At 46.8% G+C, this 121,896-nt stretch overlaps 8 protein-coding genes across 13 annotated transcripts; 4 read left to right on the top strand and 4 right to left on the bottom strand.

Moving 5' to 3' along the window:
- Positions 1-302: 302 nt before the first annotated feature.
- NEMF (nuclear export mediator factor) lies at positions 303-24,861 on the top strand. 2 transcript variants are annotated; one of them, XM_040558881.1, is made up of 33 exons: positions 303-433; positions 652-720; positions 1,369-1,471; positions 2,407-2,532; positions 2,619-2,767; positions 2,973-3,040; positions 6,520-6,606; positions 7,590-7,666; positions 9,045-9,115; positions 9,206-9,281; positions 10,317-10,379; positions 10,719-10,796; positions 11,167-11,375; positions 12,967-13,152; positions 13,633-13,696; positions 14,239-14,327; positions 14,958-15,061; positions 15,457-15,519; positions 16,717-16,829; positions 17,472-17,529; positions 18,037-18,095; positions 18,585-18,705; positions 18,811-19,084; positions 19,952-19,994; positions 20,080-20,129; positions 20,725-20,872; positions 21,226-21,303; positions 21,381-21,575; positions 22,189-22,221; positions 23,052-23,158; positions 23,252-23,295; positions 23,389-23,468; positions 24,548-24,861. In XM_040558881.1, exons 1-33 carry the CDS (start codon positions 333-335, stop codon positions 24,623-24,625), a joined length of 3,264 nt encoding a protein of 1,087 aa, XP_040414815.1. In that variant the 5' UTR covers positions 303-332; the 3' UTR covers positions 24,626-24,861. The 2 variants fall into 2 exon arrangements, with proteins under 2 accessions (XP_040414815.1, XP_040414816.1); XM_040558882.1 differs by lacking the exons at positions 22,189-22,221; positions 23,052-23,158; positions 23,252-23,295; positions 23,389-23,468; positions 24,548-24,861 and adding an exon at positions 21,776-22,146 and having other exon boundaries at positions 21,381-21,613.
- A 519-nt stretch (positions 24,862-25,380) lies between these two features.
- On the bottom strand, positions 25,381-39,215 carry KLHDC2 (kelch domain containing 2). 3 transcript variants are annotated; one of them, XM_040558889.1, is made up of 14 exons: positions 39,076-39,215; positions 38,360-38,579; positions 37,460-37,539; positions 36,317-36,434; positions 34,852-34,967; positions 32,569-32,650; positions 32,378-32,461; positions 29,998-30,078; positions 29,862-29,920; positions 29,417-29,526; positions 28,884-28,956; positions 27,669-27,756; positions 26,776-26,828; positions 25,381-26,478 (listed from the first exon to the last, which is right to left on the bottom strand). In XM_040558889.1, exons 1-14 carry the CDS (start codon positions 39,099-39,101, stop codon positions 26,355-26,357), a joined length of 1,314 nt encoding a protein of 437 aa, XP_040414823.1. In that variant the 5' UTR covers positions 39,102-39,215; the 3' UTR covers positions 25,381-26,354. The 3 variants fall into 3 exon arrangements, with proteins under 3 accessions (XP_040414823.1, XP_040414825.1, XP_040414824.1); XM_040558891.1 differs by having other exon boundaries at positions 38,412-38,579; positions 39,076-39,214; XM_040558890.1 differs by having other exon boundaries at positions 38,412-38,579; positions 39,027-39,164.
- A 251-nt stretch (positions 39,216-39,466) lies between these two features.
- On the bottom strand, positions 39,467-69,933 carry KLHDC1 (kelch domain containing 1). The gene is given in 15 exon segments (XM_040558896.1): positions 39,467-40,452; positions 40,772-40,824; positions 41,161-41,245; positions 45,412-45,484; positions 46,254-46,363; positions 50,494-50,552; positions 56,739-56,822; positions 58,796-58,879; positions 59,775-59,852; positions 61,040-61,049; positions 61,236-61,256; positions 61,258-61,352; positions 62,207-62,324; positions 64,835-64,905; positions 67,785-69,933. Coding segments are annotated over 15 exon segments (1,218 nt in total). The 5' UTR covers positions 67,887-69,933; the 3' UTR covers positions 39,467-40,277.
- Positions 69,934-70,122: 189 nt separating this feature from the next.
- On the top strand, positions 70,123-91,336 carry POLE2 (DNA polymerase epsilon 2, accessory subunit). Of its 3 annotated transcripts, none has more exons than XM_040558887.1 (19): positions 70,123-70,151; positions 72,666-72,766; positions 75,033-75,108; positions 76,529-76,606; positions 77,823-77,916; positions 79,862-79,936; positions 81,121-81,204; positions 81,662-81,718; positions 82,111-82,159; positions 83,171-83,243; positions 83,828-84,000; positions 86,093-86,182; positions 86,395-86,449; positions 87,378-87,437; positions 87,533-87,610; positions 88,027-88,135; positions 89,893-90,069; positions 90,277-90,344; positions 91,159-91,336. In XM_040558887.1, exons 1-19 carry the CDS (start codon positions 70,138-70,140, stop codon positions 91,175-91,177), a joined length of 1,530 nt encoding a protein of 509 aa, XP_040414821.1. In that variant the 5' UTR covers positions 70,123-70,137; the 3' UTR covers positions 91,178-91,336. The 3 variants fall into 3 exon arrangements, with proteins under 3 accessions (XP_040414821.1, XP_040414819.1, XP_040414820.1); XM_040558885.1 differs by lacking the exon at positions 70,123-70,151 and adding an exon at positions 70,240-70,611; XM_040558886.1 differs by lacking the exon at positions 70,123-70,151 and adding an exon at positions 70,730-70,863.
- Positions 91,337-91,471: 135 nt separating this feature from the next.
- On the top strand, positions 91,472-107,178 carry DNAAF2 (dynein axonemal assembly factor 2). The gene is made up of 3 exons (XM_040558884.1): positions 91,472-93,725; positions 103,221-103,367; positions 105,814-107,178. The coding sequence occupies exons 1-3, from the start codon at positions 92,058-92,060 to the stop codon at positions 106,381-106,383; spliced, it is 2,385 nt and encodes a 794-aa protein (XP_040414818.1). The 5' UTR covers positions 91,472-92,057; the 3' UTR covers positions 106,384-107,178.
- A 1,666-nt stretch (positions 107,179-108,844) lies between these two features.
- Positions 108,845-110,360, bottom strand: MGAT2 (alpha-1,6-mannosyl-glycoprotein 2-beta-N-acetylglucosaminyltransferase). The gene has a single exon (XM_040558888.1). The coding sequence runs from the start codon at positions 110,312-110,314 to the stop codon at positions 108,971-108,973; it is 1,344 nt and encodes a 447-aa protein (XP_040414822.1). The 5' UTR covers positions 110,315-110,360; the 3' UTR covers positions 108,845-108,970.
- Positions 110,361-110,756: 396 nt separating this feature from the next.
- Positions 110,757-118,699, bottom strand: LRR1 (leucine rich repeat protein 1). Its single transcript, XM_040558894.1, has 4 exons — positions 118,444-118,699; positions 118,250-118,348; positions 113,603-114,330; positions 110,757-111,222 (listed from the first exon to the last, which is right to left on the bottom strand). Exons 1-4 carry the CDS (start codon positions 118,621-118,623, stop codon positions 110,961-110,963), a joined length of 1,269 nt encoding a protein of 422 aa, XP_040414828.1. The 5' UTR covers positions 118,624-118,699; the 3' UTR covers positions 110,757-110,960.
- A 2,068-nt stretch (positions 118,700-120,767) lies between these two features.
- Positions 120,768-121,369, top strand: RPS29 (ribosomal protein S29). The gene is made up of 3 exons (XM_040558895.1): positions 120,768-120,942; positions 121,071-121,170; positions 121,250-121,369. Exons 1-3 carry the CDS (start codon positions 120,881-120,883, stop codon positions 121,256-121,258), a joined length of 171 nt encoding a protein of 56 aa, XP_040414829.1. The 5' UTR covers positions 120,768-120,880; the 3' UTR covers positions 121,259-121,369.
- Positions 121,370-121,896: the final 527 nt, after the last annotated feature.

Here is a 121,896-nt window from a genome sequence, read left to right as displayed (position 1 = left end):
CGCCGGATCGCTTGAGCCCAGGAGTTCTGGGCTGCAGTGCGCTATGCCGAGCGGGCGTCCGCGCTAAGGCCGGCATCAATATGGTGAGCCTCGGGGAGCCGGGGCACACCAGGTTGCCTAAGGAGGGGTGAACCGGCCCAGGTCGGAAACGGAGCAGGTCAAAACTCCCGTGCCGGTCAGTAGCGGGATCGCGCCCGTGAATAGCCACTGCAGCGTAGCCTGGGCAACACAGAGAGACGCGGGCTCCTTTTTGCCGGGCCCGCCCGCGCCGTTTTGCCCGGGGCGCGGCGCCGGGGCTCGGCCGCCACCCGTAGCTGAGGCGGCGGCGGCGCATGCGCACCGGGCCGGGCCGGGGCGGCGGCGGCGGCGGCGCCATGAAGGGGCGCTTCGGCACCATCGACATCCGGGCGCTGCTCGCCGAGCTCCGCCGCGGGTACGGCACCGGGGGGGGGGGACGCGGCACCGGGACGGCACCGGGACCGCTGTGTGGGATCCGGAGCCCCTGCCCGGGCAGCCTGTGCCCCCAGCCCTGCCTCCTGGCTCTGCCTCTGGTGCACTCGGCCGCCTGCACGTTTAATGGCACGGGGAGGTGGTGCGGTTTGTGTGCTCTTCTAAACGTGCCCTTGTTTTGTTTTGTTTTGTTTTTGGCAGCTTGCTGGGAATGAGAGTGAGCAATGTTTACGATGTGGACAACAAGACGTATCTCATCCGCCTGCAGAAGTAAGAATTGCTATAACTTCCCTTACCTGGTTACTGTGACTGCACTTTTTTGCACGTATGGCATCGCTGCTGACAGGTGTTCGGCTTTTCTGATCAATTTTCAGTGGAATCCTGTCATTTTCTGCTAAAACACAGTAACTTTTACTTTGGAAGTCCCCGGGGATAGCATACATACAGTTGTGAAACAAGCAAAATGCTGCAGAAAAGGTACAGAAGGCCCCAGGATTTTCTGTAAAAGTAAGGGGAAGTAGGAGAGGCGTTTCTGAGGGCAGAGCCTCAGTTCTGTGGCGATAGCAGCGCCCAGGCCAGGTGGTGGGGATGGCACACTGCTGTCCCCAGCCTGTCGGCTGCACTGTGTCTCACCTGGGCCCAGCATCACCTCCAGCATCACCTTCCAGTTGCTCTGGGGAATTTCTGACTCCAAAACCACTTTGCTTGGCCCTTTGTCTATAAACTTAACGTGCTGGCATCCTTTTGCTGTCAGCGTGGCTGCGGCACTGTTTGATGGATTCCACTGGCTTTGGTAAGTGTTTTCTGTGGGTGATGCGCTCCTGGCTGTGGTGCTTTGGTCTCGTCCCAGTGCAGCCTGGTGTGTAGCACGAGGTGGCTGCTCAGGTACCAAGGGGTAAATCTTTGTGTTGTTAACAGACCCGACTGCAAGGCCACGCTGCTGGTTGAGTCTGGAATACGGATTCACACGACGGAGTTCGAGTGGCCAAAAAACATGATGCCATCCAGCTTTGCAATGAAGGTAAACCAACGTGTGGTTTCATTTTAAAAAGAAAGCTGGTTAAAGAAAGCAACATTAATGTGCTGTGCTTGGAGACAGAAGAAAATACTAAGAGAGTTTGCTTGGTGGATCCTGATCGGGCAGGTGACTGAAGGTGAGGAAGGAGCACGTTTGGCTCTAGGATCACGTCGTTGATGCTCAGTGCCCAAAACAATGAGCATGTACATTTAGGAAGACTGGCGTTAACCTGCTGAATGTTTTCGGTGCCACCCAGACCTTTCAGAATTTACTGCAGGGAAGTCCTCGTCGTTCTAGTTGGATTGTCCAAATGTGTAGGTCCTGGGCACAGCACGCTACGTTAATAGAGTCCCTCTGTTCGCTCTGCCAGACTTAGAGGGTTCAGATCCTGCTGCAAGCTGTTGGGCTGCATTCCTGTAGGTAGGTCTGTGGGGATGCAGCCCGAGGGCTGACTCACACAGGTCAGGTCTGCGTAGCCGGCCACCTCTGGATGTGGCCTCATTGAATTGGCTCCCCAAAGACTCTCTTGGGAGGCCTTCTGTGTCCTTTGTTGATGCGGGGTTAATCCTGGGTCTCCCTGCAATACAAACTCTTGGACTTTAACTGGCTGCTCACTTGTTGAGGTGACATAGATGACCTCGCTTTGAATAACGGCTGAACAAATAGCAGTTTTAATGGCAAAAATCACTTAATGTAGGAACCTGGAACAATTGTATTGCCTGTAAATATCAAGGTGGTATTATTTTTGCTAAGAGCTGCCTTATCTTTGTATTAGTGAGACTGAGGTTTTCACCTTTCCAATGTTTGTATTCAGAAAGAAGCGGTCAGTGTTGTAGGAGGGATCAATAGCTTAGAAACCAACAAATATATTTCAGTATAAAATGTCACAAGCAGGGCTCTTTGCACCGTCTCACGGATGTTCCCTCTGCTATTGGCAGTGCCGTAAGCATTTGAAGACCAGAAGGCTGGTCAGCGTGAAGCAGCTGGGTATAGACAGAATCGTGGACTTCCAGTTTGGAAGCAACGAGGCTGCTTATCACCTGATCATCGAGCTGTACGACAGGGTGAGTGCGAGGCTCCGCGCGCGTTCCCTGTAAGCAAGCGCTCGAGCACGGCCTTGGCTGATGGTCCCCCGTGGTGTTTCTTGCAGGGCAACATCGTCCTGACGGACCACGAATACCTCATCTTGAACATTCTGAGATTTCGCACGGATGAGGCGGATGATGTCCGGTTTGCGGTTCGGGAGCGGTACCCAGTTGACAGCGCAAAAGCACCTGCACCTCTGCCAACCGTGGAAAGGTAGCTGCTTTTAGGTGGTGTGTGTTTTGAAATAAACCCCAATTACTTTGCGAAAGGCACTGTATCTGTGGGCAGTCTTTTTCACATACGGCAGCTGTTTTGTATTTCTTCTAATGCTGAAAATGTTCTGCTGCTTCTAAGCAATACAACGTGATCTTAAAACCCGTTGTTCTGTGGAATGACAACTCTCCGTTATCTTTCGCAGGTTAACTGAAATAATATCAAACGCACCCAAAGGGGAGCAGCTGAAGAGGGTTCTTAACCCACATCTTCGTAAGTAATTCCGTTTGACTTGGAAATGAAATGGGGGCAATATCTGTTCTGTTTGGATGATGCTGAAAATTTGAATAACTTCAGGCAGTCTTTATTTTGTTGAGGTTGTTGATGACAGCCTGCTTTTATGTATGTTTGGAAAACAACAGAAAAAGAAGCCTTTGAAAACAGATTTTTTTTTTTTTTTTTATTCAAAGCAAGCTGCACGATGTGCCTTGCTGCGACCCTGCAGGGATGAAGGCCTGAGAACAGCTCTGTTGGAGCTTTGATGTGATGCGTTTTGTCCAGCCTCCTGTCTTTGGTGGTACTGAACAGGAGGCGTTAAATGTACAGGCAGGGCAAGGACGCTAGGAAGTGGCTGGGGGTTGCCAGTCCTGCAACCAGTACTGGTGTGGTGAAACCAGCGTGCTCGATCTGTCCGTCTGGGTGTTCTCTGGTAGGCAGGCAGAGCACCCTGTGCCCCAGTTCTCCTGAGCGCAGAATAGATGTGGCTGGTATGACGTGGTGAGGACAAGTTTGTTTTATTCTGCTGATTTGGCACTGTTGATCAAGTGCGGAGTGCCTGGCAGGCACCCCTGAAAAGCTTAAAGGCTGTGACTTGCAGACCTAAGTATTGCTTTCCCCGTTCCTTGGTTCTGCTTTTCACCACCTTTGTTCCTCTCTTTCTCCACCGTGGCCTTCTCCTGAATAAACAGCCTGCTGCCAGCTGCTTTCTCCCACTGGTCCCGGTTTTGTGATACCTGTACCCAAATCTGGTGCTGTGATCTAGCTAGCCTTGGCCTTACAGCATCACTGATCTGGTTACTCAGGCCTGGCAAGGCTCCGCTCTTTAGAAGGTCTGCGATTGTTCCCTTCCGTGAGCTCGGCCTCTTCTCGCACCTCTTCCTTAACCACCTGTGAAACCCGACCATCCCTCCGGGTGTCCACGTAACTTAGTGCGCTTCCCACGCTGGTGACTCCTGTGTCCAGGGGTTTCTGATGTTGCGTTTGCCATTTCCTCACATCTTATTCAGTCAGCTTAAACTCAGGCCGGGGCCTGCAGCCCAGTCATTAGCCTGTAGCCCTAAGAGAAACTCTGGTATTTTCCCAGAACAGCCTCTCAATCCCAGTACTTGCATGTTTTAGAGACTTCTAGACAGCACTGACCAGCAGGCATCCTTGCATTTAATAGCTTGGGTTGGATTTTTCTTCCATGCGTTTACTCGATCTCTTTTTGAGCCTGTACGAACTTCTGCAGTGTCCTGTGGTGAGGGCTTCCACTTGCTTTCAGACCACGTGAAAAGCCATCTGCTTTTTTTTTATTTTATTATTTTTTAAGCTGATCTCTTCAATTTTGCGTGGTGCTCTAGTATTGCATTTGAAGAGAAGGCGAACAGTTGCTATTTACGAATTTTGCACCACTCGTTTTATGTCCTGGTCATTTCTAGGCTGACCAGCTCTTACTGGTTAGCCCTCAGAGTCTTTCCTTGTACAGAATCTGTTCCAAGCCTTTGATGCTTGTCGTCCGTGCCTTTTCTAGCTCCACCCGTTTTGAAACGGGGTAGATAAAAGCGTACCTAACATTCAAAGCGGCAGAGCACCACAGATTCACGCTGTGGCATGGTGTCCCTCATTCCACTCGCCATTCCTTTCCCAAAAGTTCCCGACACACAGCTTGACGCCTTGTGTTCAGCGACGGTGGAGCTTGTGTTGCACAGAGCCGTCTGTTCTTGCTCCCAAGCAGAGATGTCGGTTGGGTCCTCTTCCTGCCTGTGCGGAAGCAGGACAGTCTTTCCTCACGTTCATCAGTTTGTGTTGTTTTACAGGGAGTTCATCTGTCAGTTCTTCATCTAATCACCAGTGCTTGGTCCCCTCCAGTTCTTCACAGCTTACTGTGGTCTCTCTTGCTTAGGCAGGTTGTGCTTTGTCACTGGGCTTTGCTCCCCCTTCCCAGGTCAGTCAGGGGCACACGGAGCAGCGCGGGCCCTAGCGTAGGTCCCTGCAGAGCTCCGCTTCGCTCCCGGAGGGAGCTGACAGCCTACGCCTCCTCTCTAATCGCTGACTTCAGCCACTTTGTTAGCCAGGCGGGGGCTCTCCTGTTACCTGGTGGCTGCCTCTCCTCTCTGAGAGCTTTGGGATGAGCTTTGCTAACTCTGGGAATCTGAATAGGCCGTATCCATTTGGCCTCCCAAGTCTTTTTAACCATCTCATAGATTTGTTAGGCAAAATGCAGAGCTGTGCTGTCTCTTCTGTATCTACTACAAAGCTCTGCTGGTTTTAGGCTTTAGGCTAAAAAGAATTTACAATAGAATAGTTTCAAGACCAGTTTGTGCTAGCGTGGATGTTGAATTCACGTACGCTTTGTCTCTGTCACTGTAGCTCTGTAACGGTGGTATTTGAATCAGATTGTGGGTTAATGAGAGAAGCTCTCTGACTACCTGTGCCACGAAACAGTTACTGATGATGTCTGAAATGTTAGTGTCAACCTCGTACCCTGATGTGGCATCCATCTAGGCAGACTGGGTGATGGAAGTCTGACTTGGCTGTTCTGTGTCCTGCCTTCACAATCTCTCGGCTGTCCCACTGCGCGCTGGGGTGACCAGCAGGCCTGCCGCTGGTGTAGGCCTGGGCTTTCATTCCCCTGTGACCGCTGTTCATTTATTTATTTATTTATTTTCATGTGGTTATTTTGTTAATTTGTCTGGATGCCGAGGTCCTGCTCACCTTCTCTGAGGCCACCTGCATCATCCTAAGCTTGGTGCTGCGTTGTCCCAGTGATTGTCGTCTTTCCTCATTTCTACTTTGCCTGTCCTCAGTTAAAGGTGGTTTTCCAGGGGCCCAGCTTGTTTCTTTGTCTTAAAGCATGTTAGAGGAGGATCTTTTATCTGTTTTCATTTGCTGCTTCTCTACGCCCTGGTCAAATGGGGCTCCATCTGTTTCCGCTGTCGCTCAAGTTTCACGTTTGGCTTTGACAGCTTTTTCCCACTTCTTTCCTTGAGGCTACACGGTCTGTATGACTTCACCCTTTGTACTACCTTGTCCCAGACCAGGTGGTTTTCCACCCTTACTGGGTTTCCTGCACTCTTCAGTTCCTTTCCTACCTTCTTTTAAATTTTTAAAGGCTTCGTTTTGTTTGGGCCGACATGAAGCCCAGCCTTCCTGTATATCCTCACTCAGTCCTCGATCTTTTCCAGTTCCAGATGAACCTAAGCATCCCTAAGTCTGTAAAAGCTCACCACCATAAGCTGAGACCTGTCAGCTCTGCCCACCAGCGAGTATTTCAGAGGGCCACCGTGAGAGCCCTGATAACGTGCTGGCCATAGATCCTGCCTTCTGAATTCAGGACCACGATGCCCTTGCACTCCCCAGTCTCTCCAAGGATTATGACTGTAGTTTCCTGGCCGTAGCTTGTTGAAACACTTCTTATGATTTTAATGTGAATACAGTCTTCATGGAGAATCACCTCTATAAAAGAGTTTTTTTATTTTTTTTTCTTGTAGCTTATGGAGCCACTGTCATCGAGCACTGCCTTATAGAAGCTGGATTTTCTGGTTCTGTCAAAATAGATCAAAATCTGGAAAATAAAGGTACGTAGAAAATAATGTTTTAGAGGCTGCACATATTTGGTCGTTTTCATGTCTGGGCAGTATTCTTTTCAAAGAGATGAGTAATCCTTAAACCTGTAGTTCTGACCACATGGTTATATGCTGTAATGTTTTTAGGTTGGGACCAACCTTGTTCATATTAAAACTCTTGAAACAGAACGTAAGACTCCTCCGATAGTGTCAGTGGTTTTATGAGACACTACCTTAAACATCAGGTGAACTCTGGCTATGTAAAGGGATATTTTACAAGAATTCTATAGGGAGGAGTTGGCATCAAAGTCTTCCTTTAGCTATAACAAGCATGGTGGGGATTTGATAAAGTAGCGGCTTTAAATTTATTGCAAAATTTTAAAGTCAGAATAGATTTTTCTGTAGTCTTATTTCTCTTATGTCCTTTATATTTGCCGTAAAGCAAACAGATGTATTACTTTCTACTGCTTTATGGTGCTGTAATAAATCGACTTTATAACAAACAGCTTATAGCTACTGGTTTATGCTTTTCTCTGCAGTTTTATTCTGTAAACTGCTAGCATTCATATGGTCTTTCTTCATGGAACTTGAAATGTCTTAAAAGTGCTTATATATATATATGTATATATACATGTAAAGAAAATAAACAACAAACTCCCCAAAATAAAACGTATACTGGGGCTCCTGTTTAAAATGAACAGTAGTAGCTGAAGCAATTGCTGAAGCAATTACTGAAACAATTACTGAACACGGGGTGAAGGATATCTGCAGTTTTATTTTTGAGCCATACTGGAATCCTACTCTTAGGATATCTGACAAGGCCGTGCCATAGCTGGAGCTTCCTGTGGACGTGGCTAGGTTGGACAGGTTGCTCCAGGCACTTAGAAGAGCTGATGCCTGGGTCTTTTGATTTGCTGTTGTGCTAGGTTTATATAACAATATCTTTCTGTTCTAGGTGTCTTAAAATATTCCTCTCCTCCCCCCTCTCTCTTTAGAAAATATTGAAAAAGTGCTTACCGCTTTGGAAAAAGCGGAAGAATATATGGCACTAACGGATGACTTCAGCGGAAAGGTAGGTCTCAGCTGGGCAACTTGGTTATCAGTCACGCAGGAACTGCAGAATTAAACTAGTGGGCAGTTAGTGTTCACAACGTGCCTGTTCTGGGGTTATCAGCCTCAGGTTTTGTTCTGGGAGCTGGTGCTTCAGGTGGTGTTGGGTAATAAAAATACTTGCACAGAATGTACAGCAATTAAATATTTATGAGCAGTTGATGTAGGTCCTGTGACAACCGCACTTGTTCTCTGATGGTAGATAACGCTGGTCTGTGTGTCAGCCCTGCATTTGTGTGTTAGGCTGTAGGGTAGATTCACAGAATGGTATGGGGTTGGAAGGGACCTCAAAGACCACCCAGTTCCAACCCCTCCGCCATGGGCAGGGACACATCCCACTATACCAGGTTGCCCAGGGCCTCATCCAGCCTGGCCTTGAACACCTTGATTGGGCAGCCACAGCTTCTCCGGGCAGCCTGTGCCAGTGCCTCACCGCCCTCTGAGTGAAGAATTTCCTCCTAACCTCTAAGCCAAATCTCCCCTCTTTTAGTTTAAAACCGTTCCCCCTTGTCCTATCGTTAGGACATCCGTTTGAGTAAAAAGTCCCTCTCCATCTTTTTTATAAGCCCCCTCTAAGTACTGAAAGGCTGCAATGAGGTCTCCCCGGAGCCTTCTCTTCTCCAGGCTGAACCTCTCTGGCTCTCTCAGCCTTTCTTCACAGCAGAGGTGCTGCAGCCCTCTGATCATCTTCGTGGCCCTCCTCTAGACCCGCTCTAACAGCCCCACATCCTCCTTGTGCTGGGGGCCCCAGACCTGGACGCGGGGCTCCAGGTGGGGCCTCACCAGGGCAGAGCAGAGGGGCACAATCCCCTCCCTCCCCTGCTGCCCACTCCTCTTCTGATACAGCCCAGGACTCAGTTGCCTTTCTGGGCTGCAAGCGTGCACGGCTGGTTCATGTTGAGCTTTTCATCCCCCAGAAGCCCCAAGTCTCTCTCTGCAGGGCTGCTCTCAGTGAGTTCTTCTCCCAGTCTGTCCTCGCGTCCGGGATTGCCCTGACCTAGGTGCAGCACCTTGCGCTTGGATTTGTTGAACCTCATTGGGTTCACGCGGGCCCACTTCTCAAGCTTGTCCAGGTCCCTTTGGATGGCATCCCATCCTTCTGGTGTATCGACTGCACCACTCAGCTTGGGCAGTTCTGAGGTTCCTGAGATAAGTTCGCCTTTTTTGGGGCAATAAGACGTCACATTGTCACATTACTTTTGCCATAAAGTCTCCCAGCTAGCGTGAAGTACTGTCTCGTGCTGATCAGTAGGTTAGCACCTGAAGCTTGCTGTTTTGCCAAGACAAGGGGGATCCTTTTCAAAGACAGATGCTGATGTCATATTTATGCATTCCTTTAGGGTTACATTATCCAGAAAAAGGAGAAAAAGCCAAGCCTGGAACCAGATAAACCCGCAGAAGATATCTACACGTAAATATCTGAAGTGTTTATTTCCTTTTTTACTAGTCTGCATAACATAAATTAGTTTTCAGGTGATAATATCAAATGTGTATTTTACAGATATGAGGAATTTCATCCTTTCTTGTTTTCTCAACATTCAAAATGTCCGTACTTGGAATTTGACTCATTCAATAAGGTACAGTGCTTTTGCTGATGCTGTACTTAAGTGCTTTAATTGACTGATGCTAAAAAAAGTAATTAAAAAGCAGTGCAAAAGTTGTTAATGAAATCACAGTCCTTGGAAGAGGTGATTAATTTTATGGATAAAAGTTTTACGCATAAAAGGCCAAGTAAAATAGGGCCTTTAGGCTGCTGTTGAGCGGTGCTGTCTTTGCTGGCTTGGTTAGTAGGTCCTGTAGCTGAAGTGATGGCATGTGGCGCTGAATTCGGGCGTGTATGGAACACGCCAGGCTGTTGACCAGGACTGGTGACAGCCAAACGTTTTGTTAGTGGAGAGTTCAGATGCTGAGCTCTCACCGGAGGCGAGCAGTCATCGCAGCGACCCCTTTGAAAACCCGAGGCATCTGGTTTAGCGTTTCCTTGAGTGTTGTCCTTCCTGGTCCTCGACTTGGTAACAATATCTGGAATCATTAACTGCGTGTGGTTCCTAATCTTGATCTTCAGAGTTCCCGTGTCGCTTCCCTGCCCTGCTTCCTGGCTGAACTTCTGTCATCTCCTTCACAGCATTGACGGTCTAAGCAGCCTTGAAACCTTCCTCTCCTTTTGTTTTAATCGGTGTTTGGCAACGGGAGCATCCCATCAGGGACGGTTCTTAGGCATAGTTTCTAGGATTTCAGTATTGTTTTTTTTGAACTGACCTATTGAAGCAGCAGGGATTCAGGGCGGACAGGTCTAGAATTGCTCTGCAGATAAAATGGCTGCACACTGTATGAAACAGCAGGTTCCTTTTAATCATTTCTTAACAAAAAATGAGGGTCCATGTTGGCCAGCTGTTTTCTGTTGTGTAGCCCACAGTTTGTAGTGAGACAACCTAGAGTGCTGAAATCATCTCACGCAAAGGTAAAATGGAGGAAGTTATCGAACCCCATTTTAGCATGTCTCCTCTGAGTGCTTTGCAGTCAGCTCTCTTGGGGAAAACCTCCTCTGCCTGCTTGTTGCTGGTATCGGTCAATGCAACTTGGAGATTTTTAAAAATAATTTTCTCTTGTAGGCAGCAGATGAATTCTACTCCAAGCTAGAGGGACAGAAAATTGATCTGAAAGCCTTGCAGCAGGTATGCTCTCACCCGGGGTGGAACAGCCGGGGTGGCTCTCGGAGCTTCAAATGCTTCTTTAGGACACGTGGTTTCTGTAGCTTGGGGTGGGGGAGGTGGTGTTTACTTGCTTGTGTTACGGAATGATGGTTGGGGGGTGGATTTCAAACTGTATAATGCAGCAATTAGTTGTGTTCAAAGTTGAAGTAACAACAGTATTTTGTAAACTTTGTGTCTCTTATGCTGTTGTGTTTTTCCTTGTTGGAATGCTGTGTCGAGTGCCTCACAGTGATTAGATGACGAGACGATATGATGTCACATAAATATATAATATTTTTCCATTTTACTTGTTTTTGAAAGGAAAAACAAGCATTGAAGAAACTTGAAAATGTCCGTAGGGATCACGAGAACAGACTAGAGGCTCTTCAGCAAGCTCAGGTAAGACTGGGATTTTTTTTAACAAAGATGCAAAATGTTTCTTTAAGAACTGTACCCGCTGGTCACGATTGCTATGGCCAGCGTTAGAACCCAGAGCGAAGCCTTCCGCTGTCAGTGAGCGCCCCGTAGCCCCTCAGGGAGCCTGGGCTTTTGCCCAGTGCGTCTCTACTCCTCTACAAATGCTCTGTACCTCTCTTGCCAAAGTTTGCTTGTGCGGCTCTGCTTGCAAGACTCAAGTTGGCTATTGCCTTGTGATCACTTCCGTGCCATTTTTGAATTTTGTCTCAATATTAATGACTACTATTATTTTTTTAATATTGCCTACTATGTGTTTAGCTTCAGTGGGTATAAATTTCTTTCTTACCTTAAGGAAGTTGATAAGATAAAAGGAGAACTTATAGAGATGAACTTGGAGATCGTTGACCGAGCCATCCAGGTGGTCCGTAGCGCGTTGGCCAACCAGATAGACTGGACAGAGATCGGAGCGATCGTTAAGGAAGCTCAGGCACAGGGGGACCCTGTTGCAAGTGCAATCAAAGAATTAAAGCTTCAGACAAATCACATCACGATGCTGCTGAGGTGAGTACGCCGCAGGGCACACGTACCAAGTACAAGTAGGACTGACTGCGTGCTGGGAGTTGCTCACCCACCGTCTTTTTAGCTTAGGAATTGTTACCAAAGTTTTCTTTACTGAAGAAAACTTTTCTTTACTGAATTGTTACTGAAGTTTTCTTAACAGCATTGTGAAGAGAACCTAGTTTAGTGGGCTTTCTTTTTTGCTTTCAAAAATAATAATTTGGTTACTGTAATAGCTTTTGTTTTGGTATTTTTAGAGTCTGGCTGATTATGTCCTAAAATATTGGAAGATGTCCTAAAAGCAGCAGTATAGGTCCCAAACACCATTGTACCACTCAGCAGTTAACTGTGTACGTTTTATTCTGCTTCCATCTAAAATTCGTATGAGATCCTGCCCCTTTTGATGATGGAGGCAGTCCACTGAAGGGATGATAGTTCAAGACTGCAGCTCTTGTGAGCTGCAAGGTTTGATGCTCATTCTTGTGGAAGTCCTGATGAGAGAGCAGGCAGCGAGATAGTATCTGGAGTGTTTTTAAAAACCACATTTGACACTTTGTCATGATTCTGGAGATTTAAAAAAAAGAAGTTAGAATTTCTTTTTTATAGCTAGAACTTCGGGTATGAAAAGCTGTAATGTTGCAAAGTTAATTTACGAATTTTTAATTACCTCATTTTCAAAAATGTTGGTGTATAAAGTAACTCGCTTTCAGGAGCGAGTTCTGTGTTTGCAGCTGTGACATCTGTCGGTGTCATTAGCAGGTAGCGATCACTGCGCTGATCAGCTCGGTCAGGCCCCCAGTTGTTGAATCATGCTTCCGTAGTACAGGAGACTGCGGAGATGTATTTCCTTTTATGAAGCACGTTATTTTATGCTCCTCCACTGCCTTTTGCTACGCAGACTTGGCATAGGCAGGCAGAGCAAGATTTAATGTACTGGTGAGAAGCAAATACAAATCCATCTAATGTGCGCTCAGCATAACTGCCTAAGAACAGTGGAACGGGTATTTTGGGCCCTGCTTGAGCAGGGAGGTTGGCCCAGGTGACCTCCAGAGGTCCCTTCCAACCTCAGCCATGCTGAGATTCTGCAGTTCTGATCCTTTTATTTTTTTAAGGTTTTAAACCAGTGCACTGCTGTGCTGTTCACTGCGTCAGTGTGACAGCGTAACTGCTCTCTTTTCATGTGGAGATCAGGCATAATGTCGTGCGTTTCTTTACTTCATTGAAGTAGATCTTCAGACTTGTGCTTTGTTTTAAGTCTGGCCTTTTCTCTAGGTCGATAGTATGGCTGTGTATCTTTTGACAGAAGAAGTTGCCTTGGAAAGCGTCACTTCCTTGGATTGGGAAACGTGAACTCTTCATTTTGTGCCTTTGTTTCCTTTTTTCCCCATGCTCTGGTTTACTCTAAGATACAAACCTGCTTGCGCTGCATCCTGGGGCCTTCCTGTGGCTGCATGGTGAAAATGTTTTTTCAGTGAAAAGGGTTCTTCAGGCCGTTTCCAGTCTTCATGAGAGACTAGAAGTAAAAACGCATTGCACTACGGTTAAAAAAATTACTGGTTCTCTTATCTCAATCCCATGGTGTCATGTTTTTTAGGAACCCGTATGTGTTATCTGAAGAGGAAGAAGAAGAGGAGGATGCTGATTTAGTGAAAGAAGAAACTGAAGAACCAAAGGGGAAAAAGAAGAAAAATAAAAACAAGCAGTTGAAGAAGCCTCAGAAAAACAAACCGTCACTAGTCGATGTTGATCTCAGTTTGTCTGCGTATGCCAATGCCAAAAAGTAAGGCGTACAGCGAACGTGTGCTCTGCTAGCAGAAGTTTTCTGCATGCCTTCAGTTGCTGGTTTAACGTCATAGGAAAGGCTCTGTGCATAGCTTTTTAAAAATAAACATTAGAAATGGAAGTGGGTAGATGCCCTGGGTTCTTGGATGTATGTTTTCCTGGTCCAAAACTGTTATCTCAGCGTTGTGGCTAGTCCCTAGCTATTGCAGCGCTTTAATTTTAAGTACGGTTCTGCACAGTGACACAGAGTGGCTACTTCTTGTCACACAGTAGCGCAAACACTGTGTTCCTTCAGTCTCAGAAGGGAAGTTGCATCGTGTGGCTGCTTTTCTCAGGTAAAGGCTACACTAAAGGTAGGAGCCAAAAAAAATTTGTTAGGACTGAACTGTAGAACAAATGTGAAGAACCCTGAGCAATGCGTTCTAAAAATATTGGAAATCCCAGCACGTTAAATCATAAACAAGCTTCTCTCTTGCAGGTACTATGATCACAAAAGGCATGCAGCTAAGAAAACACAGAAGACAGTAGAAGCTGCAGAAAAGGTATTTTTTTTCTTTTTTTTTTTTTTAGATGATGTTTAAAAGCAAAGTCCCTGTCCCTGATAAGTGGAAAATCCTGATGTAGTTGAGGTAGTCCAATGAGATGTGAAAGGTGGAGGGAAAAAACAAAACAAAACAAAACAAGGTTGTTTTGTTGTTAAGTTCTTAAGGTGACTGAATTGAGGATTAAAGACCTCTGCTGTATTATTTTGTTCGCATTACAATCGCTTAAGATAGTTGCTCGGCGGAGGTACTGACAAACCAGGAATTGCAGAAGTAGGAGTGGAAAATCAGTGGAAATCCGGATGATCAGATAGCTGATAATCTCAGGGGCCGCTGATGTGGGGCAGAGATTTATGAAGATTTTAGATGTACTCTTCCTTGTGCCTGAAGGGAACGTAGGCTGGTGAATAGCAGTATGTGGCGCCTGCACTCTGAAAAAAAAAATAAATTTAGAGAAACTTTTACCGTCTTTCCTGCTGTTTGGTTAGCAGTTTCAGGATTCCTCTGCTGGCAGATTGAGGTCGTGCTTTCTGTCTAAATAGGCATTTAAATCAGCTGAGAAGAAGACGAAGCAGACACTGAAGGAAGTTCAGACGGTTACCACCATTCAGAAAGCCAGGAAGGTCTATTGGCAAGTACAGTTTCGTTGTCATTGTCTAATGTGTTGTGAGCGTGCACGAATTTAAAACAGCTGCGTGAGGCTGACTTCACTAGCTGACAAGGGGAGCTAAACTCTGCACTTCGTATCGAGTCTCTTTCCAGTTGCTCCTTTAAGTTGCTGGCTTGATCCTGTTAGAGCCTTTATCCGGGAAAGTTCCTTTCAGTGGACCTGGGCTTAAAATTTAGCTGAGTTTCTGGCTTTTAACACAGCTAGGAAACGGGCTTAGTAAAAACAGGGAACTTTACTGATACTGCCTGGCAGCTCGGTATCTGTGAAATAGAAACAGTAGATCAAAAAACGTTTCAACAAAGCTTTTTATAGTCTAATAACTAAATTACTAAAATAAATAGGAGGCAGCTGGACTTTGTGGTGACAGTATTTATTTCATCTCAAAATACCGTTGGCAGTGATGTTATATTTGTACCGTGTCTTGTTTTTATGCCAGGGGCGTGCCAAGGGTCATGAAACTATTTGCAGTTTCTTCTATAAGTAGTAGATACCCAGTTGCATATGGTCAGACTTTGACACAAAAAGTACCTCTGTAACATTCTGCTAGCCCAATGTGTTTTTTTTTTTTCCCCAACTGATGTAATTTGGCAGGTTTGAGAAGTTCCTGTGGTTCGTCAGTTCTGAGAATTACCTTGTTATTGCTGGGAGAGATCAGCAGCAGAATGAGATAATTGTAAAGCGCTATCTTAAACCAGGTGAGCACGATTAATGGAGTGTGTCAGCTTTCTGTCTTGTGTTCCAGTTGTATGAGAACGACACGGCAAGGTTTGTCTGGTTTGTTCTCGGCTCGAGCCTTAGGTAAGGGGGGTTTTGGTGGTGGTGAGTCCCGGAGGCTGCGTGTGTGCTGTCACTGGAGGGCTGGGGGCGAGCGGACCCTCCAGCGCTGCAGGGTAAGAGTCAGTTGAGGAGCAAAGGAGCTGATCCTGCCTGGGACAACCAGGGTGGACTAAAAGACTTCCAGGTCCTCTTCCCATCCTGCTCCTTGCAGACAAAAGGGCTGTTTCCCCCTGAAGCAGGGAACCTTTACCTTAGCTCTAGTGACCCGTGGAGTTACCCCGTACGTGACTGATTCGAGTCACTTCTTTTCCAGGGGACATATACGTGCACGCCGACCTCCATGGAGCCACGAGCTGTGTGATCAAGAACCCGACAGGTACGTCGTGGGGTGGATGCAGGGACTCGGAGGAGCCTCAGGGCACTGCAGGCTGGTGGAGTCCTCACTGCGTGTCTGCGTCCAGCCCTGCGAGCTGCCTTCGCCCCGTGCTGCAGCACCCAGCTCCAGCAGATGGCTCAGCTGGGACGTGAGGGGCATCAGTCCCTCCAAAATCAAGTTGCTACCAACTGCAGATGCTTCCCAGCCCTGAGTGGCTGCTTGTGCCTGCTCAGCTGGGCTCCTGGAGGGAAGGAGCGATGGATGTGGTGGGCTCGCAGACAGGCAGTAGGCACTGGCAGAGGTTTTTGGGGCAAGTGCTTGCTGCCGGCCCCAGGGACTGGAGACCCGCTGAGACTCTCACAGGTGGCGTGAGCAGTTCGGGTGCTGGTGGAGGGTGCAGATCTCAGCAGGGAAGTGTTAAAGCCTCGGCATGGCTCTCGTGGGAGACCGGCTGTGCAAACCTGCCTGTGCCCCAGTCCCGGGAGGTGGCAAAAATCGGCCTTGTGCTGTGAGCAGCACAGTTCCCGCTCCCTTGCAGAGCTGAGGAAGGAGCAGTGGCAGAGCTTCAGCTTCTGCTGGGGAGCTGTGAAGAGCAGCTGTTGATGCTGCCTGTCATCGAATGGTTTGGGTTGGAAGGGACCTGGAAGATCACCTAGTTCCAACCCCCCTGCCTTGGGCATGGACACCTCCCACTAAATTAGACTGCCCCTAGCCCCATGCGGCCTGGCCTTGAAAACTTCCAGGGATGGGGCAGTTTCTCTTGGCAGACTGTTCCATTGCCTCACCACGCTCAGTAAAGAATTTCCTCCTTATATCTAATCTAAACCTACCCTCTTTTAGTTTAAAGCCGTTCCCACTTGTCCTATCACCACAGTCCCTGACTCCCTCTGGCCCCAGGGCTGGGTGCAGGGCTCCAGGTGGGGCCTCACGAGAGCAGAGCAGAGGGACACAATCCCCTCCCTCGCCCTGCTGGCCGCGCTGCTTTTGGGGCTGCCCAGGACACGGGTGGTTTCTGGGCTGCAAGCACACGTTGTCGTGTGTTGAGTTTCTTCTCAACCACCACCCCCAGGTCCGTCCAGCTCAGCCACGTGCCCCTGGGAAGGACAGGTGCTGGATCGGGGGCGTGTGGAAGCCGGGGAGCCTCATCGATTGTAGACGTAGCTGCATTCACTGATACGCTGGGTGTGACTGTTGTAGGTGAACCGATTCCTCCGCGGACCCTGACGGAGGCAGGCACGATGGCCTTGTGTTACAGCGCTGCCTGGGATGCCCGAGTTGTCACCAGTGCTTGGTGGGTCTCCCACAACCAGGTGAGGACACCTGCGCGTGGCCTTTGGAGGTGGGACACCTGAAGGAAGTGGTGTGGGACTGCAGATGAAGTGTCTCTGGGGGGGAACTGGTGGAGGGGGATGAAACTCCTGTTCCCTGATACCAGTCCTTGTGAGTTCTCCCTGGCTCTGCTGCGCTTAGGGCAGGGTTGGAGGAGTAACCTCTGACGTGATGTGACCGTGACAAGAAATATTGCAAGCTTGGCTTCTTGGTACCAGAGAGGAAACACTTTTATTAAAAAGAAACTTTCGTTGTTTTTCAGTTGTGCTTCTGGCTTGTGCTTAGCTATGGTCTCAGTCTGCTCCCAAGCAACTCAACCATAAGGGTAGAGAGATTACATTAAACTGAAGGTCAAGGTGCTTTCTGTGTTCTTACTGCCTGTCTGGCCCGGTTCCTCACCCAGGACTTGTAAAATCGTTGTGTGATTGAACTGAAACATCTCCTAGGAAAATATCCTGCAAAGGGCAGAAGGAAACCCTTGGATACCGAGTCCTCCTTCAAAGCTGTTCCCATAAGTTAAAAGTGTGGCTTGCTTGAATGTTGCTCTTGTTAGTGCTGTTATTACACAATGCTGGTCTTCTCTTACAGGCGCTCCTTACAGTATCTCTGTCGTGCTCTTTTAGGTTTCTAAAACTGCACCTACAGGAGAGTACCTGACTACTGGAAGCTTCATGATCCGAGGTGAGACACGAAGGAACAGTGGGACTTTGACATTAGGCGTTTTCATAGAATCACGGGCTGGTTTGGGTTGGCAGAGGCTTAAAACCCGCCTAATTCCAGCCCCTGCCATGGGCAGGGCCCCTGCCCCCAGCCCCATCCAGCCTGGCCTTGGGCACCCCCAGGGGTGGGGCACCCGTTTGTGTCTGAAGATGCTGTGCTGTCCTGCCGTGGCAGGCAGGCAGCTGAGCTGCCCCCCTCTCTGTGGCAGCCAGCAGATCCCGATCTTCTCAAAATGTGTCCCGAGCAGTTTGTAAGGAACATCAGGTGGCTGCAGCAGCATCTGCTAGCTGGGGCCCTGGACAGCAGATCGCTAGCTGAGTGTTTCTCCTCTTGTCATCCAAGAGCTAGAACAAGCCTTGGTGTAATTTCTGGTAGCCTTAAAGCCTCTAAAAAAAAAAGGATTTTTGAAAATACATCGTTTAACATCGCTGTTAAACCTCTTCATGAGAATCTGCCTTTGTTTTTCAGGGAAGAAGAATTTTCTTCCACCTTCGTATCTGATGATGGGCTTTAGCTTCTTGTTTAAGGTACTGCTTCCTCTGTGCAGGTCCTGCTGGCTTTTGCAATTTGTTCTGAGCTGTGGGAGACTTAAATTCTAGTTCTCGCTTATGAGTATGTTCCCAGCGATTTTTTTTGTCCTCACTGGGACAAATCCCATAAAATGCTACTTGCTGAAAATTATTCTTCTCATATTTCCGTTTTTCCCTGTCTTGATTTAAAGCAAACAGACCCTGTTACAAACTAGCAAACTTTACCGTCTCCGCTGGATTCTTATATCAGCTCTGTTTGAGACGTGTTTAGGGAGAGTCTGCTGGCTGTGCAGCTGCCTCCTCGGAAGCTGTGCTTTCCAGGTTGTCAGACTCGGGTTTAAAGGTGCTGGTTTAGTTTTCTTGCCCTTGGAACCGCAGGAAGCGTTCAAAGGGAGAGCATAAAGCTGAGTCAGGTGTGCTCCGCATGGGCTGGCGAGCCTTATCGGAGCTGGTACTGGCCTGACGTAGAGGTGCCCCTGTTGGTAGGTGGATGACAGCTGCGTTTGGAGGCACCGAGAGGAGAGGAAGGTCAAAGTACAGGATGAGGATCTCGAAACGGTTTCCAGCAGTGCCAGTGAGCTGGTGTCGGAGGAAGTGGAGCTGTTAGGTACGGTGGGTGTGACGCGGGTTCTGTGTGCACTGCTGACAAGCAGCCCTGGCTGCCTCAGGCACTCGTAACGTCAACTGTGTTTTCCTCACCTGTGCACCGTAGAAGGAGGGGACAGCAGCAGTGACGAAGAAAAAGCGGAGTGTGAGGAAGCACCGGAAGATGTGGAAGCCGTGTCCGAGAATAATCGTGATGAGGGCGTTGCTGACCTTGACCAGGGCAGAGCAAACACCCCTCCTGTGCCGGAGGGTGACTCCGAAGAGGACGATGGTGAATCTGAGGATGAAGAGGAACATCCAGAGCCGAAGAGTGAAGTGAGAGAGGAAGAGGTACATTACCCAGACACAACAATCGACCTGTCGCACCTTCAGTCTCAAAGGTAAGTGAAGAGGTAGCTGTGTTTCTCAGCAGCGTGGGCCCTTCGGAGAATCTCCATACCGTTAAAATGCTGCCAAGACCAGGGCTGTGATGAGTTGCCATCGCTTCTTTTGATGCAGGCTGTCAGGGTGCGGGGCAGTAACCCTGTACCGTGGTAATGCTGCCGTGCTGTGTGCCATTTCCTGCTGAAGGACTCTTCTTTGTGGGCTGCTTGCTGTGGACCCCCCTTCCTGAAGCGCACACCCAGCTGCCTGCTCCCTCCTTGGGGGTGTCCGGCTCCTTGGTCGCTGGTTGTTAGTCCCCGTTCTGGCCCCAGCATCCCATGACTGCCCACGCAGTGATTTTGCTGCTCAGGAGATGGCTGCCCCTGTTGTTTTTTTTTTTTTTTTTTTTTTTCCTCTGAATTGCCGTTCAGCCCCAAGCAACCGAGCCATTGGCTGCTTCGCCGAGCTGGTGCTGAATTACTGCTCTGTGCGGCTGTGAGATGAGCTCAGCTCCCCGGTGCCTCTGGAAATGGAACTCCTCAGAGGGTGTAAGGCAAAGCGATCGAGTGGGTGGAAGCGGGCAGCTCTTCCAGGGAATACCGTGGCCCATCTGGGCTGTGCGCACGGGGAGCTGAACATCAGGGTGTCCGTTTGGTGCGTGCTGCGTACAGGCTCTTTGCCTGCGTTTTGTGTGTGCTTTGAGGCAAGCTGGCAGGGATCTGAGGACCTGCTTTGTAAGCTGCATCCTGGTATCGCTGCCCTTTTGCTGGAAGTTTCAAGAACTAGAAAGCTGAAAGCAGCGTAACCAGCCTGGCTGATGGCGGTGCCGGCAGGGTTGAGCTGCTCTTCATCCACTGACGAGCTCCGTTCTGATCTCCCCGCAGATCCCTGCAGAAAACTGTCCCTAAAGAGGAAGAACCCAACTTGGTAAGGTCCCAGTCCAGGCGTCTGGCAAAAGTCAGCGTCGGCTGCTGCTGGACGTGGTAGGCTCTAACCGTGTTTCACTTCTTAGAGTGACAGCAAGGCCCAGGGGCGAAGGCATCTCTCTGCCAAGGAGAGGAGGTGAGAGCCTCTGTGTTCGGGGTGAGGGGAACGCCTCCTCCTCGTTTCCTCCTCCCCAGGGAGGGCTGTGAGTGGGATGTGGGGTCAGTCTGTTCTTTGTCATCAGGAAACCTGGAAACCCACAGCTGTCGGTGGTCAGCCGGCAGCCAAGGGGGTTGGGAAGCTTTGGAGACGATTGTTTGCGCGTGGGGGTTCCTGCTCCAGCAGCTAAGCCTCTCTACGGAGAGCCTGAACAACAGGGAAGCTTTTCAGCTTGGCGTTGCTGCTGTCTCTGAGGAGGAGGCTGTGAAATGTTTTTCTCCAGCAAGCGTGGGTTCCCCTCGTGGAGAGCAGCCTGGTCTGGCTGACTCACCAGCACTGGGGGGAGAGCAGGAGCTGGGAGGAGGAAGGGGGCTCAGCGGGGTGCCGTCACCCGGGGATGCTCCTGTCCTTTGGGAGTGCTGGCTGGGAACTGTTGCCTGAGGTTTTACTGAGGAGGATTTGCCGTGGATGCGCCTCAGGTTCCCTGTGGCTGGGACGCAGGCAGCTGACGCTGGCAGAGCAGCAGCCTCCCTTATCGTAACGAGGTGGTGCGTCAAGTGCTTGTTTTCCGTAGAGAAATGAAGAAAAAAAAGCAGCAGAATGACTCTGAGAACTTGGAGCCGCCCGAAGAGAAGCAGAAGGAGACGGAGCCGCAGCGTCACCCTGCTCCCAACACCACCAAGGGTGTGCCAGCCCCTCAGCCCGTCAAGCGGGGCCAGAAGGTAGGCAGGGAGCAGCATTGCCCGTGAGCTGAGCTGTTACCACGTGAAACGTGGGCTTATCTCCCGCACAGGGAGAAATTCCGGGTTTCTCTCAGTGGTCCCTGGCTGCCTGAGAGCTGTAGACTCTTGGTGGAGCTCCCGGCGGTTTCAGGGTGCTGGTGCTGGTCTGTTAGCATTGAATATCCTGTGCTCTTCTCACCGAATCCCCGGTCCCTCGGTCACTGGTGATCTGCTCTGAAAGAGCTTTGGGAGACCTGGAAGGAGCATTCGTGTGGGGACAGCATCTGGTTCTTGGTGGATGCAAAGCCCTGCAAAAGTCTTTGTTTCTAAAGCTGTTGCCTTTTCTTCTCCAGAGTAAAATGAAGAAGATGAAGGAGAAGTACAAGGACCAGGATGAGGAGGACCGGGAGCTCATCATGAAGCTGCTGGGGGTGAGTGAGGGGAGCTCTGCCTCCCCCTTGGTGCACTCGGGGCACTGGCTCTAACCACCTCTTGTGCACGACCACAGTCTGCAGGGTCAAACAAGGAGGAGAAGGGGAAAAAAGGGAAAAAGGGGAAGACGAAAGAAGATGCAGTGAAAAAGCAACAGCAGAAACCCAAGTCTGGGCACCGTGGTGCTGGCGGCGGCAAGGAGATGCTCCCAGGAGGAGTCCTGCTGCATGAGTCCCAGGACCCAGCCCTGGAGGAGCAGCAGGATGAGAAGGTGAGCAGCGTGCTGGCCTCTCCTCTCCTGCCATGTGTCTGCCCCTTCTCACCCACTGTCATGACCCTCCTGGTGCTGCGTAGTGCAGCTCTGCCAGGCAGGCTGAGCAGCTCTTGCTGCTTTTGGGGCACCGACGGAGAACAGCGTGCCTGACGCCATGACTCTGGGAGCCCATCGGTTTCAAGCAGCAGCAAAACACCCTGCAGCAGTCTGTGTGCGTGCCGTGTTCCCAGCACAGCCGAAACGAGGCCTCGGGAGCACCTCGCCAGGCTGCTGAGGATCCAGTTAAATCGATCCTCCCACCCGGTGCAGCAGAAGTGTAACAGAGCTCTCCAGATCTGTTGTTGTGAGTCAGTATCTGAATCACAGCCCATCTCTCTCCTCCCAGTTTGGCATGTGCCAAGCTAATTAGTTTTGAAAGAAACAGTCCTCCCCCCACCTACGTGAAACCGCTCTTTTTACCTTCACTTTCAAATAAGTTGAACTGTCCTTGCGGTGAAAATTTGGCTTTGTGTACTGCTGCTAAAAGAATTTATTTTCTCCAGGGACTTGGGGAGAAAGAATCAGTTGTGTGCTCATTTCAGCTCTGATGTCTCCTTTTCTGTGTATACAGGATGAGCAAGAGCAGGATCAGCCAGGAGTTGAGGTAAACGCTCTCGTCTGAACCTCCCGAATGTGCTGAGGAGGGGGGCTTGGTCCTGCTCGAAGCTGGAGGGCCCCGCTCTAGGGAGCGGGACCAGAGACACGCCTGGCGCTCAGCAGGCTGGGGCTGGCATGGAGATTACACCCTGAGCCCCTCGGAAGGGTTTGGTTCTGCTGATTTAAGGCCCCTTCATGCCCAAAAACCGTTTGAACCCAGCTTGCTTGTGTCTTTTTATTTCTCACACTGCTCATCGCGTACATCCCCTATGGAAACGAGGGACTGGCTGGATTGGAGCTTGTCCCCGTCTTCGCCTCTGATGGCCTTTTGCACCCCCAGCAGGGTGGCTCTGGGCTGGAGGACACAGGGTGATGTCGGGCAGCTGGGGTTAGGAGGTTGTTTACGCATAAAATTGCTTCAGAGTGCTCTGTAATTACGGGCTGGGGGTGTTGCCCAAGGCTGGAAATAAGTTCATTTCTTCAAATCTTTTAATTGAGGAGGATAACGGTTGGCTGTAGGGGGAAGCTTTTGGTGACCTCGTGAAGACGTAACTGCATTTGGGGGTCCCCTTTTGGGTCATTTAAAACTAAGATCACTAAGATGTGATATTGGTAATCAAAGAAGGTCAGTAACGAGCCATGGCTTGGTAATTAATTGCCAGTGAAGGTGATAAACCTAAATTTAGTTCATCCTGGCAGCCCCATAGCTGTGACACGGGGTAATTACAGCTGCTCCTGTAGCAGAGCTGGGAGGGGCGACCCTCCAGCCAGTGGCAGAGGTTGGGTCGGGCGCGAGTGCTGCTCCCTGCTTCCACAGAAGCCCCTTTGCCCCTCCAGGAAGCCGTGGCTTTGCTGGACTCCCTGACAGGGCAGCCGCACCCCGAGGACGTTCTGCTCTTCGCCGTGCCCATCTGCGCTCCCTACACGGCGATGACAAACTACAAGTAAGTCGCGGCGCCTCCTGGGGGAAAGGTCTGATGGCAGCCGGGAGAGGGGCGCCTGCCGTCCGACTTACAGACCCCTCATTCTTTTCAAAGGTACAAAGTCAAGCTCACGCCGGGCACCCAAAAGAAAGGAAAAGGTAATGGTTTAAAGCAGTTGAATCCTTCTCGGTGCTTTACCTGTTGAAACCAGAACGTTTTTAGAGTTTTAAATCTTTCCTGTGGTTTTACAGCTGCAAAGATCGCCTTGCATAATTTTATGCAGTCCAAAGAAGCTACCGCAAGAGAAAAGGATCTGTTCCGCAGTGTCAAGGTGACTGCTTTCTTTACATGCTTCCTCTTGTGTAACAGCAGCAGAAAAATGTCCACTGGTGCCACTTTGGGGGGTAAATGCTTCATAAGAAGCTGTTCCTTTTTCAACACAGTGCTTTCTCGGTGCTGCTTAGGCTGGGAAGAATCCTTAGGAATTGATGGAGCCTCACTGGGCCTCAGGTTTCTTTATTGTGACTGTTGGTCTAAATAACGTCTGACAAAACCATCATCTTCCTAAAGGTCCTCCAGTGCTGGGAGGGAATGCCTGTTCCCGCTGGCAGCGTGTGGAAGGGGCCGGGCTAGCACTAGGCGTTCGTTCTCCCAGCCTTAGGTTGCACGCAGTGTCCTGCTGTGCCCTTCTGTGCCCCTCGGGGCAGGTTTTGCCTCCCCCTGGCCGCTGGACGTGTTGGCTGTTTGCTCAGGCAGCCGTTCTCCCACCCAGGAGCCTGACAGCTGCATTTTTCTGCTCTCTTACCATCTTCTGTCCCCTTTTTAACTCGGTGCCGCCAGCCTGCAGCGCTCCGGTACCTGCAGGCAGGGAGGGAGGCTGCTCTGCTCTGCTCTGGTGGCTCTGCCAGCCGCTGCCCCTTGGCACTGCCCCTCCTGGCTCTCAGTCCCCAGGGGCGGGTTTCTCAGCTCATGTCCACGACTGCAGGTTACTGGGCAGCCCAGGCTGTTCTGTGACAGCTGCCGCTGGCCTTTAATGTTTTACTGATCGGAAATACTGAAAAGCAGCAGACCTAACGCTGACTTTTCATGGAACTCTGCTAGAAGAAACACAATTAATAGTTAATGATCTTGAGGCAAACAGGCAGTGTCCGGGGACTTGCTGACTCAGCCACCCCATCCTAATGGAGCTGAGGGGTGGAAGCTGCACAGAAACCCATTAAAAGTTTTACATTAATGAACTGGGGGGAGCGGCCAGAAGCCTGATATCAGCCTTGTGTTCGCTGAGGGGAAAGGCAGCAGAAACGGGCACATGGGCCTGTGCCACCTGACTCAGAAACGCTCGCAGGGGTGAGGAAGATACTTGCAGAAGCACTGCCGTTACGTCCAATTTCTCATCTTTGTGTTTTGTAGGATACTGACTTGTCAAGAAATATTCCTGGTAAAGTGAAGGTATCCGCACCCAACCTGCTGACCAGGAAGAAGAAGTGATGTGGTGCTGGAGGTCTCACCACCCAACCGGGGCTGCTGTGCAGTCAGGACCCAGCCCCTTCAGCCTGGGAAGAGACAGAGCCACCCCGACTGCTGTTAACGTGACTGAATGCAGCTTCCGTGGCAGTAAGCAGATGTGGACCAGTTCCTCTGTTGTGGGTTAGAGGGACTCTGACAACTCATTGAGATAAATAGCATAGAAATGTGCAAGTAAATTGCTGGCAGTGGGTCAGTGATGTGCTGTCAAGGTCTCTTCTCTGATGCTTTGAATTTGGGAGCTGAGTGTTCTTCCCCTATGGTTCTGGGCAAAGGCATGCCTTAACTCACTGCAGCAAAGCCCTCTGATGGTCTGTTTCTTCCTAATCTGGACTGGGGGGTCCTCGTGGAAGTAGGAGAGGTTCAGGGCAGAATGCTTTACTTGAGAAAAGACAGAAGCATATTTTCCTAAAACATACCCTCAGTTGTCAGGAGATTAAAAAAAAAAAAACAAAACAATTCCAGCTGTAGCCATTTACCTGCTCCCAGCAGCACAGCCTCACGGTGCTGTGTAATTCTCACCCCTGTGGAAGAGAGCAGCACGCAGGAAGAGCTGGAGCCTGAGTCAAAATAAAGCTGCGTTTGCTGTATCAGCATCCCCCAGAGCTCTGAAAGTGCATCTTGGCGCTTGTTGTCTGCACCACCCTCAGCACTTCCTGAAGCCACAGCTAAAGCTTATAAAAGAAATCAGCACAAAACTCCAGTACAGGAATTGTTTCGTTCTAGAAGTCAGTTGTTTATTGATTTTTTTCTTTTTTTTTTGAGGACAGCTTAAACATGATTTAACCCCTTCCCCGCAGCAGCACAGCCTGTTCCTTGTCCCAGCTGTCCCCTGCTGGGGCTGCTGATAGATGGACCTGAGCTGCCCGAGGCAGGCACTGACCTACTGCACAGCTGCTCACGGTGTTCCTTCACCCTGCTGGAGTCCTCTGGGGCTCAGGCTGGTCCAGCTGCAGGTGAGCTCCACGGGTTACTGACACAGCTGATAACAGGCTCAAGCGCTTTTAGTTACACTTCTCAGGGCAGAATATCTGCTACCTAAGGTTCACAATTGAAGTTCCACAACATAAAGAGTTTCAAAAAACAAACTAGAAACAAGCAGAGTAGTGGTGCTTTAACAGCTGAAGGTTTACAACAGTTTATCAACGCCGATAATGTACAATTTTCAAATCCTATTTCTCTGACCTTAACTGGTTGTGGCAAAAAGTATGTTAAGCAGTTTCCTAATGCTGTAGACTAAACCAGGACGCGCCCATCACAGCACTCTTCAGCCTAGACTAAAGCAACACTCCTCTTCCACGGCCGTGGTGTGCCTCTGTACTGCCTGCACGACCACTGGAGTCCGCAGGTCCTGGACTGGGACTCCACAAAAATATCCCTACGCATGCACGCCTCATCTCCCTGCTTGGGGCTGGCCCTCACAAGTACTTCAAGGTGGACAAACCCAGAACTAGTTGAAGCTTAAGCACAGGATACACCTCCACTTGCATTAAATACATTTATTGCAAACATCTTTACACAAAAATAGGTTCTCTCTAGGCCATTCACATGCAACGTAAAGGCAGGAAGCAGCTACCTACAGTACAGCTATTTAATCTATACAGGGTTAACGCTTGCCACACTTGGTACAATTACTGCAGCTCGGGATTGCTCATCCATGCACTGCCTGGGCAGAGATGTCAGTGCAGAGGGCTTAGGAGCCTGAGGTGTTGTTGCTTCCAAACCGCTGATTGACGCTGTGCAGCAAGTGCTTGGGGAGGCAATTCCAGGAGCTGGCCAACATCTCCTTAAAGCAAATGACTGCTTCGAGGCACAGCCTTGGGGAGAAGGAATACGCAGCTGTTGTTAACATGGATTTGAACAAGTCCTGCAAACTAAGCTAATTATTTACAGCTAGTTAGTTAGGGCTTGTTCTTATCTTCAGCGCCGAATGCATACACCTGAAAGGAATCTCACTCTAGCCTCATACTTGGCTGCTGTGGTTTCATCTTCCTTCAGGGGAAGAAATGTTTTCAAGTATTTTAGCAACCTAAGAAACAGCTCTGGCACTAATCCTGCACGGGTTGGCGTAGAAGGAGACACAACCGTTTAACGTTGAAGCCTTGCCTTCTTACCTTACGAGAGATCTTGGCTGTAGAGAAAACACGAGTATTTCGTTACTGTGAGCCTGGAGGGGGAGAGAAGCAGTTTGATTACGTGGAGTCACATATTACAGCAGCAGCCAAAAAAGCCGAGGGTCAAGCACAAAGGAACCCTGGCAAACAGCAAGAGTTCACATAAGCCGCAGCGGCAGCAGACAAGCTGACTAGGGACTTGCTCGCCAAATCCTACAGCGCGTGTAGTTACCAGCACTCAGGGAACTACAGCTGGGTTTAAAAAACAGATCAAGGGCCCTGTTATACAAAGAGCTGAAGGGGAACGTGGGCATGTTGTTAAATGATTTCATGTCTGCTCCCATCCTGCCAGCGCAGTGCCAGCACCCCGTGGCACGGAGCACCGAGTATTGCACCGCTCCTGTTTGCCACCTGATGCCCACTGCTCCTCCCACCACAAGGTGCTGCCGCTGTGCCCCTTCCAGCCAAGGGGGGATTTTACAGCCCACAGTGCTCCCCTGGTCCCGTCTGGAGAGCCCCTCGCTGTCCAGCCCGTGCTCACCAGCCCTCCCTGGAGGCATCACTGAATAAATTGCTCTGGGAGGGGCTCCCCGAAAACAGCCTGGTGAGAGGCGCAGGGCAAAGCTAAAGAAACAGCTAGGAGATAAGAACAGGCTCCAAGCGAAACACAAGCGTGAGGGACAGCAAGTCACGGTTTGTTTGAATAACGACGTTTTCTAGAAAAGCAGCAAAACGTTTCCCCTCGGAGCTTTGTCTGTGCACCTCTGCCAGGCCTCAGTACCGCGCGCTGCTGACTGCAAGCATTTCAAACCTGCGGGAGCGCTGAGAAATCACAGCTCCTGCAGGAAGGGCCGGGGCTGCACAGGAAGGGAAAAAGCTCGACATAAACTTACGGCTTTAGAATGGGCAAGTAAGTTGTTGGCACAGCCCCCAAAGACGATCACCTCTCCCTCTTCGCTTGCACAAGCGGTGTGCCACAACCTGCAAACAAGACAGCGCTGCGTTACACAAAAACCCGACCCCACCCAAAACCCCACGGTTGGGATTTGTACGTGAAGTTAACACGGGCCAGTCTGCCTTTCCGCCACTGCGCTGCAGAGCTGACCAATTCAACAGGAGTTTATGCTCAGAGAAAACCTCCTGGCCAGTAAACCACGGGCTGCGCGGGCTGGGCTGCCCTGGTCAGAGCAGGGCTGTGAAGCCTCCTGCAAGCGCAGGCACGTGTGGGATCCACGGTCCCATCGCTGCTGGAGGACGGCTGCAAGGATCTGCTTGCACAAGCTGTGTTTTCACATCCCACTCGAGCCAAAAGACTGACGGAACACAACCCGTCAGATCCTGCGCCGCTCTCCGAGACTTGTGCCAACGACTGAGCTCGGCATGCGCTGAGCACCGACGTATCGCTGCCTGCTGCTCCGGAGCAGGGAAGGCAAGCGGGGGGCAGCTCAGCTGGTGAGTGCCCAGCACAACAGACCTCTCCTCGGCCCCACCAGCACGAGCGGGGCCAAAGGGGCAGACCGGGAAGTATCGCTGCTCCGAGTCATTTAACCTCAAACCCAAGTATTTCCCCAGACAAGAGGGATCGCATTAACTCACAGGACACGGGTGGTTTCGATGCCACACGCATGCATCACGGTAGTTTTGATGCTTTTAAATTGCTGGTCATCACCTTTAATTTGTTCAGCAGGTCTTTACGGAAGACAAAAACATTCTGGGTGTGCACAGGGCCAGCCACTAGTGAGGATGCGCAAAGCAGCGCGTGTTTGGTGGCACAGCAGGAACACACGGGTGCTGGTTAGCTCTTGTGCCGCCACTCAGAGCTCAGCCAGAGCATGCCAAGCCCTCAATCCCCGTGTTTCCGGCTGTTTCACAAAGCACTGAGCTATATGCTGCCTCCCGCACCAGTCGTACGGTGGCGTTAATCTCCCATTTTGTGCACAGATTCAGTCCATCAGCGTTCCTGGGGCAGGAACTGCTAATACAAGGTACTGTATTGTTAAGAAAGATGAGTGCTGTGAAGAGGAATGCGTGTCCTCTCTCTCACAGCCAATGTGAAAAGCTTCCTCACTTCTTTTTTGTGTATGTTTCCAAGAAAGTGTGTATCGTACCTTGGTTTTTCAGAATAGTTATGCTCAAACTGTACCCACTCATTCTTGCTGATACAATAAATCCAAGCATCACCTGAAAACAAGCAAAATCCCAAATACAAACAGTATTAGATCAGTTCTTTCATGGTTGCTGCAGTAAACACATGCTCTGGTATAACACGGTCTATTTTTGTTCTTAAGGCAAGTTTTTCAGGTAAAACGCTACAAAATTTTGGGCTATTTGAAAACAGGAGTTTATCAGTGGTTTATAGGAATGAAGACAGGAGGGAAAGATGGAGAACTATAAAGCTCTTACTAATTGCAATTTGCATTAGATACATTTTTAGAGCAGCCTAAGTCCCATAAATAGCAGAGTCTCAACACACTCAGCGACTCCTACTCTGCCAGTTTAGCTGGTGACCATAAGGAGCTGGATCACAAGTACGTGGAAGGAATGTGAAAAGAATTTACGGTGCCTAGGCATTAAATCAGGCCTCTGTACGCAACTATTTAAGAACACAAAGACAACACAAAATCCTTCTGGAATGACTTACTCAGTGGCTGCTTGTCAGTGGTGAATCCTCCAAAGAGAAAGAGATGATCTGAGGAAATTGGTGTTAAAGAATGCCACGATCGGCCGACCGGGCAAATGCCTTGCGTGATTCTGTATTTCAATAAAAGCACCGTAAATTACAGATGTGCTACGATAAAATACTGCTCTTCTTTCCTGGTCATTGCTTTTCAGGTATTTGAACTATGCAACTCCATACCGTGCACAGTTCATGACCCACCAGGGAGTTTATTACTTTAGACAAGGTAAAAGAGTTTTGCTCATATCAGTACTTGGAAAATGCTGACAGCAAAGTCAGGAGGCTCAACTCCATTTGAGTTTACGCACTTAGTGGCGTTTACTAAGTTTCATTGGATTGATTAGAAGCGAATAAAAATGACATCTTCGTATTGCTTTACACACAAAAGAACTCAAGTTTTAGTACCTACATTTCATTCCACTCCCACGTATCCAAATTCAGATAGTAAAGGTCGTTCATTCGGGACTCCTACAATAAAGCAGACTGCAGTTGAAATTCTCCATCTGTGCTCCAGTAGCACGCTGGTAAACCGCGCTGGGACTTACTCTGTATCTGCCACCGAACACGTAGCCTCTGTTCCCAACTGTAGCACAGGCATGGGCTGCTCGTGGGGACGGAGTTTTACCCTGGGGACAGAAAAAAGTGAAAGTAGAAGGTTAAATTTGATACAATAACAAAAGAAAGGCAATGTCACTGCAATAGAAGCCTGCAGTGGATTGAGTAAAGCGAGGAGCTCGCTCACACAGAGAGAGAGAGAGAGAGGGAGAGGAGAGAGGGTCCCACAGGTCAGCCACCCAAGGAGGTGAGAGGCTGAACTACAGTCACATTTAAGGTCAACAAGGAACAGGGAGTGAAAAAACATCCAGTAGGTCATTTTGTGTTCAGAAACTTGTTTTTTCTGCTGGATGGAAGATCAGAAAACTCATTAAAAAATATTTTTTCTTTTTATGCATCAAGGTACAAATTTTGCTTTTAGAAGAGGGCTCAGACAGTCACAGAGGACCTCAGACTATAAACAAGACAGTGATACAATGAATCAGTGATACGATGAATCAGACAGTATTTTTTTTTTTTGTAAATTATTCTTCTGAAATAATTGAGATCCTTCTGCATTAAGACAAGGCAATTCTTCAGTAATTTGAGCAAGGAGTTATTTAACTCAAATTTAATTTCCTCCAATTCTGTAGCAGTATCACTCCATTCGCCTGTTCCTGAGTCCTCCTGCGACACTTCACATGGTGTCTATTTGCAATAACAGTGTTTTGCTTTGCCCATGATCCAGCACCCAAGCGGAACGCACCGAACTGTCACGCTGCAGCGAGGATGACAGGGGAGCAGAACGTTTTGTTTTCCTGAGCTCCCCAGGAGAACAACGCTACTGAAGCATGAAAGAAAGCAACCCAAGGGGAAAAATGATGAAGAGCAAAAAAAAAATAAATAAAAAAGCAAAACAAAAGGCAAGTTTCTCATTTTTGGAGAGGATAGGAGCAGGTAAATAACGTGAATGAGCATTCAACAGCTGTGTCAAGTTGCGCTAGTGAAGGTTTGGACTGGACACGAGGCAGAATTTCTTCACCGAGCGTGAAGAGAACGGGCTGCCCAGGGAGGCGGTGGGGTCCCCACCCCGGAGGTATTTAAGAGACGCGTGGACGTGGCGCTGAGGGACAGGGCTTAGTGGTGGGACTCGGGAGGTCAGGTTGATGGCTGGATGCGGTGATCCTGAAGGCCTTTTCCAACCTGACCCATTGTGTGATTCTGTGAAACAAATTATTTAAATTTGGTTTAAATGGTCTCAGGACTGCCACAGAGCAGGCACGCAGGGAATTTTTATTTTTCGTGGATGTTTCCAAGCGAGTCCTACTGACAGTGTTTCAAACCCCTCTCTTAACAGTCCTTTCCCACAAACGCCTTGTAGGAAGGCTGCAAACACAGCTAATGACACCCCCCAGAACCCATGCAGAGGAGAGAAGTTAACAGTCACACTTTGCTGGCAAATAAGCAAGGTGCAGGGGATTAAGACAGCTCGCTCGGGAAGCGTGAGAAGGGAGGAGAGCCCAGGTCACAGAGCCCTAAGCTTTAGCTCTTGGCCCGGTTTCCTCCCGGGGCCGGATCAGACAGGCTGCCTGTCTCAGGAGCAGCAGCAGCCTGCGGCGCTGCAGACGCAGAGCATCCAGCCGCAGCTACACAGCGGCTCTCAGTCAGCAGACCGGGATTCATCCAACGTGAAAACAAACTTCGCAAGCACCAGAGTGAGAAGATCAGCTCCACACAGTCCCCTTGTTCCAGCACCCCATCTCGTGACCCCGCGAGGCACGTCTCATGTCCTCCCGCTAGCCGGCACCAGGCATTTCAGGGAGCTCTTCCACAAAGAAGGAACTCTTGAACTCCTGACACTCAGGGACTGGTTTGTATACCCTGAAGGAGGCAGCACCACGGAGCACCAGACAACTGCTCGCTTGGCAGTTAAAGGCTGGTGACGTATAAACAAAGGTGCAGGGTGGAGCAGGAAAGTAAAATAAAATGAAATAAAATAAAATCGGGTGAACTGACATGCTTCTTGCTTGGGTACAGCTAACCACATCTTCTAAAATAATGCCTGGGAGATAGCAGCTAGAGGTGGCACCCCGCAGCGGGCAGGATACGACAGGATGAGCCCGTTTCATCCTGCGGGTTAGCTGAGGGCACAGCAAGCACCGGGACATCTGCGGCCCACAGCCACCAGGGCTGGGACAGCCTGCTGTTAATGCCACGCAGCGAGGCCGCTTTTATCAGCAACCTCTTCTAATTAAAACAAGTTAAATCAGTGAACCCCGGCCTAGGAGAGCCCTGCGTATTTTCACGGGAAGTGAGAAGAGAAACGGCACACAGTGCCCACGTTCCTGAGGGGCTGTAACTTAAAACAACCGGTGTAAGAAGAGTAATTACCGTCGTTATAGGCTGGCTCCAGGTAAAAGTTTCAGTGTCCAGAACATGCACGTGGTCATTCCACCCTCTTGGAAGACCTGAATTCTTTAAAAATATTTAATAATATTTGATAAGAAGCACGTTTTAATAAGCACTAATGGAATATTAGAGGTTAAGCAGGAATTGCACAAAGGTGGGAAAAGTTACCTTACCCAAAAAGAAGTTTCATCGAATTCAAAAGTTCCTCGTTGCTTCCCTTCAGGAAAATAACCATAGCCTCCAAAAAATATTAGCCTGAAACAAAACAAGCAAGAAGGTCTGTTAGAAATATTATCCCATTTGGTGCGACAAATTAAAGCCCTGTAAAGGCTGGGCACAAACAGAAGTCAGGAAAACCAGGGAAGCACCTTTGACTTCATTGCTTCCAACATGTCAACAGTGCAAGTTTTCCAGGTGTGGGCCCTGTTTCTTGCCTAATCGACCCTACCACCCCCAGTAAATCCCTCTGTGGGTGTTTTCCAGGCCCCAGGCTTCCAAGTTTTGCTCCGGTTCCAACTGCGAAGCTGCCAGGCCCGCTGCCTGCTCACTGCGCTCCAGCCTGTGTTACCGGGGCTCTCACGGGGCAGCTACGGGGGTCTGCTCCTGACGGTTCCTGCCTCCACCCTTCCCAGGCCGGCCGCTCACTCTCCCTGATCCCAAAATGCTCACAGACACTCCTGGAAGAAGCATGGGGACGGAGATGTGCCGCCTGCGTGCGCTGGGCTGGGCTGGGCAGGGCAGGGCGGCCACGCGAGGCACAAGGCCTGCAGACACCCACAGCCGCTGGAGCTGCCTGCGAAGGTTTCGGGTTCCTGCGAAGGTTTCGGGGAAAGGCACTGCTCACTGTACTCGTGTTTTGTCTCAAAGCCTGAAGGATAGTTCCTGGGAGCGCTCCCGCAGCTGCTTTTACTTTCCTGTCACCTTGTGAAAGCGTGATTTACGTTGATGTTTGGGTTTCAGCACTGACTAGGAATGAATTGCCAGAAAGTCGTCCCGAAGTACGAAGTAACTAACTCAGCACCCACAACTCCGTCTTGCTAACGCCGTAGCAGCAAGCTTTCCCTCCCCAGGACGCACCAAGCGGCGCAGGCACCCGTCACGTTGCACAAGGACACGGGGCACATCCCGCACTTCATTCCTCCACCGCAGCAAAGCCAGAGCCAACACAGCGAGCCCGGCTGCGCTAGCGGGAGGGCGGTGCCTGCGCTGCCCAGGTGAGGCAGTAAAAAGGTCGCAAGTAAAAGCCTGCAGAGCCCCGGCACGACGTGATGCTGAGCCTCAGAGCCCTGCCAGCTGCGAACAAGAAGTAGAAGCCCCGAGCACCACCTGCTCCCAGCAGAGCTCAGCCCCAGCAGCACCACGTGCCCGCTCACAGCCTGCAGAGCCCTGCTCCGTGGGGAACAGCCCTTCCAGCCCTCCTGCAGGACACGGGTCTGGCCACGCGAGCTGTCACCCGCTCATTTTCGGGTCCTGTTCTCTGGAAGCTGGGAAGCCCCTGAGAAGCCGGCCCTGAGCCCAAGGAGAGAGCCAAATGCTCCCGCCTGCCCCGAGACGATCCCCTTCTGCCCCCGGCCTGCTGAGCGCTGGGTGCAGGGCGCTTGTGGAAGGGGGAAGCCACCACAGCAGGGGCATTCCTCAGCCTGCCCCCCGGCACCAGGAGGCTGCAGCAATCTCATCACGCAGCTCCCTGCGGTGGGGGCTAGCACGACACTAACTGAGCGGGGGGAGGCTGCAAGGCAATGCTTTGCGTGTCAGCTCATCTGGCTCCGACGCCTCCTCCTCGTCCTCCTCATCTTTTCCAAGGTTCGCGATGCCAAAAGGCCTTCTGGCATCTCTGGGACACTACTCCAGCACATTAAGTCAGATAACATCGCCAGCAGATCATCCGATGCGTTCTGGTTTTGCGCAACCAGCACAAAACACGCAGAATTAAGCTTGTGCGGTGCTGAAAAAGTCACATCTTTTTGACTAAAATGGCTTCCTGCTCCTGAACTCTCAGACACACAAGCTGCCCCACAAGGCACAGCCAAAAGATTGCCTTCTGCGTGTAACAGGAATCCTAGAGCAGGCTTCTGGCAGAATAAATCCAGATGCAATTGCCAGGGGGAACAACGCCGATACAAGGAACCACTGATGTACTGAGAGTGCACCGTGGAAGATTTGCCTGTCAGGAGCCCACATTTTGGATTGTGACTCACCCAGATACTTTGCAGCTTACACATACCCAAACTGGGAGTGAGGTTTTCCATTTATCAACAGTTAAAGGACAGAGCAGCTTTAAAAGGCTGGCTGGGGAACAAATCCAGCATCTTCCTGAAGCACGTATGTGCTGCAGGCAAGAAATCTTTCTGCAGCCCTTGTTTAAACAAAAAGACACAACAATGACAAGGCTAAGAGTGATTAAAGCAAACACACACGCAAGGACAGCTGTGCTGACTTCATTGCTGGAGCCTTACTTGTTTTTGTAAACCCAAACGCCAAGTTTGTCCTTTGATGAAGGGGGGACCCCCTGACACTCTACTCTGACCCACTGCAGCACTTTGTCCGTGGATCTGGAATTTAACATGTAGAACTGTAGAAAATAAAAAGATTTTTTTTACCCACACAGTTAGCTTAAAGCTTAAGTCTGACTGATGTTAAAATAATAACTTTTAATTAGCACGTATTGGTACAGAAACACTATAAAAGTTCTTTTCCTAGCTGCACAGACTACTGACAACGTTTGGAACAAAATATGGATCTAAAGATCCTTGTCTTTTTGCAGACTCAAGCCCCACACTTTCTTTTACGAAAGTCACAGGACCGTCAACATTGAGTGGTACCATCCAGAAGCTGAAACAGGATAAAATGAAGGTGTGCACAATGTAGCAATTGTCTCGTTATTAAAAAAAATAAAAAATAAAAAAAAAATAAAATGTTTTTATGGCCTCATCCCTTCTCTGTGTGTTGTATCATTTTACACGGAGAGAGATGGCTGGTACACACACATATAAGCTACCCGAAACGTCAGAATACCACCAGCAGGAAGGAAGCAACTCACACTTAATAAATTTAGTTTGGTTCAGACTGTTTACGAGTATTGCAGCAGGTTACTTGCAGTTTATATTTAAGAGTGAGACCAAATCCGGTTAATTTAAGCCCCACTTTCAGAACATCAAAATGTTTTCAGGTACTCCAGAGAAGAGTGAGTAACGTTTCAAAGCATTTACAAATCACCTGCTGATACTGTTTCAGCGACCTCTGGAAACTCCCAGGTTTCAGAGGAAGCAAACTCCCAAGCACCACCGCAATACAATTTACGGGGTGAGCTGCTCTAGAGCAACCGCCACCCAAACAAGTAACAGGTCACGGTGCTCCTTCGCTGGTGGAAAGCAACAGGGGTACATCCATCATGTGAAATGATGCAGAGCTGAAGGCTAACTTGATTTCCAGACTTCAGGTTAGCTGACCCGTTGCAGAGAGACTAATAACTAGACTGATAAAAGCGTGCCAGCTAATCACTTGCATGGAAAAAAAGATTCAAGTGCTAAGCACCGTATTTTGTTAGTCAAAATCTCTCTGGCAAGCACAAAAAGAACATGGCTTCAATTAGTTTGCATCTGAGGAAGCTGCTGACAGCATGAGAAAGCTGGTTATCTGCTTGCCGGTAGGTGAAAATATTATTCTGCAGAAGCCATGGAGGACACGGTGACTAGATACATGTTCAGCATCCCCGGCTATTGACATTTAAGCTCTGAAACAGGATTCGACCTGTCCAGTGATTCAGAAGAAAATGCTTTTGTGATTTGTTATGACACATTTCTTGTTTTGGATGGATAGTAATTAACTGAAAAGTCCACCTCTATCTCCTACAAAATGGGACCAAAGCTAACGACCAGAAACTTCTTTGTGAGGAAGAGTTTACTAAATTAAATTACTGACCTTGTTTGTATTGCCCCGCGCGTGATGTCCTCCGAACAGGTACACCACTCTGTCTACGCACACTGCACAACTTCCAGACATGGAAGGCGGAACATCTCCTTCTGTTTTACTCTTCTTCCTAGAAGCACAGTTCAAAATACCATATCCGATCAAACCAAGCAGTAACAATTTTCTCTGCAGTGGAATTTTATAACGCTACCAGTATGGTTTTAATTATGCCAAGTCCCTGCGGACCCTTCAGTTAGGAGTTTTTCAGACCCAGGCACTTTAACAATTTACAGCACTTGGCAGGTATGATGAAGGGGTGGCGTGGGGAAAGGTCAACTTAATTAACACGTGTTTTCTGGGGGAGGAATCCCGTCTGCCCAGTTCAGGAGTTTGGTGTGATTTTCATGTTCAATATCCCAGAAAGATCCCCAGGCAAAGAGGCTGCACCTGTCTAAACCGAGGGTTTCCATTTTGCTACTTTTTTTTTTAATGCTTGTAAACACAAAGAAAAGCTTCCATCCCCTGCTCAAGGCTCCCCTCAACCACTCTGGTGACTGCAGGCAGTGCTGAAGCTGCATTTTCTCCAAAGCACCGAGGGGGCCAGGTCTCACAGAGCAAGGCCCCAGCTAGGAACAGAATCGGAGCATCGTATTCCCTTCTCTTGTACCATCAGGCACGCAGGTTTCACACTACTTCCAGGTTCCTACTGATCTAAGAAGACACGGTAGTTTCTTTGGCAGCATAAATATTTAAAAACAACTCCTTAAAAGGACAAGAAACAAAAACATAAGGTACCCTCAATGCACTCTTCACCAGCGAGGGGTACACGTACAATTTTCAGGTGCTATATCCTATACCAGATATCCCAAAACACTTTGGGCTGTTGATCACATTTTCCTGTACGGGCCGCCTGAGCTGTCTCTCCCACCTCACCCCTGTGAAAATATACTTTTTTTCCACACAGCAAAAACAAACAAAAAACCTAACAACCCTAGAAACACTGCACACATTCATGCAACAGTCTGATACGTGGGAATAAAGAGATCAGGAAATTCTCTCTCTGTTCACAGACCCTCAGCGTGGTTTCTGTACCAATTTAAGAACTTCTCTTTTTTCCCATAACGCAAAAATTATTAAGTTAATTATTTACTGTACCATCTTCCAGTTTCCATGTTGTAGATCCATATTTCATCTCTAGGCAGATAGAAGTCATAAAATCCCCTAACTTGGGCATTCTGCAGAACAGTTCAGAAAAGCAAAAGCAAAAGAAAAAGAAGGATGCTTGAATTAGACTCCCGTGAATGTTTAAAAGCCCTCAGAGATCTAATCTGAGAAAGCAGCAGGAGCAGTGCCTGCTGCAGTCCTGTACCTCTCACCCAGGAGAGCAGGTATTAGATCATTTTAGCTTCTGCTGGGGACCACACAAACTCCCAGCAGAGCCAGACACTGGGACAAACAGAAGCTAAACCTCTGTTTGTATCCCAAAGAGGATAGATATGGTGCACAAATGAACCAGTCTTCTTTTTAAATCCCCCATCCCCTCCATGAAAAGCAGAACAATACACCAAAAGCTTTGTCTTGAGCTACAGTTTATCTACTGAATTTGCTGTCAAACAACTTTCATTCCTGTCAAAACCGTGGAACGGCTTGGTTCTACTTGCTCTACACCCCCCTTAAGCTAAACAACCAACTTGTGCTCGGTAACATGCAACACACAGCCGTGCTGATAATGGTGGACATAAAAGCACCATTTTGTATGGTGCGCACTTCAAATCAGACAGCATTTCCTCCTCCTCCAACAGAGGCACGACTTAAGGAAGGCACACGACACTCAGCATCCCACAAAAGTTATCTGTGTGCCAAGATCTGTATTTAACGCCCATGATTATTTCAGTAACTCGAACCTCTTAAATGCCGTATTCTAATTTGTTAAATGCGTTTATTTTTTCTCCAGAGGAGGGATGATTTTACAGATTCATTTCCAAACTAATGGGGCCCAATTACCAGCACCACGGGCGGCAGGCGGCTCGCTTAGCAGGGAGGAGAGCGGCGTACCTTGTAGCCTCCCCAGACATACACGCAGCGCCTGTCGGTGAGAGCCACGTACCTTGTAGCCTCCCCAGACGTACATGCAGCGCCCGTCGGTGACGGCCACGTGCCCGCTGCGCTCCGCGGGGCTGTCGTTCTCCAGCTGCTCGAAGCTGTCCTCAGCCGGAGCCGGGAGCTCCTCGTCGGCCTGCAGGTCCTCGTTGTCATCAGCCATGTCGACAGGGTGCTACGTGCACAGAATAACACACGGTGCGAGGCTTTGAAAAACAACAGGGAAAAAGAGGAGAGGAGAAGAACAGAAGCTGCGTTGTGTGGTGCCTCTCACAAGGAGCTACGGGTGGAGGCTGCCCCCTCAGCCAGCAGCGCTTCGGGCGGGGAGTCCTGACTTGCGTGCGATTTATGACGATTTCAGCCGCCTATTTATACCAAGGTCCCCACCTTATTTTTTTACGGACGCCTATGTAGGAACACCCTGACACCCAGAACCAGAACCCCCAAGGCACTCACCTCAGAGCTCTGCCTCCAGCTCCGCCTTTACACCGAAGCCCCTCTCAGGCAGAGCCCCCTCGTGCCCCCTCCGCACCCCCCAACCGCTGCAAACGAGGCTCCCCCCGGCCCCCTCAGGCCCCCCCCGGCGGGCAGGGCTCCCCCCGGCCCCCGCAGCCCCCGTTACCTCGGGGCCGAGCCCGCCCGGCGCTGCCCCCCGGCCCCCTCGGCCTCACCTGGGCGGGCCGCGCAGCGCCAGCATCCGCCGGGGCCGCTTCCGCCAGCGCCGCGCAGGCTCCGCTCCGCCCGCCAGGGGCGCGTCCCGGGCCGCGCAGGCCCCGCCACCCTCAGGGCCCTGCCCCGCCGGCCCTCCTCACAGAAAGCGGCTTGAAGGCGTTTCTCTGTCACGAGAAAGCCCTATCGGCCGAAATACCGGGATTTTACAGACCCCAAAACACACAAACTAACACTAAGTGCCCGTCAGTTTCAGCACATACAAGATTCCGCCTCTCTTCCAACTCCCAGTCACAAACTTCCCTTTTCTGATATAAGTTTGCCCGAAAGATTCCTCCCCCCCCAATTAAACAGGTTTTGCGGATCGTAAAAATGTCAAAAGCTAGTCAAAAGTGGTCTCCAACTCTATAAAATTTTAATGACTGTGCTCCTGTTAACTGGGTATTTGAAACAGAAAAATAGCAAGTACTACATATGCTCTTCTTTAAACAATAAATAAGCATTTTTTTAAACAATAATTAAATATAAACTTTACACATCCAAAATACAATATACAACCTATTTCAAAAAGGACTCGTTGATTACAGAAACTTAGTAAAACCACATTATGAGCAGCATGTGAGCTTTCCTATGCAAACTGTAATGCTGCTCATTACAGTGCTCTTCAAGTCCCACAGTCAGCTTATCAACTTTCATACGTTGGGTACAATGTTCAGCTCTGTCATTTGACTATGTACTCAGATGACAGAGGTCAGTGAAATCAAATAATAAGATTTGGTGGTGTTAACAGATCAGTTACCTTCTTCAGGATGGACAAGTGTGAGTCTTCCAAAGATGGTGTTAAACTAATTTCTTTCAGAAAGGCTGATGTGATAAGGCTCTAGTAAGTTTTTAGACTTAAGCCACATTTTGGTCAACTGAGAACATTTTTATGGCATGTCACCTTCAAAAAGAACAAGTTGTATGGACTGTCTCATTAAGACCACAACAGCAGAAGTTAACAATATATACAAATCAAGTTTTCTCAGTTTCCTATAATGCAGAAAACAAAAGACTTCCATAAAAAGGATTTCTTTGTTCTCAAACTTCACTTAGAAACTCAGCTTAACATACTGTTGCTCTGTAGCATTAGTAAAGTTCACTAACAAAAGACTTTGCTGTACAGTGTAAATAAACCAGTGTTCAACAGTTTCGTTGCCATTGTTCATGTGGTGTTTAGTTGACATTGTCGTTCAGTTTCAGCTTTTTTCTCTTGCCGGTGGTTAACTGCAGCCCAGAAAGTTATTTTTTTCAGCACCTGCTGCAGAAGTTTGGATGGCAAGCAAGGTATTTGATTTTTTAAGAGGGCTGCGTTTTTACCAATGCAGTCAAGACACAACCTGAAAAAGAGGGAGAGGAAAAAAAAAAAGATTTAAGTAAGAGGTCTATAATCTAAAGACAAAAAATACCATTGAATAAAAGTTTCTTGTGATGGTCAGTACATGCGTTGCGTATGCATGTGCAGGAGGGAGTATTATGCAATACCCATGTTTAAACTGCTATGGATTGTCATACACTGCATGTTTCAAATATTTACTAAGAAGGTAATTTTATAGTTTACCTGCCTACGTGGGATTAAATGGTTAAAACCTGTGAATAAAAAAGCATAGTGCTACAACAATTTACCCTAGACTGCCTGTACTGATAGCCTCAACTCACCTGAGAAGCGAGTAAGGTTGAGTCTGAAATATCAACAAGTCACTGCAATGACCCTGATAAAGAGAGAGGAAAACAAGCATGAAAATGACAAACATCTTATCTCAGAAATACTGCTACTTTCTGGATTAATGTAACATTTATTACCACCTACATAATTTATAACTGTGGATATTTAAATAATTATTTTGTAAGAATCTGAATAGCAAATTCTTTTTATGACCTTAACAGAGGCAAGAAAACCCCTCCTAAATCGCTTCTCAGGAACACCTAAAATCACATCTTCACAATAGCATGTGATATGAAAGAATCCAATAATATCAACAATTGTATTAACTTCCTTTCAGTTCTAATTATTGTAGTGCTAGGATTTCATTATTCAGTTTACTGACCGTGTCCATCAAATGCAAGTCGTCTTTGCTTCCACCAAACACCATCACTTCTCCTTCTTTTCCAAGGCAGGCTGTATGCCACAATCTAGCAATAAAATTGTAAATAGGGTTAGTGACTAAATAACAAGAAGCAGATGTGTGTTATCAGCAAAACAATTCTAAGAACTATATATTTTAAGGGGTTTCAGTGGAGCAGTAAGTTTATTCATGTATTAATTACCTCACACAGACTTTCCTACATTCCTCATATTCAAGTTTCTTTTCAAACAACTTTTCTGTTATGAGGATATATGATCCTTTTAATTAAAATAGAAAGGTCACATTTCCTAAACCCTATGATTCCACTACTTGAGCACAGAGACTTGAAGTCTTATTATCTCACACTATTTACCCAGAAGAATTTTACAATTTTAAATAATTTGTTTTACAAGTTGCTCTGTGAGGTGCAGAAACAATACAGGCTGTTCTTTATCAATTTGTATCTCAAGGAAGACCTCCCAGTCTTTGCTAGTAAGCACTAAGCCTCACTGGAGTGAAGCAATTACGAGAGTCTCTCTTTTCCGTTTGACCATTTATTTGCAAAGATTATGTTGTGAAGCATCTCTGAGGTTTCTAATTTGTCCAGTATTACTAAGATAGGTTGATTGCTTCCAAATGTGCATGGGAAAGAGGCAGACATACATGCACAAAGTACTCTAATGTAACCCCTACTTTTTAGAAAACCAAGACATTATTTCAAAGGTTTTCAAATCTGAAAATAATACATTAGAATGATAATATTCAATTCTTTAACAATATAAAAGGAGAGAGCAATGTGACTGTCCATCTCATGACAGTTTTGGTGAATGGTTCCATTTCATACAGACCAGTATCTTTCTGTTACCATTTGACTTATCTGTATTATAGCTATGTAAACCTTGTCTTATTTATCAGTAGCTCAAAAAAATGTTACAGTGGAAAAGTTAAGAAAGCAAGCTTTTGCCAAAAACAGCCTTTCAAAAATCCACTGTTTCTTTAATTCATAATTATAATTCTATTGGCTTTAAGATTGCAGGGTTTTTAGCACTGACTGTTGCCCCTGAACACTAGGATGAGAGCTTCACAATACCAATTACCTCGTGTCAGTTTCATTCTAACCCTGAAGACTCATGGGGATCATTTTCTGTGCACCAATTACTTACATCATGCCCACAAGTCATTTGTATTGTACATACAAAAGCAGATTGTACAAGAAATAATAAAAACCAAAACCCCGATTTATATAATCTTGCCAGAACAAAGATTCTGCTTCAGTAGCTACACCTTGCTTGATTTATTGCTAGCAGATCAAAGTCTGTTCCTTTTCTACTGGTGTATCTCCACTGAAGTAAGTATCACAAGATGATTATCACCAAAGCTCTGGCCCTTTACGTTTACTTAACCAAAAAAAATACACACAGCTAGAACTTTCATGCAGAAGTAAACGCTCTCACTTTCTTACTCCATTCATTTCAGTTATTATTCACTGTTCTCCTTAAGCTAAACTGTATCCCACCTTTTCTCTTCCTCATACCTGGAGATAGATCTGTCTCTGCCTTATCTGCATTAGGAAAACTCTGGCCTGGACTTCGTCACCGAAGAACACTGGGAAGCCTTTCCTGCCTTGATTTTGTTGACATCCTAGCTTGCAACCTGATGCTTTTTTCTACAGACTGACAGAGTTTATGTCCTCTCACAGCTGCTCTAACTTATCACCTAAACATTCTAATAAAGCATGTTATTTAAATTATACAGAAACTGAATCAACGTCAGCTTTTTATACAGCTCTTCTAACTAGAATATAGAATAAGAGAATCACATTGTAATGAAAACACTAAGAATTTGTACATTAAACACACATTTTGTTCTGTATATCAAGCTGGCATGCAAAATACTTTCTGAAGTACGATGTATGGACAAAAAAAGTAATAAATATTTTCCACCAATACAGAATCACAGGTCTATAACCTGGAAAACAATTTAACAGAAATTCCTAAAAGAGGAGGCTGAAGGAAATTAAAGGAATTGTTCTTTACAGAAATAAGGAGGGAATCAATTTTGCAGAAGTGTCAGGAAAATATACTAATGCGTGTATGATACATAGTGTATTTTTATAATAGAAATATATAAAACAAGTACATATCTAAGTATTGTTGCCATTACATATTAAGTCCTACTGTTAAAGGCATGTGAGCAATAGATCTGATTTAAACCCTTTTCATCTGCAGAGATCCTGCAGTAATCCTGTGCAAATGTAGGGACATAATTATGGTACAACTAAGTACTTCACACTCCTTCAGACTAATTCAGTATATGGACAGGCTTTTGGTATGGCTCCTTTTACCTGTATTTCCAGGACTTCCTGAAAAAATGTTATCGAGGTATCTTCCTTTAAAAAGGCAGTGGTGTGGGGGGGGGCATTTACTGCATTAAAGACTTCGGTCAATGCAAGGCACCTGACCTCAGCCTCCCAAACCGCACACCAAAAGCCAAAGATGGCAGAGAACAAGATGCAGGACTGAGGGAGCCAACGGGCATCAGCACATAACCCAACAGCTCCGTTCTCTAGGAGGGCCAGGGCTGTGTGTGTGGTTTAGTCCCCAGCCAAGTATGCAGCGTCAGCGTGGGGATCCCTTTTTGTGCTTCTGCAGCAGCAAGGCAGGGGGCTTGCACAGCAGCCTCCTGCCAGCACAGCCAAACGGAGGTTATCCTTTGTAGCCCACTGTGGGATCTGCCCTCGAACTGCCTGTAAGCCACTCGGGGCTCACAAGGCAGGTGCCACCGCCACCTGAGGCGCAAATGGTATCCCAGTGTAACTGCAGAGTAAGGGCTGAGCTGCAGGTCCCTGGCCTGCTGCCTGTAGGAAGAGCACATCCTGTCCCTTCCCAGTCCTTTTCCACGGGGCGCCAATAAAACTTAAAAAACCTGGGAGGAGGCAGTCCACTTCAGCAGTTAACTTTTAGGAAACCATCCATATAAAGAACTGAACAGGAAGACAGGTGTGAGTTGTGACTGCTAATGATGTGCTTTGTTATTTAAGAAAGCATCAGTTTCACTTGTCAGTTCATTGATCATACAAAGATAGAAAATATTTTGTGAAGCTAAGGTATGAGTTTATTTGGGCTTGAAATAGTTTGAAATATACGAAAGCAGAAATCTCGGTCTAACAGTGGCTGCTATATTTAAGAACACCCTAGAATAGAATAAAACGGGAAGAAAATTCAGTGACATAAGGGTATTTCAGTAATAGAAAACAGAACATAAGGCAAGAAGCACACAAATGTCAGACTAAAATCATACACTATGCTAAAAGAATGACAAGAAATTGTGCTGAGAGTACCTGGATGAATATATAGAGTGAACTCCATGAAAAACTGAATATTTTCTATATACAACCATTCAGTTCAACAGTATTCACATTATAATACAGAGAATGCTGCAAAGACTGGGATAAAAATAAAGGCTGTACTCTGATACAGCAGGCATCTGTTTTTAATGGCAGCTTTCAAATAACGCCCAGGTTTAGAACATGCAACTTTTTTTTTTTTTAAGACAGAAATAATCTTTTTCTGTACTCTTAAACCGGAAAGGAAACGGGATTTTAGTCTGGAAGAGACCGTACTGCCATACGCATCCTAGAGCGAGGTCTTTTTGGTTGGCAGTTAAGTTCCCAAAATAAAAAAAACTCCATTTACTGTGCTGCTTAAATATAGCTACTGTAGTTTAGTACTAAATTCAGGTCTGCAAAACTGTAATCATAATTAGTTGCTTCTGCTCAGAGAAAAAAAAAAAACACAACAGCTATTTCTAATTCCCAAAAGGTGCATCAACATTTTCATTGTTGTCTTCTGCATGTTTCTAAAAACGTATTAACATTAATTAACTTTCATAATTCTCTTTGGTTATTAAATTCCTCAAAAGTTAAACCATATACATTTTCTTATATAAAAATCATTTGGATATATAACACCGGGTTAACTGGACACCCAGATCCTTCATCAAAATCTCTTAACGCAAATAATCACCATAATGAAAGCAAGCATCAACTGTAATAAACACAGAAAGTAATAATGTCTTGTCTGGTATGAAGGCACATAAGGAAACAGTGCAAACTATTCAATGGTGCCACATTCATTTGGTAAATTATTTCCATAATGTAGTTTAAAAATACTGTTTTTTAATTTAGAATTCCTTAACTTGAAATGTCTAAATTTCAGTGTTATTTTTGTATACCTAGGCCTACTCTTTGGCAAATGGGTAAGTTGTTTCCATCCGTTTGTTGTAATACTGTGAATCCAGCCATCACCTATAAATAAGAACATATATTAGTACTTTTTCCTTGGACAAAGCATTACCTTCTCTTTTTATTTATACAAAAGCTTTGTGTTCTAAGAAGACATTATATTAAGATAACAAAAACATCAGTCAATCTTTTCAACCTTTGCAATTTAACTTAACCATCCAGTTACAAAAAGCTTGCTGCATTGAAATCTGGAATTAAAACACACAGACTTTTTTTCTTCTTGGTATATTGAGAAAGCAGGTCGATGTCCCTTAGAAAGCAGGTCAATGTCCCTTTGAAAACTGTCCCCTCCCAATGGAATGTATCTGTGACACTCAAAGCTATTTTCATATTCTGTCATGAGAAGATTGCCTTTTTTAGAAAGGAAACACAGTACACTAAGACTACCTTACTTCCCATGTAATGTTTTGTGGACGAGATTCATCCAGAAATTTACATTATGTCAACATTATTATTTGAATCTTCTAACTGCAATTCGTAACGAGATCAAAAATTTTCTGCTCATATCTGAATGTGAGGAACTCTTGCCTTTATCCTTTCAAATCACGGACAATTTGATGAAGATTGATCATCAAATGTTATCATTGTACTGCAAAATGTGCTCCTACACTTCTCTAAAAAGTAAAATGGCTCAATAAATACTCAAGCATCATGAAAATTCTGTAAAAAGGTTTAAATAGTCTAAACAGTTTTTGGAAAGACAACAAATATGCACAGTAATATAAGTTAGCGCTAAAGCATACAATAAAATCATCATTTTAAAATTACTTACTTAAAGGAACATTATCAGAACTCAGTCCACCAAAAAGAAAGAGTCTTCATCCTATTGGAGTCAACGTGTGCCATGATCGATCTTTTGGTTTCTCTCCACTGATATTAATTCTTGGTGAAAGAAATAAAACAAAAACAAAATTTCAAAGAATGCTGAAAATGAACCTGCCAAAAAAATTAGTAGTTAATTTAGTTTGTCTCTGAACAAGCTTGGATATTTTCCCAGCGGAAAAGCTGCATTTAAGCAGTCTGAATTTACCCTCAAGAAGTGAGGCCATCCAAACCTTGAGAAAAATGTTAGTAAAAAGGGCAATACTAAGCACAAAACAGGGGTGGGTTCACTATTCTAAGATTCTGGTCACATTACAAAAATGTAGTTCTTCCAGATTTTATCTATGGATTTCAATTTAGCTACACAATTCCATATGCTTGAGATGGGAACGTGAACAATAAAGAACGTGGACATTAGGGGTTACCTATAGTGGGTGGCCTGAATTCACACCATCTCAGTTTGGGCACTTCGGTGTACAGCTGTCTCAGACGGATCCCAAGAGTTAGCAGAGAAAACTAAGGACCTCCAGAGGGCATCAGACCATGTAATATCTCGATCTAACCAAAGAGGCAACTTCTTTTGTAAAAGTACCTAAAAACTTAAGACACACGGAATGTAGGCCATTACACACTCGGTACGTCCTGATTTTGGAAAGATAAGGAAAAGAGCAGCTATGAACGCCTATCAGCTCTCTTGCTGGGTCAGACTCTTAGTTGGAGACTGTCCCTAAGTGGTGAAGAAAGGACTTTTCTACAGTTCACACAGATTGTATCTCCAAGAACCAGTTACTTTTTTTTTCCCCACTTTGCTGAAGAGGGGTTGATGTAACGTGCACAGATGTGTGCTCAATCTATAATGTGAACGCGGCAGAAGAGAGACAGCAGAGACAGCAATCAGTATTTTCTTTACAATCAATGAAGAGAAACAGGTCCCTGAAGAGCACAACTTGTGCTCTTGTGATTTCCTTGTGATTTTTTTTTTTCATATGTCTACCTTAGCAGCAGTCACCTCATGCCCGAGAAGTGCCTATTTCTCTTAACTGAGCACAGGGGGAGCCTGGGGTGAATAACACAGGCAGCTGCAGCTGTTAGAGGAATTTCACTACTGGTGACTGTTAAGTAGTTCTCCATCTGGAAGCAAAGACTAAAGAATCACAGCTAATTAAACACTGATTGCAAAACCATCCTACTAAATTTGGCATGAAAGTTGGAGCCAAGTCGACAATGTTTAAGTGCCTGCTTCGCACAACTCTTGTATAAGACACTTCTGAAATTGGCAAAAGAGGCAGACTGCCAAGATACAACAGGCTTTGATGTTTAGAAAAACATGTACCAGAAACTGATGGGTGAGAGCATTTGAATCTTTCACACAACTGATACAATGAATTATCCCAGTAACAGAAATAACGTAATATTGAACATTTCAGTTAACAGGTTGGTGGAGCTCAGGGGAGGTGATGTAACTTCTGGGTGGTGGAAGAAGTCTTCTCCACCTCTACCTGACCCGCTCACACTGGCAGCCCATCGTTGGGGTGTTCATCATCTGGGGGAAGCTACAATATATAAGCAATATATATAATATATAAGCAATGCAAAATACACATGGGCTGTACCCTCCTGGGTGGGACTCAACACATTTCGCAGATGCTGCATTTGTGTAAGCACCTGGCAGCATGAACATAGGGTATATTTGGTTAAGATTTTGAAAATAGCATCATGGAGGTCTGATGACAAACCTGAGAGGTGACTGCAAGGTGGGCTCATTTCCTCCAATTCTTTTGTAATGACAATTATCTCTAGGAGAGGTCTGGCCCCAGCTTACAGCCTGCTTGCTGTGTGCTGGTTGGTAAATCGATGAGTAAAAGCTGTATCTATGTAATGCAAGAGTATTTTGAAAGAAGCTTAACAGTTAGCATACGGAGCTTGAAAAGACAATATTGCAACTCCATGCTGGAAGATATTTCTGGATTAATAGGTTAATGTGATGCAATTCCTTGAGAAATCTGCATAGAGATGAAGAAGAAAAAACCTGATATGACTGGTTGGGAAAACAGCCTGGTGAAATGGGTGTATGATGGATCATTACAGCACACCAGTTAATGAAAAGCCAGGGGGCTTTAAATAAAATCATCACTGCATTTGGTATTTCTGTTTTTAGGAGAGGATATTCAACAAGTGGATTTGTTGTGCTGTGCAAACCAACTCCTCCTTGCTGGGAGATCTGGATTTTACAACAGAACCTCAAACACTGGCGGCATTCAGAGAGCCAAATTTGTAATCTGTATAAAATGTTTGACCCTCATCTGGTGATAATTCACACGGGCAGTCCAAAACAGCCTTTCTGCAGCTGCAGAATGGCTGAGGTAATTCTGTTATCAAGATCAAATAGCTTGCAACTTGCCCAATTTCTCATTAGTCATCACATCAGAGGAGTTTGAAGCTATAGCGTAAGAAAGGCAGAGGCTATTGCAAGAAGCACCTACAGCAGAAAATATTCACACTAATAGCAAAAAAGTCTGAAGGAATTTCCCCACTTGTGCAATGCTGGGCTTTTAAGAGGCAGCTTTTAGCTGGAAATGGATTGTCTGATGAGAACTATTCAAGACTATTCCTGAAGCTCAAAGGATATGAAGTGATTTGGTTTATTTCAAAATCTTAATACGTAACTTCACTGGTCTCAGCTAGTATTTCTTTGCTATATAAATTTCATCCAAGCTAATCTACAGAGTATAGTTCTTTGGAGACAGAAAAAAAGGAGAGAAAAAAATACACCCTGTTTATCTACACTGTCTTATTCTACATTGTGTGGAACTTTTGGGACCCAGTTCTTTGTATCGGAGATGATCCCCACAAATGCTCAATTTCGAACACAGCCACCATTACTGACTCTATAAAAAGAAGCATGTGGCCAGAAATCATTTTCCAAGCAATTTGTGCAAAGGCAGTCTATAAACAGGAGTAAAAATGTGAATAGATAGCAATATGATTGATAAAAAACTTTCATACGGCTGACTAGGACTTAGAACTTCAACACTGACGCATCTCCTTCAAGGCCTGAAGTTCCTCTGTTGACTTGTCACTCAACTGTCAAGGCTTTCTTTTTTTAAAGCAATACAAAGCACGTCAAACAGCAACGGCCCGTGCAACAACCAAAAAAAAAGGAAGCAGTTACATCCAGCAACTGGAATAACCAATCCACTCGGAGGCAAACTTTGCAGTCTAAGTGGGACAGTGCTATCATGTAGGCAGCATGTTATTAATTTAAAAACAACCAGCAATGAAAAAGGGAAATTAAACTGATTACTTAATGCTAAGTGCTAATTAAAGAAACCTCCAAAGAGAAGTTTTTTTGGAGGGCCACTGTGAAACTTCCTTGTCCTGCTGCCATTAGGAGCTGGAAGGAATAGGTAGAGGATTGCCTGCTCCCTCCTTTTGCACTTGGTTCAGGGCAGAGAAACACGCTCGGTGCACAACCCATCAGCAAGTCACTGGTAAGAAAGATGCCCAACAGAGGTGTGTGAAGCTCTGGGGCAGGATCAGTACTGACACACACTCATGGAAGTTGTATTTCAGCGTCTTTTGTGAAATTACTGCTAGGTTACCTTGAGGACAGGAACAGAACAGCGGTCATCACCCACTGGTTTCTGCTCATCTTCTGCTTTGTCTATCAGCTAACAATACAGGCACTGACTCTATACGTGTAGTGAGCGTTACCATAAATGTATACAAGCAAACCTGAAAAAGTACACTAACACCTGATTTAGTTTAAAATTGAAATATTTAGGTGATTTATTTTACCTAAATAAAGATGCTTAAGAGGCGAAAAAAAAAAACTTTCTCAATCTGGACCACAGTGAGCAATCAGATATGTGTAAAAAAAAAAAAAAAAAAGTATTCAGAAAGACATTAGACCTAAAATTCCATACGGATAAATGTACCAGTCTTGGAAATGAGCATGTTAAATCACTACATGCTGTGCTTAAAATAGCATTAACAATGCTTTGGTGCAGAACAGAAAAAGCATAGTAACCCCTATCAAATTAAATTCAATCGAAATCACAGTGTAACAGCTGTTGAAGTCCCCAAACTCCCATTCTCTCTTGGAAAAATACAAAATTAAAATTGGAACTATTTAACAGCATGTTTCAATCTGCTACATTCAACTTTAGGCATTAGAGAGGGCAACCTACCTTCCAGACCAAGTCCACGTGTCTAAATTCAGGCAGTGCAAATCGTTCATTCTAGTTTGCTAAAAATAAAAAATAAAATCCCAGTTGTGTTATATTAAGCAAACAAAGAGCAAAGTATTTAAGTGAGGTCTTCATAGCACAGAGTATTTAAGTAAAAATAATTTAACGAAAAATGTACCCATATGCCTTAAAACAACTCTGTACTATGCAGCACATGAAAAAAAAAAGCAACAAAGAAAACAGGCGACTGAAAATAACCTGTCAGAAATATTCCTAGTAATACGATGGCACTATGGGGCCAGTTCTACTCTTTTATAGTAGTTTAATAGTGAAGAACTGTGATATTCGGTTCCTGGAAACGTACTGAATTTCGATCCACAAAACCTGCAGTAGGTAATCGCAGAATTGCTCATTTCAATACTCTACACGTAGTTTCTCTCATTTTTATTTGCGTTCTGATCATAACTCTGCATCCTCCTGGCTGCCTGCTCACTAATTTCTTGGAATATGTTAATAAATAGTGTACTCAGTACGTGACATTCCTCAAGAAGTTCATTACATCTGTCTTTTCTGAATGGCAAGCCCTTTTGGGAAGTTAATACTAGCAACATTAAGGTTCCATGACCCTTTAGCATTTGCCATAGAAATCATAAAATATATCGGTAAGAAGAATGGGAAATCAATACACTTGCATATGTGCCTGTGTTTTGAGGTGAAGAAAGTAATTGCCTTGGAAACATGGCAGGGGGAGAGAATATATGAAAATTTATTTGCTTTAGATGGTAGCAATACTTTCAACGGCTTGCAATATGCTTGGCTGGTATTTGTGATTCCTCTAGGTACTACTAAACAGTATCTGAGAAGTAGGGAAATATAGCTTGCCTTACCTTACAATTTCTTTTCTCCTAGGGTAGTCCATAGATCTATTAGAATAAGCCTTTCTCCAGCTTGCAGATCCTTTGAGGCAGAAACTAGACTTGTCATTTAAGTCAGAATAGGAGTAGCTTTGTCCCTGAGAACTCAGCCAGTTAGTGAGTTTGAGAGACTTCCAAAGCTGAGCTGTGGAAAGTCTCTCGGTGTATTTCAGGGAACAGCAAGGATTTCAGGGTAGCTGTGGCCTCCTCTGATCACATATGTGCTAGCCCGTTTCTGTCCTAGGGAAGATGATGTTAACTGGCATTTTGAGAAATGCCTTCAGAGACGGCAGTAGGCTGAAGAAAAGCAGAACGTGAGTGCTTTTGTGCATTGCCTGAGAAACTTTACTCCCGTAAAGAGGGTGAATGTAACAATAAAATACGGTCCAACTGACAGCTAGTGGATTGATCTGCCTTCCATGACAAGTCTATTCAGTTCCCTGCTCCTTCAGGTTGCTTTGAAGGAAACGAGGAACAAATCATACATGCAGAAAGCAAAATGCGGTTACTGAGTATCTTCTGCTGCACCTGTACACAGCCAGACACTTGGGGATAGGGTGGGAAAAATAAACAACATCCTGGCCCCCAGAACCGCAAACGTTTCATCATCTCGGAGTAACACACTTCAATACAGAGGACAATGATTAAAGACAGGGAGGAAAGAAGTTGCTGTTACTTTGGAAATCAGGGTTTCAAGAAGATGCTGTTCAAGACCTCCTAGCTGACTTTCCTCTCTTTACAAAGCTAGGCATTAGGCAGAAGATGGAGTAGTTTTCAGTTCCTTGGTCCCTGGGAAATCAATGTGTTATCATCTTTACGTGCTAATATTTCAACAGACTGACAGATGAGAAATTACACCAACCTCATTTTGAATTCACAACTCAGCATCAGTTAGACATTTCTGCCTCAGGTTCAGTCCTCTAACATCGCTTTAACAAATGAAAATGCCTTTCTACCCAGCCCTTATTTGGGAAGCTGTAAAGCGCCCGGTCAGGTTATCATCACTTGCCACACGCACAATTTGCTTGCAGTTTCTCCTGGAACCATAAACGCTACCTACTATATTTAATAATTTAGCTGATGATCCTACATTGATTCTTAGCTGGCTTGAAAGCACTAAGCCTTGTAAGAGGGTTTGCATTTCCGTTTGAGCCACAAGGACTCCTTAGACATCTTTCTTATCTATGGCATGTGCATTTATTTGCAGCCCAGCAAACATTAACCAGGATCTGCTTTGTCTCGAGACCAGCTTTCTAGCGTGACAAAGGCATTACGGGTGACATATTTACAGATCACTGCTCTGCGCAGCTCTCCAGTCTCAGATTTACAATCAAACAGCTATTACAACTCAAATCTTTGTCAAAGGACTGCAGTTCAATCTATCTTCTTATCTTCAGTGACAGGAAGGATAAAAAGAAATATAAACATGCATACATTAAAGCATCAGATGCGTGAAGAGCTGCCGAAAAGACTTTGTGTTATTACTTCATCATTCTTTACATGAAAGCTTTCCACTTAAACATGAGACTTGCATCAACTTTTGGACTAACTTTCCTTCCTTCCCACTTTCTCCCATTTCTGTTTGTCAGGGGCTTACCTGGAGGAACAGAGTCCACATAACACTTCTGAGCCTGTTTTCAAATGATTCCTGGTACAATTGATTTTGATCATCATCATCATCATCATCATCTTCTTTTACCAGCTCTAGCTCCAACTTTGGAAAAAGGTGCCCTTTCCTCCCAGAAAGATGAATAGGAGAAGCCTCATGACACTTCCTGGCCCTTTCTGGTTCCTTGTAGAGCCTTTTCCCTGGGAAGATTTGTATTATGGTGAACTAGAAGGAGAAGGAGGAGCAGAGCAACCCCGTATTTGCTCCTTAATTTGTGGAGAAAAGCAAGACTTCATCCTCTGGGGAGGAATTACTCTCGTTGTCAGGAAATGCAATCCCTTTCTGATGTCTTTAGCTTTCCTTCCTGCTTCATGACTTACATTAACTCCTCAGGCCCCACTGAATGCTCCCTAACCTCTGTAACTCTCCTTCCTTTTTTTTCTAGGATAGAAAGTGAATCAATAACTGAGTATCACTAAGGTGAAAACTACACTTGCTGCTCTTCTACGAAGCTAAATACAGCTTTCCAAAATTTCACTCTTCTCTCATATTGTTCCCAAGTGGTTTCACTGAAATTTAGCAAGTGGTTATTAAGGAAGCAGACGCTACCTGAGGAAGAGAAAAACCTTTTCAGCTCAGAGCCTTCTTGTATTTCTGAATCCTGTTGTCAAATAGACATGATTAACTAGAAGGCAGAGGGCACGTCCTCTTAGGGCACATCTAATCATGCAACAGCACAGCGGAGGAATCACAGGTGAGCTCCGGTTTTCCTAATAATTTCACGTGCAGGTAGCAGAGGCTGCATGGGAATCATGGCTTGGGTTACAAAGCGGTTCAATTGCAACAGGCACCATGCAGCAACCCTGACCGGTTGGACACAACATTCAGTGCTGTTCTGTTGTGGCGTGAAGACGTCTGCACCACACAGACAGCCCCTGCTCACAGCAAGCCAGCGGGCTTTGAAGGCTGAGGAAGCGTTCAGAAATAAATGGTAGGCCAGGAGGTCCTGAGCTGCACATTTAGTTCTTCACGTTTGGTTTCTCTCCCTCTCACATCTGTGGGCTTGCTAAATGAGAGGCAGGATTTGGGTCAGCTGTGGTTAGCAAGAGTTCATTTACACAGCAGCCACCAAACAGCACGTCTATAGCACAAGCACAGAGCTCGCTTAGCCCAGCGTGGCTCACCCTGACACACAGGATTTGATTAAGACCAGATTCTTTTTCAGTCTTTTCCACTATCCATTTATCTCCTTAGTTGTTTGCAAATATGTTTGTCCAAACCTACAGCTCTGGAAGCTACCGTGTGCAATTGTCGCAGCCTGAGGTGGGGCTTTAGCAACAATCCGAGGTTGTGAGCCTGTACCAAGGGCAACGTGACACGGTGCAGACTGGTAAGGATAAACAGGAGCAAATTTGGTGGCTTTCTTCTCTGAACGCTCTGAAAAGGTAAAACTTTACTTAGGCAAAAACTTTTCCTGCAGCTGTGGGAAGCAATTCAAACTGAGTAACTGGCTGGGTATTTGCTTGTGTGCGCATTCTCAACCTGCCTCGATCTGTGCGTCTGGTTTCTGTCTGAGCAAGCAGGAGTAAGCCATTTTGTAACAGAACTGTAGACTTTCCCTGAGAAGAAGGCTGCACCGCTGTAGAGCTTTTGTAGTAGAGCTTAAAAAACGGGGAACTTGGGTACAGAAAAAAGCATAATACCTTAAGCATACAAGGTTTAGGTTATGGCAGATTCTAAGATGAAGTTGGTGTATGTTCGTTGTAGGACATTTCCAACCAACAGTTAACTCCTTTTTCATATAAGAAAGCTACAGAAATAGAGCACTGAGTGCTTTCAAAAGCGTCTTCAGTGTTATTTCATAGCAGTAGTAGTAGAAATCAAAGTCTCATCGGTTAGCAGGATATGATTAAAGGCTACAAATCAGTTGTAGGTAAAAAAAATAAAAGGCTAAAACCATAACAATTTTTAAAAATATGGAAGAGTACGCAGTAACTTACATTAGAAGGGTTTTTTTTTACTTGCCTTATAGAATCTGCTTCTTGCATTCCTCATAAATTCCAGCTCATACGAAGTCATACAAAAATATTATCTTACCTATGGTTTTGCAACACTTCTAAAAAGAGTTGGCATGTTTTCCACCCCATAACAAAACTATACCAGAAAAAAAAATTTACAGCTGATGGGTGGAGCCTGCTCTAGTTTAGATTACCTACTACTAGTCTTATTTTCAGACACAAGTAGGTGTATATATATATATTTATTTATTTTATATTGGATTGCTGCCTCAGGTTTAAATTCTTACATTTATTTAATGCTTCAGCACAGAAGAACAAGGATAAAACTTCCTCTAACCAATGCTATAAAAACTGAATGATGAGGTTTTGGTATCTCCCAAGTTTCCAGTGATGACTTGGAGTTTGCTAGGTACAGACATAAGGTACAGACATAAGGTACAGACATAAGGTGACACCTATGACTTTTTCTTTTTCCTTTTTAGGTTAAAAAGAGCTAGAAAAGTTAAATAAATAAAGAGTTAAGATTACATAGCAAGAATCTATTCTTGCTTTAAATATGCAATGATTACATATGATGACTATCTTATGCCCTTGATGATTACCTACAGGGCAACAGATTTAAGATCCTCCAATGGCGTACTAAATGGTACAGTCCTGAATCAGTTATCAGGGAAGTACTCGCAAGCCTTACTCTTGTGGTCAACAGCCTATATGAGATGCACAGAAAAGAGCTGTCAAGAGCGATCTCGACAGTACGCTTCACATATTCTTTATCAAGGTCACAGAACATGCTGAAGGTAAAGACTGAGACCGTGAAACTGGCATTCAGAGAGCAGAGGAGAGGCTTAACGGGACTGAAGTGACGAGTGGCTGCAGTAGCCAGGTAACATGCTGCAGCTCCCCGTACCAGCCCCAACGTACGGAGACGCTGGCTTTGTATCCAGACATTATAACCACATGCTGCTCTTCCACAGGAGTGTATTTCAAATACTTCTTTGCAAAAAATGACAAAAGTTTACATTATAAAGCCAACTGAAGTCTGCTGTTTCCTACCTTTTGGGACCACACGTTGCAATTATAAATCTAAAATACTGTATCAAACCTGCTATTCTAAGCTCCACTTTCCCAGAAGGTAAAAATCAGGAGGTGAGAAGCGTGTATGTGAGAAATGACTGTTCTTACACATTTCCCCTTTCTTTAGGCAAAAAAAGAAACAAAGCAGAAGCTAAAATCCTATTTGTATTTACTTCTTGCTACCATTTCATTCAGTGATCTATAAACCTGCAAAGCTGTACTAAGCACAGGGTGCTAGCATCTCACCATTTATAAAAACCTGATCTATCATCGGGCTTGCTTTTGCTCCACTCTCAAAGAAGCATCTCCTACAGATGTTACACACAGGTCAACCATTTTTGTTGATTTATAAACATGTAAATTTACCACTCATCTGTTTTTCCCTTTTGGGGACAGTGTATGCTTCATCATAAATACTAGAGACAGAAAGACAGAATTCTTTTTCTAAGGTACAGAGGAATGAAAGAAAGCATCCTGGATTCACCACTACTAAACATACCAGTTAGGCCAAAAACACTTTGGATTTTCTTCTACTGCAAAAATAATTTGCTGTTAGAAAAGCAAAACAAAACCAAACAAAAATAACACCTACAAAACTACTACCTATAAATGTTTTAATCAAACACTAACCAGCACTCGTCCTCCGAAGATGTAACCTTTATTTCCCAGCACTGCACATGTATGAGCTGCTCGAGGCTGAGGCGGATCTCCACCCTGAAAGAACCAATAAATGATATTTCAGAACATCATCAAAGTGTCAGCCAAGGACTTAATGGCACATCAGTAACATAGAGACTGCAAAGTTAAGGCCAACATGCATAAGTATGCTGACAGATCTACAGTTTTAAAAGGAAATAATTTACAGTCACGTCCAAAACTCCACAGACATTAGAAGATACACATAATTGCTAAGGAATCTTTAATCGAGTTTCCTCAGTTGCTAATGTTTAATGTATTCCCTCTTGGTCTAAGACATCGAGGCTTTATTCAAGTGAAATTTGATTAATTTATCTTTAATTCCTAAGCATAAAATTAAAATAACACATCAGTTATTGTTGATATGTCCTGTGCGCTTTATTTCTCCAAAGCACAAACTGTCAGGAACCGGTACTAAAAATCTCTGGAAATCAGATCTTAAATTGTGATGCAACACGCAACAGCCACATGCGAAAAATCTTCCCTGGGTAAGTCAGAAATAAAGCTAGCAAAACTGGCTTTTACTTTTCAATAGCAATTTTCGTTCTTTGCATTTAATTTTGTAGGAGTTTTAAAACAGCCTATAAACAGCATAAAACAGTGTCAGATCTCATTGCAATACAGCTCTACTGAGTTCTTCTGTAAGAAGCTCCCCAAGATTTTATGAAGCTCTATACTACACTAACACGTTTAATGTCAGTACATAAAGACGTGTGCATTGCTATTTTACTGGGAAACTGAGTACACACGTTCCTTTGGAAGACTATTAAAGTAATGTATTGCTGAGTAATATCTGGTCTGTTTATTCTAACAAGATTGCATGACTAGGAGATACTTGTTTAAAAGATTTTTCAACATTAGCCCTTGAAGGGAATACAGCAACTGCATATACACAACATGCAAATAATGAGCATATTAAACATACATCATAATAAACATACATCTTTACTTCACAAATAAAGACTGAAGGCCTAAACTAACAATATAGAAAGTTTTTTTCTCTCTTTGCCTTTTGTTTTTTTATAGTCTGTGAGAACTGAATGGTGAACCAAGAGAGACTAGGGTTCAAGACCGCTATTGCTCTTTCAGCTTGATACGCCATCATTCACTCTGAGCTATCAGCTTTATGAAGGAGAGAGGTGGGAAGGGAGGAGGTAATCCACAAGTAATCTCTCATCTGGTTAACTCCCAGTTACCTGTGATAGCTCATCAATGTTGCAGATTAACATACACAGCTGCCGTCAACCAAATAGCTTCGTATCAAAACAGGTGGACGGCACTGGTTAACTTCAGCTTGGCACCATTAAAACCACGCGTCCGTTTGTACCACACGCTGCCCACAGACCTTCGCTTAGCTCCAGGAGGCCTTTGCTAGGTGAGACGTGCCACGGGTCAATGGCCATGCTCCAGCCAAGACATTCTTCCTGACCCAGCACCCTGGCAAGGCCCACAGGGATACCTGACCAGCCTGCAGAACACATTCGGCAGGGCCCACGGGGGCTTTGTGAGGAGCTGCTGAAACGCCTCCTCACCCTGCTCCTCAGCAGCGCTCTGGGAGTCACGCTGAATGGTTTTGTGGAGCATGCCAGTGCCTTGGCTTCCCACTAACAGAGAGCTGATGGGAACTTCATACTCCCAACATGTGTTTTAAAACCTAAATACAAAGCCTGACCTAGATACAGAATGCTGTATCACCTTCTGATCTATCCAGATTTCAAATACCTCTCTGAAGCTTACTTTATTTTTTACCTCATAACCACATTATAGAACAAACACCAGTCTACATCCTGTAGAGAAAAAAAGTCATGACATCATTCTTGAATTCTCCACATTTCAGATGCATCGAGTGTCCTCCTGTGCAATGTTAGAAGCCAAAAAAAGTAAGCATATTCAAATTCCTTGACCCAACACGAATTTCTAGAGCTCAGTAACTATTCAAAATGCAGTAAGGTCACAATTGTCTCAAAAAATAAGACTTAAGGAACACTCACTCGAATTGCTGGTTGAGACCAAGTTTGTGTGTTTGTATCAAAAACGTGAACATCATTATGCCATCCCCAGAATATCTGTCCTTCCTGAAAGAGGAGTTAAAAAATTGGAAATATTATTTTAACACCTTCTGTGCTTGTTAAAGGGTACAAACCTAGAAGTGATCTATCAAAACAGAAAATAAACTAAAATACAGAATTTTATTAAAAGAAACATGCTAACATTTTCAAAGCGATAGAGCAACTCAGGTCTAGTTGGAGGTCAGCTGCATTCAGGAGTGATGGGGAGGGATGATGACACTTTTGAAAATGGGCTTTGGGCTCCAAAATCAGTCACTTGAGTAGGCAAAGCCTATATCATGCCACAACATACTAAGAATTAAATGCTTAGATTGTACAAGGTAATACATTTCTTGTAAGTCAATATTTAACACTTGATGTTAAGGGTCTGGACTCCCTTGAATGCGTATCTATTAATTTGCGTGAACAGACGCTCTAATCAGCCTCCTTCTTTCTAGTAAGAATTCATTATAGGAAACTAGCTAATCCAGGCATCTGAAAGCATATGGCATTTACTTTGGTTAACAAATTAAGGAAATTAACCGAGAGTGCTTGTCCGTTAGAGTTGTGAAGCTGTAAGTTCCCTTCTGTTACTTCAAGAAAAGCAGTTCTAAAATCTTCTGGGAGCTCCGTGTTTAAAAAAGGGTCTTCAGATTTAAAATACTGCCTTTGTTTTTCCTCTGACAGCATTTTGTTTCATTGCATTCAAAGTCTAGCACTTCGAATACACTGAACACCCAACACCTCCCAGCAATATGCAGCACCTGAAATTCCAAATCAAAGCAGAAGACTCAAGTTACATCTCTCATGATTCTACAAATAAAAGAAACTCAGACAGATCTTCGTACCTACTGAGGCATAGTATAAAAGACATGCTTGACAAGAAAGGACAAAACACTCTGAATTGTAGCAAATCTCTTACCCAAAACGCATCGTGGACATCAAAACAAATCACTCAGCCATTATGCTTCCTACAGCCATAGCCACCAAATATATTAGCCTAAACACCAACAAAAAAAAAAGTTGTTAGCTGTTTTTAGAATAAATTCAAATTAATAAACTGTAATAATGCCTCAAATATTGCTTTACCTACTGTACTATAATACAAACAGATTATTTCATATTGCATCTAATCATACAGAAAACCTTACCAACATGAAGGTAGTACTGTCACACTCCTCAATGTGCCTGACAGAAATCCTCATAAGTAAGGGGAATCTTCAAGATACCTCAAAGCTATTGTTCTATATTCCTCCATCCCCAAGCTCACCACAGTCATTTTCAGACATGATTCAAAAATGATGCATTACACACAAGACAGTGACATCCCTATGCTTCTACAATATTTGTTAGCCTTCTGTATTCATCTTTCTTCAACAAATGTTCCCAAGGTCAGCTCACTGGCTATGACTCACAAAATCTCTCTTTCTCTTGCTTTCTTGTAAGCTTATAAAGAGATTCTTTCAACTAAGTGCTACAGAACACATTGCATTGCAAGTATCGTTACACACCTCCCAGCCTAATATTCCACCCATGAAATGGCCATCCGTAAGTAATGGTTCCTACAGTTTTGTTTAACTTCAACATTTGAGGATATTTGGTATAGCTGTTAGTGATCTCGGGAGAAGGCATTTAGGAAATGATGGCATGGTGCAGGTCATTCCAGACACACTCCTGGGGAAACAGAGTTACTGAAAGCATCGTGCAACACACCAAGACATCCTGATTTGCAAACTCACACCTTGTGAATTTTTAAGGTATACTTCTGCAAAGGTGCATACTTGTCTCCCAATACTCTTGTTAAATGAAAAGGTTATGCTGGTTACACTCTGCCACCTAAAATATGTGATCTTGGTACACTGATTAAGCTTTCTTTCTAAATATCTTCACTAACTTTACAGCACTTAACTAGCCTGACTTGGCTCTTATAATGTAAAAATGCTCACTGAAATGTCCATGTAATTGTTAGTATTTGTATGCTTTGAAAAATATACTAAAATATACTAAATATACTTTATTGCATGAAATAATTAATGGTTACATAATGCAACAGAAATTCAGTGTCATTTCTATACTGATTTTTTTGTTGTGCATAAAATTAAAATGTAAGTAATATGTGCATAAACAAGTTTTTACCTCAAGTCTCAAAGCATTCCAGGAACTTCTACTGAATTTCCTAACTCTCACCCAAAGCAGCCTTATACTTACCATTAATTCAGCTTACACATGAAAAAACTCTGGTACAAAGTTAAGAAAGTTGCACAAAATCCCATAGCAAGTCGAGCTAAAAATTAAAGTTTCATGAATCACAAACCTGTTACTCCTCACTTTATAGTACTGCCTCTCTGCAATCAACACATATTAAATATTCTTAATGTGTTACCTGTCCTTATACACCCAGCAGAAAGCTTGTCACGTGTGTAGGAGGTTGGCCTTTAAAATTTGTGATTTTTTTCCACCTATAGGTTCCATTTCTTGTTCGCAAATTAACATAATACAGCTTAAAAGAAAAAAAACAATACAACGTTCTCATATAAACGGTATTGAAGAATCTGGCACAATTCAGCAACAAAAAGAACCACCCACCTCCCCCAGAATACGCTACTTTCTTTCTTTAAAAAAAAAAAGGAACTGTCAGTGAAATTTACGATACATAGCAGCATATGGGAAGAGTCCGATTCACCACGAAAACACAGTTAAAACGTGAGAATCAGCAGGCAGTTTCCTTGCCTTCCCTCTGTCAGACCTGTGTAGTAATACCCTGCTCCTTCACTTCTCCCAACTACCGGTAGCTCTGCCTAACCTGAACAGAACGCCTACGCAGAAATCAGCAGTGTTTGTGAATGGAGTGCTGAACAGATGTGACGGCAAGCTCCATTTCAGTTATTTTCTAGTCTGAAGCCTGACATCGCTGCCACTAGATGATAGCGTGCTTACGACTTTGCTACTTCAGTCTTTGGTTACCACGAAATCCGGTAGCTATACTTTAACTTTAATTACTGCTTAAACCATCTAAGAAAGGTAATCACCAAAGGGATATACGAAATCAATTTCAATTATGGCTGATGATAAATTTTTTCAAAAAGTCATTAGGAAAACACTGGCAATTCTTAGAAATAAGAAGTTTCACATACTGAGCCTAGTTCTGAAGCTATGATACAACAAAAATTCCCAGAAAAATAAATGGAGTTGAACATTAAAACAGAAATTGAACTTTTTTTTGTCAGTTTAAAGTACGCTTTGTCTACAAAACTAAGAGATTTCCTTAAATTTCTCCTTATTTCTGAAAATAGGGTCAGCGTTACTATTCACTCAAATACAACATGTGTGAAAGAAAACAAAAGAATACAATACCCGATTACTATATCCTTTATCATCAAATCCACCAAAAATGTACAGCTTCCCGTTAATGCTTGCTCCACAGCTTCCTGACATGGAGGTAGGTAGCTCTCCTTCCATTAGGTGCATTGTCCTGCAATTTAGCACACACGTTATGTGTTATAACGCTGTTTCCAAACACGCTAAAATTAACAACCCAAAATAGAGGTATAAATAATTTTTGCACTTAAAGCTAAAAATACAGTTGCGATATTTTGGCCGTAACTAGAAGGAGAAAACTATAGCTGATTTATTAAGTCGGCTCCTGTGGCAGAAGAGTACTTTCGCTTGAACACTGCGCATACATTATGAAGTATCTCATATTAAAAGAGCTTTATTAGGGCTAAAGTCTAGTTACTCAAAAACTGGAAAGACAATTAACAATAACTCCAAGAACTCCTGAAATGAGAATACAGTAATGCTGTTAAGTTAGAAATAACCCCAGTAGAAATAAGGTCAGAATACTCACTGATGTTGGTACTACGTCACACGTCACTTCTAAACTGCCTTTTGCACTGCATTTAGCACCAAAAAAAAAATCTCCAACAATGCCAGCTACAGCAATGAGCGCTCCGTTCTTCAGCCACCATCAGCAGTCCCGACCTTCTCCTTGCTAGCCGCGCGGTACAAGGCAGTGATTTCCATGGTGCAAATCCTAACGCCACACAGTCGGAAGCGCCATGCAACTGGCTGACCGAAGTCACTTTCTGCCAAACTCCCAAGGCTGAGCACCAGGCCAAGCCTGTGCTTAGCATCATTACTCCGCGTTGAAAACTGCTTTGCTAGAAGCTCAAATTTCTGCAGAAGACGGGGACCTACACCTCCTCTCTCAGATACACAGACAGAGGACACGTGATTTGCTTAGCATTTACACCTTGTCTCCACACCTTCGTTTTCTGGAGATATACCAGCCAGATCCCAGCCTCCCAGTGCTGACACTCCAACTCTGTTCTCCAGCTTTGCTGCCGAAGTCTCAACTGCTTTCACCCCACAGTTTCTGGTCAAAGTTTCCTTCCCGTGTCACTCCCATTACTTCTTCTCAGCTCTCCACCCGGGTCTCTAGCCCAGTCTCCCACCTTCAAAGCCTAGCTCCAGATTTTCTTCTCTCTGCTAGGTGTAATGTCACCAGACTTCCTGAGCAGTCATTTCCATTCATTCCCTTCATCGATGCACCTGCACTTAGACCCGATGCCTTCACCTTCTGGCACTGGTGACCATGTAGAAGGATTGTTACAGCTTTCAGTTCTGACGCTTGACCTTATCCCAACCTAAAAGAACTGGAAGCAGCCTTTAAAGGAAAAGCTCTTTATGTCCTTAATCACCAGATGCGAATGGTGCATGTGTAACCTGTCCTTACTGAAAGCTGTGCTAACAAACAGCAGGTCACGGCTCTGCTTCCAAATACCTTTGTTCTGGCATCAGCACTGCCACAGGCAAAACCACCTTCCCCTTCTCTGCTCCTGCTCATTCCTGCGTCAGACTGTGTGTTCTGCTGTATGCTTACAACTGTTTGTGCTGTAAGTGAATGAGTTCAAGAACTGATCCATGTTAAAAATAGCTCTGAAAAAAGAAAGGTTATATTTAACTCAGATCACTTTCCTGATCCAATTTCCTACGTGACCATATAAACAGCTGTACCAGTACAACTGATACAGGGACATCAGGGGGTTAAGAACAAGAAAGGGTATGAGGTTGCTTTAGCCAACCCTTTCACCAAAAGAAACAGATATCAAAGACAGTCTCAGTGAGGTTACAATCTTAAAAACCCAAACCACCAAAACCAACAAAAAACACTAATGAAGTCTTGCTAGAACCGCACAGCTAACTGGAGGCAAAATATTTCAAAACAGATAAGGAATTTCATACATAATATGAGACACCTTCCTGATCTAGTCCTCCTCCCCTTTTTCCTCAATTTCAAAATGTTGCTTCTAATATGGGTACGAAAGAAATCTCTTGACTATGGATATGCAAGGAACACATGAACAGTTGGGAGATTAGAAAGACAGCTGGCAGAAAACACATACCAACCCAAACGAATACTACTTTACTAGGCTGAAGACAATTATTGTAATAGAAACCACTGGAAAACTTAAACAGAAGCATTGTTAATCTCTCCCCCCATACAACGTGTAAACACAGTAAATATAAAACAAAGATTAAATTGCTAGCAATGTGCAAGATTTGTATAGTTATGAATTACTTTTACAAATACACAATTAAATAATAGCACAAATATATATAATTGTAAATAGATCAACAACCCAAATACCCAGTGTTTAATGTTAAAAAGGAGTATTTAATATATGGAGAACTAAGCACAAGTAAAATGCACTTATTCTAACAACAGAGCCCTGAGATGGCCATTTCAAACATCTGTCAGGAAAAAAAACACAATTATACTTACGAAATTAACGTTTCCTAGAGCTATTTCCGAGTACGTATGCTTGTTTTTCAGTCTTCATATTAAACATTTGCTACGTAAACGCCAAGGAACATGACCAATAGCTCATGTAACTGAAGGAAATCTTTACACAGCAGCTAATTGTAACCTCTGCAAATATCAGCTTTATTTATCAATCGAATATAAATAATTTAACTTACCATAACCCACTATCCATTTCATAGATCCAGAGCTCATCATTAGGCAAATACACTTCATTTTCTTCAATTGACTAAAACGGAAAAAAAAAAATTGCAAATGTTAATCAATTATGCATTATACACCGTACATTTTTAAATGAATACCAATTATGTTACTTAGCAACTCTGAATACTCTTAAGGAGATAATCTTACCAGAGCATAAGTCATACTCCACACTCTTGCTCTGATCATTACCTTTATGAGCAGGCAGCTCAGTAATTTTAATATTTTACATTTTATACTGGAAGTTCAAAATAGATGTTTTTATTTTTTGAAGCTATTCAAAATGCTGCGCTAGGTGTTTCCTCATGTCATTGAGCTTTGCTGATTGTTAATAGTAGATTTAATCACTATTTTTTATAATCACTGTGCCTCAAAAGGAAATTAAATTTGGTGTATTAGTAAATTAGAGGTAGGGAGATAAGCATTTCGATATTCTGAAAGCATTATCTTTTGGTTTGGGAGATACTTTAAATTGGGAGGGGCCTCTGGGCCTGGCTCCGTCCTCTCGGCACCCTCGTGCAGGTGGTTAGGGACATCAGGAGGAGCCTAATTCCTCTGTGAAAAACAGAGCTATGAAAGAGGCTATATGAAAAATAAAAAATAATATGGGAAATAACGATGAGGAAGAATAACAAAAAGGAAAAAGAAGTCTGAAGGAATGCAATTGCAGAACTCCAGCAGGGTGACAACTGTGCTGTTATTGTCTTAGCCTTAGAAAGAAATGAAATGCTGTAAGGGAATAAGCAGCCAGAGATGGTAACTAAGTAAAGAAAGGAAAAGCAGAGATAAAAGTGAAATCAATGCGAGGAAAAGAAGTTATATACAAAACTGAAGTTTAATTATTTATTACTGATATTGATTACTTGCCTTTATTACTGCCTTCTCAATTTGAGAGGTGCCAATTAGGCAAGCAAGCAACTCATTTGCTCTAGTTTATCTTACCAGGTACCTTTCATAAGGTAGGCGCTACCATTACATGCAGCTTGCAGGCTTCAGAAAGTGCAAAAGTCCACTAAACTTAATCTAAAACCAACAGTGGTAAGAAGCCAAGTACTTGCTAGAGAACCAGCCTGGAGTAAAAACACTGATACCAAGAATCGGTTAGCTGGGTGGAAGTTTACCATTCAGCATAAGACATGTAAAAACGTAAAGTGGTTTGGCTTTGTAAAGTGCTGCTTAAACATTAACTTACTGATTTTCACAGTACACAGGTAAATACACTTTGTGTATGTGTTTAGTAGTTTTATCTGCAAAACTGAACACACCGTGCCAGGAACCTATAATCCTTCATTAGAAAGCCTTTGAAAATACTGCAGTACTCAACCCAATTTTAGTTTCTAAAGGCTATGGCACGGAGAACTACTGAGTATTTCCAGTGGTTTAGGTGTTCCATAGCTATAGACTATTATTGAATTTAAGGCCAGAAAAGAACTTTAGATCTTTCTGTGCATTACAGGTCATTCACATTTATTTATTTATGCTTACTCTGGAGGTGGTTAACTTCCTGACACCGTAAGACAGGTATTCAAATCTTTACATGCCTTGCAGTCACAGGAAACACCACCTAGCAAAGACCCCAAAGGGAGGGAAAGCTGTAGAAGTGGCTTACAGGATACTTTACAGGTTCCTCAATTTCAGTTTGGTATTGGGCAAGAAGGGCTGTGCCAGGGTAAGTTAACACCCCAGCCAGACCCAGTACAACCTGGCAGTCAAAGCTGCTGCCTGGCTTCCTAGCACGGCTCAGGGCTCCTATTTCAGCACATGGGGTTTGTCTGTATTTTCAGCCTTGCAGCAGTCACCAGCAGCACAGCTCCTTTCAGGTCAAATGAATCCAGCTTGGGAGTAAAGGAACTCTTCAAATTGCACAAGCTGCTTGGCTCTGCCCCACCTTTTAAGTCCAACATTCTAGTTCCAAAAAAGAACATTCTAATTTCCAGAAAACAAACCGCAATGCACTTCAGGAAAGACAAGAGGCAATCGGGCAGTGGTACCTGAGAGCCCTAAGAGCGTCCTTCCCTCTGCTATTGCATACGTTCAGGACATATCATCTGTTTTAAAGTTCAAACCCAGGATATTCCAGCTGGAACTCTGTTTGATAACAGGAGAGGTTTTGCACATCTTAAAAGCTTACTTTAACCCACAAAAAAATAAATACTGAAAAAAATAGAGATAAAAACTGAAAACGTATAGAAACATGATTTAAGCTGGAGTAAGACTAAGCATAGTGACTTTCACATTTTATGGCCAATGTGCAGACACTGTGGATTAAATGAACTGGCTGTGCGTAGCGTAGTATCATTTGTAGTTTAAGACTGAATTAATTGAGAACTAAGAGAAGAATTTACTGGTAGCGATCATTTGATGACAGACACGACACCTTTCCGTCAGACAACTACTAACACGCCAAAAACGCAGGGACTCGAGAGCACGAATTACATAAGGGTGAGACACAGCCATCAATTACAGCTGTCACCCTAAAAAGCATTCAGCCCAGACCGCTGCCTGAGCCCACGACCACGGGGTAGGGCAGGGCTGGGGGGGGGGGGCAGCTCCAGGAGCGCTCCGTGAGGGGATGGAGCGCTGAGGGCAGGAGCCCCCCCCCCGCCATCCCCTCAGCGCAGACGTTGGGGCCGCGGCCCCCGCCGTTTGAAACGCCCGCCCCCGCGGCGCGCGCGCCACGCCGCCGGCCAATCAGCGGCCGCGCTGAGGTAAACAGCGCTGCCGGGGGGGCTGCGGGGGGCGGCGGGGCAGGGCCGGGCATGGCCAGGCATGGCGGCTGGGGGCCCGCCTCGGCACCCCCCTCAGCCCCCGTGTGGGGGCTCGCTGCCTCCCGCCCCGCTTCTGGCGTCCCCTCACTGCCGCCTGCCCTTCCCTCCGCCCTTCCCCGCTCGCCCTCGGCTGCCTTACCACGTATCCCCCCCAGACGTAGAGAAAGTTCCCGTCCACCACAGCGCAGTGGCCGCTCCGCTCCTCGGCCACGCAGAAGCGCTCCGCGGGGTCTGCCGCCATCTTAGGGGGAGGAGGGGGAGGAGGAGGGGGAGGAGGAGGAGGAGGAGGAGGAGGGAGCCGCCTGCCTGCCTGCCTCGCCGCTCGCCGTCCCACACCGCCTCCTCCGGGAGAGGCTGCGGCTCGCCGCCGCTCGCTGCCCGCAGGCGGACGGGAAGCGAGGAGGGTCCAAAGTGTGGGGCGGCACCGGGCTGCCCGCGCCGCCGCCCCCTGCCCCGGGGTGGGGTGGGTGCCTAGGGGTGCCCTGAGGGGTTGGTCGGTGATGGGAGGGGTCTGGGGGGGTGGTTAATGAGGCTCTGAAGAGTCTGCTGTGGGACAGAGCGTGTGGTGTCCGTCCAGTGAGGCACGCTGAAAGATAAGCGTGAGGTTGGAGGCCTGATAAACCGTGTAGGAGCTTATCGATAAGGGCTACGAGAGAAGGGGTAAAACACTGAAAATAGGACACCCGAACGCAGACCCAGGGCAAGAGCGGAAGGCAGAGGGGGGTCTGCAAACAGAGCTCCACATGGCAGGTGGTTTAGGACAACCGCAGCACTGTCTGCTGGTTAGAAGATGTGTCGTGCTCCTGACAGAAACTGCACCTATGAAACAGTGGCTGGTAATTAAAACAATTGTGTAGGAGTTCGAACTCTTGACCTCAGAGAGAATTATCCTGTGAATGCCGTCTTCTGACCTGCAGCCTGGGAGCAGATAAAGTGAGGCTACAAATGGTGTGGCAAATCCCAGAGCTGGCACTCAGGGCTTGTGTTTTGGGGCTGGTGCTGAGCTATGGGTAACTGACAGAATAAAAGTGGCGTTGAGATCCCAGCAGCTCATCTATCATGTGAAACCACACATTTGCCTTTATTTAAGGGATCCCCACTCCCTGCTGTCCCCACCAATATATAATTTTTCCTATATATTCACCTAGCCTTAAACAGCAGACTGTGAAAGGCAATAGCCTCTTACGCTCCTATTCTAGCTCTTACACTGTTAGACTGACAACCCAGTGAGTTCCAGCTGAAGTATGGATCAATTTGGAATGAGTGGAATTCAAAATGAAGCAGGTACAGCTCTTCAGGAAGAATAGAGCTTCTGAGAACTGATCACTTCTAACATCTGTAAAAGGACATGAAAGTGAGACATACACTTCCTCTGATCTAGAAGGGAAGACGTTAGCTATTCCTGTCAGTGACTGCTAATATCAAAATGAAATGTAATTATGACACATTAGGATGATGTTTAAAACATAGGAATAAACATTTGAAAGAGTTAAGATTTTTTTTTTCCAAACTGTATCTATAATCTATAGGTCAAGTAGAGCTACAACGTGATCTCTCAGAAACCTGGGAGCAATGCAAAGTCAGCAGCCCGTGGCTTTTGCCAGCGGAGCAGTGACAGACATGAACGATGAGCTATCTACCGTGCTTGGTGTAACAAAACAATTCCATCAATTCACCTTTGGCACGAGGTGGATGTGCTGTCTGATCTTAAACCATTACCCTGTCTCAGCCAGCTCTCTGCTCCCAAGCCACGCGCGCTGACACTGTAGTGCTGATGTCCAATAAAGTCATCGCAGATAAAGGACATAAAAAGCAGTGGGGATGAAGAGCTGGGCATGGCTTCCAGAGCACAAGACAGATGGCTCAGTGGAACAGAATTCTAAAGCTCACACTGGAATACTTTTATATCTCTGGTGGGAGGCTCCAGGCAACCTAACAGAACCCCAAGTACTGCAGGGTGCCACAGGAGTATGCTTTATATTCTTGTTTTGGTCATGTATCTTAAAAGAATTGCTTTTGTTAGAAGAGGGTTACCTTCCTTCTCCAGGTGAGACATGAGCTGATTGACAAATTAGATTTTTTTAAAGGAGAAAAAGCAGTAATCTTAGCAAATAGAAAAACTTACATAAGGGTTCATAATTCACACCTAACTGCATGCCTAGAATGAAAAAATGAATCGTATTTCCTGCCAAAATAGCTGAAACCTGTCAGATGGTAGTTTTATGTCTAAAGGGAGTAGAGAGATTCAGCTTCACCCATGAGCTTCCTCCAGATGAGGAGGACTGATTATAAATGACGCAGTCAAGAATGGACTATATAAAATAGGCTGATATTTTTTATCTGGTTTTATATCCCTACAGTCTTTTGATCAAGGAACTTTCAGAGTTACTTTTGAGCATTCTGTGGAACAAAGCTGTACTTTGACGGATGGGCTTGAGAATATTTCAATGAAGTAACAATAATTTTTTGGCTGGAGAGAAGGCAGCTGCCCCATGAGACTGGAACTGTAAAAGGTGCAGCGTATTTATTGTGCTCTATACCAGGATTTGGTATGCTGCAACAGACTTCAACTGCTTAGGCCCAAAGGAAAAATCGTGTGTAGGGTTAATTCCCTGGTTAAATGTAAAGTTAGTAAAGTTAGCTGTGGGGACAGCTGTACGCTTGTTGCCCAAGACAGGGCCAACAGAAGGGGAATCTATGTCTAACCGTGCTGGACCATGGGCAGTCAGTGTTGTGGGGCGATGGACCAAAGAACTAAGAGTTTACCGTATCCTAAACCTTGAGGCAGCCGACATTTGTCCTAGTAAACTTGACATTCAGGTGGGGCAGTTACAGCACAATAGGGACCAGGATCACGGTGTACCCTCCCCGCATCCACAGGAGCAGCTAAAGGCGAGGCGGCCGTATCAGAGGTGCCCTACACCGGGCAATGCCCGCAGGCTGCTGAGGGCCGCCATCCAGACCTGGTAAAACCTGCTCGGACCGAGAAGAAAGGCAAAACGGGGGAAACCGGGGGAAACCCACCCAGTGCCATCCTGCGAGGGGGCCGCGGGGCTCGCAGCAGCCCGGCCGGGCCGCTCGGGGGGCGGCCATGTCCCGGTAGCGCCCCCCGCGGCGGGGCCGTGCCGGGGCCGGGGCTGCGCGGCCGCCATGGAGCCGGAGCGGCTGCGGCGCCGCTTGGGCACCGCGTTCCGGGTGCGGGGGCTCCTGCTGCGGGCGTGAGTAGCGGGGAGGCGGCGGGGGGAGGCTCTCGGGGGCCGGCGGCACGGCCCGGGCCCACCTCGGGAGCTCCTCGGGCTGCCCGCGCAGCGCCGCCCGGGGCTCGGCGGGGGCAGGCCTCGGCGCCCGCCCTGCTGGTGCTGGGGCCCTTGTTCGCCTGTGGCAGCCCTCGGAGCCTTGTCCCGGGCCGCAGTTACGGGTTTGGGTCTCCCGAAGTGGTGTTTCAGGGTGCCCGAGGGGCCGTGGTAACGTGTGCTAGGCTGCAGTGAAGGGAGAGAGCGTGCTGCTTGCCGGGGAGGGTGGCAGAGCAGCGCCTGGGGCTCCACTGCCTTTATTTTTCCTTTCACAGTTATGCTTAATATGAGTTCTCGTTTATTCCTGGCATGATGGGACAAGGTCCTGGCAAGTGCAGTAGTGAGGGGTTCGAGTTCAGGGCCCCTGGCTTGCACCGTTACATGAGCAGAGACGTCAGGAAGGTCAGGCCGTCAACCAAATGCCACCTCTGATGGGGTGACGGATGATGGTAATAAGAAAATCGTTATCTTTAACGGCCAGAGTGTAGTCTAAGGATGAGGGAAGAAGTGGGTTTTTAATTCTCATGTTGTTTTGAATGAAAATAACTCCGATACTGGGGTACTGGTGAAGTGGAGCAGGTGGAGCGAGGACAGTTGGGGCGGTGAGGCGCAGGGGCTCGAGGTGTGTGGGGAAGCCGGAGGAGCTTAGTGATATGTGTAGAGCTCAGTGATACGGTTCAGTGGAGGACTTGTTAGTGTTAGGTCACAGGTTGGACTGGGTGATCTTGGAGGTCTCTTCCAACTTAGATGATTCTGTGATTCTGAGGTGGAGATGTACAGCTGCCCAAAGGGGGCTTGGGGAGAAAGAGGGTCCAGTGCACAGGGAAAGGGGGAGAGGCAGCAAGCACAGCTTACAGCAAAAGAAATCCCACTTGTCCAGTTTTAGTCCCCTCGGTTCAAGAGAGAGATTAAAAAGTTGGAGAGGGTCTAGTGGAGGACCACCAAGATGATGAGAGGGTCAGAGAACCTGACCTGTGGAAAAAAGGTGAGGGATTTGGGTTTGTTCAGCCTCAGGATGGGAGGGCTCAGGGGAATCACATCCCAGTCTTCCTTAAAGGTTTTCAGGGAGAAGATGGAAGAACTTCTCAAGGATGCAGTGTCAGGACAAGAGGCACAAGTTAAAAAAAATAAATAAATTCTTCACTGTAAGAGCAATTAGACTTTGGAATAGGTTGCCTGGAGAAGTGGTGACATCTCCCTCACTGGAAATACTCAAGAGTTGGCTCCCTGGGGCCCTGGGTAATGTAATGTGAGGACCTGCTTTCAGTAGAAGGCTGGACCAGATGATTTTCAGAGGTCCTTTCCAATGTGGGCTTTTCTATAATCCCCTGAAAAAAATGTTCACAATCAGAGTAGTTAAGAGTGAGACAGGGCCCAGGGAGGCTGTGACATCTCCGTCCTTGGAGGCGTGCAGAACCTGAGCAGGGCTGTGCACAACGTGAGCGGCTCGTGCACTTAGCGCTGCTCGGAGCAGGAGGCTGGACCACGAGCCCTCCGAGGTCCCTTTGGACATGAAAACAAAGTTCTCTGTACCTGCTTCCTATGCTCAGTGTTTTCAATCCTGGTGAATTTTGTGTCTGACTGTATTACGCAGCACTGATTATTTCTACGTTTTTAATCACAAGGCATTTAGTGCTTATGTGCACATCTGCCAAAATTGGCACAGTTTGTACGAACTTTATTTAGTATTAATTGCTTTTTGCGCTGATTTTCTTCGTTGAAATTAGGGAAGCTATAAAGTATCTTACCGAAGCTCTTCAGTCCCTCAGTGAAGTAGAGCTTGAAGATGTAATTGAAAAGGTCATCGATGCTGTTGAAAAGCAGCCTTGTAAGTAACATACTTTTCTTAATCTTGCTAAGTTTATCTTGCAATTGTGATGTTATTTAGACAGAGAGTTACTGGCAGCTTATGCACTCCAGTGTCATTCTGGTCACACCATGTTGATCAAGATAAATGTATTTGTTGTCATTTTGTTTTGTTAAATACTGAAGTTATCAGTGAATACTGATGTCAGCAAAGGATGGTATAATTCTGCCATTCAAAAAGTTGGCGCCTTGGTACCTCCTGACTTTTCCAAAAGTAGCGAAATTCTTCAATGTCAGCTACTGAGACCACCGAGCTGGACACCGTGGACATCTTTGCATGTGAAACTGTCATTTTAAATATTAAATAGATTGCAAGAAATTAATTGACCTGTTTTTCAGTAGTCCAAGTCCAGAGAAGGGTTAGAGGTGTTGACAGCTGTAACCTTCAGAGCCTCGCTGCGACTGCAGGAAGGGAACGGTCACCTCCCTTCATTCAGAGGTCGCTGCCCTCGCGTCCAGATGGAGTGGCAGGTGCAAGTGCACCAGTGCGATAGTCCAGCATAGTAACTGAAACCAGCTACGGAAGGAGTTTAACCAGCACCTGCACGTTCTCTGAAGCCTTGAGGCAGATGGTGATGTTCTGTTGTGCCGGCCTGATCGTGTGGTAGTAACACCGGGCAGAAGGTGCCGATAGCAGTTGGCGCCCTGTGGTGCTGGGGAAGCTGTACCTGCTTGGTGTGTGAACTACATCACGTTCCACAAATGGCTAAGTCCAGAAGTGCAATCCAGAAAACTCCTGGAAAATTCCATAAATACTTGAAGCTGTAAGAGTTGAGCTTTTGCTGGTAAAGTTCCCACAACACCTGTGGGTCTGAGCATGCCTGAAACTCCATCATCTTGGCAGCAGCATCTCGTTTGGGTACTACCTCCTGCTTAACTGGGACACTGTGTCCTGAGGCACACCGATCCAGCTTCCCTGATCCTGGACCACCGAAGTGGGAGTTGTAGCATCTTTAGTTAAAGAACATGGCTGAAGGAGGTGCCTAAAATATACAGGCGTTTACTGATGTGAGCTCATGAAAACCAGGAAACTTGAGCCCACTTCCAGTCTTTGACTGAGGACGTTCAAATCCATATAAATGTGATCTAAAATGAGTATTAGGCCTTACGTGAGTTCAGGAAACTTTCCCAGCCTCTCCTATTGACCACGTTAAATCAAGGGCGAGTATTTGCTTGCTTTACATGTCGTTTAACTGGAGCACCCACTCCAGAAGTTACGCTTTGTGTTCTCACACTAGCCTTGGCAAAGTACGTCAGAGCTGATCAAACGGGGAGCAAAACCACTTTGGAGAGCTGCTCCTCATCTAGCATGAAGCCTGCGGGTACAAATTAACACATCCACATTTTTGAACAAATTTCAGTCAGCGCAATAAACTCTAGGGCCAATGTAGCACGTGCAGTTAGTGTACTTGCTAGCAATGCTCTTTGTGCAAGGTGCTGTTTTGTGCAATAAATTCCAGTGTAGTCCAGCTGCTGTCCAGGATTTGCTTGAGACTGCAGTTCAGACACGGTGGTATCTATCCCCTGCAGTTCCGCCAGCTCACTTGGTGCCCCTCGTGCTGTGCTGTTGAGCACTGCCTTCCAGGAGTTGTGATTTTATGTTGCGTGCCCCGAAAAGGGACCTCAGGTGCTGGGCTTCGTGCGCTGATTTCTTCTCCCAGAGCTCAGCAGTGAGGCTTGGCAGTGCTGACCAAGCCCTTTTGTGAATCCATGCATTGGATTCCCCTTCAAGTTCAGGAAAACATCGGTGTTTAGAAATGTTTTTGAATTTCAATTATCAGTTTAACATCCATGAAGACAACAATGTGCCTGTCTCCAAGATTGTGTTAAGCTGTTTGAATACTTATTTATGACAGCAATCTGTGTGATAATGTTCTGGAACAAAATTAACCTCCAGAATGTGAAAGCTCTCATCTAACACATTTGTAGTATATTTGGCAGCTTTGCATAAACTATAATTGTCTTGTTCTCCATGTTTAGTGAGTTAATGGCGGGCACAATATGTGTGGGGGTTATTTTTTAGCTAGAGATGTATCCTTCTGGTAAGAATGTTAAGAGATCCATTTGCAGAGAGAAAGCGGTGTCATTACATTATTGAAAATATGCTTATTTGTGGAGCTTATTCCTCTAAGAATACTGCACCCTTTTGGTAAAATATTTGAGACCTACTTACTTCCTTACCGTTTTCCATAGGCTGCGGTTTTAATCCTTTGAATTTTTCTTTTCAGTGTCAACTAATATGATTGAACTATCCACGGTGGAAGCAGCTGTCCAAGAATGTAGCCAGGCATTAGATGAGACAATGTACGGTGACATTTTTTAATTTGATGTTTATGGGAGTTATTTCTTGCTGGGAAATAAATGTCAGGCATTTTCTGCAGTGCCACACGTGCAGTAATTGCTTTGTGCTTTTCCTGATGCTGCCTTTGAAGGTTAGTAATGTTCCTTCTTAGAAAATTTGTTCTCATGGATAGGCCTCTAGGGGATTCTAAATATAATGCCGAGATTCTGGAATTAAAATGATACGGTTATGTGTTACATGTGACACAGGTTGAATATTAACCAATAAAATAAACGGATACTTAGGATTTAGAGAGAACTTGTTACCTCAGTTCATTTCTTTATTTTCTTTTCTGTAGAGGAAAATTAAATGAGGTTATTTTTGCAACCTTTCTAAGATAGCTCTTTTCTGAAAGCACTTGGAAAACCTTCCTCCAGGGTGCTGCTTTTTGTTGCGTGTTGTTTTTGTATAGCAGGGCTGTTTTGCTTGATTTTCACTCTGTGATAACAAAGCAGAGAGCAATTACTTGTGCTTTTGAGAATTTTATTTGTGATTGTGATGAATGTTTTCTTTAGTATTTACTGTGTGTACTGGCATCGTAATGCAAATCATGAAAAGAAATGGTTCATTGGGCGTGTCAGATCCTGTGATCCCACAGTGCCTCAGGATGAAAAAAATGTATTTTTGACTTTTCTCCTAGGCATAGGCACCTTTGCAATGCAGACAGCTTGAGTATGACTTTTTCTTATGTCACTTCACAGACTTAAATGCATTTTTCACTCGTCACTTTACATACCTAAATGCATTTTTCACTCCCGTCTGCACACATTCTTAGTGCAGAGTCCTGGAGGGAATAGTTCACAGACCACAGGACCAGCCTGTAAAACTCTCTTGAATTACGGTGCAGAAAGCCTCAGGGCAGAGTTTTGTAGGAAGTGCAATCTGAAGCCTACGATATTATCATTGCCTGATAGGCAGTGATGGTTGTCCTGTGCTTGTAAGCCTTAGCAAAAGTTCATGGGCTATTTGTTATCTATTCCGATGAATTTGATGCACTTATAGTAAAATGGGAGGCATCAGAGAAGAGAGCTGCTCCAGTGAATGTAATGGGATATATCAGCTTGATGAATAGTTTGGAGATTGTGCATGTTTAAAACTATTCATTTTAACCATGCCAAAGCTCTTCTGCTGTCCGGAAAGATACCAGAGGATGACAATGCGAAGTGATTTATCCCTCTGACATTTCTAAATAAACGTCTGAAGAGTTCCCTTTTTTTGAATTAGAAGATGCTGTAGTAGCCAACAGGTAGAGTGGAGTGGGAGAAATGGAGCTAACACAGGGTGATGGAGAACAAAATGAATGTAGTTTTGTTCAGTTGGTTTCTTTCCGTACTGTTTGTTAGTTCCACCTAAGATAACGCTATAAATGCATTCTCATTTCAGAGAAAACGTTTTCAACATTATCGGAGCCTTTGATATTCCACGCTATGTTTACAATTCAGAAAGAAAGAGGTTTCTACCGTAAGTGTTGCATATTTTAAGTTCCAACTGCTTCTTGTTTTAAGAAAGAGTTCTTGTTTGCTGTGTTCGAAAGTCTATTTTCTAATCTTCCCCTCTGGGGTTCACTCATCTCAAACTTGTGTGAGAAAATAAGATAATTCTGTTTCTTAGAGCCCGACCGGCTTTTCAGAGACAATGGTAAATGCTGTCTCATAAATAAATGTGCCGCTGGGTTTCTCCTCGCCTGGCAGGATGAAGCTGAAATGGCCATCTGTATCTTCTGTGGTAGTGTGTTCTGTGCTGCCCGTGATCTTCCTGCCTCTGAAGCTTGGGCGTTTATCAGACAGTAAAAGTGTTCGGACCGTGTTAATGCCACCTAACGAGTAAAAGAGACCGTAAGGCTAGGGGCATCACTAGATGAAGTGTTTTTTTTTCCTTTCTGTATTTGGCTGTTTTATTTTTATTCAATAAATTTGGCCTGTCTGTTGCCTGTATTTATTCCCTAGACCGTAGCTTGCAACATCTGAAGCTCAAGAGGAATTTCTGAAGAGAGCTTAAAAAAGAAAAAAAGAGGAGTGATCCCCCAGGGTGGAGAAAGAAAGAAGTAGCTGCAGGAATTGGCTGTAAATGCTCTGCTAGCTAAAGAACTTACATTGAACAGCAAGCAGCCCAGACTGCTGAGCCAAAAGGAGGCTGTGATCTTACGAAGCTTGAAGTGTGGTTAGCTGCAGAACGGGTAGTGATATTCGTTGTGAGGCATTACAGTGACATTCATGTAAAGTGCAACTCCTTTTCTAGTCTTGGTTTGTGATTCTGCTGGTCCAGCACCAACATTCAGTGTGTTTGCAGTGGGAGGTTAACTCCAGTGCCACTTTCTAGCTTTCCAGGCTGTTGGAAGCAGAGAACACCATGAAGACAATCTGCTAACCAACAGGAAGGAAATATTCTTGTTCGTGGCCACTTAGTAGACTTAACTGCTTTTAAAGAACTGAATTCTGCAGGGTCCCATTCGGATTGAAAGATAGGTCTCAAGGTCTGTGAGTAAGAGGGAAATTAAACTGAGGTAGCCTTCAGAATGCAGAACACAGGGTCCCTAGCAGAAATCTTAGGCGTTGACTAAATATGTTATGCAGTAGTGTTGTAACTTCTGCAGCCTCCCACACCTTTGAGATCAATAAGTCATTTCTGTGTGAGGAATGTATGTTTTTTAATCTTGATTTTGTTAAACTTCTTGCAGTCTGTCAATGACCAACTTGCCTGCACCAAACTTATTTGGATCTGCCAGAGATAAAGCAGAGTTGTTTCGTGAGCGCTACTCCATCTTACAACAGGTGAGAAACAGTTTTGCTTTGTTCAACAGAATACATGAACAAAATGCTGTTGTTTGGGTTCATACTGGTATATACAGCAGTGCTTTGTCCTGAGGCGCTGCTGTGAGCTCCAGTTTAAATAAAATCTGAGTAAGAACAAGATCTGTACTAAATTTTATCAGGCTATTCAACTGACACCATACAGCATGATCGATGCTTGCGTTTCTGCATTTTAGCATCGTAAGAGTAGATTGTGTGTTCCTACAGGAGATTGTGTCTCGCTCTTGTCTGTCAGGTAGGCTGGCTCTGTGCTGGGTCTGATCAGCGTGTCATTGTACGTCGCGCTTGTTGAGGTAATACAAACCCGAAACCCCGTGAAGCTCAGGTTCAGCCTCTCCTTGAAGCACTGAAGTTTGCTTCCGGCTTATTTCAGTTATTCATTTTCCACTTTGCAAAACGCTCAGTCAGAGCCAGGCACCCCTTGTCATCTCGTGGTGGCGCATGCGTCGTGTCCTCTGTTGCGGGCAACTCCAGAACAGCGTTCCCCGGCAGGACTCGCTTTGCACCGCTGTGCCGCTAGTCGCAGGTGGTGGCAGCATCCTTGGGTGGTGGCCCTGGACCAGTCCGTGCACACAGCCAGGACTCAGCCCCGCAGCGCTGCTGCCTGGGCACCCCTCAGAGCCCGAGCTCAGCCCGGTGCTTTCCTTCCGTCCGTTCACCCCAGAAATGGGTCCAGTCCCCCTGTTACCCACCCGCTTCCTCTGTGTCGCGCTTTGCCTCTCTCCTGCAGCCCGGCGTGAGCAGCACGGGCTGGTGCGGTGAGTGGCAAACCATAGGTCCTGTTAATTGCTTATCAGGTGCCTGCTTTAGCTGCTCCGCTGCACGATTCATGCTCCGTGCTGGCAGGAGCTGTGCAGAGAGAGCTGCCTGGCCCTGACTCCAGGTGTAGGCGCAGCACCGGGACCCAGGCAGGCGGCGAGCTGGCTTCTTGCCGGTGCCACCCCACGGGCAGCCTGCGTGACCTGCTCGTCCTTCGGACCGTAGGCAGGTGCATGCGCAGCGTCACATACACCGAAATACCGGCAATGCTCTGTCTTGAGGGGGTTTGCTGCCGCTGGGAGCGTGTGTACTGCAATTTGGGAACCTCTGCCCTGGATGGTTGGTTAACCATTAGCTAAAGAGGGTTTAGTTCCTACAAGCAGTGCTCAGGATTGGTGAAGCCTGCTGGTGCTGGCACGCTCAGGTTGGGTTCCGGGAACAGCAGCTGGAGGTGTCAAGTGGGGATGTCCTGCAGCCTGCTTGTTTCCTAGTATTGTGCTGTTGCACCTCTTTGATAGTTTCACGTAGGCTCTGCGTACGGGTTTTGTGTTTGGTTGTCACGCTTGCTCCTTTCTGACCTCCAGAAAAGTGAGGGTTTGGGTCACTGTGAGTGACGGCTGCTGGTACTAACTGCTGCACGTGTTACATGGGCTGGTAGCGATGGGCTTGTTCCAAGGGGAGGTGTTTGGACTGCATGAAAGACGTGAAAATTTCTACAGTGTGTTTCCTTCACGTTCTCTGCAGTTTATTTTTCATGTAGTTTGCTCCTATTAGTTTAAAAAGTCTACTTTTAATAGGCCCTGCTCTGAAGATAGAACCTGCTCTTTTCCACATAGCTAGCGTTTCATAGAGTCTTCTTTGCTCTCTCACCCCTTTCTTACAGATGGTCAGGAATCACTTTTAAAACCGTTATAGGTGCACTGTTGCTTTTTGAGCTTAGTTTTATTGTCTTGTTGTACTGATAATCTATTTCTTAGAAGCAAATTTTTGTCGAAAGAACTGGTTGTGCTCAACAAATCAAATGTTGCTGGGTAAAACAGAGTAAGAGAACTTTAGAAAGTATTTTGTATGGTGGTTGTAATGAACTGGCTTTTTGACTATGCACATTTTTTTTAAAACTGGATTACTTCAATTTTGCTTTCTGCAGAGGATTCACAGACATGAGTTGTTTACACCCGCGGCAGTTGTTGTTCATCCTGATGACAGTAGGAGCAAATTCCAGGTAAAAAATCTGTTTGCTTTTCTTGCGAAGGGAGCTGTACTTGGTGTTACACTTCAGTGCAGCAATACTTCTCCAGTGACACCTTATTTTTACATCCAGTATGGGAAATCAATGAAAATGAGTTTTTTTTTTCCTATCATTTTTAGCCTGTGTGTCAAAAACGCAGTTATTTGGCTTAGATCAGCATGATGACTAAGCTACTCAAAAGCAGCTATGAAATGCACGAGAGATACGGCTTCCTGAGGTGGAAATACATTACCTGTTCAGCTTACAGCGCTTTGCTTCTCTGTGCTTGGGAACATTTTTCTAGCTTTTTTCTTTTGTCAGCACTAAAGTCACAAACCTACAGTTGAGTAAGGCCATGACTTGAGTCTGTTCTGTTCCCATTTCAGTTTTCTCATATTAAATGCTCTCCCCATGTTATATAATTATTATATATTTAAAAAGAAATCACGAGTGTTGTCTCTGGGCGCCAAATAACAGCTTTTTCTTTGACCAGCTTGCCTGTTTCTCTTTGTTCAGTGTACCGTCACGTAGAAAAGAACAACTGCCCTTAGCTGAGTCTCCATCCAGGCTGTGTAGGCATCTTTCGCTCTTGACAGCTTGCTGTCCTCCCTGCCAGCGGTGGCGAGTGCGTTGTTTGTGCTGGTGTTACAGGAGGTTTGTCTCTCTTAACTGCGGCTTGACAGACCAAACTAAGTTTGTCCAGAACCCACAGACAGCGTGTACGCGGTATCACCGGTGTTACTCTGGGGTATTCTGTCGTCCCTCTAAGGTTCCTCAATAAAAGTAGTCAGCGGTGCTGTGTGGGCACAAGCTGGCCCTGTGGTTCAGTCTGGATCCCAATGAAGATCTATTTACTGCGGTTGACATTCATATGCAAGAGCAGAAATTATGACTTGTTCTTTTCAGTTTTAAGCCATTTGTAGGCAAAATAACAAATATTTACTTGCTAAGCACTTCTTTATGCTAGCAGCCATCATTGGAAATATTTCCCTAAACTCTGCCACATTCGACAATCAGAAACGTGTCCCTGATTTTCTAATGAGTCAGGATTCTGTCCTAGCTTGTTTGTGTATTTGTGTGGGAATTTATGCTGCCTGGTGCTTTGTCTTGCTTGCTTTAGAATAGCTGTATGGAGAGTTGGATTTAATTCTTACATGATTCTTTGCCTTTGGTTCCAGCTTAAAACAATAGAAACCCTGTTGGGCAATACATTGAAGGTGGGGGAAGTGATTGTCCTCGGGATGATAACTCAGCTCAAGGAGGTAGGTTGCTGTTCACTGTAGAATATCTGGGTCACCATCCATTCAGCGTTGTAATATATTAGAAAATGAGAAGGCTTAAATGTCTTACCGCTTTATCCTGCTGTATAACTCAGTATCGGTGCAAGATTCATTCCCCAAAAAGAGGCTTATATTTTCTGAGCGTGCTCCTTATTGAAATGCTGGAGCCTCAAATCACTGTGTGTGGGTTTGCCATTGCATTGGCCTGTAATTATAGGGGAGGGGTGCCCCAGCAATCAAAACTGCAGCATATCTAAGGGGAGCTGCTATGATACCCTTCCTATAACCTACATTGTTTTTAGTTCTGCCCCTATGCTCTAAACTTAAGATATTAAACACTTTGCTAAACTGCTAATAAATGTTGGCTTATAGGTGCTTCTGGCTGAAGCATTGATATGTTTGGATATACTTTGCTTCATTAATGAATCCTGCTTTTTAGGGAAAGTATTTCCTAGAAGATCCTACAGGAGTCGTCCAGCTAGACCTCAGTAAAGCAATATCCTTTATCTGTGACGTAAGAGTTGAATAAATTTCCCGTAGATCTGGAGAATTTCAATTAGAATAACAAACCAATATTGACCGTTAAAAATTATATATAGAGAGTTGCAGCTCTGTCGCTTTCTTTCTTTTGCAAATTACGTAGTTGCTGCAGCTCAGTGGCCTTTCAAAGACTTTTAGGACAAGGTTAGTATTCCTCCTAGTGGAAGGTTTCTGTTCTGCTTATGAGCTTACCTGTTCAGGTGCCAGGTGATCACCCGGCTCTGCAGGCAGCCGCTGAACTTCCAGTGGAGTCCAAATGTATTATACCAGCTGGAAAGCAAACTTTGGCTAATGAGCTAGCCTATGAGTCCTGATCTAAGGAAAATATGTTTCTTAACCTCTCTGCACCAGTTCCACAGTGGTTTATATACTGAATCATGCTTTGTTTTGGCAGAAGGTAAAGCAGACTCTTTTTTTTTTTTTTTTTTTTAAACTTGGAATAAATTATTCTGCACGTGGCTGTTGCTGCAGTTAGATACTTGCTAGATCTGGCTAAAAACGTAAGTCTCATGATGGTGAGGCTTGACCATGAGCTAAGTTTATGACTGAGAATTTTGGCCCTAAGCCTTTCCTGCTATCTTGTGGGCCCTGGAGGCAGAGCTCTGTGAAATTCTGTGGTTTTCAGTCACATCAGTGGGATGAGAGCATCTGTGGCAGTGTTGAGGATCGGTCTTAGTTAACATGTCTACAACATGCTTGGAAAAGATATGACTAGATTAGGAAGACGGCCTAAAATAACCAAGCAGTATGAGTTAACAACATGGAAATGCTGCTTGCTGTTGGCAAAGCCTCAGTCCTTCAGAGGCTTCTCATAAAGGCAGTGTAAGTGCTTGCAGTTCTGGAGCCGTAAACATGTTTCAGTGCAACGATGGACGTTGCCATTTGTAGGATATTACTCTGTGCGATACACATAACCCCAGTTTATTTTCTGTTAATGCATTTATGCTTCCAATTTATAAAATAAACTAAGTAGAAGTCAATAGCAAGTGGGGACAAGAATCACCCTGTTACTTCTGTTCTTTTCAGATATGACAGCTCCTCTCAAGAAAGGGTGCAGTTTGATGTAGACTCTTTAGGGGCAGGGCCACTAAAAATGATTCCTGTTTCCCTACATTCTTATTCTTACTCAGTTGGGTTGAGAAGGTCGTTTATGTGGCTGTGCAGCAAGTCCATTCAGAGAAATGACCGGGGTAAAAAGGAGTTGGTTTCTTGCTCAGCCTGTTTTTCAGCCGGATAGTTCCCTGCTCTGGTTCACCGCTGCACAGCGCAGGGACTGGTGCTGTCACAAGAGGGATTGATGGAGCCTGGGACTAGCAATGCAGCACAGCTGCCAACCGTCTGACTAATGTCTAGGACATGATGTTGTTAGAAAAACTAAAGGTTATTTTGTTGTTCAAAAATGTCTTAGGTTGGTATGAAGATGAGGTTTTCCACGTGAATGCTTTTGGATTTCCGCCTACTGAGCCGTCTGCTACCACTAGGTATGAAGCTGACTTTCGGCAGCCTCACTCTGACTTTGTGCTGTGTTGTGGGTTTCCAAGTAAGCGCGTTATTATAATCTCTGTGATGTTGAAGTATGCTATTATTTCCCCTCCCCAGATGTTCCCAAATAAATAATAAATAAGGAGGCAATTCTGGGACTTGCAGGTCTGTTTGGGCCAGTACTAAAGCCTATCATGTGAGCAGAAAAACCCCTCCAAAGGCCATGGGGTTCTGCATGTTAATAACAGATGAGATCTAAACCCTTCTCGATTGCAAAGGAGACAGCTAATACACGCAAATAAGAAACTCCTTGTTGCTCAAGGAATGGATGTGGGAGTGAAGCCAGGATAAATATTACCCTGAGATGATCTGTAAAATCATGGCAGGGCAGCACCCGTGCCTTAGATTTAGGTGACTGCCATTTCTCTTCCTTGTTTTCTTTCTGAAAAACAAAATGATCATTGATACCATCTGAGCTACCTCTCATAATAATAATAATTAAAATGGTTCAAGTGAGCCATAATCAAAACTAGTAATGACTTGGGAAGAAAACAGAATTAATTTCAGTATTTTAATATTGTAGAGCCTTCTATGGAAATATAAACTTCTTTGGAGGGCCTTCCTCAGCTTCAGTAAAGGCTTCTGCAAAACTAAAGCAGCTGGAGGACGAAAATGAAGATGCCATGTTTGTGTTTCTCTCTGATGTATGGCTGGACCAAGCAGAAGTACTAGAAAAGCTGCATACGATGTTTTCAGGTAGGTGGTGACTGCTTTGGTTCGGAGCCTTATTTTAGAGAGTTTTTACCATCTCCCTTAGGGCTGAGCAGCGTTGCTGGGTGGCGCCGATGTCTGCTGGCTGCCTGGCCCTCAGTCGCCTCCGTGGCATGGGCTGGAAGCTCTGACCCCCTGGTGAGCCAGTACGGGGACTATGCCTGGGGGAAACTCGTTGCCTTTGTTGGAGAGTTAGTTTTATGCTGCTTTGGCTTCCTGAACTTTTCATCATGTTGTTGCTCATGTGAGCATCGCTGCCCATGCAGGGGAAGCTGGACAGCCTACTACTGACAGCAAGCCTGCTCTGGGTAGGAGCTGCTAAGCGTTAGGCCAGCTTCGTTGTCAAACTGTGATCTAAAGGTGCTCTTTTGTGAAACAGTGGTTTTGGTACCATTTTTCAAAAGTATTCTTTTAAAGGAAAAGATAGAGCAACTATTTTCAAGAGTTCTGTTACTACCATACTGTGTGGTTTTGGTGAACTTAAATTCTGAGAAAGCCAGAATAAACCCAACTGTTGCGTTTTATTTTATTCATTCCCCTTTAAACCGAAGCGTAAAACCAGTGAAGTCTCCCTGCAATTTTAGCGATAGCTATTTGCATTTCATGGTTGCTATTCTATTTCTTTTGGATCTTTTTCTAACAGATTTAAAAATTGGATTGTATTATATTTTTGCAAGCTGTCATTTCCTTTTCGTAAATCACTTAGTACCAATATTGTTTTGGACAGTAGCCATCTTATGTGCTGTGACAAAAATGTTCATAAGAACTCTTCCTAGCCTTAGTTTAAGGGAAACATTTTCCTTCATCAGAGATGAGCACTCTTCCTTGAATGCTTTCTGGTTTTTACCAAGGAGAAAATGTCGGTTAGTCTCAAAATATGAACTGTTTCTTGCACGCATCATTACATTGGTAATGATGACAACATTTGGATAGCAAGCATCTGTGAGATCTGTGAATTGCTTCTTTGTAATCCAGAACACTTTTGGAACAGCTTGTCCTGTCTGCCTTAGGTAGAGTGGAAACGTGAGAGGCTGTCTGCTTTAAAAAACAAGCAATGTAAAATGAAGGGTGGCAAACTGCTGGTCACTTAAAGAAAACTGGACACGTTATCACAAGATCTAGTGAGAAGGTAGGGAGTTAACTCTGAAGTTAGGAATCCGGTTCTGTGTCTGGATGAAAGTTGGCAAAATCCTTGAACCAGACTGAACCTGACCTAAGACTTCAGATGCTGAAGTAATGAACGGAGTTTGGTCAGTGAGGTTAATATATCAAACTGGCAAAGATGTGTATATTGCATTTGCTAATTTCCGATTTTTTTTTTAATAGACAAGTAATGAGCTTCATAATTATGAACTAAAAATAATAGCTGAGAGGAATAGCAAGGAAAAATCCTGATGAGCCATTTCTCTGGTATAAGCAATTCTGTTGTATTTACCGACTGGATTGTAAAGCAGTGAGGGAAAGGCAAGTCTGGTTCTGAAGGCTAGGGAGCTGGAGTGTAACCTGGAACATGAGATGAATGCCTGAGCAGATGTTTTATTTTTGTTTTAGAGTTTGCAGAAGGCTTTTTTTTTTCAGTCATAGAATCATAGACTTTGCTATAAAGCATGTGTTTCTGTGTGATTAGTGATACAGTGAGAATTCATGAGATTCTTAAAACGCTCAGGCAATTGCAGTCACTGCTGCTTCATAATGCTAAAGAGGGAATTAAATATTAGTAGAGCCCTTGAATTGGCATGGTGCATGGAGGTTAATAGTAATCCATTGCTACTTACTTACATGCTATTTTTCTCTTGAAGGGAAGAGTGTGTTCTTAAGTTGTGTTATTTATTACAGTTGTACTTTGTGTAATTATGTGACTGGGTCAGCAGTTAGTTGAATGCACACAACCAGCGTTGTTGGAACCAGGTCTGTAAATAATGAAGGCCTGTATGGAGAAAATAGTTTGGGGTATTAATAGCAGCAGAGCTTCAAATGCTGTTTTGGTTTCTGCCTTTCATGAAATACACTGCAGGCTGACTGATGAAAGGTAGTGGAGGGGATGGATGTTGTACTCACAGATGCTCTGTTTTCCCAGGTTATTCCTCTGCACCTCCAACCTGCTTTTTCTTCTGTGGAAATTTTTCATCTGCACCATATGGAAAAAATCAAATTCAGTCACTGAAAGGTAAGGAATTCTTTGCAGTCAGACATGTGCATTAAATTAAAATTATGATGGTAAAACAATTCATGAGAGCACAAAAGAATCACATATTTTCTAAGTGACACATTTTTGGTGCGCGGAAGTGTACAGGTGATTCATATACTGTGTGTTTCATACACTGTGTGTTTGTTGGCTAACCAGGTGCTGTATCATAGATATTTTTCTTCTGACTCTAGGTTCTTTGAAGGCTCTTGCAGATATAATTTGTGAATATCCCAGCATTCATAAAAGGTACACAGCAAAGTGCTATGAAAAAGGGAAATGTGCTTATTCTGTGAAAAGCTTTGCTTTAATTACTTTAAGAAACTAACAGATACCCTGTCCTCCAGTTATTGTGAGCCTGCTGTGATCAGGTAACAGGCCTGTAAGATTGCTTTGGGAGCAGTGTAATGTTCTGATTCTATCTAGAATAGCTTGGTCATGGAGTCTGCTATTGAACGAGCAAAGGTGAAACTGCCTCTCTGGAACATTTTCCACATCATTAAGCATGGCCGGCGGTTCCTCAAAAGCACTGCGTGGGCAATCCCCTTTTTCCTCTGGAATTCCCTTGAAATCAGCAGGGTTCTGCCCATGCAGTGCTGTTTTGTAAACTGATGTTTAGGTCTTGATGCTGCTACCAGCAGACCCGGGCTTTCTGTACCAGCCCCAGAAAATGGCATCTGAAACACTGCGTACATGGAGGCATCTCATTTCTGCGTTCCTGTTTTTGCCTACACGGCTCTCCATGGCTGCTAGTTTGAGAGCTAACTGAAACAACACAGTGCTGGAAAGAGATCTTTTATTTATCCCTTCTTGTGTCCCTGCTCGGTGGAAGCTGCATTCCAGGCCTGGGAGAACTAAATCTTTCTACAGAGATTAGAACATATGAAAGAAATTAAAACAGGGAGGCAGCCAGGCTTATCCTTGCTGTAATGGTGAGCGTTTTTTAAGAGTTGTTCCACTTTAGTGAGGGGTGGATATGCGTCTTCTGTCTCAGTGTTGATTTATGTTCTCCATAAGGAACGAGAGGAAGTCTTCAACAGGAGGAACTGTCAAGTCTGTCCCAGAATAGGTTATTTGCATGCATCTGTGAAGTAGTGCATGTATACGAGTATGTAACCAATGTTTAGATTCTTGTGGGGTTCTTTTATATAAAAGCACTATGCTGATCTTTTTGCAGTAGTCGATTTGTGTTTATTCCTGGCCCTGAAGATCCTGGTCCCGGTTCTATTTTACCACGGTCAGTTTGCTTGTTTTTCAGTTTTTGAAACTTTGAATTGAATCGTTAAGGAAGGTAAGAATCTTGGCTGATACACCTGTTGCTGTTTATTTCAGACCTCCCCTGGCTGAAATTATTACTGAGGAATTCAGGCAGCTAGTGCCGTTTTCAGTTTTCACCACAAATCCTTGCAGGTAACAGTCTAATTTACTGCTATTTTATTTATTTATTTATTTATACCGAATGACTAGTTCATGTGCAGATGTAATGGCCTTAGCATTTTTAAATTAAGATAATTCCTTACTTGCATTAATTGTAACTAGTTTTAAATACAGTAATGCATAAATAAATCACTGCTGAAACTATCCTGAACAAGATGGTTTGGACGTACTGCCAGAAGTTTAATAACTGAGTATAACGACCGGCTCAAAAGCATCATGTTTTTTCTGAATCTGGAGGTGTAATGAAGGGAAGATGGGAAGGTATTATTTTAATTGAAATGTACTTTTTCTTTTTGCTGTATTAGAATAAGATTGACTTCATAATACAACTTTCCATCTTTTAGTGTTTCATCATAATTTGTTTAATTTCATTAATGTTTTCCATTTAGGATTCAGTATTGCACCCAAGAAATAATTATCTTTCGTGAAGATTTGGTAAACAAAATGTGCAGAAACTGTGTCCGCTTCCCTAACAGCAACATGGATATTCCCAACCATGTGAGTTGAGTTTTGTTCAACACTTCTTGCTAAGAGCTTGACTTTTTTTTTTGATCAGAAGGTTTGTGTTTGGTGTACTCTGGTCTGCATACTCCTGATATTTTGTAAGAGTAACTAAGTTTGCTAAAAGAATTGTGAAGAGGGATCTATACACTTACTATTATTAATTTCATTTACATCTTGACAGGAAAATAACCAAAACCAGGATACTGATTGATGACATTGAGTCATTCTGGCTGTCCCTTTGCAGGTGCCCTTGAACTCAGAACTTCCTTGCAGCTGACTGTTGGTGTCTGTGCACCAGCCACAAATGTTGTACCACAAAACATTGATTCCTAAATGCAAAGCTTAATACAAATTACCTTTTTAAGATTTGATCAATTAACCAGTGACATTTGCAGGAAAGCAGCATGTCACTTTTCCAAAAGGTCACCTGCTTCCCCTGCCTTTTTACTTGAAGTCTTAATCCTGCTTTTGATACATCGACACAGCACTGTGAGTTATGATTCTAGTTAATGAATGCACAGCAGGAGTTGATGGGACTTACTGATATAATTGAATGAGAATGATCCGGACAATACTGGCTCATTGCAGTGATGGATGGAGTTTGCTTCTATTTATTTTACAGTTTTTTTTTTCTTGTTTGTTTGACTTGGAAACTTCCTGTCGATTCTTCCTTCTCTCCATCAGAACAGTGCCCAGATTCTTTGTGAGCACAAAGAATCCCACTGTGGACACTGATGCACCTGTTTTTTGTGTGCATTTTTGCATATGTGTGTTTACACTATAAATCTTCATTTCCCTGCACTCATACAGGGCTTTCTTCTGCTTGGAAGAGGAGGAGTCATGAAGGAAACATCGAATTATGTGTTATAACACTTTCTGCAAATAGGAGTATTGGCTTGTTATCGCATACTTTTGTTTCTCTCTGCCTTTTCTGCCTGTCATTAATTTCTTAATTATGCCATCAGTGAATGAGTGGGAAATTGTGTTACTAACATGAGATTGAATTAGTAGTGTCTTTAGGCCTCATACAGTATTAGTGGAATGGCTGGGCCTATGCTTTGTGCATCATTTTCTTTTAACACCAGCCCCTCTCACCTACTTGCTATAGTGATTTTAGGCCTTTGGGGAAAACAGATCCTAACCGCAGCTACATGGTTGATGAAACATAATAAAAGCTTTCAAGGGGCTTGAGTGGAGGGCTGCGGGAACCAAAATGCCCTGGCTGAATTCTGCCAGATGAAAATGGGAACTACAAAGGAGGCAGCTAGTCAGCTAGTGTCTAGAGCAGGGCAACTACCATAAGAACGGTCAAGGGAAAAGATATTATTTGGCAATCAAAGGCACAAGTTCAGGGTAAAGACTGTTTAAGTGTGGGTCTTCTGGTTAACTGGACTTGCAAGGAAAGTCTGGAGGAGGGCAGGGGGGAGGAACAAAAAAAATGTACCCCAAAATTATGGCAGTGCTGGTATTTCTTGGGCTGGAGAAACAAGTAAGCAGATTTTGCGTTTTTTTTTTTTTTGAGAGTCTGATTGATGTAATAGTTTTGAGATCTTGATCTTGAGATCTTTTGAGCTAGCTGCTGTAGTGGAGTCACTGCTTTACTATAGAAATCGTAACAATGAGAGGGAGTGAGATGCATAAAAAATATTTCCGTGTTAAAAACCTCTTTATTAACAGAGCATTAGCATCTGCAGAAATACATTTGACTTGTAGAAAATGGTTCAAACTATCTATCTGTGTTTGTCTTGCAGTTTGTAAAGACTATATTATCACAAGGACACCTGACACCACTTCCACTGTACGTTAGCCCTGTGTACTGGGCCTACGACTACTCCCTAAGGGTGTATCCTCTGCCAGATATGCTTGTCATTGCGGATAAATACGACCCGTTCACTGTCACCAACACCGACTGTCTTTGTATAAATCCTGTAAGACTTCCTTATGCTTTACCAAAATAAGAATGTACTGGACTTGTATAAACAACCTTTAATTTACCGAATGGATGAATTTAAATATCATGAAAATGACTGGTCAGCTGCCAAAGGGGATGCAGTTACATTTAAGTGTGTCTCTTACCATCTGTACAGTACTTACATCTGTGTACTTACACAAGTGCGGTGTATTTTTATTTACAGGGTTCATTTCCAAGAAGTGGATTTTCATTCAAGGTATTCTATCCCTCCAACAAGACAGTTGAAGACAGGTAAATATATTCAGTTTCTCATTTAAAAGAAAGCATCTTTTTATTTGCTGACTTTCCGATTATCAGGAAGAATACAGAAAATCAACTGTAAAGACAGTGAATGTTCTAGCAGTTAACGTAGACTTGTGCTTTGTACTTAGTGTAAGAAATCCAGATGCCTAGAATTAAAATAATAAATTTTTTCAGAAATTACAGTCAAGTAACAGTGATAAGAAGCATGATCCAAAACTAAATAGATAGATTGTACTATCTGATTTTTAATAACTGAGACCCAGTTGGGAAACAGATTTAATCTGTTTCTGGAGATGATGCTTATTGCATAGGTTAATTGCACTTATGAACAATTCATGGTTCATTTTATGATCATAATCAAACTCAAAAGCCACTTTTCATGCTTTGATTTCATGTATTTTACATCTGTGCTTATTCATCCCAATTGTGATCTTTCAACAACTGGAAAAAAGGCCAACTTCAACACCAAAAAAGTATCAAAGGCCTTACAACAGTGATGAAAATGTGCATGTTTGAAATAACCAAACGGGAACTGCAAATTTACCTTCTCTGTCTCTCTGATTCAATTTCATATCTTGTTGCAGAAGCTTTCTCTCAAATAGAATTGTATAATTCTCCACGTAAGGGAATTGCTAAGATAGACCTCATATAACCTTTATTTGAATGTAGAAAATATAATGAGATGCTTCAGGTCTTTAAATAGTTTAAAACATTATGATTTTTTTCACAGATCAAGAAATAGAATAATATGTTATTTATGGTGATTCTTTTTAACACTAAATATTGTTTTTGTTATTTTCAGCAAGCTTCAGGGGCTCTGATTTTCTACAAGACTACAAAGAAGGGATGGAGTCTTTGTAAAGTCAACCATAGCACTCATTTTAGATGGACTGATTTTATAATGTATTACAGACTGTTCATAACGAATGTCAAAGCCAAAAATGGCTTATTTTGTACGCCAATAAATTTTTACAGGAAAATATTCTGGTGTTGGCTTAGATAAAATGTAGAGTCACAATGAAGATGAATTGCCACAATGTAATAAATGAAGGCCACTGGAGGAAGCAAGGCATGTATAGCGGATAGAAAATACCCGTCTTTTAGAAAGGAAGTTAAAGATAAGGAGAACTTTGGTTTTCACCATGCTGTTCTTAACTGATAGCTAGTTATTTGCAGCAAATAGAGGAACATGGGCTAGGATTTTTCTTTGGACTGGAAACGTCTAAGGAAGAGTTGTGAGGCACTGATTACTGCTGGCAGTATAACCATTGGATAACGAACGTTAGGCAGCCAGGGTGAGGAGAGGTGTAAAGGGAACAAGGACAGGGTCCTTTGACATTTCTGGGGAGTGCTTTTTGGAAATCCTACTGCAGGAGCAATCAGAAAGGTGGGGAACTCAGGGCCAGGCAGTGTTTATATCTCTCTATATCATATATATATAGATATATATTACATATATGCACATGGTTTGCCTTACAACGGAGAGCTGCCGCCTTTTCCACCCCGGGTCGGGCCGGGGCACTGAGGAAGACCGGGGGGGGAAGGCATGGAGACACCAACCCCCACGGCGCCCTCACGGCAACCGGCAGCAGGGCCCCGCCGCCGCCATCTTGTTTAGCATCACCACAGCAACGGGCGGGGGCCGCCATCTTGTTTGGCGTCTCCACGGCGACCCGTGCGGCCGGGCCGGGCCGCGGGGCGATGGCGGCCGAAGGGCGGCCGGAGCAGCTGGAGCTCAGCGCCGAGGAAGCGGAGCGGCTGCGGCAGGCCTTCCGCGAGCCGCGCTTCCGCGAGCTGTTCGCCGAGTACGCGGCCGAGCTGGCCGACCCCGAGCAGCGGCGGCTGTACGAGGAGGAGGTGACGGCGCTGGAACGGGAGCGCGGCGTGGAGGTGCGCTTCATCCACCCGACCCCCGGCTACGTGCTGCGCACCAGCCAGGCCGGCTCCCGCCGCTGCTACATCAACGTCTGCAGCAACCCGCACGTCGACCGCCCGCAGGCCCGCGCCGAGCCCGGCGGTCACCGCTGGGCCCTGCCTTACAGCCTGGCGCCGGGCCGCGAGGAGCTGGGCCGGGGCGGCCGCCGCCGCCTGGTTTACGACGTGGTTTTCCACCCGGCGGCGCTGCGCCTGGCCGCCCGCAGCCCCCGCTTCCGCCGCCTGCTCAGCGACACGGCGCTGGAGGCCGTGGGGCGCCGCTTCGCCGTGCAGCTCGACCGCACCAACGCCGCCGTCCTCCGCGGGGCCGCCTACAAGGGCGTCCCGCAGGCACCCGTCATCCGCACCCCGCTGCCCGGCGGCGCAACGCCGCCTCCCGCCGACACCGGCTGCCCGCTGCCGCCTTTCCCCGTCCCCGTCCCCGTTCCCGTTCCCGTCCCCGACCCTCCCGCCCCCCCGCCCCGTGAAACCGGCCCCACCACGCCTCGCTGGAGCCTCCGGCAGCGCTCCTACGTGGAGCTGCAGGACTACCGCTGCTGCCGCGACTCGGCGCCCAGCCCGGTGCCGCGGGAGCTGGTGGTGACGGTGGAGCTGCCGCTGCTCAGCTCCGCCGCCCAGGCCGTGCTCGAGGTCCGCCCGCGGGAGCTGCGCCTCGACTCGCGGCGGCCCGCCTACCGCCTCCGCCTCCGCCTGCCCTACGCCGTGGACGAGAGCCGCGGCCGGGCTGCCTTCAACAAGGCCGAGCGGCGGCTGCTGGTCACGCTGCCCGTCCTGCCGCCCACCGGCCCCCGGCAGCCGCACGGGGACGACGGGGAGCGGCTGGAGCAGCCCGGCCCCGGCGGGAAGCCGGCGGCTGAGGGGGGCGGTGGCGGCGGGGCTGCTGCTCCTCCTCCTTCTCCTCCTCCTTCTTCTTCCCCTCCTCCTTCCTCCTGCAGCACGTGGAGCAGTGAGGACCCCCCCACTCCCCCCGGGGATCCCCCCCGCTCCGGGGCCGCTTCCCCCGCCAGCCCCGAGCCGGCCGAGCCCGGCGGCCTCACTGTGGGCTCCCCCCCGTGCCCAGCCCCGCCGGCGGCTGAGGACGGCCCCGGCGACATGGCTCTGCCCCGGGGCCGCGGCAGCCCCGAGCCTGCCCTGTGCCCTCCCTTCCGCTGCCGCCAGGATGAGGCCTCCCTCACCCTGCTGCTGCCCGTGCCCGGCATCCAGCCCCACAGCCTCCGGGGGGACGTGGGCACGAACCACTACAGCCTCCGCTTCTCCAGTGCCACCGCTGCCTACGCCCTGTTCCTGAGGTTTCCTCCCGCAAACAGGCTGGCAGCCCCCGAGACCAGCGTCAGTGTGAGCGCCCACAACGCTGCCATCGGGCTCGCCAAGGCCCCTGGGAGCAACGGGCCCTGGGAGAAATTCTGCTTCGGCCTTGACGCCTCCGCTCTGCAGGTAACAGCCCTCGTGGCAGGTTGCTCATCCTGCTCCCAGCCAAGTCACAGCCTCGCTCGAGCATGCAGCTCCCGCTTTTGGAGTTGTTTATAAATGATATCTCCAGGAGCTGTTAGGTTATCGGTCCCAGCTCGGAAGAAGCTGGTGGTGACGGAAATCGGTTCCCTCCGAGAGCCGTGACCAGACGTCAGTGCAACGACACAATTAGCAGCGGTCTTGTACCGGCAGCATGGAGGTCATGTCACGGAGCTGATAACTGTGTCCTTGGAGCTGAAATGGCTTCTGCCTCCTGAGCTGATGTTTTTTCTAAGGGAAGTGCTGATAACGAGTAAAAACAGGACCTGTGCTGTGTCCTTAGCTTTAGTCTTTAAGGCCATGTAAATGACCATCTGGCTCATGCCCACCTGTGTGCATGAAGAAAGGAGGTGTTTATAATACATCAGAGGTACATACATGCATACAATTCACTGAAATGCAGGTGTGTGAGGGGAGTGTACCTGTCTGTCTTTCAGGACAGAATTTCTGTTTCCATTGCAGGAACACGTGCTAGTTCAAGCAGGGTGATGCTGCAACCAGCAGCTGTGAACAGACAGCTGCTGATTGCCATTTTGCTGGCCTAGTTCTTCATCCCCTCTTCTTACAAATCCCAATATGATTCTAGTTTAGATGTCTTATTATTTTATGGGTTGTTAGGCAGAGGATGCTCCGTGTGAGCATGGCACATCTGCTGCATCTGGCTGACACTGCTAACTGAGAGCTGGCAGTCTCCCCAAAAAGATGCTCACGTTGTGGCACTTCCTGCTGTGAAGAAACACAGACACAAGTTTTGTGGAGAACTACATTATTCTGGAAGCTCAGTGCTTCAAAGAACGTATCGTGAGCAGGGATTAAGGCTGCATAGTTCTTATGTAACTTTTTGGCCCAGTGATTTTCAGTTGATCTTTGTTTTAGAACAACAAAACCCTTTGCAGTTTGGATCACAAACCATGGGAGTGCAAGTCCACAAAACTAGCAGACAAAGCATATCCAGTGGGATGATGGTTTGGGGTATCTTAATTGCTCTGTCCCTACAATTAGAAAACACTGCATGATTCTGGAGGAGATATAATTATCCAACGAGTATACGTACAGCTGAATCTTCATATTTTATTTCCCATTTAGTAGGCTGCACACCTTTTCTGTGAACTTCTCTGAAGGAGGAGCTCATTGGTTCGGGTGCGTATCAGAGATGATGGATTTCTTGAGAACCACCCACACGAAACTGTTTGCAGTGCATTTCCTTGACTTTTACCAAAGCAGGAGCTTGCAAGTCTGTGCAAGTGGGACCACAAAACGTTTGGCACTGATGTTAATCGGTGTGACCAAGTACTGGGTGCTGACACAATGTCAAATTGCATCAAGCAAGCCATCATGCAGACTGCTGGCCCTTCTCTTTATAGGTGCAGAAGGGAGGGACAGGCACTACAGGCATTTTACCCACTTTTTCATGTAGTCTGGATTTCCGTCTCTTTCATCATGTGCCATGGTGCACGTCAGTCTGCTTGCTCATTGTTTTATGGCAAACAGGCCTAAATGCAGGTTTAGCAGTCTTCTACTGGAGTATCTCACAGCCTGCTTTTTTTTCAGGGAGTTTGGCAGAACCAGTAAAGTGGTGAGGATACAGCGGTTTGGACACACTGCTGCGATACTCTGTTTTGTCATTTTAAATGGTTGTAGCAAAGATCTTTTTTTTTTTTTAGTGAAAAAGCAGCTTTCTGTGACTGTGGGGTTATTACTGAAAACTCAGTTTGGGAACAGGAGATTCTGCTTGAAGTGTGTCTTTAGTACTGTGGTTGATTGACATGTTTGCACGCTTTGATCTCAGTCTAATTGTTACGCTGCTTGGTGTGTGTATTCATTATTATGACGGGGGGAACATCATTCTATTGAAAGGTGTTAAAAGGCTAGCCAGTAATGGGATTTTAGTCAATATTACCTTTTTGTGACAAAAAAATCTTTCGGTGGCCTGAATTTCTTATATATTATCAAATGTTTTGGATGGAGTAGTAGGAGGAGGAGACTTGGAATTAGTCATAGGCCTCCCAGCCATTCATTCATGCAGCAGAGTAAAAAAGATTGATTTCTTCTGGGGTGCAGTCTTTTTGGATACAAGCCTGCAAATTGAAGCAGTTGAAATAATCTGAAGTCATTTGTTCTGTTTGCTTTTTTTTAACTGTGCTATTTCCCAGAAGTGCCTGTGCCAGCACAGATAGCTGCATTCATTCAGAGTGAAGTGAGAAAAATTAATATTTAATTAGAGCTACTATTATTTGCCGTCTTCTGTCCATTAACAATTTGCTTGTGGTCGTTTCTCTTCTACTTATGTTGATTTCTCCAATTTGTCTGCCGTAATCGCTGGTATTTTTTCTTTGAATCTATTCCTATAAATCAGAGCTACGTTCTCTGCGTTGAGATCTGCGAGGAGTTGCATCAGTCACAGAAGAGAGTATTTCTGGAATATGCACAGCAGCAGTGCCCTGTTTAATCGCTTTAGGCAGCTTTTGGTGGCCTAGGTGAGCAGGAGTTTTGTCCTTTACCTCCCAGTTGTGCTGCTGCCTGCTTCTTTGTAGTTGCTTCCCCACAGCAGCGTAGCCAGAGGATAGCTCACGAAGAGGCCGGTGTTTTTTACGGGTAGGAAATGCCTGTTCTGCTGTCTCCTGGGAAGCTGCTTCTTGCTGGAGACCAAGGGTTTCTGTTTTCCAGGCTGCTAGGAGCGGGCTCCTTGCTGGGTTGGTTACGGCAGAAATCTGCCCAGCTCGGCGGTGGCCCTTGCCACAGCGGCTGCTACAAAGCCCTGTTAGGCTGCCCGGGTAATTGTCTCCCGTTAACGCGCCCAACAGCCAGGAAAACGTGTTACGATAATTGTTCTCTGCATGAGCAGAATGCATCTCTTCGGCAGCCCTGTCCCTGGACTGTGATGTTGTGCAGCGTCTGTTTGCTTGGTTTTTATTGCCCGTGTGCCTCTGCCAGATCAACGTGTGCGATAACGGGGCCGGTAATTGCACAGCCCTGCCTTGCGTGATCGTCGTGTTCCTGTTACCGCACTGCCCTCTTTTCTCCTCGGAAATTGGGCTGATACAGATAATGGTAGAAGAATGAGTCGAGCTTGTGCTTAGGACAACGTTCTTGAAACACAATTTCAAGGACTGGTTTTCCTTTTGTGAAGTCAGATACGTTTGAATCCCTGTGCTGAAAGACGATATATTTAGAGCACAGTTTCCATAGATGCTGAGCAGTCTGGATCCTCACCACAGCTAAAGCAAGTGCTTATTTTCAGCAAATCTTTACAGTGCAACAGTCCTCCACCCCCCAGACCTTGAGTGTGTCATTGCCAGTATTCCTTCGTTTGGTAGCTCTTAATGTCCTCCTGGTTTTACCACTTCCCCGTACAACTCATAGCGCTCTGCTGACTCCGCGCCGTAACTTTTTAGTCAGCGGTTGCAGCCATTGCTTCTTTTTCTTTCTGAGTAGTTTTGCCTCTTGGCCAAGCCATGCTGTCTCTTCACGCTCGTCACGGTGAGCAGAAATCCTGTAAAGGTAGAAATTTCATAACTTCGGACTTGTTGGACCAGGGTCATTTGTATTTCAAGGGCTTAAAAGTTATCTTTTGTCACTGGCCGTTGTGTTCAGTCGCTGTACCAGCCGCAGACCCCAAAGCGTTGATCTCTCTGTAAGTCACTCCAGGCCCTGTTTTTTCAGGGGAGTAGAGACCCGTGACCTGGGGAAGCTGCCAGAATCACCACCTGCCAGCCGTGCTCCCTCCCTTATTCCTTATCTGGTCCTTCCGCACCTTTTGCTTCCACTTGTTTAAATCCTGGGAGCTCAGGCCAAGGAACCTCCTGCATCAGAGAATTCCCTTTCATTTTAAGAAAGAGAGCCTGCGCAGTATATTGTGAAAAAGAATGGCTGAGAGTTAAATAACCATTAATAAAAGCTGTAAGCCTGCCAGGCAAGGTTTCTGAGAACAGCGCGTCCCGGAACGTCCTGGTTTACGGCGGAGCTGGAGTTGGGAAATGGCTGAAATCGTGCGTCCGTGAAGCACCATCTTCTTGTGTTTGGTCTCCTGGGGCTAAACGCTCGATTCTGAACAGGAATAAAAGCCAGTTTTCTGGTGGGTGCATCGCAGCTACTGAGGCTTGGAGTCTCCATTCTTGGCACGTGAAACATGTTTGGTAAATAATTAATTGTGCATGACCCCAAAAGAGTCATGTGTGCCTATTTTCATGTGACTAGAAAACATTGGGTAACGTAGGAATTCCCACTTGTGCTGACCCACACCGTTCCTGCCCTCCTCAGCGTGCTCGGGGACTTTGTTCGGAGGATGCCCTCGCTGTCCTGCTCCGGGGGTCTGGCTGGGGCACCCCAGAAAAAGAAATTTGCTTTTTTTATCCCATTTCCGTACAATGTAGAATCTCTTCTTTGCTCACGAAGGAAAACAAAACCCAAACCAACAGGCCTCTTGTAATAAAAGCCCACGTAACGTGATGGAGAATATTAAGATTTAACTCATGGTGAGGTGACTGCTGAGGAAGCGAACGCCTGCAGAGCTCCAGAGAAAAGGGGGGAGCACTGTTTCCTCTGCTTTGCTACGGACTGAGATTTATTTATTCTTAACGGTTACGGAATGAAGAACGTTATGCTAAACATTCCTGACTAGCTCATGGTTTGAACTAAGCATGAGCAGTGTTGTTTGTGAGGATTACCTAACATAGATACCCAAAAGGGAGCTGTGCAGCGATACAAAAGCCGTGTTTAACTTCTGGGGGAATGCCGATGTCTTCGTGGAGAAGGTTTTAGGTGGGCATGTTGCAGAACATAAAACGCCCTCTGATTTTTCTGCTTGGCATGGCCACCAGAGCCCGGTGGAGGAGATCCTTTCCAAGCTCTTGTTGCTTTTTCCTTTAGAAAGGAGCTGGTAAATACCGCTGAAGCGCTGTAACCTCTGGTAAGTGTGCTGCACATCGAGTGCCACGTGTCTAACCCCTGGACTTGGGCCTCCTGCTTCGACAGCAGGAATGCTATGGGGCAGCTCCTCCATGGCTGTGACCCGTTTGCAGAAAACTCACGAGAAGAGTACTATTTCTAGCTGTCTTTGTAACGGAGGGACCCAAGTCTGAACTCTTTCTAACTAATCCCTCTTGTTATCTCATTAGACGTGGTATTCGTCCTGTCCGTGCCCTCGGACCTGTTGCAGGCGGTGCAGGTGATGGCGTGCCCCACGACGTGGCCCCGGTGGGCGCTGCAGGGAGGCCACGATTTCCCTGGAGGAGAAGGCAGCAGCGTGCGAGGCGTGGCTGCTGGGGCTCGCTGCTCCCAGCGCCGGCAGCGTGGGCTGGGGATGCTCCCGTGGGTGCGCCCCCGGGCCCGTGCTGGGGCCCTCCTCGTGCCCGGTGATCCCGGGGTTGGGGCTCTTGTGGAGGAGCTGTCTTGGTTCCAGAGGCAACCGAGCGTGCAGCCTACGGAGTTGTGTTGGGAAGCGTAAGATACCTTTCCATTTTAAGCCCCTGACCTTCAGGAAGAAATCTGTACTGGAGAACAGAGCGGATGCTGCGGTGTGCTCCTGAAGGGCACTTGCAGATCCTAACAGAGGTGCTGGATCCCAGCTGGCTGCGAGATCAGATGCACTCCTGCTTGCTCTACTTTTGTCCTCGCTTCCAAGCCATTTTGAGTTGTGTTATGTGCTTTCTTTCAATTCTTCAATCCGTGTTACAGTTTTCAGTTTCTGAACTACTGTGAAGAGTTAATATACTTTGGTTAGGGATGACTTCTTAGAAGGTGATGCTAGAAACTGAGACTGTTCTGCTTAATCTTACAGAAGTTTATTTTTGGTTCATTTAATTGTGTGCTCAGCGTTTCAGGACTCTTGGCAAGTTTTTGGGGGGGCCAGAGGAGGTTGGAAAAGGAGAACAGAACAGACTTATTTGATTTTTTTTTCCAATGTAACCTCTCTAACTTAAAAGTCATAGTTAGTTTTCTTCTGCTATAAAACAATCTAATTTCTGAATAGCCTTTAATTGCTAGGCGCGTTATGGGAATAATGTACTTATACAGAACAGTTGTGTCAGGAAACGTTATTAACCTATTGATTAAGCACATGAAAGCATCTTTTGAGCTGTTTAATCTTGGCAGTCACGGGCACCTTGTAAAAATTTTCACCCCCAGTTCAGTAATTCTTTTCTCCACAACCTCCAGAGCCCCGTGCTGAGCTGGTTTGCAGTGGGACTGTGCGGACCGAGGGCCGGCGGGGCGGTAGGTCCGAGTCCCTTCTCTCGTTGGAATCAGCCTCTCGCTACAGCAGGCGTGCAGGTAATGCAAGCCTGAGGTCTGTCCTGCTGTAAGGCTGGCGATGAGTTTGTGTAAAGTGACGCAGAGCCAGGTACTCGGGGCGGCGTGGGGGGACCTGCACCGGGCTGCGCCTGCGGGGTTGTGCTGCCGTGCGAGGGCTGTGCTGCAAGGCAGGGCCGTCCCTGCTGACCTTTGTGTCCGTTTGGCCTCGGGTTGGCTGCAGGGACAAATGAGCCCGGACCAAGCAGCAGAAGATTGCGTGTTTGGGGAAAACCACGTGTGATTCTAAGTTGCTACCGGCCCGTCATAAATATCGGGAAACAAACTGTTTAAAACCAAATCATTACTTCACAGGGTCATTGAAATCATCTGTGGAGGCCTCTCCTCTGCTGCTCTTGCGAGCCAGAGCAAACAGGCTTTAAATAAATCCCCCAGTTGCTTTTTGCCAAACTCTGTGCTTTGATAACATCTGCAGTAATATAAATGCCTCGGCATATGCTTGCTGTGAATGCAAAGTTCGAATTACAGTTGCTGGTTGTCTGAACACGCTAATGGTAGTCATTGTCTCAGTAACAAACGGCATTGCTTGCATGTACAGCACATGGCGTTTTGATTTATGACAGGCCGCTGGTGACAATGTTTTAAATATTTCCTTGAAATGTGAGCGTGCGGCTCGGGGAATACGTTGCCAAGCTGGTGCTAAACCTGGTGAAACTGGCTCGTGGTGATTAAAATGGTGCAGGCATCATCTCAGGCAGCTACCTCTTATCCTTGGCTAGAGTACTGATCAGCAGGCCTTCCGTTCTGTGTTGTTAACAGTATTTCCTGTGAAGAAAACCAGTTATTTTGCCTTGAATCAGAAAAAATAAATGGTGGGTCTTGTTGCTGAAGCGTAACGCCGTGCCTGGCGCTCCCTGCCACCGAGCCCCCGCTCGCTCTGGTGTTGGCACTCCTGGCCCCGGCTGCAGAGGTGGCTCCAGCCACGGCTTCCCGACCCTCACGGTCACTCGGAGGGGTCCTCTCGGGTCTGCTCACATCTCCTGCCCTTTCCCCAGTGCCCCCTTGATGTCGTTTCTGCCCCCTGTGCCGCTGCTCGACCAGGGCTGTACTGGGCAGCGGCTCCGCAGCTTCTGCGAGGGACCGGCCGGTGGAAGTCAGGTCAGACAGCGCGACCTGAGGACGTGGTTTGCTGTATTTAGACGTAGCAGAACTGTTGTCATTTAAAGCATCTCCTCTCTGGATTCCTACACCTGGGATTTGGTTTTGTTGTTGCATGGCTTACAGATCGGGTACCGCTGTTGTTAGGAGCACAAATGCGCAGTAAGAATCCTTTTATAAAAGGCTTATGCTCTCGCTAGACAAAACAAATACAGGTTCAGAGGGAGAAAAAAACAACACGTTTTCCCCATTTTGTATAGAAAAATGAAGGCAAAAAGACTTACGTACAGTCACAGCAGTTTGGGGGGAAGCAGAGAATTGCAGCCACGGTGCTGAGACCAGAGCCCGCAGTGGTTGTGTCCCAGGGCAGCGTGCTGGGAGCCCCGCAGGGGGGACGCTGCGCTGCTCCGGCTGCACTGCGTGGGCACGGCGACGGGAATGAGTCCCCTGTGCTGCCCAAGGCCGTGCTGATGATCCAGGTCACGAACGGTGGGAGTTTGTGCCTGTGCTGCACGCCTTGTTCCTTCACCCTGACACCTTCTGAACTCTGCAGAATGCTGCCGTGACCCCAACGCACCAGCGGGGCTCTCTGGCAGGAAAGAAAGGAAGGAACAGCGGGGAATAAATACTTCGGGGGCTCCGTACACAACAACATGAGATGCATCTCCGTTACGGGAGGGTTTTCTGTCAGGGAACCGGGCTGTAGTTCAGCCTCCTCACAGACCGCCTGCACCCACTGTTGGATGTTTGCCTGGATTGTAATCCTTCTGGATAGAAAATGTATTTAATCCCGTGCTTTTGAAAACCAGCACTAGATACGTTACGACTTCCCATATTGTGATTTCTAATTTAAATGGCGAAAAAAAATAGGAAGCTATTTTATTTTTCCCATGCAGGTTTTTTTTTTTAAAGATGACAGTTAAATTTTGTACCGTAGGAACTGTGCAGCATCTGACTGTGCATAAGGCTGCATCCGTAGGGGGCCAAAAATGTGCAGAATTGCCTTTTTGCTTCTCAGCCTGCAAGATGTCAGTGATAATTGAATTTAACTTGTGTTGGGTTGACAAGAGGGTGGAACTGGGACGAGAAATTTAAAAATATGACTTAAAGTAGATGGTTTGCAACTTTTTCCTACTATTTCCAACGAAACAATTGTTAAATGGGAAAGGCAATTCTCAGGGCATAAGAATAGTCCCAAGTCAGACCATTTTTACTGTGAAGTCCGTCCGTACCCACAGCCTAGAGCTGATGTTTTCAGAAGAATATAAGGACAGGGCGAGCTCTGTCATTCTTATGAAACGCTCCTCCAGGATATATTCTAGGACCATTAATTACCTGTAAGTGATTTAAATCTTAAAACCTGTAGCAACATGTTTCATGCTGTTTCAGAATGGCACATTAAGGGCCTCAAAACGTGCCCCGGACTGTCTGTAATTGAGGTACCTCTCTGTTTTCTCCTACTGGTGTTTACTCTTGCCTAAGTGGAGATCTGAGAAACCTTCTCAGATGGATGTGAAACAGATACTGTCATGCATGTTTCATAGCTTTTGCTTTAGAAGGTCTGATCTTGAAGCCTGAGTAATGTCTGAAGTGTTTTCATTTTCCTAAAGTAAGACACAGAAAGAAATCCGTAAATGCTTGAGGCCTTCCTGGCATTAAGGCAGGTGAGGACAGCAGAACAGTGCGAATCATTCCTCGGAGGGAATCTAGATCTATATATTAATAGATATATTAAAAGAGAGAAATATATTAAAAGAGAGAAAATAAAAGTTTATTTTATCTCTGTGTATAGTGAGGATCCATACTTGTAATCAAAATGAGCTAAGCAGCGCTGTCCAAATTTGTTTCACCTCATCACTTCTGAATGTCCAACGTTGGGTCTTCAGAAGTGAGCGAGGTGTGAAAACCACTTTGTGAATTGGGGTCCTAGCGTTGTTTTGAGAGGGTTTCTTGCTCCAGTGGCACTCAGGTATAGTACAACAAGAACATAACCTATTCTTTCTTTTTCTTTAGGAGAGATTGTTTGTCAGTGAAGAAAACGTTGATGGATTCCTAGACACTGTTCTATGCCCTTCCTTTTCCACACAGTCAGAACTGGAAAGTCAACCATTAATTGAAGTGCTTGATGTTACAGAGGACAGAAGTCAAATCAGGCTGAAGGTAAGGATCACTGGCAGTCGTATGTATCACTGATGGATTTGTGTACTTCAGCCAGATAATATCAAATCTGACTGGAGCAGCTTTGTTCCTGCTTTGTCTTGATATAGCAGGGAAAACCAGAGAGTACGGTGCATGTGTAAGTATAAATGCCAGCTTTTAGAAATGGGTTCATGCTTCTGCCATTTGATGTGACCAAGGGATCGAAATGTCCAGTATTTCATTGGAAAGATGGAAAGCCGTGACAAAATCATTGAAAACAGTGCTTTCTCCTGGCAAGAATACACAGTGGCATCCACACACTAAATCTCTCACTGGTATTGAAAGAAAAAAATGACCAAGTAGTTACTTAGTGTCCCCCCACTTAGAGGGACCCCAAGTGCTTCCAGGTCAGAGCTGATGACAACGTGCTGCAAACAAATCATGGCAGATGTCTTTAGAACAGAACCAGGATTTTCTTAAAATGGAACTAAATGAGCGAATACCCCATGTCCTTCATGTATACAAAAATGGGTCCGTGTACCGGAGCCTGTGGTTAAAGCATGCCACTTTTGCACAGACACCTTTCAGGGTAGAGTCATGACCGGAGCTGAGCGTACCCGCAGGGGCCTGGGGTCATGGAATCATAGAGCAGAAGGGTTTGGGTTGGAAGGGACCTTAAAGATCCTCTAATTCCACCCCCCTGCCATGGGCAGGGGCAGGAAGGAGAGGCCAAGAAGCTGCCTGCACAGCATGAGACAGAAGGGGCTCATTAAGATGGACAGAGGGTGCTCAGTTGCTGCCAGTGTTTCACACTGCCAGATCACAAAGATAGAGAAAACCTTGAGGATTTTGTCTGTGAAGAATGGGGTCTCGTTATCTCTGTTCAGTCCAAGTGTTTGAATGCTTGGTGGTTTCCTGTTGTGTAGAGAGTTAAACACGGGACTATTCATCTTAAACTCTGGTCTCAAAATCACAGCTTGTAATGTTTAAGGCAAGGAAGAAGGCTGCCCTTCTTCTTCAGTCACCTCTCTATGTAAGGGATGCAGGGGGGTCTGTTTCTGAAGTCTGTCCCAGGATTAAAGTGACCTCCCTCTGCAAGGTAGGAAACTGAAAGGTGAAGCTTAAAGAACTTGTCAAAAATCGTTTGGAAAATTTGCACCAGTATTAGAAAAGAAATTAACTCTTTTGGCTCTTCATCTTCTGTTTTTGATTTTTTTTTTCTTATTTAGGATTTAATTGCACAGGGGCACGACCGTCACAGTTTTTCTCCCTTCTGTTTGTCAGAAGAAAACAGGATTAGTTTTGTAAATAGGAAAACTTGAGGTAGAGCCCCCAAATCAACGGATTTCTTGATAGACATTGCACCAGAAATTCACTTAAACCTCCTCTTGAAGGAAAGATAATATGCAGGGACAGTGGGGTTACTTCTGTGGCCGTGGGCTGGAGATGGCAGATAGAGTTAACGTGCAGACGACTTCTTGGAAAGCAAGCTCAGATGAGGCACGTGACTGCAGTAACTTGGCTGGGGGACCGCAGTTCACCCTAATGGCAGTGCCTCCAGAGATACCTGACAGATTTAACTTTTGTAGCTAGTGTGGACTGCATAAAAATTCAAAATTCGGATTGTTGGAGAGCTAAGGTGGATGTTTTGGTACCTAAGGAAGGGAAAGTGAGATAGCTTAAACGATTCCCGCTTCCCTGTGGGAGAACCACGCAGCGCCGAGGACTTTCTGGTACATTTCTGCCGTGTCTTAGTGGTCTGAGCGGTGGCTTTGGGGTCAGGAGGGGCTGGGGAAGTGAGAGCAATGCAGGGCCGTGAATCCCTGAATTCAGCTGCTCCTGGGCGTAGCCTGCCTGACCCTGGCTGCCCACTGCTGGGGATGGACGGCTTACCTGCCACTTTTTGTTAGCTAGCGACTGCTTCAGCAGTGGAATTGGGTAACTGCTACCTAGGCAGCAGCAGGTCTCGCAGTTCGTGCTCTCCTGAGGCAAACAGGAACAATTCCTCGATTAACCCACTTAGGCCGACTGAGAAGGACAGCTCACACACCAGATACTGCTTTCTCATACAACAAGACAGTAATTTCCTTACCTGTAAGGTTAACTCACGCTTCTTGCAATGAAGGTTTAGAGCCTTTGACTGATTTTTATCCCCTGAGTTACACAAAACAAGGGCCTGGGTGTGGTGACTGGCCTTTTTTCACCCCTGCCCCCGGTTCATTGCGATACATGCTGTGACTGCGGCAGCTGCCCCGCAGCATTTCCTACTGCAGAGGAAACCTTTGGGAAGCGAGCAGCCTCCCTGCCACTCGTTCCCACGCGCGTTCACAGGATCAGGAAACCCTCGGCACCACACCGACTGCTTTGTGGTGGCAGACGTTGGAGGAACAACTGTCCGGGCCTGTTGTTACAGCAGTTTTGTGTGCATGGTTGGTTTCGAATTTAAAACAATTTATTTCCTCAACAGCCGCAGGAAGCAGCCCATACTGAACGTGATGAAAAAGAACAACTAGCGAACAGCTCAGAAGGAGATCCCGCTGAAAAGACGAACGATGACTCCTTCCAAACCAAGACAGAAACAAACTGTACTGCAGCTGACACAGTTGAAGAACGTGCTACAGAAACCAGCAAAACTTCTATGTCTCTTGTACCAGCTGAAACAATAGGAAAAGGAGATTGTAGTTCACACCATTGTTTGCAGCATGAACCTTCTGACACCAGTTCAGCAGTTCCTGGCAAATCTAGGAGCAACGAACCAGATTTAGACCGTGCTCTCACAGTAGGCGAAACGGCTGCGTCCTCAGCATCTGAAAAACAAGCAGGCCTTCTGCTGGAAGGGCAGGCGAAAATGGGAGGGGAGGAAGCAGCTGCAGATGCAGAGCCGGCCCGCGGGACGCCGCGCAGCTCGGGCAGCAGACCGGCCTCCCCGCTCCTCCGAGAGGTGAGCACGCAGGATGGGAGCGTGCAGATCACCAGGGATCACACCACGCGCTGCGCGGTCACGTTTCAGAATTCTTTGCTGTATGAACTGGACTAGTGTGATTGTTTCAGGATTTCCTTCTGTTGTTCCTTGCTTACTGGGACTTCCACGCACTGGTTTAGGACTTCAGGGCTAAAAGTCGAAAACAGGCTGCTACTGAAACCGTTCTGTTTACACGTCAACTTAGAATACTTGGGTCGTTAATAATTTTTCAAGTTAGTAGGTCTGAGTTTTCTTTAATTGTATGTATGAGCTGAAATAGTTTTACTGACAAGAATGATGCAGCTGAAGATGAATCTAAGTTCCTGGAAGACAATGCATCTTTGTTATTTATTTAACTTTCTTAATCTCTTGCTAAATTACACAGGTTATTTGTATACATCCTCCTTCTAACGGCTCCCTCAGGAACTGCTGTATTTAGTCCACCTTAGAAATGAGCGGTATTCATCATTTTTTTCAAACCCTTCATTTTGTGATAATCGCAGGATTAGGCCGCCACTGATTTTTAGCAATCAAATGAAATTTCTAATTACATGGAGAAGTTCTAATTAGTCTCCTAGAAATAATCATCATTTATACTATGTATGCCACCCTGGTATATTACTTCAGTTATGCAGCATCCAAAGATACCCCAGTCTGTCAAGTGAACAAATTCAATTGCACACTAAAAACATCCTGTCTTGTTGCATCTGCCACTAAGTATTTACAATTTGTAAAACGGATTCATTTCATCCAGATTAGATTCGCTTTTCAGTTCTCTGTCAGCTTCAGCGTGCTGTTTACTAGTTCGTGTCTCTGAAGTGTGATAACCAAAAGAAGATATCTATAATAAACTTTCGGTTCCCGTTCTCAGTCTTTCTGACATAACTTCTGGTTTTTTGTTTTGAGTTGTACAAGACAAAAATGTACCTTAGAAGAAATTTTTGACTTGTTTCACAGCTGCTCTGGAGTCTCCTACGTTGCTCTGTTAAAGGCAAGTGCTGGCAGGGATGGGGGGTATGCAGCGTACGTGATACTTCTACAAGTTCAGCGGAAGCCAAAAGCATTTGTGCCAGCGCAACACAGCTCCAGCTGAACGAGGGTGGGTGTTTCGCTGGGTTAAGTTTAACCCAGATCAATTCTGCCACACCGTTGTGCAACTCCTCGTGGGAGGTACTAAGGGGCTGACACAACTGGCACAGCTCTTTTCAGCATCAGGCCTGACTTTGTGAAACTATGAAAATGTAGCAATTACCAAAGCTCGTACAAAATCTTGGCAGTAAAATTGCCCCTTAAAAAAGGCAAAAAATGTTTTATCATGGCACATTCAAAATAAACATCTGCATACTATTTAAAGTATTTCACAAACCCTGGCACTCTCTCAAATGAACATTTAACTGATACATTCACAACCCATAAAGTAGGTGACAAATGCTGGTAAAAGGGAAGCCTTGCTGCAAGTCCTTCCATTCAATTAGTAACTGTGATCGCTGGAGTCATAAGAACGCCAACCCCTGTTAGCTAATTAAAAAAGGAAGTTGTTTTTTTTTTTCCTCCCTCCAAATCTCTCAGCATAAAATCTACCTGTTTGGCTGTCACCTGAGCTGAATGTTTGCTTTTGCTGACACTCTCCTGTTCCACAAAAAAGCTCCTTATGTGCTACTGCTGCCAGTTGTGCTTTACAGTGAAGTGCCATCAAAGCAGATGTACCGTTACACTTAAAACAGGCTAATAAGTGCTCGGCGTTAAGGAACGGCGCTGCTCTGTTACTCGTGGCTGTCAGCCCCACTTCGGCGCGTTTCCAGCACACAGCAGAATTGTCACCGGTCACCTTACACGGCTCACTAATCTGGAAGTGCATTTTTTTTTTTTTGTTCCAAACAAGAGTGCGTGGGTATCACACACTTGTTTCTCTACTCTAACTCAATTAGTAAGCATCATTAAAAATTTAATAAAGTTAAATGCACACTCCTGGAACCGCTGATGGCATCTGTTCAGCTCTCCAGACTAAAGACACCCACCCTCCCGCACTCTCCCGCCCCAGTCCTGGCTTTCTAGCAACACAAGGTGACGTGATCTTTTCGGGATAATCAAGAACTCCCCTGGTATTACAAAACAACTGAATTTTATTTTGGCAGAACTAAAAAAATCGTATATATTTATCTACATTGTAGTAAAAACAATGATCTTTTTTTTCCTTCATATATTCATCAACACATCGCAAACCAACCGGGACGCAGGTACCGAGGGCCGTGGGGAGGCTCAGTCCGCTCGCTCCTCACCACGCGTTTCCCCTTCCACGCTGCGCCGAGGGCGCGTCGGACACGGTGGGGGGAAAAAGGAACAAAAAACCACACACTGTGAGCACCCGGAGAGATGCACTTAAATAAGAGTTTCCTCCTCCTCCTCCTCCTCCCAGTAAGACAGCGACGGCCGCCTTCTGCGCACGGGTGTCGAGGCTGCTCCGAGCGGCCCAGCGGCAGCAAGCTGCCCATCTCCAAAGGCTGGTGGCCGAACATGAAAGATGACCATCGTGGGACGCCTTTTACAAGAACGTTTATTCATATTAAAGCAGAAACCAACCCATAAATGCTTTTATACATGTGTGTGCCTGTAAAAGACAGTATGGAGCAATTCAGAAAGAAAAAGGCTGCGAGCGCGATCCTCACTGAAGTCTGCGGTAACTCTTACAGAGTTCGTGGTCCCGAATGTCCCCCCAGCCTCCGTTTTTCACGTGGGGGGACAGGGGTGCCATGGAGTACCTTTTACTGATACTCATGGCTTCGGGAAACAGGTACTGTCGGTTGCTGTTCAAGAGAGAGTCGATTTTGGCACTCTGGGTGGACGGTCTGCAGGATTTCTTGTGGTGCATGCCACAGTCCCCCGTGTGGAAAATCCTGGGGATTTCGGGGACCAGCACTTTCCAGAACTTTGGAAGACAGGAGACAGTCAAGTGCTGCAGAGTCCAGTCCCAGTTGTAGTCATCGTAGGTGCAGAAGGCGTCCGTGCACTCGATGAGCTTCTGGTAGGTGTCTCTGCCGAAGGCCATGCCCATGTTGTGCTCGGTGGACTTCCACGTCTTCATCTCCACCTTGTCGGCGCGGCCGGCGAAGCCGCCGCGCACGGGGCTGTAGGTGCCCAGCGAGACGATCTGGCACTCGGGGCACTCGCGCTCGCGCAGCGCCCACAGCTTTTTGAGGACGTGGTAGAAGTCGGGCGCCAGGTAGTGGTCCTCCTCCAGGAAGACGACGGGCCCGGCGTGCTCGCGCAGCGCCCGCACCCGCTCCCAGACGAAGTGCAGCTTCCACCACCAGTGGTGCTTGGTCTGCGAGAAGCGGGCCTCGCGGTAGTGCCCGAAGGAGTCGGGGTACTCGGCGTTGATGCAGCCCAGCCGCAGGGCCGCCGCCTTGCCCACGTCGCGGGGGCAGTCGCGGGGGTCGTGCCCGGGGAACTCGCGGGGGTAGAGCTGGATGCTGAAGGGGAAGAAGACCTGCAGCACCGGGCAGAAGTCCACGCCGGCCGCCAGCCGGTTCAGCTCCTCGGCCCACAGGTCGTGGCTCAGCACCAGCAGCACGTTCTCCACGCCCGCCGCCCGCCGCAGCGACTCGAGCAGCAGCCGCAGGTGCTCGGCGCGATCGTGCACCTGCACCACCAGCACCACGTCGGCGGCACCGGCACCGCCACCGGGGGCCCGGGCCGGGAAGCGCCCCGCGTTGCTCAGCGGCTGGTCGAAGTTGAGCCGGTAGACGAGCGAGCGGTAGCTCCGCGTCCCGTTCTCGGCGGGCAGCGGCACGAGCTGGGGGACGGCGGCGGCCGAGGCCGAGGCGTTGGCGGCGGGGCGGCGCGGCGGCGGCGGAGGAGGAGGCGGCGGCGGCTCGCTCGCCCGCGGCGGTTCCCCGGTGCCGCCCCGCTGCTGCCTCCGCCGCCCGCCGCTCCACAGCACCAGCGCGCAGGCCGCCAGCGCCAGCGCCAGCAGCAGCACCTTGCGCTTGTAGATCCGCAGCCTCATCCTCCTCCGCCTCCCGCCGCCGGCGGCCGCCGCCGCCGCCGCCGCCGCCGCTCCCGCTGGCCGCGCGCGCCGCCGCCGCCGCCCCCCGCGCCCACGTCGCCGCCCGCCATAGGGCGCCCGGCCGGGCCCGCCGCCGGAGCCTCCTCATTGGCCGCCGCCGGCGCCATTTGCTGAGCCGCTTCCGCCGGGAGGCGGCACCGGCACCGCCGGGGGCACCGGGAGCGGCAGGCGGCACCGGGGGCGGCACCACGGGGGGCGCCAGGCACCGAACGCACACAGCGCGGGGGTCCCGGTGCCCAACGCCCCCGGGGAGGTTGGGGCCGGTGGGGACGTTGAGGAGCAGCCCCGGGACACGCCGGTCCTGGGCAACTCGTGCCCTAGGACGCCCCCAGGTCTCCCCGGGAGCCCCGGCCAAAGCACAAGGACGCGGACACCGGGAGGGTTGAAGCCGAGCACCTTTTTATTCCAAGCACAGAAAGCCCGGCGGTGGAGGGGCGGTGCTCCCTCCCCGCCAGGCCGACACCCGCGGGCCGCAGCCGCTGCTCTGCGGCACCGAAGCGGGGGGGAGGCGAGCTCTGAACCGGGCGGGAGGCGAGCGCCGAGTCCCCCAGCACGGGGCAGAGCTCCCAGGCGAGCCCCTGCCCCGTCAGTAGTCGCAGCTGCCCTGCAGGTACGCGTCGTCCAGGAACTCGGAATAGCAGTCTAGGGAGCAGAAGTAGCAGACGATGGGCGCTTCCGTGCCTCCCATGTTGTCCACCAGGACCACGGTGTGAGCTACGTGGTGCAGGTTCATGGTCACCGTGATCTGGATGAAGCTGCTCAGGCAGGCGCCTCCGCACTGGCACGTCTTAGCCACCTCCAGGTCTTCGCAGAGGTGAGAGGGAAGGAGATGGCAGCCGTAAGGGAGTCTGTTGGGCGAGAGGAGTAAGAAGTGAATTCACTGCGCAATTAACCACCTCGAACAGTGACACGCGCCGTATGCAGCGGTCAGAAAAACCTTTCCCACATCTAAAACGTGCAACCACGTTCCTGACCCCTGGGTACCACGGATCTGACCTCCAGAAAACGCTCCAACGAGAGCAGGGAATTCCCACAGGTCACAGCAGCCTGCGTGGCAGTGCCAGGGAATTGGACAGAAAGAGGAAATTAAAGAGAGGATTGAGAAAAGCACGGGTGAACACTTGCTCTTCACTCGTGTTAGCCGGGAAGACCACCACGCTCAGCCCTGGTCTGCCCGGGCACCGCGATTTACTCGCCGCGGCAGCGGCACAAGCACCGTGTACGCACAGAGAGCTTTTGTACAGCAGCATCGCACCGCCGACGATGAATTCAGGTTCTCCTGTGTACTGCTCTTTTCCTCCATCGTGTCAGTGGCATTCGATGACAAGAACAGGAATCGCTTCTGTTTAAATCCGCAGCCGAGTGGCAGTGTTTGGGGTACAGCACGAGGAATTTCCCTGCAGTGCTTTGTTACCTGCCAGCTGTGGAAACCACCGGTGCCCAGCTGTCACTCGAGACTCGCAGAATAGGAGTGACTCACACCCAGGCTACACCTACACATCCCCAATGCCTTCTCCATGCCATCACTCACATAGCTGAGGCTCCTGTGGTTCTGTTTTTGTCACCATCTCAATTTCAGGACTTCCTCTCTTCCAGTCAGGACGTACATAACCCCAGCTCTGGCGCCTGCTCAGAATGCCACTACGAGGATTGATTCCCAAGCGTTTGCTTTCGTGTCTTCCCTCAGTTTTCTTCCCTTCGCAAGGTTTTTACAGCCTATCATCACTCCCATTTCTTGTTCTTTGTTAACGGCAGACAAGGTCTGGGGTGTCTGTGTGCGTGTGTGTGTAATCCCTTACACTCAGCAAATCCATGACAGCTAAGAACCCCCTGGAGCGAGTACCCCAAACCACCCTCCTGACCCCAAGTGCTACTCTGCGGGGATGCCTGGAAGTCTCGCTGTCAGCGGGTGGCTGCAGCGCCAGGCCTGCTCCAGCGAGTGCTGTCACCTGATGACCACGGGCCCATGGGCAAGGGGAGCCCCTCGTCTTACCGAGACTCCTGGAGCAGAAAGCAGAAATTGCAAAACCCCTGCAGTTTATGTGAGGAAGCGTGGAGTTTGCACTCTTAACATCACCAAGGTCAGGAGTGCGCGAGGTTTGCACCTGAGCGCTTGGTTGCTCAGCTCGTTTCCAGGGTGTGCCCTGCATGCCTGTGGACACCTTTAGCACTGACCTGCGAGCAATTAACCCGGGATTATGGGGCACTCCCCATCCCCAAGGCAGGCACTGGCAAGGAACGCAATTACGAGGACTTCCCGGCTGTCTCTCACCACCTTTCCATACCCGTGACTCTCTTCCATCTTCTTGCTCCCTTTTCCACCCAGAAAAACAAGGTGGGAGTAGCACCAGATGGTACCGGAAGAATCACAGGCGGAGGCACGTGGGCAGAGCGGTGCGAGGGGAGAGGAGAAAACCCTGTCACAGGCAGCAGTCTGACGAGGATGACGCTGACCTGGTGTTAAATAGTTTTAAAACTACCTCCCAGCTGGGCTTCTCTGCCTAAGACAGAACGTCCTCGCTCCGGCGCCGACGGGAATGAACAGCTCGAGGAGAGCGAAGGCAGGAGGAGGCTGCAGCAGTAACACCAGCGCCAGGAGGAGGCCAAGCCGTTGAGCAGCCGTCCTGCAGCACCTTGCTACCACCTCTCAGCTCGTGCCGGGTGCCGTTCGAAGCAGTCGGATCCACGTCTGTAGCTCCACGGTGTGTGGTGGAGGGCAGCTCTTGCCAGCACTGATCTCTCACGGGAAGGGGCAGCTACAGGCTCACGGACCTCCCACGGGGCTCCAGTGCACTTCGGTGTCAGCACAAGATGAAGGGCGACCGTGTTTGAGAGCACTTTCCAAGCTAGAGCCCAACACAAAACATGATCCGTGCCACAAAATCCACTGCACTGTAAGCTCCTGACTCTAAAGAGCGGGTAGCGGTTCAGGCTTACAGGGCTGATTCTCTTTTGGTTGGACAAGAATATTCCCTTACAGCGCCTCCACTTTGTGGATGAAAAACATTTCATCTACAGCTTCCCCCAAATGCTTCCACGTCACCACTTTACTACAGGAACCTGTGTTATCCTGTATAATAACGGGATTAAACTGCAAGTGGGATTCAACGCAGCTCTAACTTCATGAAGAGCAATTGCCACTAACAGGAAAAAACAAATCAGGGAAATTTAGACTTGACAGCTTTGAGACAGAGTAGGCGAAACGCGTGCCCACCATGCTACTCTTACCTGTAATTTACGGTAGCTCTCGCAGCACACTCTAATAAAGTCAATGGTATTTTCAGCTGTATGTTGGGAACAAGAGGATTAGGCTGTTCAAAAGGATTCCCAAAGAGATCCAAGTTCTCAAGACAGAGTTTCCTAAAATCACTGGGCAAGAAAGGAAGTTTGTTTCGAGCTGCCGACAGAAAGCGCAGATGATCTAACTGGCCAATCTTGAATGGCAACCTAATCAGCTCATTGTCATCAAGCTTCAAATTAACAAGTTCTCGCAGCTGGCAGAACTGAATGGGAAGTGCTTTAATTTTGTTTTGGCTGAGGTCCAAGCACTGGAGAGATTTCTGAAGGGTGGAGTTGCACAGGGCACTGCTGAAGGACTCCAGGTGATTGTCGTGCAAATTGAGCTCCTGAAGGAAGACCAGGTCACCGATGGTAGCTGGCAGCTGCTTAATGTGGTTATGACTGAGGTCGAGTTTTCGGAGCTTCTTCAAGCAAAGCACACGTGTGTCGATCCGAGCAAGTTTGCAGTACGAGGCCTGGAGATGTTCGAGGGAATAAGGGAAGTTCTTGGTGAGCGGATAGTCCCTTTTGGAAGTTATGATCATTTTTGTTTTAGGCTTTTCGACTTCTGAAGTCTTCGCTGGTACCAGAGCTGAGAGCGGGAGAGCGCTGATGTCGGTCCCTTGGTGAGCCAGTCTCACAGCTGAAAGGAAATTCTTTAAATTGCTGGCATTTGCCTACAGAAAAACACAAGCGTGGAATCACAAGTTTATTATTCTTGCACTTATCTGTACTACAACTTTCTGAACTACTTTGTACACATATCAGGAGACACTAACTCAGCAGGGCAGCGAAACTGGAAAGGGAAACAATTCAGGCTTGTTCGGTTCATGTGCTGTTTGCGGTATTTAAGAACAAACGGCACGCAGTCTGAACGAGAAGTTACGACCTCCCTGAATAATCCAGATCGAACAAACCGTGGTGTCACTCAGAAAAGGAACAAAGCACAGACCTCACAGCTGAACGTAAAGTACAGAAAAAGAGCCCGACGCGCTGTGATGTTCCTAGCCTGCACCGTGACAAAAGGGCAGTTAATGAAAACACACAGAGGCAAAGCAGGGACCTGAAGTCTGAAGCGTTTACTTCTGAAAGCTGCTAAGGGTGGAAGCTGAGGTTGAATTTGACGTAAAGCAAGGTGGAAAGCTTCAAGGCAGGTTAAGCGAGTGCTTCTGGCCACAGGCAGCACTGCTTGGCTGTGCCAGCATCAAACGAGAGGATAATTATTCGCAGCCCTTTTTGCAAATAAGAGAGCAGCTTTGCTTTAGGTGGGACACTATAAAACGCCGGTAAGGGGACACAGTCGATTAATGCGGTATCAGATAAGCTCCATTTTAAACAGACCAGCAAAGCTGTGATACATTTGTTGTACTGACACTGACTTTTAGGAACACTAGGCGAACAAACATTTCTAAGCTCTCTAGCAAGTCTCTTCTCAAGCCAGCACGCAGCTGACAGACATTAAGCTACACGGGAAATTACAAAATAAAAAAAATGATGCACGCGTGCAGCCCCAATTCATCTCGTTCACTGCAGGAAAGAACAAACGTGCGAGTTTGGGCACAGCACTGAGAGTTCAGAGGTTTGCACTCCCTCCGCTCCCAGCTGCAACTCGCTCGTGCCTTGAGACCCCACTTGTGCACCTGAAGTCTGCTCCCTCCACACCGAATTCCTCAGGGTGCAGCACAACAGAGCGATGATCCCGGAGACTTCTAGATGTTCATGCGATACAAATAAAGGCAAAAAAAGGTCAAACGCATTTGACTGCGTTGCTACCCTAATTATCGGTCTTCTCAATTATCCCATGCACATCTGTTCTCTTAACTCCTGGTGTGAAATCCTCCAGAGATGGGGAAATTGCACAGCACAAGCCTTTGTTATCCAGGACTGCCCACATCCCTTATCTCAGCCAATCTAAAACATTTAGCTCTGTGACTCCCCCTAATTACAGGCACATCTGTCACGTTTCCAAGTAAGTAGCTAAATACATTTGAAAGTAAGGAGAAGAGGTCCTCCAGATCTGTAGAGACCCAAGTAAAATTATAATTGTATGTTAGAATGAAGTTGTAGGCAGTAACTCTTTGCTCTTGAAGTGTGAGACACGACAGATACCTGTTTTTTGTAGCCAAATGCTCTAGGATGTCTAGAATCAGCTTACACCGTTAATGGGACTTGAAAATAAGAGTACTTTGTGTTCCAGATCCTTAAAACAAATTTCCGCTGTAATACCTACATAAAGGTAATGTATCTGTAAACCTGTAGTTATATGTTGAGAAAAATTCTAAGACAAACATGTGGAAAAAAAAGCAAAGAATTAGCTGGAAGCGCTCAGGAAGCAATTTTCTGCCACAAGTCTGAACTCTTGACCACAGAGAAGACGTTGGAAAAATAATTTGCTCTGCCTGACAAGTCCAGAGTTAAACGAAAGATGACGAGGCAATCTGAGATTACACAGATTTCAGACCTTGCATGCAGTGCAGCAGGCACAGGCCTGCTGAAGGGAAAAACAAACAAAAACAAACCAACGAAGCACAGTGACTTTAGTATTTTTGCTCCAGGGTTAAATGCTCCAGACTGATGTTTCTCAACTTAGTTTTTGATGGGGCTGAACACAGCAAATCACACCACCTGGCAGAGCACAAAGAGTGCGGGTTACGCTGTAGTTGTATGCAGTCAGCACAGTCGTACCTGGAAATATCTTGTTCTACAAAGCTTTTGTCTGTCTTGAGAGTTCAGAAGCCTTTCTGTAATAAAATTATAAAAGACTAACAGAAATAGAAAATGATAGAAATAGAAAAATAACCAATCATCTTAAATTGGGTTTCCAGATTCAGAGCATTTAAGGAGGGACATACAGAATCACTGGCTTTGGAAGAATTTAGTGTATTTTTTCCTGGAGCTTGACAGTATGAGGGTGAGCCTTGTGTGCAACATGGGAAGCGAGGATCTAGCTTCCTTGGAGCAACTGTGATCAGCTTTGTACAAGGTCAAAATTCCAACTCCTGCTTCATTAGATTCTGCGGAGACATTCTTTTCAGCCTAACATCATTACCATAAAGAAAACAACAGATTTAGTTCTTAATGAAATTATTCCCTGCAGTGGCACACAGTTTTCTTACAGGCCCTATAAATGCTCTAAATTAGGTCTTGCAGCACTAAGACACTGGCCTTCTCCTCTCTGGTTTTATACCACTAGTAGATCCTCTTACACCAGGCCTGCTTTCGTACCTTTGTTCTGAGAAACTGTCCAACTTTTCACACTCCAGTAGAAATGCTCAGAGGATGTAAAACAAGAATGTTTTCGATCTAATGCAACGTGCATGACTTTTTTTTTTGCTGCACATGTTTGCCTCTGACAAGAAAAAATTAATTTTATTGAATTTAGATAAGTACTGCTTCTTTTATATTTGACCCTGCAATGTGAACCACTCTCCTCATCAGACTAAGGCCGCTTTCTGTACCACCACGGCCTTCGCTCCCACACAGAGTATTTCCAGATTATCACACCACCGTGCCACTAGCTGCAAAATCTCAGGCTACCACTTATATATATACCTACTTATATTCACTCGTTGGTCTTAATTCCAGTAAAACAAGTGTTTTTTCTTTCTTGTCGGGTCATATTTGTTTTCTTTCCAGGAAGCCACAGTCCCAAGCGTGGACTCGTTTACTTGGTTTCTCAGGCAGACCTTGCAGCCCGCCCCAAGCTCTGCTCCACTCTGGCAAGACTGGGGGCAGTGCCTGCTGGAGCTGCAGTTTGGACAGACCCCGTGCCTCTCACCTCAGTCCCTCTGAGAAAACATTTTACTTGGGAGAAAGAAGCTTAATCAGTGATGATTATTGCTGCTCAGTACAACACCATGAAGTTATTGACTGATCTCCTTCAGGTCAAAGAATCACAGCTGAAACAGAAAGTCAGAATGATTTTCCAAGTAATAAATCAATCCTTTTAGCTTTTATTTACACAGCCTAACTCCAAGGTTTTGAAAATCTGTCCTGCTTTCCTTTTCTGCAACGAGGCTAATAAAGATTAGTGAAACAGCTACATAAAAAAACAACAGCATAAATACTAAATGCTAACGTCGTGGTTTTGGGGGGATGGGTTTAGCATTAATAAAAACATGTTTACATCTTCCAGGTGCCCCTTGAACTGGCCGTGGACGCGTTGGTGAGTTCTGCTTTCAGCTAGGCACCAAGGCCTGGCGGTGACTGTACTGCTGACCCACCGAACGCGTCCCACCTTGGGAACGGCAGCGGGCACGCTGCGTGCCCCCAACACGAGCACATTCCCCAGTTTTTAATCAGGAAGACTTGGGCAATTCCCTGCTTCATAGGACCTGCAGCCAGAGCCCAAGAAGTGGGATGAGGCAGGTGAAAAGTTTCTCTCAAAATAAAGGCACGAGAACTAATAGGCATGGGACCTAATAGGAAGAGGGGGCTTTCCTACCCCTCCAGTTTCTCCCACAGGGGCAGAAGGAAGGAGGATCAGGCCAGGGCCCAGCAGGGCGCAGCCTCCCAGGGCTGGGGGCCCTGTGCTGCCCCTTCTGCCCCAGCCGGGTCCGGGTCCGGGTCCGTGGGCTGTGTCCGTCCCGCACCCACCTTGCTGAGGCAGATATCCACGGCGGGCTCCCGGAGGCGCACGGTGGCCTTGCCCTCCTCCACGAAGCGGGTGAAGAACCGCTCGATGTTCTCCTGCACCTGTGGGGGGACAGCGGGCGCTCAGCGGCGGGACGACGGAAGAAGGAGGAGGGATGGAGGGAAGGGGACCGAGGGAGGGGAACCGAGCCCCGCACCTTGTAGCGAGCGCCGCCCCGGTCCCGCGCCGTGCACACCATGAGGTACACGGAGCCGCCCCGAGCCCCGCCGGGCGGGCGGCCGAGCGACAGCAGCGCCCTGGTGCCGCGGCCGCGGCCCCGCAGCCCGCAGGAGGGCAGGAGCCGGCTGACCACCTCCACCTCGCACTGCAGCCGCATCGCCGCCGTCCTGCCGGCCCTGGGGAGAGCGGGCGGAAAGGCTCCCGGGCGGGAAGGGAAAGGAAAGGAAGGGAGGGACGGGAGGGAGGCGTTACCGGCACGGCGGGCGGTGCAGCAGCGGTACCGGGAGCGGGCGCCGCCTGCTGGTGGCGGCCGGCGCGGCCGGGGTGAGGGGGGACGCGGGGGAGCTGAGGGGACGGCGGTGTGAGGGGACGTGGGGGAGCTGGGGGTGTGAGGGGACGTGGAGGGAGCTGGTGACCTGGCACGTGTGAGGGGAGATGGGGAACGGAGGACATGGTGGGTGTGAGGGGACGTGGGGGAAGCTGGGGACGTGGCAGGTGTGAGGGGACATTGAGGGGACAAGGAGGGAACTGAGGGGTGTGAGGGGACGCAGGTGAGCTGGGGGCATGGAGAGTGTGATGGGACAGGGATGGAGCAGGGGATGTGGCGGGTGTAAGGGGAGACAGGGAACTGAGGACATGGCAGGTGTGAGGGGGTGCATAGGAGCTGGGGGACAGTGGGTGTGAGGGGACATGGGGGAGCTGGGTACATAGTGAGTGTGATGGGACGTGGATGGAGCAGGGGATGTGGCGGGTGTGAGGGGAGACAGGGGACTGAGAACATGGCAGGTGTGAGGAGGTGTGGAGGAGCTGAGGGGATGGTGGGTGTGAGGGGACATGGAGGAAACTGGGGACAGTGAGTGTGAGGGGACATAGAGGGAGCTGGGGGTGTGAAGGGGCATGGGGGAGCTGGGGACATGGCAGGGGTGAGAGGGCATGGGTGAGCGGGGTTCACAGTGGGTGTGAGGGGACTTGGATGGAACAGGGGACATAGCAAGTGTGAGGGGACACAGTAGGAGCTGGGGGGTATCGTAGGGGCATGGGGGAGCTGGTTGCACAGTGGGTGTGAGGGGACATGGAACTGTGGACCTGGCACACATGAGGGGAGATGGGGAACGGAGGACATGGTGGGTGTGAGGGGACGTGGGGGGAGCTGGGGACATGGTAGGTGTGAGGGGACATGGGTGAGCTGGGTTCATAGTGACTGGGATGGGACATGGATGGAGCAAGGGATGTGGCGGGTGTGAGGGGAGGCAGGGAACTGAGAACATGGCAGGTGTTAGGAGGTGTGGAGGAGCTGGGGGGCAGCAGTTGTGAGGGGATATAGAGGGAACTGAGGACATGGGAGTTGCGAGAGGACATGGAGGGAGCTGGGGACCTGGCACGTGTGAAGGGAGATGGGGAATGGAAGACATGGTGGGTGTGAGGGTACGTGGGGGGAGCTGGGCACACGGTGGGCGTGAGGGGACATGGGGGAGCTGAGGACACGGGAGTGAGGCGACATGCTCCATCAAGCTCTGCCCTGCAGCGACGGCAGTGACCAAACACCACCTCAGTAGAGGGCCAGATAACTTCCTGCGGGCTTCCTCCTCCAACCGGGTTGCCGCCTGCCACCTGCGTTCTAGTGGCGGCTCCGGCTTCCTAAACAACAGGAGACTTGCGATGAATTTGTTCTGAAGAAATTTTTCCCTCAGATTGAACACAATTCGCCAACCGCAGCGCCGCCGCCCGCTCCGCAGCGCCTCCTCCGGGCGGCGGCGCTGCGGTTGGCGGTGCCATGTTCATGCACGTCCAGCAGGAGGTGGTGTGGGCGCCGGTGCTCGGGGGGCTTCTGGCAGCTTTCGGGGGGCTCCTGGGGCAAAATATTGCCTGGGGGTGCGGCAAAAGGAGCCCGCGTCTCTCTGTGTTGCCCAGGCTACGCTGCAGTGGCTATTCACAGGCGCGATCCCGCTACTGACCGGCACGGGAGTTTTGACCTGCTCCGTTTCCGACCTGGGCCGGTTCACCCCTCCTTAGGCAACCTGGTGTGCCCCGGCTCCCCGAGGCTCACCATATTGATGCCGGCCTTAGCGCGGACGCCCGCTCGGCATAGCGCACTGCAGCCCAGAACTCCTGGGCTCAAGCGATCCGGCGGGCTCAGCCTCCCGAGCAGCTGGGACTACAGGCGTGCGCCACCGCGCCCGGCCACGGCTGCCCTGCGCCGCCGCTACTCCACTCCTGCCTGCCGCTGACGTCACGCCCCGGAGGGGAGGGGAGGGGGGGGAGCGGGGTGCTCTCTGCGCAGGCGCCTGCCGCCATTTCGTGAGGGGGAGTGAAAGGGGGAGGAGGCGCGGGGCACGCCGGGAGGCGGCGCGGGGTTGATTAGCGCAGGCGCCCGCCGCCATCTTCCTCTGTCAGGCGGGCGCGCAGCGGGCAGCATGGGGCACCAGCAGCTCTACTGGAGCCACCCCAGGAAGTTCGGGCAGGGATCGCGGTCCTGGTCAGAGCGCGTCCGCGGGTGGCTGGGGTCCTCGGGCCCCTGTGTCTGCCCCCCTCCTTCCCTTCCTCCCCGCCCTCCGCCGCCATTACGCGCCCTGACCGCTCTCTCTCGCTTTCTCCCCCTCACAGCCGCGTGTGCTCCAACCGCCACGGCCTGATCCGTAAATACGGGCTGAACATGTGCCGGCAGTGCTTCCGCCAGTACGCCAAGGATATCGGTTTCATCAAGGTGAGCGCTGGGGCTGGGCAGAGAGGGAAATGTATGCCTTTTCCCGCTGATCTCTCACGCCTTTCTTGTCCTCTCGTAGCTGGATTGAGCGCTGGGAGGATGCGGCTGTCGCCAGATGCTCCTGCGGCTTACCCAGGCCTCCCTGATCCACCTGCAGTATCTCAGCGCAGCTTTACTCAATAAATGGTCTCCCTGCCCATCTGATGTGTGTGCACTTGATTTCTGTGACAGTTATAATGCCTTATGTTCTGTTACTGGGTCTCTTCTGGAGGTACTGTACTGGGGACAGGTCTGTATGATCCTGTACTGGTGTCCTGACTTTACCCCCACAAAACCATGTGGTCTCGAGTGCTGATGCTCTTGTCTTTGAGCCCGGAGGCAGCAGCCTGCCTGCTCTTAGCTGCTTAGTAACTCCCTCTGCCAATTTACTCTTAAATCCATGTGCTCTTTGGGTAGTGCACCACTGGTTTGGGTTGGTACGTTTTCTTACATGCAGTGTGAACACTTATATGTACCCCATCTAGGTAACTTAGAAGTGGAGGGGTGTCCTTGAGTCATGTAAGCGCTACTGATTGTGCCAAAAATTTATTATCACTTACAGTTCATACACAATGTTTGGTGAGGGTAGGGTTCCCCTCTCCAGAAAAAACTTGCCTCTGCACAGATGTGGTATGGGCCACTTGAAATGACTGGTGAGTGAGTGAATGGTCTGGCAGGCTGCTGGCA

Source organism: Cygnus olor, chromosome 5, assembly GCF_009769625.2.
Source record: "Cygnus olor isolate bCygOlo1 chromosome 5, bCygOlo1.pri.v2, whole genome shotgun sequence".
Taxonomy (NCBI): domain Eukaryota; kingdom Metazoa; phylum Chordata; class Aves; order Anseriformes; family Anatidae; genus Cygnus; species Cygnus olor.
Note: the sequence above shows the minus strand (reverse complement) of the source record. Positions and strands in the feature narration are given on the sequence as shown.

Coding starts and splice junctions, on each gene's coding strand:
- NEMF (XM_040558881.1), top strand. CDS start 333: ATGCGCACCGGGCCGGGCCGGGGCGGCGGCGGCGGCGGCGCCATGAAG. Junction 9,116..9,205: donor CCCGCAGAAGATATCTACAC/GTAAATATCTGA, acceptor TGTATTTTACAG/ATATGAGGAATTTCATCCTT. Junction 23,296..23,388: donor CACCCAAAAGAAAGGAAAAG/GTAATGGTTTAA, acceptor GTGGTTTTACAG/CTGCAAAGATCGCCTTGCAT.
- POLE2 (XM_040558885.1), top strand. CDS start 70,343: ATGTCTAACCGTGCTGGACCATGGGCAGTCAGTGTTGTGGGGCGATGG. Junction 81,205..81,661: donor TGATAACTCAGCTCAAGGAG/GTAGGTTGCTGT, acceptor CCTGCTTTTTAG/GGAAAGTATTTCCTAGAAGA. Junction 83,244..83,827: donor GAGCCGTCTGCTACCACTAG/GTATGAAGCTGA, acceptor TTAATATTGTAG/AGCCTTCTATGGAAATATAA.
- RPS29 (XM_040558895.1), top strand. CDS start 120,881: ATGGGGCACCAGCAGCTCTACTGGAGCCACCCCAGGAAGTTCGGGCAG. Junction 120,943..121,070: donor GGGCAGGGATCGCGGTCCTG/GTCAGAGCGCGT, acceptor TCCCCCTCACAG/CCGCGTGTGCTCCAACCGCC.
- DNAAF2 (XM_040558884.1), top strand. CDS start 92,058: ATGGCGGCCGAAGGGCGGCCGGAGCAGCTGGAGCTCAGCGCCGAGGAA. Junction 93,726..103,220: donor TTGACGCCTCCGCTCTGCAG/GTAACAGCCCTC, acceptor CTTTTTCTTTAG/GAGAGATTGTTTGTCAGTGA. Junction 103,368..105,813: donor GAAGTCAAATCAGGCTGAAG/GTAAGGATCACT, acceptor TTTCCTCAACAG/CCGCAGGAAGCAGCCCATAC.
- KLHDC2 (XM_040558889.1), bottom strand. CDS start 39,101: ATGCTGGCGCTGCGCGGCCCGCCCAG. Junction 34,968..36,316: donor CGCGGGGCAATACAAACAAG/GTCAGTAATTTA, acceptor TATTTTCTACAG/TTCTACATGTTAAATTCCAG. Junction 28,957..29,416: donor CACTGACAAGCAGCCACTGA/GTAAGTCATTCC, acceptor GCTTGTTTTCAG/GTGATGCTTGGATTTATTGT.
- MGAT2 (XM_040558888.1), bottom strand. CDS start 110,314: ATGAGGCTGCGGATCTACAAGCGCAAGGTGCTGCTGCTGGCGCTGGCG.
- LRR1 (XM_040558894.1), bottom strand. CDS start 118,623: ATGCGGCTGCAGTGCGAGGTGGAGGTGGTCAGCCGGCTCCTGCCCTCC. Junction 118,349..118,443: donor GGGGCGGCGCTCGCTACAAG/GTGCGGGGCTCG, acceptor GTCCCCCCACAG/GTGCAGGAGAACATCGAGCG. Junction 111,223..113,602: donor AGAGCTACCGTAAATTACAG/GTAAGAGTAGCA, acceptor CTCGCCCAACAG/ACTCCCTTACGGCTGCCATC.